The 144179-nt window shown below is 42.4% G+C and overlaps 1 protein-coding gene and 1 non-coding gene across 2 annotated transcripts; both read left to right on the plus strand.

Moving 5' to 3' along the window:
* Nucleotides 1–965: 965 nt before the first annotated feature.
* cops4 (COP9 constitutive photomorphogenic homolog subunit 4 (Arabidopsis)) lies at nt 966–56938 on the plus strand. Its single transcript, XM_072253053.1, has 10 exons — nt 966–1122; nt 11702–11781; nt 23734–23885; nt 28306–28409; nt 29478–29631; nt 31318–31468; nt 33005–33175; nt 34254–34369; nt 48844–48928; nt 56184–56938. Exons 1-10 carry the CDS (start codon nt 1046–1048, stop codon nt 56315–56317), a joined length of 1224 nt encoding a protein of 407 aa, XP_072109154.1. The 5' UTR covers nt 966–1045; the 3' UTR covers nt 56318–56938.
* An 11582-nt stretch (nt 56939–68520) lies between these two features.
* On the plus strand, nt 68521–68591 carry trnas-gcu (transfer RNA serine (anticodon GCU)). The gene has a single exon. It is a non-coding gene; the product is annotated as a tRNA-Ser (tRNA).
* The last annotated feature ends 75588 nt before the right edge of the window (nt 68592–144179 follow it).

Raw genomic sequence — 144179 nt, forward strand, 5'->3', positions numbered from 1 at the left:
TCTCTCAGTCCTGATTGAGAGCTTCGACTGAATATGTCGATCTCCCTTCACCTCCACAGACTCCGCCTGCCTCGCTGAGACTGCAAACGCTAGAATCAGGGGCAAAATCGAGGAACCCAGCGGGCCAGGCAACATCTGTGAGGGAAACAGTTGATGTTTCTGATTGCCACCCCTGATAGTGCATGGTGGGAGTTCCTCCAGCAGCTCATGTTTTGAATTCCTTAAGAAGTTTAAATTTTCTACCAGAAACCAGCATCAGCAGTCTCTTGTGTCTCCACTTTCTGTTATTACCGTCTAATGCAAGGTCCCGTCTATTGAAATAAATCGTTACATTGATCTTGTTTTTTGGAAATAACTGAAATTTGAAAATATTCATTCTATTTTTGGAAGTCTTACATATAATGCTTCTTTTAATGAGGGTACTTTTCGAGCTGTGCTTTTTCTTACCCGAGAATAATAATGATAATGCCTTCCAGCGTTCACTTACCGGAGGAGATCTCAACACGCTGGTGGAAATTCAGTGACACCGATGTGCGAACGTAGTCTTTGAATAGTAAGAGATGAGCTCCACCCCAGTGCACCGTCTGCGTTTACTGATGGACAGCTTGCCCAGACCCACGCAATGTCCAGGAGGAAGCTCGGTGCACGACATGTCGAATGCTCGCGTTTCGTCCGAATAAGGGACGAATTAGTGCTTTAATTTCGAGCGAGCAGAGGCGAACTTGGCGGCCGGCTGTCTGCGGCTCAGTGCTGATCTCCGAGGCCTAGGCGGCGCTGTTGCCTGGCGCCGGCTGTCTGCGGCTCAGTGCTGATCTCCGAGGCCTAGGCGGCGCTGTTGCCTGGCGCCGGCTGTCTGCGGCTCAGTGCTGATCTCCGAGGCCTAGGCGGCGCTGTTGCCTGGCGCCGGCTGTCTGCGGCTCAGTGCTGATCTCCGAGGCCTAGGCGGCGCTGTTGGTTGGCGCCGGCCCGGGGACGGGCGGACGGACGGACGGACGGACGCTCTTCGCGCTCTCGCTGATCCCTTGTCGCGGCCGTTGGGGAAAACATGGCGGCGGCGGCGATGAAGCAGGAGTTGACGGTGCTGATGAACTCCAGCGGCTCTCACAAGGATTTGGCCGGAAAGTGAGTACTTTAGGGGACGTGTCCAGGACTGCGTGCCCCAGACTGCGGGGTGGGCGTTGTGTCTGGTAACGGCAGATTCGCACCATCACCTGCCGCCTGAAGGATCATCCTCGGGTTGGCAGTTCGGCGCGTTTACTCGGGCCTCAAAGCCCGCTGTCTTCTTGTCCTTAGCCCGCAGAAAGTTCCTTTTCTCGTTATTGAAAGTAGGGAGTGTACCTACTCGTTTCAAAGAGTTGTTCCTCCTGTCGAGGGACCACCGTTACTGATCCCATCCCCAAGCTGATCCAGGTGGGCGTTAGGCTCTTTCCCTTTTTTTTCGCGGTGCCAAAGAAGAAAATGCTGCCGATTAAAGTCCAGTGGACGTTGAATGAGTACTGGGGAGAATTCGGCTGTCATGAAGCCTAGGGTTAAATAATCTTTGATAGATTCGTTAATGAAGACTGGCACAATCAGATTTATACCGCTGGTGATTAGACTACGGCTGCAGCAAGTGTATTAAAGAGACGGCTAGAAATAGATTTTGATTCAGCGAGATTCATTTGTTTGACATGTCCTTTTAGCATCACCATGCAGATCAGGCTAACTGGCTGAGTTAGGCCAGCTCCTTTGCGTATTGATCAGTTACGTTAAACAATTTCGGCCTACTTTTGAATTCTTGATGGTATTTACCTGTCTCTGAGGGAGAGGGATGATAGATTTTGTCCAGGTTATAATATCTTCAACAGTCAAGTATACAACTTTTCTTTGCCAAAGGTCTTTCCTGAAGAATGAGCATCCCATGTTTGTCCCATGCTGCAAGCAATCGCATGTGTATTCTTTAGGATGAAGTTGCAGGGAAGGGACTGTCAGTGGGTCAGGGCCTTTTGGAGTGAGTGCAGGTGGAGGTGGGGTGAGCCGGCAGGACACCAATGTTGCTCCTGTTTCCATGATGTTAGATGTTAATTGTAAGTGAATTGGACATTTCTGAAATGCAGAGTCGAGAATTTTGGAGAAGGGAATCTAAATCTGAGTTAAACGAAAATGCAAATGCAAACCTTCTTATCAGGGACTTATTGGTTCAGATGCAGCAACGTTACTTTAGAAAAAGATGATCAGTGAGTGGGGCATGAATCTCAGGAGATGGGTGCAGCAAAGAAAGTTTGAAGTCCCACTGTCTCTATAAAGGGCAACATGGACATAGTGAATTATTCCCATCTTGTCAAATAAAATGAAGTTAATAACTTTGCACACACTCAATCATAAGAATCTGCCATCTGTTCCAACAAGAACAAATTTCACAGTAGTCATTACCCTTAATGCTTACACATAAAAGTTGCTGGTGAACGCAGCAGGCCAGACAGCAACTCTAGGAAGAGGTACAGTCAACTTTTCGGGCTGAGGCCCTTCGTCAGGACTAACTGAAAGAAGAGCTAGTAAGAGATTTGAAAGGGGGAGGGGGAGATCCAAAATGATAGGAGAAGACAGGAGGGGGAGGGATGGAGCCAAGAGCTGGACAGTTGATTGGCAAAAGGGATATGAGAGGATCATGGGACAGGAGGCCCAGGGAGAAAGAAAAGGAGGGGGGGTGAGAAAAGCCCAGAGGATGGGCAAGGGGACAGAGGGACAGAGGGAGAAAAAGGAGAGAGAGAGAGAGAAAAAGAATGTGCTCTGTCCGCTCTGTCCACCAGAGAAAGCAGGATCTCCCAGTGGCCACACATTTTAATTCCACATCCCATTCCCATTCTGATATGTCTATCCACGGCCTCCTCTATTGTAAAGATGAAGCCACACTCAGGTTGGAGGAACAACACCTTATATTCCATCTGGGTAGCCTCCAACCTGATGGCATGAACATCGACTTCTCTAACTTCCGCTAATGTCCCACCTCCCCCTTGTCCCCCATCCGTTATTTATTTTTATACACACATTCTTTGTCCTGCTGCGTTCACTAGCAACTTTTATGTGTGTTGCTTGAAATTCCAGCATCTGTAGATTTCCTCGTGTTTGCACCCTTAAAGCTTAAGTAGCTTTGAAAAAAATTTTTAAATTGAAGTTGTGGCAATTTAAGTTTTCAGCAGGATTTCATTAATATAGTTGTTTAAATTTAGAGAAAGTATATATAAATATGTGAATTATTGCTGGAGGAGGCCACATACCCAGTTGAACCTACCCCCACCCCCATTCTAATTCTCACCTTATAATCAAGAATCAATCTACCTTAAAAGTATTTGAAGATTCAGTTTCACCTTTTTTGAAGATTTCCAAAGCAATTATTTAGGGCATTATGTATATTTAAGCCTCTTTTCCTAAAAAGAAATTCATGAGCTTACCATAGAGAGAGTGCAGCAGAAATTCACTAGACTATTCTCAGGAATGGTGGATCTGTCCTACAAGTAGAGATTGAGTGAAGTTGGCCCATTTTGTCTAGCGATGATCAGAAAGAGAGGTCTTATTGAAATTTATGAAATTCTATAGGTTGAATGCATGGAATGTGTTTCCTTTGGTAGAAATGGTTCAAGAGAGAAATTTCTTCACACTGACAGTGAAAAAACATTTGATCCCTATTTTTAGATTTCATACAAAAGGAAACATCCTCTCCTCATCCAACCTATCAAGACCTTTTAGAATCTTTGGAAGAATCTCACTTTTCCAAAGGCCTGTGGATACAAGCTTAGCATGTCCAACCTTGCCTCATAAGACAACCCGTGACCTACAGGCTTCAATCTAGTAAATCTTCTTTCACAGGAGAGTATTTTGAGCTGCAGACCTCTATGGAAGATACTTTTGTGTTGTTGTGGCAGTGATATTTTGTTAAAACAGCTCTGCTCTCACTATCAATGATGACCTTTCCAAGCACACTAATTCATTTTCATTCTTTTTGCACTCTCTAACACTATAGACCTATATTAATGGTTGATCTTTTAGACAAGCTTCACTAAACTAAATTGCAAAGTCTCTGTAACCATTCCTTGTTAGAACATGCCTTCACAGAATTTTTAAAGGGACAACAATTGTAAAGTGTATTTTAGCATGAATGCACAATTTTATTCGCAGGGTTGGTGAATCAAGAACTAGAGGGCATAACCTAAAGGTGAGAAGGGAAAAATTCTAAGAGTTGCACATTTATGGACCAAACTGGTTGAGGCAGGTGCAGTAACCACTCTTAAATGACATTTGGACAAGTATGTGAATAGGAACAAATAGAGGGATATGGGTCAAACATGGCAAATGGGACTATCTTAGCTGGCATCTTGGTCAATATCAATGTGTTGGCTTGAAGGGCACATTTACATGCTGTATGACTTTGAAGTTGGTATCACATATTAGTTACCTTAGGATGACATATCAAATCCTCGTACTGATTCTGATGTGATTGTCCCTGCACTATGCTAACACATGAGATTCTGCAGGTGATGGAAATCTTCAGCAATGCACACTAAATGCTGGATGAACTCAGTAAGTCAGGCAGTGTCTATGGAGGGGGGTAATCAGTCAATATTTTGGACTGCGACCCTTCATTAATCCCCATGACATGATAAAGGTGTCATTTTGTGTGATTTTTTTTGAAAAATGTGTGTTCCGGTAATTAAAACTGGATCTCTGAAAACTATTACGAATGTTCTTGTGGAATTGTGTTGGTACAGTGAACCATTCTTTATTCGTGACATTGGAATTAAAGGCAGAACAATATCTCCAGTTATGGTGGAGCTGTGAATCCTGACTCCAGAGTGAGGATAACTCCCCTACCATTGATCTACTTGTTAATAGCAAAATGAAGACTGTGAACAACCCCATTGTCAGCAGACATGTACTTCAGTATCTGAGAGGTCAGGCGCTCTAATGTTGACATTACTGGCCTGGATGAGATACAATGAGCAGGAGACAGTGAACAGAATGATCCTATGAGCACATCAATTAGATCCAAACTTCTTGATACTGCACACCACAAGACGGATACCTCTTTGTAGGTTAGGTTTGGTGCCAATGAGTTAATGTGGCATCTCAGAGGCTCCCCTGTAGGAAGGGCAGTGTCTCCTGACCCTCTGGCTTATTTATATAAAAAAGTATAGATGCTCCAGTCTTGGAAGCTAGATTTGAAATCTTTGGTGATTTTCTTGAAAAGATATAATAACCATGCCAACGTGTGTGTATCCTTACCCAAGGCCACTTGGAAAAAGTGTAAGAGTATTCAGGATGGCACTGATAACTTTGAACATCTTTAAAGTGTGCAGGAGCCGAGAGGAAATGGTTTTAAGAAAGCTATCCACCCACCTGCCCCAGCAAACACCTCCATGTGCTAGAATTTGTAGTTTCCACACTGGCTTCATCAGCTACTTCTCAGAACTCGGGAGGGAATCATCATCTGCGCAAGCCCTGGGAAGATGTTTGAGTAGGTAGGATTGTGCTGAGTATTCAGAGCAGGCTTTGCCACTTTGTTCAGAAGCAGAATCGGGTTTAATATCACTGACTTATGTCGTGAAGTGCGTTGTTTTGCTGCAGTGGTACAGTGCTATACATTAAAAAAAAACTATGAAGTAGTGAGACCCAGTAATCAATGGGGACACTTTAGAGATTTGAAAAGTCTGAGCTTGATTTCATTTATGAGCAAGTGAACAAAAATTGCAATGGCATATCACATTATGTTGTTCCCTAAGTATTTTGCTAATGACTGTGTCACAGAAATTATAAACAGTTAAATTCAGGTGCCATTAACATAATAAGTGTGACATTTTGTCGAAAAGGATAATTATGACAGTTCTGCTACCTCCTCATGCATTGTGCTAGCCGCTAAGTTAATTACACTAGCATTTGGTGGGAAAGTTAAACTTCTAGATTAACCATAGTATTAGATCAAGTGAAAATTCTTATCATACTTCCAAAAACAAGCAGTAACCCTGGGAACTGGAAAATTTCAGATTTCAGTAAAGAAGGACCAATACTTTGACAAGGAAAAATAGAGTACATGTGTAATCTGCAGAGGGACATAAAAACAGCCTCTAAAAACTTCTACAGAGGTAGAAAAAAAACAGTAGGTCATTGGAGATGGGAAGAATGATGTTGGTGAGTAAGAAAATAACAGCGGAAGATAGAAAAAAAAGCTTATAGACGCTCGAAGTAACTGAAAGAAATTTTATTAGCATGTAAATATTAAAGAAATGAAAAAGAAAATGAATAAATCTCCAAGATTACTATAGGTTTACAAGCCCTTGATGAAACACTATCAATAGCTTTGTGTGCCATTTTATGAGGTTGATGTGGAGGGATTATGACAAAGGTGTTCTGCACTGATTCCGCTGATTGTGGGACAGATGTATGAGGAGAGATTGGGTCAGTTCAGCCTACATTCACGAGGGCAGAAGATTGAATGAGATCTCAGAAACCTATAAGATTCATTTTTGTAAATGCTGTCAGGGGCTAGAGAGCCTAAAAGCTTGGGCTGTGGGGTACATCAGTAAGAAGCAAGATCAAGAGGTAAACCTGCAGAATTCTCCACCACAGAAGGCAGTGGAGGCCAAGTCATTAAATGTATTCAAGAATGAGGAACTCTAATATGATGCAAGGAGAGTGAATGCTGGAAAAACTCAACCAATCGGTTCGCATTTGAGGAAAGAAAAATGGTCAGATGTTTTGGGTCTGTGACCTTTCTATGGAACTGGAAAAGAGAAGGGCACAGGTAAGATTTTGGTATGGAAAGATAAGGAAGTAGAACAAGGTGCATATGATCAGACAAGTGCAATTACTGTCACCATTAAGCCATTTTCTGTTGAGCCATGCTATTGAGTTTTTTCAGTATCTTTGTTCTTGTTTCCGACTTTAAGTATTTGCATTTTTTTGTCTTTTGATTTTGATGAATGAGTTAGCTGTATTTGTTAGTGCTTAAGGAATCAAGGAATTTGGGGAAAAGGTGGGAACTGCGTGGAAGTGGACGAAGAGTCACGATTGCAATGAATGGAGAAGGCAGCCCAACGGGCTGAATTGCTTCCTCCTACTCCTGTTGTCTGTGTTTCAATACCTGCATTCATGAATGCAGTAACTGACTGTCATTTTTCCAGAAATCCGTAGAGTCTGGAATAGTTCTTTCAGATCAGAGGTAGCAGATGGAGCCGACTACTGGAGAAAGAAGAACAAGGAAAAATTGGGAAATACAGGCGACTTGGCCTTTTGCTGAGTGACTTTAAGACACAATGATAGGTATTTGTAAAATAAAGTCATCAAGGGTATTGGGTGGTGGAGCAGATGCAAGGGGCTGAGTAGTTATAGGGGACAGTACTTCCTACCTTCATGCTTTGGTTAAAATTGATACCTGTACCTGGCTGGAAGCCTGAGAAGAGTTTATTCGATATTTACCTTCATGTACTAAAGTTAATTCCTAGTGGATCTTAAAGGTTTGGCTGTAATTTCATAAATAATTACATAGAATACTCTGTTTGAATAGTATGCATGCAGCAATTTGGATGTAGTGAATAATAGTAAACAGTGTAGGCAACTGTAAAAGTTTAGTAGCATTTCTGTTGATGAGACCCCCACCAGCAACGCCGTGAAGAGTCCTACGTCCCAGACACTCAACTTGATTGAGTGTACAACAATGAGAGCGGATCAGCGGCTGGGTAACTCACCGTCACAGCAAAAATCAGGAGGACTTGCCTCCATTTAGATAAGTACGGTTCCATTGGCTCTTGGGAGGCTGGATGTCACCCAGGATGGAGTAGCTAGCTTGATTGGCACCCCATCAACTATTCCCAGCATTCAATGATCATACTGTATAGCATTTGTAAAGTACGTGACGATTTCCTTGCCAAAGTTACCATCCAAACCAGCAACTTCTGCGGTCAAGAGGGACATGGCAATGGGCGCATGGGAACACCACTGCCTGCAGATTTCGATCCAGGCTACGTGATTTAGAAATGCACTGCAAGTTCTTTGTCTTCGCAGGGTCTTGGTCCTGGTTCTACCTGCCTTATGGTGCTATGAGATTGCCTTCAACAGAAGTACTGTGGCTGTTTGGGAAGGAGGCTCATCACCATCTTCTCAGAAACTTTGGGTTGGGAGTGGATGCTGGTCTTGCCAGCAGGTCCTAAAAGGTGGATAAATAAATATTCAAAATAGTCACTTTCTTTGCATTCCCATATCAGATGACACACTCTGCACTGAAGTAACATAAAGTAGGAATTGAAGTTGTTCACCAACTAACGTTCTACTGTTCAAGTACCAGAAAAACTCGTGTCTACATGAAGTTTTGGGCTACTGTCATTAGATGGCAGATTAATTTTTTTTAAATCTTTGTCTTCCAGTTCAGCTCACACCCTGCCGCAGAATACAATTTTTCCTTGTAAGCATAAACTTGATTTTTAACTTCAGACATTTAGGATAATGACTTCTGAATTCAGCCTGTTAGATTTCTCAGCAGTCATACCACAAATTATCGCCCTGGACCACCACTACCGGGCTCTACATCCCCACCACTCAAGCTGGCCCACTCTTCTCTTGTTGTATCACTCCAGCTATTCATCGCTTGTGGCTGCGTGCCAGTTTCTGCTGCTTCTACTGCTGTTCTTGTCTCGATTCTTCATTGGCTTGCTGAAAATTAACAGCACCTGATATAGGGTCTGTTGTAAAAAATGTATAACGTAATCAATTTTAAAAGCAAAAATGCTTGTTGTTGCCCAATTCTACAACCCTTTCTTCTCATTTCCCTTTTCAAAGCAGCACAATTGTGCAGCTAGTAGAGCTGCAGTCTCAGAGCTTCAAAGATCCATGTTGAATGTAACTATAACTAGTGCTGTCTTTGTGGCAATAGCCCATTCTCCCTGTGACTACATGAACTTTCTCCAGTTATTCTCATTTTCTCCCACATCTCAGATACATTGCGAATTGACCCTAGTGTAAGTGGTAGGAGATGGGGAAAGTTTATAGTATAAAGTGAGGTTCTTGTAGGGTTTGTATAAATGGGTGCCTGATGATTGGTGCAGACTTTGTGGGCGGAAGGGTCTGGTTTTTATGCTGTATAACTATGGCTCCACTGAATCTGTAATATATGAAATAGAAACAAGGTCAGCTGTACAGCTCCTTTTGCCTGCTTGATTGTTAGTAAGGCCATGCTTCTCCATTGATTGTCACCTTGTCGTGGTGGAGAAGCTTGTGTGGTCCTGTGATCCCGAGAGTGATGCTGTCTGGAGCTATGCTCCTGGTAGGGTCACCCATGGCGGTAAGGTCGAGGGGGAGGTCCCTGACAAAGAACAATCCAACCAAGACCTCAATGATGGAACAGGCAGACAAAGTTACTTCTAACTCAACGGCTGCGAAGGCTGCAACAAATCCATCAGCTCCAATAGTCGTGGTTTCCATGCCTTTGGAATCAGTTGGTTGATTTGTGCCTCTTGGAGTGCAATATCAAGTACACATTAAACAAATACATGCACAGGCATCTTCGCTCTGTGGGCCACTTCTTCAGAACGAAGCCCATCATCCTCGACCTTGAGGGATTGCCACAACGACGAGTAAGGTCATGGCTGCTCTTTTACTCCCTGCCACTTTCCTGCACGAACCTCCTTTCTCGTGATTCCCTTATATCAAACATCAACTTGAATATAGTTAGTAACCAAGCTTCCACATTTTTATTGTGCAGAAAAGTTTGAAGGTTCAGCACTGTCCAGGTAAGGAACTTGCTCCTCATCTGCCTTGATTTTGAGACTGTAACCCCTGTTTTTTGCCCGAAGACAAGTGAAATGTCAATCTTACACCTTCCCTATCAAGCTCCGTAAGAATTTAAAAGTGTATCTGATGAGAGTTTGTGGCAGATTTGAATGCTGGCAGAGAATATTGGACTACTGTAAGTCTAAAGTAGTGAAATGAGGGAAATGATATTAAGTGGGAAAATGCAGTAAGTTGCCGGGGTGGGGGGAGATACCTGAGGACATGCGGATGTGTGTTTAAAACAATACTAAGTTCACAAATTGTGACCAAGAGGTAGGGTATATACCTGAAGCTGGTGTTTATATTCAAGTTGCTTTGCTGAGGCCGTACAAGTACAGTATTCAGTTCTGGCTCCCATATTGCACAGGATTCTTTTTGGAAGGAAGCTGGAGGAGTGTAGGGATAATTCCTGAACATGAAGAAGTGCATAAATTAATGGTCACACAGTGTGTTCAGCCAGGAACCTAAGTCGGCATTTTTGTTCAACCCTACAGCTATGTAAAAAGACATAATTACCAGTGAAACGCTTTGGAACAACATGTGCCCTTGAAGGATGCTACAGCAATGGAACTGTTTCAATCTTTCTAATAAGAAGTAAAAGACAGTTCAGGAACCACAGTAAGAGTAATGGATGGCATAGGCTCAAAGTCCCCAGGCCATGACAGATGGGGTTGGCCGAAGAAAGGATGGTACAGTATCAGGATCAGTGGTCTTCTCCTCAAAGCAAAGCAATGTGAAATCAGAATTTCACAGGTCAGGAGGGCACAGGTTTCGTGTTTGTCAGCACATGCATTCTTTCTTATGTAGTGTGATCAACTTCCGAGGTAGACAGGCAAGAAAGCTGCTGAGGCCGTGACATTGGGAACAGATGCCAGTATTAATGGTCATAGATGGAAGTAAAATTCTAAGTTAATTTATTGTTGAAGTACATGTACGTCACCATATACAACCCTGAGGTCCATTTTCCTACAGGCATACTCAGCAAATCTATAGACAGGATCAATGAAAAATCGGCTAGGCTACAGAAGACAAACTGTGCAAATGCAGATATAAATAAATGGCATTAAATAAGTATTCGAGTAAGATGGTGTTAGATGGGCTAAGGAGCTTTCTTCACCTTGTGGTTAATTAATGCCAAGTTGCCTACTTTCCTAAAGACATTACCTCCACATGGTTGGATGATAAAGTTGTTTTCTGGTTGCTTAGGTGGTAAAGGTAGCGAGAAAAATAGCTTGTATGGGAAGCACAGTGTAAAATCTAAAAGCATTTTATTTATTTTGAATGAAACACCAGAAATAAATCAAGAAATTGTTACACTGCTTTGTGTTGCTTCATGAAAGTAATGGACATGTTAAACTGATATGTTGGAATGTATAATTTAAAAACAGTTTAGACCTTAGAGCAAATTAAAGTGGAGTAATTTGTCACATTTAATACAAAAACATTTCCATGGATTTATTGATGCACATTTCCAATCTGATTTGCATTGTGTGGCTTCATTATAGCAAAATGAATATGAAGATACTTTTGAATTTTGAAAATCTTATTATCCTTTGAATTTAGTAACTAATATTCAGTAATGTTTTTGTAAGTTTGTCAGAAATGAAGCCAATAGGACATAACCAAGTGTATTTTTCCATCACACAGAAATTTAGCCTTCAATTATTTGTAATTTAAACTGATCAGACACCTTGGGTCTGTGGTGATGTATGTAATTTGATGTTCCTGGTTTACAGGGTTTAGTTAATTTTCATGTTAATTTTGTATGACATTGTCTTGCCACTGGTTAAATTTTAATGGTAATGTTTCTTTTATTAGTATTTTGGAAAAATGCTTAAATATTAAAGTACACATTTGTTTTAAGAATCAAACTCAAAATCTGTCATCCACTTGTGTCCTTTAATAGGTACCGCCAGATCCTGGAAAAAGCTTTACAGCTCACAGGAGCAGAGCAGCTAGAGGCTTTGAAGGCTTTTGTTGAAGCTAGTGAGTATTCTCAATGTGCATTGTGTGCTACACTCAGGAAAGATTGTCCTTTGTTTTTATATACTCTGGTTTAAAAATAACTCTCCTTCCTTAACTTCCCAGTTTGAGGTAACCTCCTTCATGATAGTTCAAACTAACAGCCTTTTGCGTCTTTATACAATTCAAGGTACTTTCTCCCATTTCAAGCCAGCACTTCTTTTATCTGCTTCTCTATTTTAACAACTATATGATCCCTACTAGCTATTTTCATAATGACAAGTGTTTGTAGGATAGAATGTTACATTTTGTTTGAAGAATCATGGGTGGTGTATTCCCTGAAATTTTCTGTTCATGCATGCATATATACTGACAGGCTATCCATATGTGGGATTTGTCTGGATGGAGAGGATTGAACTCTGAATCATAGAGTCATAGAAATGTACAGAATAGAAAAAGACCTTTCGGCCCACCCAGTCCCTGCTTATCATCAAGCACCCCTATTCTACACAAATCCCACTTAGAAAAAAGTGTTCCCATATTTCCTTCAGTACCCCTAGATTCTACTACTTGCACACGAGCTGTAATTTACAGTGGCCAATTAACCTACCAACCTCACATTGTTTGGATTAGGGGGTTAACTGGAGCAGTCATAGACAAAAATGGGCAAATTCCATGCAGATAGCATCTTGGGCCAGGATTGAACCTGATTTTCCAACGCAGTGCCAATCTGTAGGAATTCGTTTGATGGTTGTTATGTGCCTTCCACTAGAATTTCTAATATTTGGAGCAATTGAGGGACTATGACTATAATGATAAATAAGAAACATGAAGGAGTTGATAGTCTGTTTAATTTCTGTAGGGTCATTTTAACAAGTCTGTATAAGGTAAACTAATCTAGATTCTGTTTGTTTATATGCAATTTTCAGTAAAATTTCTGTAAAATGTGAAAGGTCAGACAGCTACCATCTAGTAGAAAGTTACATGAGACCCATAATATGGAAAGGTTGGGAGTGAGAATCCCATATTTACTATGGAATGTTAAGACTAAGACGGTTAAAATGGCTAGTGATTAATTAAGATGATAAATTAAGACAACCTCGCAGCAATGAACTATTGGAATGAAAGTCAGAACATGCTGGAATTCTGATTAAAAATAACAGAAACACTGGAAATACTGAGCAGGTCAGGCAGCAGAAATGTCTGCGTTTGTTTTCCCTTTTTCAGGATGTACTGTTGCAACTGAACGAAATGTTGACAGAACTGCAATTGGCAAGTTGTTTGGAGTTCTGGTAGCCTAGTCACAGGGGGTATGTCATTAAGCTGGAGAGGACGTGGAGAAGATTAACACCGATGTGACTGGGACTGGAGGACTTGAGTTGTAGGGAGACAGGCTGTTTCCCTGGAGTGTGGGAGGCAGGGAGATGAGCTGTGGAAGCATGTAGAATTGGGGTTGGGCGGTGTATGTGCAGTTATTGGTTGCAATCTTTTTCTCAGAGTTGAAGGGCATAGGTTTAAGGTCAGGGGGGTAAGATTTAAAGGGCAACTTTTTTCACAAAGGATGGAAGGTTTCTGGAACGAGTTGCAAGGGGAAATGTTTTGAGGAATATGGACCAAGTGCAGCCAGAAGGGACCAGCTTATTTAGGGAATTAGGTTGGCATGGATGAATTAGGTGAAAGGGCCAGTTTTCATGCTGTATAGTCTTGAGGTTCAATTTCTTGTGGGCATACTCAACAGATCTATAGAAAAGTAACTATAACAGAATCAATGAAAGACTGTCAACTAGGGCATTCAACCAGAGTGCAGGAGACAGCAAGCTGTTAGTACAAATATAAATAAGTATTGAGAACATGAGATGAAAAATCCAATGGTTGTGGCAACATTTCAATGATGGGGCGTGAAGTTGAGTGAAATTATTCCCTTGGTTAAAGAACCTGATGGTTGAGGGGTAGTAACTGTTCCTGAACCTGGTTGTTCGAGTCCTGAGGCTCTTTTATCTTCTTCCTGATGGCAGCAGTGAGAAGAGAGCATGTCCTGGGTGGAGGGGGTTCCTGATGCTGAATGCTGCTTTCCAACGACTGTTTCGTGTAGATTAGATTAGATTATGAGGACACTCAGTCTTCGTTTATTGTCATTTAGAAATGCATGCACGCATTAAGAAATGATACAATGTTCCTCCAGAGTGATATCACAAAAAAAGGACAAACCAAAGACTAACATTGACAGGACCACATAATTATAACATATAGTTACAGCAGTGCAAAGCAATACCATAATTTGATAAAGAACAGACCATGGGAACGGTAAAAGAAAGTCTCAAAAGTTCTGATCGACTCCCGATAGTCCCCGATAGCAGGCGGCAGAAGGGAGAAACTCTCTCTGCCATAAACCTCCAGGCACCGACAACTGTCGATGTATTGGAAGCACCCGACCACGGCTGACTCTGAGTCCGTCCGAAAACTTCAAGCCTCCGACCAGCCCTCCGACACTGAGCACCATCTCTACCGAGCGCTTCGACCCCGTCCCGGCCGCTGAGCAACAAGCAAAGCTGGGGACTCGGGGCCTTCCCCTCTGGAGATTCTGGATCACACAGTAACAGCGGCAGCAAAAAAGACATTTCAGAAGTTTCTCCAGATGTTCCTCCGTTCTCTCACGTCTGTCTCCATCAAATCAGGATTGTGCATGGCACCCTACTTGACAGATTACAGATATCATTCACCGGAGTGGTCACGTAAGCTGTGTCACGCCACCATCTCCTCCTCCTCCTGAGTCAGAATGCTCTCCTCGATACCTCTATAGAAGTTTTTTTGAGTGTATTTGTTGACATTCCAAATCTCTTCAAACTCCTAATGAAGTATAGTCGCTGTCTTGCTGCCTTGATAACTGTATCGATATGTGGGGACCAGGTTAGGTCCTCAGAGATCTTGACATCCTGGAACTTGAAACTAATCACTCCCTCTACTTCTGATCCCTCTGAGGATTCTGAGGATTGGTATGTGTTCCTTCATCTTACCCCTCCTGAAGTCCACAATCAGCTCTTTTGTCTTACGGACATTGAGTGCAAGGTTGTTGCTGCGACACCACTCCACTAGTTGTCCTATCTCACTACTGTACACCCTCTCACCTCCATCTGAGGTTCTACCAACAGTGGTTGTACCATCAGCAAATTTATAGATGGTATTTGTGTTATGCCTAGCCACACAGGCATTGGTATAGAGAGAGTAGAGCAGTGGGCTAAGCATACACCCCTGAGGTTCACCTGTGTTGATTGTCAGCGAGGAGGAGATGTTATCACCAATCTGCACAGATTGTGGCCTTCTGGCTAGGAAGTCGAGAATCCAATTGTAATGAGAGGTGCAGAATCCCAGGTTCTGTAACTTATCAATCAGGATTGTGGGAATGATGGTGTTGAATGCTAAGCTATATTTGATGAACAGCATCCTGACACAGGTGTTTGTGTTGTCCAGGTGATTTAAGGCCATGTGAAGAGCTGTTGAGATTGCATTTGCCGTTGACCATTTGTGGCGATACGCAAATTACAATGGATCCAGGTCCTTGCTGAGCCAGGAGTTCAGTCTAGTCTTGACCAACCTCTCAAAGCATTTCATCACTGTAGATATGAGTGCTACCGGGCGATAGTCATTAAGGCAGCTCACATTATTCTTCTTGGGCACTGCTATAATTGTTGCCTTTTTGAAGCAAGTGGGAACTTCCGTCCATAGCAGTGAGAGGTTGAAAATGTCCTTGAATGCTCCCACCAGTTGGTTGGCACACGTTTTCAGAGCCTTACCAGGTACTCTTTCGGGGCCTTCTGCCTTGCAAGGGTGCACCCTCTTTAAAGACAGCCTAACATCGGCCTCTGAGACAGAGATCACAGGGTCACCAGGTGCAGCAGGGATCTTCACAGCTGTAATTATATTCTCCCTTTCAAAGTGGGTCTAGAAGGCGTTGAGTTCATCTGGTAGTGAAGCATCGCTCCCATTCATGCTATTGGGTTTCGCTTTGTAGGAAGTAATGTCTTTCAAACCCTGCCAGAGTTGTCGTACATCTGATGTCGGCTCCAACCTTGTTCGAAATTGTCTCTTCGCCCTTGAAATAGCCCTCTGCAAATCATGTCTGATTTTCTGGTACAGACCTGGGTCACCAGACTTGAATGCCACAGATCTAGCCTTCAGCCGATGACGTACCCCCCTAGTTCATCCACGGCTTTTGGTTTGAGAATGTACAGTAAGGCGTACACTCACTCACACAGTTTTTTAATTTTAGAAATATAGTGATTTTATTATATAAGAAAAAATCTAACCCACTACCAAGACCGAAGCTGATTAGTAAAAAAAAAGGAAAAAAAATTATTAGTCATCATTTGTGCTTTAACAGCAAATCAAAGGTTTTGAAAATAATTCAGAAAAGGTCCCCACTGTGTTTGAAAGTCTTGGCTAGATTCAGAGATTGAACATCGAATCTTCTGTAAGTTTAAAAATGACATCACATCACGTAACCATTGAGCGTGAATAGGAGGGGCCGCATCTTTCCATTTAAGCAAGAGCGTCCTTCGGCCATGAGAGAAATGAAAGCCAAAATGTGCAAGTCAGATGACTTCAAAATACTATCCTTTCTTCCAACAATACCAAATAAAGCGGTCGAAGAATTAGGCTTAAAGTTTACTTTGAAAAGTATCGAGAAAGTTTGAAATACTTCTTTCCAATATTTTCCAATATTTTCCAAGACTCGGGCATGTCCAAAACATATGAATGAGTGAAGCTTCTCCATTATTACATTTATCACAATACAGAGATATATATAAATAAAAACGAGACAACTTATCCTCAGTCATATGGGCCCTATGGACCACTTTAAATTGTAGAAGGGAGTGACGGGCACATAACGATGAAGTGTTAACCAATTTAAAAGTTTGATTCCAAACTTTCTCAGAAATTGAAGTCTGTAAATCTTGTTCCCAAAGATTTTTAATTTTATCTAAAGGAACACTTCTCATTGCCAACAGCATATTATAAATATTAGATGTAGATCCATTATAAAAAGGTTTCAAATTAAAAATTACATCTAATAGATTCTTATCAAGACTTTTAGGAAATGTACTTATTTGAGACCGTAAAAAATCTCTTATTTGTAGGTATCAAAAAAAATGAGTTTTGGATAAACTATATTTAGTTGACAGTTGCTCAAATGAAAAGAGACTTCCCTCTACAAACAAGTCCTAAAAGCATTTAATACCTAATCTATCCCATTCTTTAAAAGCCACATCAATCATAGAGGGTTTAAAAACGAATTAGAAAAAATGGGACTCGAAAGAGAAAACCTCACTAAGCCAAAGTATTTTCAGAATTGTATCCAAATTTTCATAGTATGTTTAACTACCAGATTATCAGTTAACTTACTCAGAGACAAAGGAAGTGAGGATCCAAGAAGAGAAATAATAGAAAATTTATTGACAGAGTTAGCTTCTAAAAAAACCCACATTGGGCAATCCTCATGATTAATGTAATATAACCAGAATGTAAGATTTCTTATATTAACTGCCCAATAATAAAATCTAAAGTTTGGTAAGGCCAATCCTCCATTCTTTTTATCTTTCTGAAGATGTATTTTATTTAATCTAGATCGCTTATTCTTCCATATATAAGAAGATATAATAGAGTCAAGAGAATCAAAAAAAATTTAGGAATAAAAACAGGCAATGCCTGAAAAAGATATGTAAATTTAAGTAATATATTCATTTTGATAGAATTAATTCGGGCAATCAGCGATAACGAAAGAGGCGACCAATTTGATAGTATCCTTTTTACGTGATTCAATAGGGTAAGAAAGTTTTCTTTAAATAAACACTTAAAGTTTTTAGTGATTGTTACACCTAAGTAGGTAAATTGGTTTCTTACAATTTTAAAAGGAAGGTTAGAATTTGTTGGTATCAAATAATTCAAAGGGAAAAGTTCACTTTTATATAGATTTAATTTATAACCGGAGAACTGGCTAAAACAGGAGAGTAAAGAAAGCACATGGGGTAACGAAGTCTCAACATTAGAAGTAAATAGCAGCAGATCATCAGTGTACAGCAAGACTTTGTGAATAGTGTCACTCCTTAAAATACCGCTGATATCATTAGATTCTTGAAAGGCAATGGCTAAAGGTTCTAAGACCAGATCAAAAAGCAAAGGGCTCAACAGATAGCCTTGTCTAGTGCCACGTTGAAGCTTAAATGGTTTGGAATTATGAGAATTAGTGATAACCCTAGCGGAAGGAGCTAAATAAAGTAATTTAATCCTTTGAATGAAAATGGATCCAAAATTGAATTTTTCTGATGTTTTAAATAAATAATTCCATTCAACTCTGTCAAAAGCTTTCTCAGCGTCTAGGGATACCACACATTCCGATATTATGTTAGAAGGAGAATAAATAACATTTAATAACCGATGAATATTAAAGTGAGAATATCGATTTCTGATAAATCCAATTTGTTCATCAGAAATGACAGATGGTAAAATATTTTCAATCCTATGGGCCAAAACTTTAGATAGGATCTTAGTATCAACATGAAGTAAAGAAATTGGTCTATAAGAAGAGCATTCAGTTGGATCCTTATTCTTTTTAAGGATAAGCGAAATGGAAGCCTCATAAACAGATTGAGGGAGTCTGCCCGACTTGAATGAATCCAAAAAAACTGAACATAAATGAGGTATAAGCAGTGAGGAAAGATCTTGTAAAACTCTCCAGAAAATCCATCTGGATCCAGAGCTTTCCTCAAATGTAATGAGCACACAGCCTCAACAATTTCCTCAAAAGAAATGGGTTGTTCCAACAACTTTCTGTTTTTGGCAGAAATTGTAGGAATGTTTAGTTGGTCTAAAAAATTGTTCATTACAGTGTTATCCTTAGAAGATTCAGAACTATAGAGTTTAGAATAAAATTCTCTAGATGTATCATTTATTTCTAAATAATCAGTTGTCCTATCACCATTAGCTTTGCATATTTCTTTAATCTGCTGTTTAGCTATATAGGTTTTAATTTGATCAGCCAATAATTTACTTGTTTTATCTCCATGAATATAAAATTGACTTTTATCTTTTAGGAGTGGGTTTTGATTGGATAGTTTAAAAGGAGATCATATTTAGTTTTAGTTTCAACTCATCTTTTATATAAGTCAGGTTCTGGAGCCAAGGCATACTCTTGGTCTAGTTGTTTCAGCTGATTAGCTAAATCACTTCTCTCTTTATTAGATTTTTTTCTTAATACTTGCAGTATAAGAAATAATTTGTCCTCTAATATACACCTTAAAGGCATCCCATCTGATAAGACTAGAAGTCTCCTCTAACGTATTCTCTTAAAAAAAAGAGTAATTTGTCTCTCCATAAACTTTAAAAAATCTTTATCAGATAACAAAGTTAAATTAAATCGCCAAAACCTGTTTGTTTGAAGGAGACCAGGGAGATTTAAAGATAGGAGCACAGGTTTTAATGAAGTCAGTAACAACTGCAGCATACTCATCCAGATTCGAAGATAAATCCCTGAATACAGCCCAGTCTGCCAATTCAAAGCAGTCCTGTAGACGCTTCTGTGCTTCCTCTGTCCATACCTTCTTGGTCCTCACTACTGGTGCTGCAGTCTTCAGTCTCTGCCTATACTTGGAGTAGAAGTACAGCCAAGTGATCAGACTTCTCGAAGTGAAAGCGTGGAATAGCACGGTAGGCATTCTTGATGGTAGTGTAATAGTGTTCCAGTGTGTTGTTTCCTCTGGTATTGCAAGTGATCTATTGATGGTAATTGCTTAGTGATTTTTTTTTTCAGACTGTCTTGGTTAAAATCCTCCAAAACGATGGTGGAGGCATTAGGGTGCGCCGTTTTGTGCATGTTGGTCCCATTGCTCAGATCACCTAAAGCCTGATTGACATTGGCCTGAAGTGGAATGTTTACTGCTACCAAAATGACTTCAGAAATCTCCTACAGTAGGTAAAGTGGATGGCACTTAACTACTAGCTATTCCAGGTCTGGTGTGCAGAATTAGGACAGCACTGATATATTTGTACCCTAAGAAGAGTTGATCATGAGGCATACTCCACCTCTACTTTTGAGAGACTCTATAGATCTATTCTGACAGTGTATAGTAAACCTGTTGATCTGAATCGTTGCATCTGGTACAGAAGGGGTTAACCAAGATTCCATGAAACAAAGGACATACGTGGTCCTAATGTCCCTCTGATTCAGCACCTTAGCTCTTGAGATCATCGATTTTATTCACCATAGGCTGCACGTTTGCCAGCAAGATAGTCGGTATTGGGAGTTTAAAACCCTGTTTCCTTAAACACACTTGTATCCCTGACCTGCAGCCACATTTCCTGCATGCAATTGGCATTGTTTCTGTCAGTTTTAAGCAGTGATAGTTCATTTAAGTGCATTAAGGCATATTTGTTGACTGTACTGACCTTGGAAGCAGTTGTGCTTTTTAGCTGTATCAGGCTGAAACGAGAATATTTAATTGTATCCATTGAGAGTTCTGCTGTAAACGAGTCACCTCGAGGCGCCCTGGAAGCTTAAATGATTGATGAAGTCCAAACTCATCTTGAGATCTGGATAAGCTTTTACTAACCTACTTGGGATAATAAACAGCACACCTTGCATAATAATTTATGCAGGAATTAAATGAATGATTTTTACAAGATTGCTCTTTTTTCAGAAGCAGGAAAGTAGTCACTATCAGATTATATTAAATCTAAACTACAGTTGCAAGAGAAATTTTGTGAACCCTTTGCAAATACCTGGTTTTCTGCATTAATTACTCATAATAGACAGAAGCAATTTGCCTAAACTAATAACACACAAACAATTGTACTTTTCGTGTCTTTATTGAACATATTGTTTAGTCATTCACAGTCCAGACTGGAAAAAGTATGTGCACCCTTGTATTTGATAACTGGTAGAACCTCCTTTAGCAGCAATAACCTCCACCAAATGTTTTCTGTAGCCGCTGATCAGGCTTGCCTAACGGCGAGGAGGAATGTTAGACCATTCCTCCATACAAAACAAAAATTCCTCCATCAATATTTCTGGGATACCTTGCATGAATAGCTGCCTTCAGGTCATGCCACAGCATCTCAATTGGGTTAAAGTTTGGACTCTGACTTGGCCATTCCAAAACACGAGTTTTCTTCTTTTTAAACCGTTCTGTTGTCGATTTACTGTTGACTTTTGGATCATTGTCTTGTTGCATCATCCAAGTTCTATTAAGCCTCAGGTGATGGACCACTACTCTGACATTCTGCTGTAAAATGTCTTCATACAATTTTGAATTAATTGTTTGCTCAATAATTGTAAGCTTTCCAGGCCCTGAGGCAGCAAAGCAGCCCCAAACCGTGAATCTCCTTCCACCATGCTTCACGGTTGGGATAAGGTTTTGGTGTTGGTGTGCAGTGCCCTTTTTACTTCAAACATAGCGGTGTAGATTTCTGCCGAAGAGTTCAACTTTTGTCTCATCTATCCATGGAACATTGTCCCAGAATTGTTGTGGAATATCCAGGTGGTCTTATGCAAACTTGAGATGTACAGCAGTGTTTCTTGAAGAGCAGTTGTTTCCTCTGTGGTGTCCTTCCATGAACACCATTCTTGTTCAGTGTTTTTCTTACAGTGAACATATGAACCGAGACTTTAGCTAATTGTAGCAATTTCTGCAGGTCTTTTGCTGTTACCCTTGGTTTCTTTTTTCACCTCCTTCAGCATTGCATGTTGTGGTCTTGGTGTGATCCTTGCAGGACGCCCACCCCTAGGGAGAGTACATCAACAATACTGAGTTTCTTCCATTTGTGGACAATTTCTCTTGCTGTGGGCCGATGAACAGTCAGGATGTGTAGAAATGTTCATGCATCTCTACTGTTTTTCTAAGGTCCTCTGAAAGTTGTTTTGATCAAGGCATGGTGCACATAAATAGATCTTTCTTGAGAAAAGCAGGCCCTGTCAGTAACCTGACTGTGTGTCTTTTTTATAGGTCAAGGCATCCCTACAACCCACACCTCCAAGCTCATTTCATTGATTCAAACACCTGATTCCAAGTAGCTTTTGTAGAAAACATTATCCCGGAGGTTCATGTACTTTTTTGAACCTAGACTGTGATTGTTTAATGGTGTGCTCAGTATTGATGAGAAGTACAATTCTTTGTGTGTTATTAGTTTAGGCAGATTGTGTTTTTCTATTATTGTGACTTAGATGACGATCAGAGCACATTTTATGAGTAATTAATGCAGCAACCAGGTCATTGCAAAGGGTTCACAAACACTTTCTTGCAACTGTATCAAGCCCTGGGTAACTGATTAACATGAATGTTGATACATTTACAGTACAAAGACTAATGTTGATGAGTATAAGAACTAATCTTTTAAAAATAGACTTTTCTTTCTTATAGCCTTTCCTGACAATGGAACCTAGTTAATCGAGTTGTATTTTTAAGTGGTGGTTCTAAGCAAGAAATTACTTCACCCAATTAACAGCTCCATTTACTTGTATAAGGCAGTTATTGAACAAATGACATTGGTATATATTGCATTGAAATGTCATCGGAATACGTATTTCAGATTTGGATTTGACACACACAACAAAAACAAATCTAAACAAACAAAGCCCTGAGAAGAATCTAGCAGTTTTAAGTGAGTTTTGTATTTGCAAAAAATCTAATGAGAAGTATAAATGCTATAAATTTACCCAGTAATCTGAAATACAGTGGATTCTGGTTCAATGGTGGGCCATTGGTTCATCAGGGCAGCCGTTTTTATGGGACAACTCTTAGAGAACAAAAACTAATCGAGAAAATAGCCGAGATAAAACAAATAGCTGAAACAAATAGCTTTGTTTATTTGGGACACTATGCCACTTAATTGGGACAGAAGACTGTTGTTAAAGAGCTTCTAACTAGCATCAGACACACACACTTGCGTGGCAGTTAGACACTAGACCGTGCTTGGAACAAACAGTTTTTAAAATAGTGTTAGTTGCATGTGCTTACAAACCAGTGATTACTGTTTCAGTCACTGTAGTTTCAAGCATTCAGGCTTGGAGATTCCAGAAATGGCCTTGAGTGAAAATGAAACTATTTCACTATTCAAGAAATTAGGAACTAAGCAGAATTTGAAGGTCTCGACAATCATTGATTATGAAAATTTGGAGGATGCAATTGTCAAAAATAGTATGAAGACAGCCCATTATCTGTACTTGGGTGTCTGTGCTGATTTTGTTCATTTATAGTCAATAAAAACCACACGTCAGCAGCCACACTGCAGCAGGCGGGCCAAACCAGGTGAGGGTAGCAGGTGGCCTTATACCCCGAAGAGATAGGGCCATGGCCTGTCCTAGCACGTGAAGTCAGCTCTGGCATAATGGGCAGATGTGATCTACAGTGAGATCCAACAGCAGGAAGGTGGTTCTGTGCGCTGTGGACAGTGAAGGGCATGACAAGGTACTGAAGAATTCATGATCAACCACTGCAACCAAGAAAGACCCCAGATGTGATGACCTTCATACTACTGAACCCAAACTCCTGAGGTTGAGATAGTGCAACTTCCCCATTGCAATGGATTTTCCACTTTAGAAGCTCTCCTCCACAGGTTTCCTGTCATAAGATGGACAACCACCAAACCAGCTATTACGAACTAATATACAGTTTTATAGTTCTGTCGTGCAGTGTTCTGATTTGTTCTGTATTTCATTTAATTACATAATCCATGACTCAGTTAAACAGTACTTTGACTTTTTCATACTTTCTTAACTACTTCCATGAAACAGGCTAATTGGGGCTGTCGGTTAATTGAGCCATAATGTACTGGTCTCAATGCGTCTCAATCGGAATTCACTGTATTTGCAGTGATAATCATGGATTGTGTTTTGTGAAGAGATGGACACGTCTGCATATGGCAGTAAATTATTAGCATCATTTTATGTCAGGCATGTGGTTCATTGTCCTTCTCTGTTTGATACAGTGGTTAATGAAAACGTCAGTCTAGTGATTTCCCGGCAACTGCTGACTGACTTTTGCTCGCATCTACCGAATCTTTCTGATGGTACTGCCAAAGAAATTTACCACTTTACTTTGGAAAAGATCCAGCCTAGAGTTATTTCATTTGAAGAACAGGTAAGCCAGTGAGAGAATTTTATAAATGCTTTATTTTTAATTATGCAAGTGTAATCCTCTCACCATGGCTCGTACCAAACTCGGCTTGTTAGCTAACATCCATGTGACTCAGCATTGCATGGGTAATAGTGAGGCCACCTTCAGTTAGCAACACATGTCTAGGGTCAGTATGATTCGGGCTCAACCAAACAGTAAAGTCTGAATGTTCTGATGAGGGAACGAAAATTATGGTGGATGATTTGTAAATACTGCATCATGAAGTTATCGTTCACCAGGAAATAACACCTTACACCAACATAAAATTAAACTGGAAGTATATTTACAGATGTTTTGACTTTATAAACAGTTAATAGAGAAAAAAAGAAAAGGGCCCCAGTACAGTTAAACCAATCTAAATGTGCACATAAATGTTGGAACTCATTTCTGGAGCAGTAGGGTGTTTTGCTTTGATTACTCACACGCTGAACTCACATTCTGTGTGAAAGACACCAGCCGCAGTTCAAACCTCCCTTGAAGACCATTACGAACGAACTAGCTAACCCAGGAGTATTGGCACTTCCTACTTTGAACCGTTTGTCTGCACAAGGCACTTCTTACAACAGGCTCTCCACTTTTCGTAGGATCTTCTGAGCATCTTCCCATCTTCCCTTGTGCTCTTCTCTGCATCTCCCAACAAAAGACCCAAACCAGACTATTGTCCTTCAGAAATCTGATCCCGTCCAGCTCTCTCGAATCTTCCATCGCATCCGACTGGGCAGAAAGTTATAACACGTACCAAGGCAAACCTGATTGGTTGACACAACATTCCTAAGTTGGACAAAATGCCTCCTTATCTTTAGCCGAAGCCAAAACACTCTTACTAACAGGACACACTGCTTTTGCAGAAAACTGCTAAAATAAAAATCCCTCACAGTATAGCAGTAGAAATCTTAAATGAGGCATACACAAGTATTTATTTAGTTGACATCCTTCATTCATTATTAAAGCGAAAAAATTGTGGATATTCTGTATTAATGTAAGTTTATTTAACTGTGATAAACAGTAATGACTAGATTTCTGTAACTTATGTTGTTCTGAGAATAGTGTGAAGCAGGAGTTTATTCAAGGTGTATTTATAAATTCAGAGTGCATGCATTAAGTTATACAGTATATCTTTCATAGTAAATGCTGCATGTATGAGAAACCTCGGACTCAAAACAAAATGACTATACCTCACTCATTCTGAGCTAGCTTAAGTGTGCTAGAAATTATGTCTCGTAATGTCCTTAGGGTCTCAAGATGAACAGTTTTAAAAGTTAGTCGGATCTGCCCCCCCCGCCTCCCACTTTCAAATCTCTTACTAGCTCTTCTTTCAGTTAGTCCTGATGAAGGGTCTCGGCTCGAAACGTCGACTGTACCTCTTCCTGGAGATGCTGCCTGGCCTGCTGCGTTCACCAGCAACTTTTATGTGTGTTGCTTGAAATTCCAGCATCTGCAGATTTCCTCGTGTTTGGTATCTCTTTTGACTTGCTTTCAGTAATCCATTGTTAAAAGTTCTGCAGTGCAGGTATCTATGATTTACAGTCAGTTGTCCTTTAAGTGAAGAATGTGCAGTGAACATTACGACTGAGAAGGTGCTCAGGAAGCTAATGGTCTGAGGGTGGATAAATCTCCTGGACCTGATGGAATGCACCCTCGGGTTCTGAAGGAAGTAGCTGGAGAGATTGCGGAGGCTTTAACAATGACCTTTCAAGATTCTGGCATTGTACCAGATGACTGGAAAATTGCAAATGTTACTCCATTATTTACAAAGGGTGTGAGGCAGCAGAAAGGAAACTATAGACCTGTTAGTCTGACATCAGTGGTTGGGAAGTTGTTGGAATTGATTGCTAAGAATGAGATTATGGAATACCTGGAGGCACATGACAAGATAGGCCAAAGCCAGCATGGTCTCCTGAAAGGAAAATCCTGCCTGACTAACCTATTGGAATTTTTTGAGGAAATTACAAGCAGGGTAGACAAAGGAGATGCAGTGGATGTGGTGTACTTGGATTTTCAGAAGGCCTTTGATAAGGTGCCGCACATGAGGCTGCTTAGCAAGATAAGAGCTCATGGAATTACAGGGTAGTTACTAGTATGGGTGGAGCATTGGTTAATCAGCAGAAAACAGAGAGTGGGAATAAAGGGATCCTATTTCGGCTGGCTGCTGGTTACTAGTGGAGTTCCACAGGGGTCGGTGTTGGGACGGTTGCTTTTTACGATGTACGTCAGTGATTTGGACTGTGGATTAATGGATTTGTAGCTAAATTTGCCGATGATACAAAGATAGGTGGAGGAGCGGGTAATGTTGAGGAAACAGAGAGCCTGCAGAGAGACTTGGATAGTTTAGAGGAATGGGCAGGGAAGTGGCAAATGAAATATAATGTTGGGAAGTGTATGGTCATGCACTTTGGTGGGAAAAATAAATGGGCAGACTATTATTTAGATGGGGAGAGAATTCAAAATGCAGAGATGCTAAGGGACTTGAGAGTCCTTATGCAGGATTCCCTAAAGGTTAACTTCCAGGTTGCGTCGGTGGTGAAGAAGGCAAATGCAATTTTGGCATTCATTTCTGGAGGTATAGAATATAAGAGCAGGGATGTGATGTTGAGGCTCTGTAAGGAGCTCATGAGACCACACTTGGAGTATTTTGTGCAGTTTTGGGTTCCTTGTTTTAGAAAGGATATATTGACATTGGAGAGGGTTCAGAGAAGATTCATGAGAATGATTCCAGGAATGAAAGGGTTACTGTATGAGGAACATCTGGCAGCTCTTGAGCTGTATTTCCTGGAGTTTAGGAGAATGAGGGGGGATCTCATAGAAACATTCCGAATGTTAAAAGGCCTGAACAGATTAGATATGGCAAAGTTATTTCCCACAGTAGGGGAGTCTAGGACAAGAGGGCACGACATCAGGATTGAAGGACGTCCATTTAGAACAGAGATGCAGAGAAATTACTTTAGTCAGAGGGTGGTAAATCTATGGAATTTGTTGCCACAAGCGGCTGTGAAGGTCAAGTCATTGGGTGCATTTAAGGCAGCGATAGATAGGTTCTTGATTAGCCAGGGCATCAAAGGGTATGGGGAGAAGGCAGGGGAGTGGGGATGTCTGGAAGAATTGGATCAGCCCATGATTGAATGGTGGAGCAAACTTGATGGCCTACTTCTACTCCTCTATCTTATGGTCTAATTATCCTTGACGATTAGACAGAGAGCTCTCAATATATCATCTAAATGAGGTGTAAATAAAACCATATTTAATTGCCTAATTATCAGTTTAAAATTTTCTCAGAACAGAATGGAATGTCACAGAACATAACTACATACAGTGGATGCATTCCCTGGGCACAGTCTAGTTTACCACCTATCATGAATACTTAGTTGAGTATTGTTTTGAGGATTATTTATCAGCTTGACGAAGGTTAGCATTTGAACAGCCCATGGAGTTGACCCTCTGTTGCCTGTTTCAATTTTGAATGGTGCATGGAATGCCCTGGTTAAGATTTTTACTGCCATGCTGCAGGTATTTCATTATTAGTAGTTTTCTGTTAAATCAATGTGCCATGCTGGAAACTGTGTTTTGGCTTTGGCTAAAATGAGGACACATGTTGTCCAACTCAGGAATGTGAGTCAGTTGATCAGGATTGTGGGGAAGAGTTTTCTGAAGGTCAGTAGTCTGGTTCATGCGTCTTTTTTGGCAGGAGCTGGGAGGCGACAGGAGGGAAGATGACTGAGGATGCTGTCCCTATTGCACAAGGTGCTTTGTGCAGATGAATGGCTCCAAGGAGGAAGGGCCAATACTCCCGTGGGAGAGCCCATTAGTTTGAGATGGGTTTTGAGTGGTGTTCGGAATGTGGTGTGTGCCAGACTGTGGGTCCAGCACCTGAGTGAAAAGGACAACTTCAAAATGAGCTCCAACTGTGTGCAGCTTTGGACTGGATTAACTGTAATCGGCCCTTTTTTCCCTTTTCTTTTTACCTACTAACTTCAATAAAGCTGAAATTTGTAAATATACTTCCTTTATATTTTTAAGTGGTGTATGATCTGTTATATCTTGCTGACTGTATAATTGTGTATGGGCAGTATTTACGCAGCATCTTCTCAAATCGAGACTTCTTTAATTGGAACATCATGACGTTCCTGTTTAGTTGAACCCCAACTCATACCAATTCTAGACGCCTGTTGTTTATGAAAGGTGGTCTTCTCACTGCTGAGTTCTGTGGCTGTTAGTGGGGCCAACAGCGAGCCAAGTTTGCATACAAGCCCAGTGAGGGAGTGATGTGTATGAGGATAGAATTCCATCCATTGAAGTGGATTGGCGTGGGTGGAAGGGGCAGGGCAAGTGGGCAGATAAATACAAATGCGTTTGTTGTGTGGTCATGGCTGTTGTGTTTATTTTGTAGGTAGCTTCTATAAGGCAGCATCTAGCCACCATTTATGAGAAGGAAGAAGACTGGAGAAATGCAGCTCAAGTTTTGGTGGGAATTCCACTGGAAACTGGACAGAAGTATGTAATTGTCTGCGACTTGATTCTTTTCTGAAATGTATCATGCAGCTTTTAACTATTTAAAATAAGCTGGTTCCTTTCAAAATTAATATCTATGAACCACTATAGAAAAACACTGAACAATTTATTTGTGTAAAACAATGATAATCCTCATTTGCAATCTTAAGTGATTTTGCTGTAATTTGTTTAATTGAGACCAATGTAAATTAACAATGTCACCACTGGCACATATGAATCATTCTCCCAGGATCTTGTTGTGAAAGAGTTACTGCTTTACCAATTTTTACAGCACACTTTTGCTGTGTATTTTGTAGACTTGTCTGTCTTTTGTCAGCTGCATAACAAACATTAACTCCTTCCACTGCCAAACCAGCATTCTTCTGGCAAGAGTTTTGAGCCAACCATTAATGAGTCTTTCCTGGAAAACTATGTGAAATTAGCTTGGTATAGTCTCTTAATTTCACTTCTCTTAATTCTTCTATCTTTCTGAAAATGTATTTGCATTATTTGGGTCTCTTCATGGCAACAAGTTTTGTTGGAATGAGGAAGAAGGTATTCATCTATGAAGTCCATCAGTATGATGCTTTGAGTATTTTAGTAGTCTTAATTACATTAGCTTATTACAGGTATCCCTGAATATACAAATATTCTACTTGTGAATCTTTGCTGTAGGATGCATATCCTGATTTAAGAGGCTTTTTTAAAAAAAAAATAAGAACAATGTTTAATGTTAACAATAATTCCTGAGCTCTGGAATGCAACTTGAATTTTTATATTCGTACTGATGGAAAACACCTTGTCAATTTACAAGATTTTGTATAATGCAATGTTTTCAATATAATATAACCCTTTTAAAAAACTAATAAATACCTTTATATCAGAAGAGATCAAAACAGTATAATATGTTAGAGAGCCTAAAATTTACTGAATTTAGCTGAAAATAAATAAATAAATACAAAATTTTTCCTACCTTTAAATCTGCCACTAATGTTCATACTCTGAAACATAATTTTATAAAATATATAATTTTATAAAATTGCTTGTCATTAACATTTAGCTTTTTTATAGGCAGTATAATGTGGACTATAAGCTGGACACTTATCTGAAAATTGCTCGTTTGTATCTGGAAGATGATGATCCTGTTCAAGCAGAAGCTTACATTAACCGGGCGTCTCTACTTCAGAATGAATCAACCAATGAACAATTGCAGATACATTACAAGGTAGAACTCTGCTTTTGGAAAGTAGATGTTAATAACATTACTGAAAGCCAGTGGATCATTGAAAATATTTCCACATTTTGAAGAGTTCAGCAATCTTAACTTGGCTAGGTGGTTTAGATAATACCTTCTCAGATATTTAGTGAGTTCAAAGTTCTTGACAGGAGCATTATAGATTAAAGTTGCCCCAGAATACCTGGGTTTGGGAGAAAGAAATTTAACTGGGTTTCTTATTTTTTGCGATTAAAATATATTTTTGGATATCACATTCAACTGGGCTTTTCCCTTGTGTATCAAACTAATGAGTAGTCCGTAGGCAATTGCTGATTAAGATTACCAATCAGCTTCCGAAGTGAGGTACTGGTCAAAGGTTACCATTCATGAAGACTAGTTTGAGTCAATGTATTTAGGAAAGAACTAAAGGGAAATACTGGGAGAACGAACAAAAACAAAATGATCAGAACAAATGACTGCAAATGTATTCTAATTTTATTGGAGTGGATAGGACACTGTGAAATCACGTTGTGTTGACAGTGGAGGGAGTTAATATTTGTTATGTAGCTGGCTACTGACTAATTGGACTGACTTATCTTGTGTGGCATTGGACTCCCAAAGTATGGTTAAAGCTGAACCCAATGAGACAGGTGGAACTTTATTCCATCATGATGGTGGCTTGTGCCTTTTTAAATGATGCAAGAGTTTTGGAGAAATTCTGACCTGTTCTTATCACTGAAGTATTTATGTGACTGGTTCAATTAAGCTTCTGGTCAATGGAATGTCAAGAGGAGCTTTTCTATTAGAAAGTAATCATCGTGTGGCAGGAATGACATTTGCCACTTAACATCTCAAGCCTGAATGATGTCCAGGTCTTGCTGCATGCAGAAAATGAATACCTTATTATCAAAAAATTGTGAATGGAACTCAACTCGGAAGTAATCAATATACATCCATAGTTCTGATAACGAAAGAAAGGGGAGATGTATTGGAAAGCAAATAATTGCAGGTGCTGAAAATCTGTGGAGCATGTCACAGTTTATTTGGGACACAAGATTCTGCAGCTGCTGGAAACCTTGAGTAACAAGTGCAAAATGCTGAAGAAACTTGGCAGGTCAGGCAGCATCTACAGAGGGAAAGATGCTGCCTGACCTGCTGAGTTCCTCCAGCATTTTATGTGTGTTGCTCACAATTTAGTTTTTCTCCATATCTGAATACATTTTGTTTTGCCACTGTCTCATTACTTTGTGTTAAATTATTTGTCAAATTATAATCTATTATGCAAATTACAGTGCCAAAGTTAATCTGACCTTTCATGTTTGTAAGTCCTGCCACGAGAAAGACAGATCTGGCCAGAACATGGGATTTCCATCAGTAATTACCACTTCAGGTCGCACTTATCATTGCTTACTCTGAATTCCAGAAAACTCTTGCTGATGGTGCTGTGAGAATAGCTTCATGAGAAAAGTTACAGTAGCTTCTGTTAGCGTGATTAGCAATGCCAGCTTTGCATTTGCCCATATTTTGCAAGTGAGTGGAAAGCTATACAATCTAACTATATGTAAACCAAAGGGACAGCTTCGTAGACAAAAAATTAATGTCCCCATTTTTCATCTAGCTGCCTTGGAACAATACAAAATATCAATAGTTGCATTTTCAGTAAAGTGAAACTTTCTTCTGTTTTTTTGTCTTCAGGTGTGTTATGCTCGTGTCCTCGATTACAGAAGGAAATTTATAGAAGCTGCTCAGCGATATAATGAACTTTCGTATAAATCTATAGTTCATGAAACGGAGCGCCTAGAGGCATTAAAGCACGCACTACACTGCACCATTCTTGCATCGGCAGGTATTATATTGTTGCCCAATACTCCTAAGGATGTAAATAGTTCTAATATAATTGAATATGTTAAGCACCAAATCTGTAGTCTTACATTTTAATTAGACCCGATTCCTATCTGTTAATTTCTGTCAAGGAATAAGTACATCAGAAAATAATGTGGATTGCAAACAATTTCAAACATAGTGTTATTAAAAATATATCTTTTGTTTCTTGAAGTTTCTGATTTGAAAGTTATCCTGAAGCAGGAATACCGATATATTCTAATCTACATCCAGCTTCACAGCTGCCCCTTTTCTGTCTTGTGAATTTATTGAGAGTTCAGGAGATCTAAAATAAGAGATTTTGATTACCATGTGGCTACTAAAAGAACCATTAGTGGACTCTATAAAAACAAACTTAAAAATAGTATAAAATTGGATATTGTGAAAATATTGCATACTATTATCATATTACCAGCTCAGAAAGGAACAAAATATGGCTTTGCTAGTTATTATTACTTTGGTTAACTGAATTGCACATACTGAAGCAATTTGTTTTGAAAAGAAGGAATGGTTGATCTCAAACGTGATTTTTTTTGTATCATTGGTTATTTGAAATGATTGTGTCAGATGAGCTTGGCGTTCCACATTGGGAAATAATACACTGTTAATGTTTTTCTTGTTGAAAATGCAATGATCTTTTTATTCATTAGGAGAAACTTTACCCCAAGAGTAGTGAGAACATGGTATATAATAGCATAAGGAGTGAATGAAGCAAATCATATAGATTTAAGTGGAGGTTGGACAAGCATGTGAGGGAGAAACGTATTAGGGGGTAACATTAATAGATTTACCTAGGAAAAGAACGAAAGAGGCTTGCGGAGCATAAAAAATGGCATGTATCTGTTGGGTCAAATGTTCTTTTTCTAAAATTTGGAGTTGGATCTCTTTCAGCCTTTTTTGCTTTTGCCTTTGTTGACAAATCTTCATTTTGTCTGAATTAATCCAAAGCAAATGCAAGAATAGTTTTGGGAATTATTTTTACAAAGGATAAATCTTGTAGTGAGAAAAAATTTAGAAATTGTATCCACCTAAAACTTACAATTTGAGGCACTTACACAAGTAAACATGTGTCATGAGATTACAAAACTTTTTACACAAATGTACTGAAGCTTTATTAGGACAGAGAAGTCAGAAGGTGAATCATGGGCAGAATTCAAAGCATGCAAGTGAATAACTTCTTATTTTGAAAAATAAGTTGGGAATGCAACATAGTAAACAAAGTCTAAGGTTTGGCAAGAAGTTTTCTATCATTCAGATCAAGTTTTCTTGCATCGTTCGAAATATTAAGCATTATTATAACAGCAAATCTATGATAGAAATGAATAAATATATGTTTACGATAAAGTAATTGAAAATACAAGATTTTCCAAGTAACAAAAAGGGGAAAACACAAGGAAAAGCTAAGGGAAAAAACATAAATTGGGAAGTAATAATGTGAAGAAATAATGCAACAAAAGTATTAAATTTCACAGTGTTTCTTTTGGTTTTGCTTTCCCTGCAGGACAGCAGCGATCCCGTATGCTGGCAACCCTTTTTAAGGATGAACGCTGTCAGCAACTTGCAGCTTATGGAATTCTGGAGAAAATGTATCTAGATAGAATTATTCGAGGGAATCAGTTACAGGAGTTTGCTGCTATGCTGATGCCTCACCAGAAAGCAACAACTGCTGATGGTAAAGTCTGCAGTTTGATTTTATCCTGAATGTGTGTTTTTCACACCTTTTATTTTATAGTTTATAGCAGAATAATTTGTATATGATAAAACCATTTTTGGTATTATAATGGGGTGACTTTTCATAGCTTCAGTCAAAACGCTGCACTATCTTGTAACACTCTACATTGTTGGATTCTACATTTAGATATGTATGGAAGTTCAGATGAGAATTTCAGTCTGGTAGTGTGTATCAGTAACTTGACTTTTATCAAGTTACACATTATTCTTTTCCATAAATTGTATTATTGACCTTCTGTTTCCTGGTAATGCAACTGAAATCTTACTAATATCTTTGAATGCAGCCTATTTTACTATTTTTTTAAAAAACAAGTCCACTGATTTGTGGTTTGCACATAAAATGGAAGTCATACCCATGAGCACTTCTTCTGGATGTGACCATTTGAATGAGCTGACTTTCTGCTCTCACTTTTAGGGCAACTTAGAGCAGATTCCCATTTGGGCAACAGTTCTGCCCCCTTGAATGCCTTGACAATTTGCTGGCTGCAATAGTTAATGACATGTAAAAGCAAGCAAACAAATAATTTAAAAATACGTTACCATGAAGTGTGTAATGTATCACAGGGTTAGTGACCCTATTCAAATAAATGGGGTTGCTGTTCTTCCCTGGTGTAAAATTAAGGTGCTTAGTGCAATCAGACTCTCACCAAGAAATTAAACCTACGTTGCTGAACTCCGGTCTGCAATGGAGTTGATGTGTGGGTTGGGCAGCACCTGACTGTCAAAAGCCTTGGTCTTCCATGTTGATCTTTTCTTTGACTATCCTTCTCAGTATTGAAATACAGAGCTTGTTGTGTGGAATTGTAGGTAAATATAATAATTGCTGCATTGTCTACAAGTGAAATGCTAATCCCAATGCCTTGACCATTCTGATGACTGAACGGTTTAAGAACCTTTGGCTACCAGCTGTCAATCCCTAATGTTTCTCAGTGATTTTTTTTTAAATTTGCTAAGTCATGATAAAAATCTGTGACATTGTTTTCAATGTAATGATGTTATGTTTCCTCTCTTGGTACCAGGTTCCAGTATACTGGACAGGGCTGTCATTGAGCACAACTTGCTTTCTGCCAGTAAACTCTACAATAATATCACATTTGAAGAGCTTGGAGCTTTGCTCGAAATACCACCAGCCAAGGTAAACTTTCAAAGTATTGAATTTTTTTTACCTTGTTTTAATCTCAGAATGAAAACAAACATCTTCTATTGAAGAGAAGAATATGCCTTCAGTGTATATTTCGGCATTATTTCACTTTACATATATAGGGAAGGCATTTTTAGAGTTAGGCGTTTTCTTACTAAGAGCAACACTTTGGATTAATTGTTTGAAATTGTGTTTTATGGTTTCCTTACACAAGGCTATGAGCTAGCATAGGGAGCTAGATGCTAATAAAACATCTGACAGAACAAATATACCTTGGATTATGACATATTCAGCTTGTATGGGAGAATGAGGAGTGATATATAGGAGCTACAGGGAGGTAGTCATCCCTATGTTGCAGAAGGCAAGTAACTGGGTGACTGTCAGCAGGAAAGAAAATGGGCAACAAGTGTAAGGCATCCCTATGGCCATTCCCCTCAATAATAGATATACCTCTTTGGATACTTTTGAGGGAGATGACCTACCAGGGGCAGCCACAGATGACCGAGTCTATGGCACTGAGTCTGGTGGTGCTGTGGCTCAGATGAGAAGAGAGGTGAAGAGGACTGCAGTGGTGAGAGGAGATTCAATAGTCAGAGGAATAAAGAAGAGATTCTGTGGGCATGATAGAGACACCCAGATGGTATGTTGCCTCCCAGGTGCCAGGATGTCTCGGATCGGTTCCATGACATTTTAAAGGGGGATGGTGAGCAGCCAGTAGACTTGGTACATATTGGCACCGATGGCATAGGTAGGAAAGGTGAGGAGGTCCTGAAGAGAGATTTTAGGGAACGAGACAGAAACCTGGAAAACAGGACCGTCAGGGTAGTAATCTCTGGATTGCTTCCCGTACCACGCACCAGTGAGGGTAAGAATAAGATGATTTGGCAGATGAATGCTGAGGAACCGGTGCATGGAGCAGGGGTTCAGATTTATGGATCGTTGGACCTCTTCTGGGAAAGTACGACCTGTACAAAATGGATGGGTTACACCTGAACCCAAGAGGGACCAATATTGTTGCAGGCAGGTTTGCTAGAGCTGTTTAGCAGGGGAGCTAGAACTAATTTGGCGGGGGGGGGCGCGGGTAGGAATCAGGGTGATAGTGCTGAGAATGAGGTAATTGGTTTACAAACAGAAGCAGTGTGTAATGAGACTGCTAGTAAGGAGAGGCTGATGATCGGGCAAAATTGCAGTCAACACAATGAGTTGCAATGTAAAAGGCAGTCAAGATTGGAAAGGGTGAATTCAGGGCTCAAGGTGTTATATTTGATTGCGCGCAGTATACAGAATAAGGTAGATGAACTTGTAGCACAGTTCACAGTTACAGATTGGCATGAATGACATTGTGTGCATCATTGAAAGAAGATTATAGCTGGGAGGTTAATATCCAAGGATACACATTGTATCAAAAGGGCAGGCAGGTGGGGGGGGGAGTGGCTCTGTTGGTTTAAAAAAAATATGAAATCAAATCACGAGGAAAAGGTGACGTAGGGTCAAAAGAGGTTGAATGGTTGTGGGTAGAGCTAAGGAAATGCAAGAGTAAAAAGACCCTGATGGGAGTTGGATACAGACACCCCCAAACAGTAGTAAAGATGTGGTCTACAAATTGCAACGGGAGATAGAAAATGGGGGAAAAGGACAGTGTAACGATAGTCGAGGAGGATTTCAATATGCAGGTGGATTGGGAAAATCATGTTGGTGCTGGATCCCAAGAAGGGGAATTCCTAGAATACCTACAAGATGGCTTTTCAGAGCAGCTTGTGGTTGAGCCCATCAGGGATCAGCTATTCTGCATTGGGTGTTGTGCAATGAACCTGAATTGATTAGAGAGCTTAAGGTAAAGGAACCCTTGGGGACAAGTGATCATAATATGATAGAATTCACCCTGCAACTTGAGAAGAAAAAGCTGAAGTCAGATGTATCAGTATTATAGTGAAGCAAAAGGGAATTATGGAAGCATGAGAGAGGAGCTGGTCAAAATTGATTGGAAATGAACACTGGCAGGGATGTCAGCAAAGTAGCAATGGCTGGAATTTCTGGGAGCAATTCGGAAGCAAAATATATGCATCCTAAAGAGGAAGAAGTATTCTAAAGGCAGGATGACACAACCGTGGCTGACAAGAGAAGTCAAAACCAACATAAGAGTCAAAGAGAGGACATATAATCGAGTAAATATTAGTGGGAGTTAAGGATTTGGGAAACATTTAAAAACAAAAAGAAGGCAACTGGAAAAGTCATAAAGAAGGAAAAGATAGAATATTAAAGTAAGCTAGTCAAGAATATTGAAGAGGATACCAAAAGTTTGTTCAGACACGTAAAGTACAAAAGTGAGAATTGATATCAGACTGCTGGAAAATGATGCCAGATGTAGTAAGGGGGGGACAAGGAAATGATGGATGAACTGAATAAGTAGTTTGCATCAGTCTTCACTGAAGAAGACACCAGCAATATGGTGGAAGTTTGAGAGTGTTGGGGCAGAAGTGTGTGAAGTTGCCATTAATGAAGAGAAGGTTCTTGGGAAACTGAAAGAGGTGGCTGAAGAGATTGTGGAGATAATGGTTCTTCAGAATCAATTGATTCTGGCATGGTTCTGGATGAATGGAAAATTGCAAATGTCACTCCACTCTTCAAGAAGGAAGAGAGGCAAATGAAGGGAAATTATAGGCCAGTTAATCTGACTCGGTTGGGAAGATGTTGGAGTCAATTGTTAAGGATGTGGTTTCGGGGTACTTGGAGGCACATGATAAAATAGGCCATAGGCAGCATGGTTTCCTTGAGGGAAAATCTTGCCTGACACACTTCTTGGAATTCTTTGAAGAAATAACAGACAGGATAGACAAAGGAGAATCGGTTCATGTTGTGTACTTGGATTTTCAGAATGCTTTTGACAAGGCTGCTTAACAAGCTATGAGCCTATGGTATTACAAGATGATTCTAGCATGGATAAAGCATTGGCTGATTGGCAGGAAGTAAAGAGTGGGAATAAAAGGAGCTTTTTTTCTTATGGCTAGTGGTGTTCCATAGGGGTCTGTGTTGGAACTGCTTTTTGCGTTATATGTCAATGACTTGGATGACGGAATTGATGGCTATGTGGCCAAGCTTGCGGATGGGGAAAGATACGTGGAGGGGCACGTAGTTTTGAGGAAGTAGAGAGGCTATGGAAGAATGTAAACAGATGATGAATGGGCAAAAAAAGTGGCAGATAGAGTACAGTGTCGGGAAGTGTATGGTCATAGACTCTGGTAGAAGAAATAAAAGGGTAGACTATTTTCAAAATGGAGAAAAAATTCAAAAATCTGATGTGCAAGGGGACTTGGGCGTGTTTGTGCAGGATTCCTTAGAGGTTAATTTACAGGTTGAGTAAGTGGTAAGGAGGGCAAATGCGATGATAGCATTCATTTTGAGAGGACTAGAATATAAAGGCAATGATATAATGTTGAGGCTTTATAAAGCACTGGTGAGGCCTCACTTGGAGTATTGTGAGCAGTTTTGGGCCCCTTATCTAAGAAAGGAATGCTGACATTGGAGAGGTTCAAAGGAGGTTCATGAAAATGATTCCGGGATTGAAAGGCTTGTCATATGAGGAATGTTTGATGGCTCTGGGCCTCGACTCACTGGAATTCAAAAGAATGAGGGGTGACCTCTTTGAAACCTAACGAATGTTGAATGGTCCCAATAGAATGGACGTGGGGAGGATGTTTCCTATGGTGGGAGAATCTAAGACCAGAGGACACAGCCTCAGGATGGAGGGGCATCCTATTTAGAATGGAGATGAGGAGGAATCTGTGGATTTCATTACCACAGGCTGATGTGGAGGCCAAGTTGTTGGGTATATTTAAGACAGATGTTGATAGATTCTTGATTAATCAGGGCATGAAGGGATAGAGGGAGAAGGCAGGATTTTGGGGCTGAGGGGGAAACTGGATCAGCCATGATGTAATGGTGGAGCAGCCTCGATGGGCCAAATGGCCTAATTCTGATTCCATATCTTATGAACATTGTCCTTTCAACTCTTTACATTTACTCTAACCATGCACAAAATAACAAATTGTGCAAATGGCTACAAGAACATCAAACACCCCCTCGCATGAGAAAGCAAACACATCGTGCAAATGGCAACAAGAAAGAACGGGCAAAAACATAGAATATAAAACTGAAAGAGTCCAATCACGGTTCAATCCATAAATTGCAGACCCAGAACTTTGGTATCATCCTCCGACAGGATCGAGGGAGTGAAAGACCATCACACACAGGCACCTTCCTTCAGGAGCTGCAAGCAAAAGGCTGGTAGATGGCGCTGCGCGCTTGCCTTCCATACTCACCGCAATGTTTCAATCTTTCTCAACGGTTTAATCGGCAAGATTGGCGAAAATGGCTGCTTGCCTCCTGGAATCTTCTCAGAGACTCAAACTGTAGATCACAGACCTCATCAGTACCAGAAACACATTTAAAATAAAAAGAAGATGGAAAAGAACTGAAAGAAACAGTATCGTGGACTATATGTAAGATGCCGCCTGAGGTAACGTTGTTCAGCTGCGCCACCTTGACCAGAACCATGTCTTCTCCACTGTCTGCCCGGATAGAAATGTAAACAATATTGGATCACATAGCTGCTGTGATCCATAGATAATTATAAACCAAGAAGCATAAATTTCTTTACTCTGTTGGTCTGTTCTATGATAAAAAGGTAGTCCTATTTACATTTAAAGCGTGTGTTGTGTATATGATGATAAACTAATCTAATAGGAGGAAGCCTACTATACATACTCCATCTTGGAAGCATGGAAGGCAGGTATCACTTTTAAATGGTAGGCCATAAATTTATGTTGTATTTGAGGTTTTGATCTTCAGACACTCTCCTCATATGACTAAAGATTGTATTGGCACATTAAAGATAGAAACATAGAAAAGTACAGCACAGAAACAGGCCCTTCAGCCCATTTAGCCGATGCTGACACAACTTAAACTGCCTACTCCCATTTGACCTGCACTGGGACCATAGGCCTCCATACCCCCACTATCCATGTGCCTATCCAAGCTTTGCTTAAACGTTGAAATCCAGCTGGCATGAACCACTTGTGCTGGCAGCTTATTCCACACTCTCACAACCCTCTGATTGAAGAAGCTTCCCCTCGTGTTCCCTTTAACCTTGTCACCTTTCACCTCTGGTTGTAGTCCCACCCAACCTCAGTGGAAAAAGCCTGCTTGCATTTACCCTATCTATGCCCTTCATAATTTTGTATACCTCTATCAAATCTCTTCTCAATCTTCTACATTCTAAGTAATGAAGCCCTAACCTATTCAATCTTTCCTTATAATTCCTGTCCTCCAGAACCAGCAACATCCTTGTAAATTTTCTCTGTACTTTTTCAACCTTACTTAAATCTTTCCTGTAGGTAGGTGACTAAAAACTGCATAAAATACTCCAACTTAGACTTCACCAACATCTTATACAACTTCATAACATCCCATCTCCCATATTTGATACTTTTGGAAGGCCATTGTGCCAAAAGCTTTCTTTACAACCCTATCTAAATGTGCTGACAGTTTCAATGAATTATGGACCTGTATTCCCAGATTTCTTTGATCTACTGCACTCCTCAGTGCCCTACCATTCACTGTGTAAGGCTTACCCTGCTTGGTTCTACCAAAGTGCAACACTTCATGCTTAACTGCATTAAATTCCATCTGTCATTTTCAGCCCATTTTTCCACCTGATCTAGATCCCGATGCAAGCCATGATAACCTTCTTTGCTGTCCACTATATCCCAATCTTGGTGTTGTCCACAAATTTGCAGATCCGGTTAACCATATCATCCAGATTGTTGATATAGATGACAAACAGCAATGGATCCAGCACCAATCCCTGTGGCACTCCACTTCTCGCAGGCCTCCAGTTGGAGGGGCAACCATCTACTACCACTCCCTGGCTTCTCCCACAATGTCTACTCCATTCTTCTAACTCATCTTGAATGCCAGGCGACTGAACCTTCCTGACCAACCTCCCTTGTGGGACCTTGTCAAATGCCTTGCTAAAGTCCATGTAGAAACATCCACTGCATTGCATTCATCCACCTTCCTGATAACTGCCTCTAAAAACTCTGTAAGATTGGTTAGACATGATCTACTGACAATCCTTAATTAGTTCATGTCTATCCAAATACTTATATATCCAGTCCTTTAGAATACCTCCCAATAACTTTCCCACAACTGATGTCAGACTCACCAGCCTATAACTTCCTGGTTTATGTTTACAGCCTTTCTTAAACAGCAGAACAACATTGGCTATCCTCCAATACCCTGTAATTTCTCCTGTCGCTAAGGATGATTTAAATATCTTCAAAGGGCCCTGGCAATTTCTGCATTTGCCTCCCATAGGGTCTGAGGGAACACCTTGTTAGGCTTGAGGATTTGTCCACCCTGATTTGCCTCCAGACAGCAAACGTCTCCTCCTGTACAATATGTATAGGGTCCATGAAGTTGATGCTGCTTTGCCTCACTTCTGTAGACTCTGTGTCCATTTCCTGAGTAAATACAAATGCAAAAAATGTATTTAAGATCTCCCCCGTCTGTTTTGGCTCCACACATGAATTACCATTCTGACCTTCCAGAGAACCAATTTTGTCCCTTGCAATTCTTTTGTTCTTAACATATCTGTAGAATCCCTTAGCTTTCTCCTTCACCTTTTCTGCTACAGGGCAACTTCATGCCTTTGCTTAGCCCTTCTGATTTCTTTCCTAAGTGTTGTCTGGTATTTCTTATACTTCATAAGCACTTCATTTGTTCCTAACTACCTATACTTGATATGCATCACTTTTTTTTCTCTTAACCAGGGTCTCAATACCTATTAAAAACCGAGGTTCCCTACAATTGTTATCTTTACCTTTTATTCTGGCACATACAAGCTTTGTACTCCCAAAATTTCACTTTGACATCCTCCCATTTTCCAAGTACAACAGCCTGCCCCAATCCACACTTGCCAGATCCTTTCTGATACCATCAAAATTAGCCTTTCTCCAATTTAGAATCTCAACCTGCAGACCAGACCTATCTTTTTGCATATTTACTTTGAAACTAATGAAATTGTGATCACAAGATGCAAAAGTGTTGCCCTACACAAACTTATGTCACCTGCCCTGTCTCATTCCTAATAGCAGATCAACTAAAGCACACTCTCTTGTTGGGACTTACTGATTAAGGAAACTTTCCTGAACACATTTGACAAACTCTATTCCATGTTGTCCTTTTACAGTATGGGAGTCTCTGTCAATACGTGGAAAGTTAAAATCCCTTATGTTTCTTGGAACAGTCTGCGATCTGTCTACAGATTTGCTCCTCTAAATCCCATGAACTGTTGGGTGGTCTGTAATATAGCCACATTAATGTGGTCATACCTTTCTTATTTCTCAGTTCCACCCATAAAGCTTCACTAGACAAGTTCTCCAGTCAGTCCTGACTGAGCACTGATGTGACATTTTCCCTGGCTGGTAATGCCACCCCTCATCTTTTATTTCCTCCCACTCGGCCATGCCTAAAGCAATGGAGCCCCAGAATAACCCCCCCCCCGCAAATGTTTCACTAATGGCTACAACTCATAATTCCAGATGTTGATCCATGCTCTGTGCCTGAGCTCATCTACCTTTCCTACAATACTTCTTGCATTGAAATATTCACAGCTTAGGACACCAGTCGCGCCATGCTCAACCTATTGATTCCTGACTTTGTCTGACGTTTTACCAACATTCCGGTCAAGATGGCACCTGCGTACAACACTCCTTTGGCCGACATCTTCTGGATAGATCATAAATCCATATATTTCACTTCTTTTATGTTTTTTATGTTTGTTTATTGTCTTGGATGTGATTCTGGAACTGTTGGAGCCTGTGATTTGCTGTTTGGAGATTGTTTGGGTGTTCCAGTGCTCTGCATTCTCCGAGAGAATTCTGGGAGGCAAAGGCAGTGTGAGCAAACCTCAGGGCGGGCAGGCTGCGGGACAGGGCGTGAGCTGATAAAAGCTTCCATTGTGCGCTGATTAAAGTGGCAAGGGAGATTGAAACATTGAGGTAAATGCAGAAGGTGTGCACCAGCTGCCTGCCTTTTGATCACTGAGAGTTGCTCTGATACGCTACCAGTGAGGTCCTTTAACATCTGCCGGACGATGCTGAGGATGTTCTACGAGTCTGTGGTGGCCAGTGCTATCATGCTTGCTGTTGTGTGCTGGGGCAGCAGGCTGAGGGTAGCAGACGCCAAGAGAATCAACGAACGTAAGGCCAGTGATGTTGTGAGGATGGAACTGGACTCTCTCACGGTGGTGTCTGAAAAGAGGATGCTGTCTAAGTTGCATGCCATCTTGGACAATGTCTCCCATCCACTACATAATGTACTGGGTGGGCACAGGAGTACATTCAGCCAGAGACTCATTCCACCGAGTTGCAACACAGAGCGTCATAGGAAGTCATTCCTGCCTGTGGCCATTAAACTTTACAACTCCTCCCTTGGAGGGTCAGACACCCTGAGCCAATAGGCTGGTCCTGGACTTATTTCATAATTTACTGGCATAATTTACATATTACTATTTCACTATTTATGGTTTTATTACTATTTATTATTTATGGTGCAACTGTAACGAAAACCAATTTCCCCTGGGATCAATAAAGTATGACTATGACTATGAGAGCTTGCCACTATGCCCAGAGAATATTGCCCAGATTTTCTGCGCTTTGGATGTGGACTTACTTTTTTGTATTCTGTGTTTTTGCCCGATCTTTCTCAGGTTTTTTTTGTGAGGGGGGGTAGTTTGTGGATTTGGTGGTCGATGTGCCTGTTTCATTTTTGTTTGTTTTTTCATGTTGTAAGGGGATATGGGGTTGGTGATTGTGCTGCCTTTCTTTCCTTGGTTTAATGGCTGACCGGAGAAGAAGAATTTCGGATAATGAATGAATCCTTGAACATTGGAACGTTTGTCTCCTCAACCTCTCCACTAATTGTTCCAGCACTCTGATTCCCATCCCCTTGAAACTCTGTGCAGCATTAGCAAATCTCCTCACTTGGATATTTGTTTCTTCTCCAGTTCAGGTGCAAACCATCTCTTCTGTACAGGTCCCACCTTCTCTGCAAGAGAGCCCAATGATCCAAAAATTTTATGCCCTTCCTCCTACACCAACTCCTTAGCCACATGTTAAATTGTATAATCATCCTATTTCTGGCCTCACTGGCGCATGGCATAGGTAGCAATCCTGAGATTACAGCCTGGAGGTCCTGCCTTTAACAGCACCTAACTCCATGACCTCCCTTTGCAGAACCTTGTCACTCTTCCTACCCATGTCATTGGTAACTACATGGACCACCCACCCACTTAAGAATGCTGAGGACTCGATCTGAGATGTCCCGGACCTTGGCACCCGGAAGGCACCATACCATCTAGAAATCTCATTCTCGCCCACAGAACTTCCTTTCTGTTCCACTAACTGATGAAGCCTCTTTCACCATAATCCACATCTTCTCCTCTCCCCCCCACCCCTTCCCTTCTGAGTCACAGAGCTAGGGACCCAACCGCTGTGACTTTCCTCTGCTAGGTCATTCCTGCCAACAGTATCCAAAATTATATACCTGTTGTTGAGGGGGATGGTCACTGATAATGGTGAATATCCTCATTGACATTGGTCTTTGTTGGGAAATGACCACATCATAGGACAGGAGAGGAAGAAATTCATGCTTCAAAGGTTCATTTATTGTTAAATAAATTTCAATTCTGAAATTCTTCTTCTCCAGATGGCCACGAAACCAAGAAAGAAAAGAATGGCAGCACAATCATCAACCCTCAAATCCCTCCTCCCTACTCAAAAAAAACAAACAAAAATGAAACTGGCTCATCAACCCCCAAATTCTCCTCCCACGCACAAAAAATGAGAAAGATTGGATGAAAAACACAGAATACAAAAAAACCATAAGACTGGAAAAAAAGAAGTTCACAGTCCAAGTCCACATCCAAAACACAGAAAACCTGGGTAACATTTTCACTCCCTGTAGCAGAGCAATCTCACCAGCGATTTAAAAAAAAAGCACCCTTCCCTCTCTGGCAGCAAACTGATTTTACCAGCGATTTAGTCAGTCTCCTCTCTCAGCAGCAGATTGATTCCCCCAGTGATTTAAAAAAAAAAGCAAGCAGTTCAACCTCCCTTGTCACTTTAATTGGTGAAATGCAGTTGAACATTGGTTCACAGCCTTCTGACCATGAGGTTCATGCATGCTGCCTCTGCCTCCTGGAATCCCTTCAGAGACTGCAGAGCACTGAAACACCCAGACGATCTCCAAACTGTAGATCACATTCTAGACAAAAAAACAAACATAAAAGACATAAAAGAAGTGAAATATATGGTTTCACGATCTATCCAGAAGATGTCAACTGAAGGAGTGTTGTATACAGGTGGCATCTTGACCAGAAGACCACCCCAAATGGGGTGATCATCCCAAAGACCACCTAAGGATTGATGGCAGAAGTGCTGGATGCGGGGTCAATGCAACGTTTCACGGAAGTTTGGATGGGTACATGGATGGGTGGGGTAAGGAGGAAAATGGACCACGGAGGGTCTGTGGGACTGGGCAGGATTAACTGTTTGGCACAGGCTAGATTGGTTGAAGGGCCTGTTTCTGTGTTCTGTGACTTTATTCATTTAATTTTTGAAAAAAATGACAAAGTACTTTGTTTCTGTACTCATACAGATCTGCATTCACTGGCTTAATTAGTATCTTGGGAGGAATATTTGGTGACTTTTTACATTAAACAGAAACTACAAGATATACACCCTTGGGACTGAAATTTCATCTAATATTAAAAAGATTAGGGATTTTTTTGTGCTCAGGATAAGTATACTGCATCTGATAGTAATCTCAATTTAACAGCTAAACATTGCCTCGTGCCTGAATTTATTAGAGAGAGATTACAACATTATCCAGTGTTTCAAAGAGACCTCAAATTTTATGGGCCAAGATTAAAACCATTTTCTTGCTGTTCAATATGAAATGATTGTCTATTTCTTAGGCCTGCCTTGGCCCATTTTCTAATTTTACTGCTATCTTGTTCTAAATCAAGTGATTCCCAGTGATCAATTGCATTATTGATCATTATTTACTTGAATATTTTCTCTTCTGCCGGTTTTTCTGACCCATAAAAATACCAGTTCTAAATCAATACCCTGGTTGTATTCTCTTTTTTGGTAGCTCCTTTTTGTGTGTTTCTTAACTTGATTACATTTTTCCTTTAGCGAAGACTCCAAAATTATACCTGGTATGTTATGGAGGAGATTGATACTGGTTAAACTGTTAATGTCCACATTTTGTGTCTTATGTGAACTTAACGTTCCAGTAAAAGAAATAGAATACGGGGAGGAGTCAATGTGTCAAGCAGTAGGTATATCTTGACATTTTGGGTGCAGCGTCTCGACTTGAAACCTAAACATCCAGCTCTTGCCTCCATAGATTTTTGTTTGACGTGCTGAGTTTTCCAAGTTTTTTTTTGTTGTTCTATTTTCCATCATCTGTAGTCTCTTTTGTCTTAGTTTTAATTTTTTTTCTTACCATTTGCCAGTTATTGGTTCAGGAATTTTGTTTATCATCACTCCAGATGTCATTCCTGATCATCTCTAGAAAACGTGCTGAAATATACTTTATGCATATTTCAGTTTTCTAACTTAAGCTACATCTGTCACTTATTTCCCCTTCCAACCTGAACACAGCTCTCCTGTACTTTGTAACCACCTTTTACAATGTTAACCATCTCCTTGTTATCTTGGTGTCATAAGCTTTGACATTTTGATACTCTTCCAGATAATTTCTGCTTACATTTTATTATGTATGCCAATAATCATAGTCATACTTTATTGATCCCGGGGGAAATTGGTTTTCGTTACAGTTGCACCATAAATAATTAAATAGTAATATGTAAATTATGCCAGGAAATAAGTCCAGGACCAGCCTATTGGCTAAGGGTGTCTGACTTTCCAAGGGAGGAGTTGTAAAGTTCGATGGCCACAGGTAGGAATGACTTCCTATGACGCTCTGTGTTGCATCTCGGTGGAATGAGTCTCTGGCTGAATGTACTCCTGAATACTACATTGAATGAAGATGATTAGACAAGCAACACTAAATATGAAGCCAATATCAGTGCGATAAGTTCCTAGGTCTGCTGGCAGATAAGCAGGCAAAGTTAAGGTTCCAGGAAATTTGGGGAGGGATGGTTTATAGACTATGGTTTTATTAGTGTAAATTTTAAAAATTGAGAGTTTTTCTGACCAGATTAATTACAGGTTAGTTGTTGGTGTATTTCTTATAGATGTTACTCTGTAATCTGTTCAGTAGTTGAGCATTGTGTTAAGTTACATAAGTCTTCATGGAAATGCAGAAAGTTTTGGTGTCTTCTGAGCAAACCAGTTTTTCCTAGGCATGGGTGCATTGGTAGGTATTCCATTGTAATACAGCATGCTTGGATAAGTAAGCAGAGGGTACACAGAACATTACAAGCTGCTAAAGATGGAAGGAAAGAGGATTTCAACAGGAGGCCATTTCTGCCTTGAATGTTAGGGGAGCATCTGTGATGCCATATGTAGTGACTTGTAGTGGAAATGAACAGGTCATTAATGACATCCTCCACCTCCAGCAGCCTTAACTACAGTTTAAATCAGAGCAGAAATTCTATTTCATGAAAGAGCCTGGAATACAGACAGCGAGCATGAAACTTCACCTTCATTATGTATTCACTGATAGAGTGCCACTGAGTGCACATTGTCTTCTGGAACTTTACATGACGACTCTACCCTGAACTTCAACAGAAATGGATCTAATCCATCAGCATCCTGTTAATGTAAAGCATGTCACTAACAAGCATTCTTGGGTAACCTTATAATTTTATTTTGCAGCAGCCTGCAGTGTAAATTCTATTTTTGCTACATAGCAAATCAATAAGAGACTACTAGGTGATGATGATGATGTGCAAGTCACAAGCACGTGTAGACTATGATTGCGCTTAGATGCAAAGGGATAGACCATTGCCATTCTGAAAGGACACTTATGATACAATAATTGCTTTACAGAAGTCTTTTGGCACTCTGTGGTGTCAAAGTTCAAAGAACATTTATTATCAAAGTATGTATACTTTGTACAACCTTGAGATTCATCTCCTTACAAGCAGCATCAAAACAAAGCCAATAGAACCCATTTTCTTTTTTTTTTGGGGGGGGGGGAAGACTGTCAAAGACCTAGTGTGCAGAGAATGAGTCAGGGTTGTAGTAGTTTGCTATTTGAGCCAAAGACCCAGAAATGTTAGTGAGTGTCATGCAATCTGCTTGCTAAGGTTTAACGACTGGCTCTTGCATCCTGCAAAAGGAGCTGCAGCAGTTCTGTGTGTGTGATTAAGAAGTGAAGATTATATAGGCTGAAGGAAAGTTGGAGGTAAGTGAAGCAGATGTGTCAGAGGCTGGTCATATAATTGGTAAGAATTTGGCATTTTGAAGGTTGATTCATTGATCGTAACCATTCACATCAAGTCATTGAATATCTTACTTTGCTGCCTGCATTCAGGTTCTGGGTCTTGGCTGCTGTCATTCGCCCCATCAGCTATCTTTATCAGCTGTCTTCTGAGCATACACCTGGAAGGCATCCCAGCATTCTGTGGATACAATATTTGCCATTCTTCCTTCACCATCAAACTGTCCAGTACAGCATCTGAAGAATTTGCAGCCTGGACTTGCCCCAGTTGTGCTATTCATATAGTTTCCCAGGTCAGGCTTGGTTGCAGAACTCACCAATCCCACTACAATGTAAGAGGTACATAATAGCTTTAACTAGGCCTCCCCATTTAATATATTGGCACCTAGTCAATCTACATAGGAAGTGTTGACTTGAAATTATTCAGGAGCAACCGGTAGGAAGTTGGTGTGCTGCCTGAAAATCAATGGTTATGTTTTGGAATCAAACTTAATTAAAATCTGAAGAAATTTAATTCTGCACTGTAAGAATTAATTTTCTATGTTAATTTTCACTTGTAAAAGTTAAAATTATGACATCACATGTTTAAAAGAATCATACAATTGGATTAGCCCTAAAGTTCTCTAGTATATCTATTTTATAGGCACCAAAAGTTCATAGATTTGGCAGTGAAATAGTTACGGGTATATCAGTATATATACCATATAGTCTTAGTTTATTTCCTGTCGACTGGTTGTAATCTCTGCCAAGTACAAAGCAAATAAATAAATACATTTGCATTTGCAATAATTCTGCATCACCGTTTCTAGCTGGAACATTATGAAAATATTATATTTCTTCTTTAGCATTTGGGAATTCCAGTGAGTGTTAATTAGCTATTTGCTTGGCTTGCAAAATGCCTTTCAGTTGTTGATTTGTATAGCCTCCTGCTTTATCTGTGAATGTTGGAAAGATAATTTATTTGCTGCCTTCTGTACTTTTTCCACTAGGCAGAAAAAATAGCCTCTCAGATGATCACTGAGGGGCGAATGAATGGATTTATTGATCAAATTGATGGAATCGTTCATTTTGAAAGTAAGTGGTTCTATACGCGCATTCTGTCAGAAAATATTCCTTTTGATGTAAGTATTTTTATAATTCTGCACATTGAAACAATGAGATGCTGTGACATTTTAAACTAACTTAATACATCAGTGTGTCATAGAGATTTGTGCCTACTAATCTGACAAAGTCATCTTGGTGTTATGAAGAAGAAATCATGTTAAGCACTGTCTAGATTGAGAAAAGACTTTACTGAAACATAAAACCAAAAGACACAGGAACAGAATTAGGCCATTCAGCCCATCGAGTCTGCTCCGTCATTCCATCATGGCTGATCCTGGATCCCACTCAAACCCATACACCTGCCTTCTCACCATATCTTCTGATGCCCTGGTCAATCAGGAAACGATCAACTTCCGCCTTAAATATACACGTGGACTTGGCCTCCACCGCAATCTGTAGCAGAACATTCCACAGATTCACTACTCTCGGGTTAAAAAATATTCCTCCTTACCTCTGTTATAAAGGGTTGACCCTCAATTTTGAGGCTGTGCCCTCAGGTTCTGGAACCCCCACCAGAGAAAACATCTCTCCACATCTACTCTATCTAGTCCAACATTTCAACATTCGGTAGGCTTCAATGGGATCTCCCACCCCCGGCATTCTTCTAAATTCCAGTGAGTACAGGAGCAAAACTGCCAAATTCTCATATGCTAACCCCTTCACTCCCAGAATCATCCTCATGAACCTTCTCTGGACTTTCTCCGATGACAACACATCCTTTCTGAGATATGGGGCCCAAAACTGTGGCCAATACTCCCGAGTACAGCCTGACTACTGTCTTATAAAGGCTCAGCATTATCTCCTTGTTTTTATATTCGTTTGCCTTAGAAATAAATGCCAATATTGCATTTGCCTTCTTTACCACAGACTCAACCTGTAAATTAACCTTCTGGGAGTCTTGCACGAGGACTCCTGAGTCCCTCTGCCGATCTGGTGTTTGAACCTTCTCCCCATTTAGATTATAGTCTGCACTATTGTTCCTTTTACCAAAATGCATTATCATACATTTTCCAACGCTGTATTTCATCTGCCACATTTTTGCTCATTCTTCCAATTTGTCTAAGTCCTGCTGCAATCACATTGCTTCCTTGGCACTACCTACCCCTCCACCTATCTTCATATCATCAGCAAACTTTGCCACAAAACCATCAATTCCATTATCTAAATCATTGACAAACAATGTGAAAAGTAGTGGTCCTAGTACTGACCCCTGAGGAACATCACTAGTCACTGACAGCCAACCGGAAAAGGCCCTTTTATTCCCACTTGCTGCTCCTGCCTGTCAGCCATTCCATTATCCATGCCATTATCTTTCCTGTAACGTCATAGGAATTTACCTTGTTAAGCAGCCTCATGTGAGGCGCATTATCAAATGTCTTCTGAAAATCTAAGTAAATGACATCTACTGCCTCTCCTTTGTCCACCCTGCTTGTTCCTTCCTCGAAAGACTCTTAACAGATTTGTCAGGCAAGATTTCCCTTTGCAGAAACCATGCTGACTTTGACTTATTTTATCATGAGTCTCCAAGTACCTCAAAACGTCATCCTTAATAATAGACTCCAACACTTTCCCAACCACTGAGGTTAGGCTAACTGGCCTATAATTTCCTTTCTTTTGCCTTCTTCCTCTTAAAGAGTGGAGTGACATTTGCAATCTTCCAGTCCTCTGGGACCATGCCAGAATCAAGTGATTCTTGAAAGATCATGACCAATGCGTCCGTTATCTCTTCAGCAACCTTTTTCAGAACTCTGGGATGTAGTCCATCTGGCCCAGGTGACTTATCCACCGTAATACCTTTGAGTTTGGCTAGCACCTTCTCCTTTGTAATAGCAATAGCACTCACTCTTGCTCCATGACACTCCAGGACCTCTGGTACACTGCTAGTGTCTTCCATGTAAAGTACCCATCTGCCATTTCTTTGTCCCCATTACTAGTTCATCAGCATCATTTTTCCTGTGGCCCAATATCAATTGTCAACTCCCTTTTACTCTTTATATAACTGAAAATATTATTGGCTAGTCTGCCCTCATATTTCATCATTTCCCTTCTTATAGCTTTTTTAGTTGCCTGTTGTTGGATTTTAAAAGCTTCCCAATTATCCAGCTTCCCAATCACTTTTGCTACTTTATATACCCTTTCTTTGGCTTTTATGCAGTCTTTGACTTCCTTTATCAGCCATGGTTGCCAACTCCTGCCATTTGAGAATTTCTTCTCCTGTGCGATATACCTACCTGTGCCTCGTGAGCCATTCCCAGAAACTTCAGCCATCTCCGCTCTGCCATCATCCCCACCGGTATCCCCCTCCAATCCACCTGGGCAAGCTCCTCTTTCATGCCTCTGTAATTCCCTTCATTCCATTGCGATACTGATACATGTGACTTCTGCTTCTCCCTCTCAAATTGCAGTATGAATTCAATGATATTATGATCACTGTCTCCCAAGGGTTCCTTTACGGTAAGTTCCCTAATAAAATCTTGGTTATTACACAATACCCAATCTAAGATAGTCTTTCCCCAGGTAGGCTCAAGCACAAGCTGCTCTAAAAAGCTATCTTGTAGGCATTCAACAAATTCCTTCTCTTGCATATTGAAGTTCCCATTACAATTGTGTCATTACCCTTATTACATGCCCTTTCCAGCTCCTTTGCAATCTCAGCGCCACATCTTGGCTACTATTTGGAGCCCTATATATTATTCTCATAATTTTTTTTTACCCTTGCAGTTTCTTAACTCCACCCACAAAGATTCAACATTCTCTGACCCTATGTCGCCTCTTTCTAAAGATGTAATTACATCTCTTACCAACAGAGCCACACCACCGCCTGTGTCTTCCTGCCTGTCCTTTCAATACAAAGTATATCCTTTGATGTTAAGCTCCCAACTATGGCCTTCTTTCAGCCACGACTCAGTGATGCCCACAGCGTCATACCAGCCAATCTCTAATTGCACCACAAGTTCTTCCACCTTACTCCGAATGCTACGCGCATTTAAATACACACCTTCAGTCCTGCGTTCTTTGCCCTTTTGAATTTTGCCTCTGTGGTACAATTTAACTCTTTGCTTTGTCTGTATTTGTACCCAGTCATTGTCTTGTCCTTCCTTACATTCATGTTACACCCCTCATCTACTTGTAAACTTTCTGGTTTATCCTCAGCTATATCATACTGGTTCCCGTCCCTCTGCAATATTAGTTTTAACCACTCCCGACAGCTCTAGTAAACCTTAGTAAATCTGCCCACAAGAACATTGGTCCCCTGATATCAACATGGAAGATTCTAAGAGGATTGATGGGATGTATGCAGAGATGATTTTTTTCCTCTTGTGGGAGAATCTGGAGCTATAGCTCACTGACCTCATTAAGAGCTGTGTGGATGAGTGTTTGCCTACGAGAGCATACCATACAGACCCAAAGCAAAAGCTATGGATGAACCAGGAGATTTGTAGTCTGCTGAAGGCTAGAACTGTGGCATTCAAGCCTGGTGATCCAGGACTGTACAAGAAGGCCAGGTACAACTTATGGAGGGCTATTTCAAGAGCAAAAGAACAATTCTGATTGAGGTTAGAGGTGGAATTGGATGCACGTCAGCTCTGGCAGAGTTTGCAGGCCATTACTTCCTACAAAGCGAAACAGAACATCATGAATGGCAGAGATGCTTCACTCCCAGACGAGCTCAACGCCCTTTATGGTCGCTTTGAAAGGGAAAATAAAACCACAGAAATGAGGATACCTGTAGCACCCGGTGACCCTTTGATCTCTTTCTCAGAGGCCGGTGCCAGAACGTCTTTCATATGGGTGAACCCTGACAGGCACCAATGTTGTACCTGGCAAGGCTCTGAAAACCTGTGCCAACCAACTGGCAGGTGTGTTCAAAGACATTTTCAGTCTGTCATTGTCACAGTCAGAAGTTCCCACCTGCTTCAAAAGGGCAACAGCCACACCAGTGCCCAAGAAGAGCAGGGTGAGCTGTCTTTACACTATCATCCAGTAGCACTCACATCTATGGTGAGGAATGCTTTGAGAGGTAAGTTATGGCTAGAATCAACTCCTTTCTCAGCAAGGACATGGACCCACTGCAATTTGCCTATCGCCACAATAGATCTCATTTGTTCTTCAAGCAGCCTTGGATCACCGGACAATACTAATACTTACGTCAGGCTGCTGTTTACTGACTACAGTTTAGTATTTAACAAAATCATTCCTACAGTTCTGATCAAAAAGCTCCAGAACTTGGGCCTCTCTGTCTCCCTCTACAACTGGAAATAATATATCCACCTTGCTGATAATCAATACTGGCGCACCTCAGGGATGTGTGCTCAGCCCACTGCTCTACTCTCTCTATGTACGTGACTGTGTAACTAGGCACAGCTCGAATGCCATCTATAAATGTGCTGACAATGCAGCTGGCAGAATTTCAGAGAGTGACAGGTGTACAGGACTGAGATATACCAGCTGGTAGAGTGGTGTCGCAGCAACAACCTTGCACTGAACATCAGTAAGACCAAAGAGCTGATTGTGGACTTTAGAAAGAGTAAGGTGAGTGAGTAAACACCAGTCCTCATCAAGGGATCTGCAGTGGAAACAGCAATTTCAAGTTCCTGGGTGTCAACATCTCGGAGGACCTATCCTGGGTCCAGCATATCGATGCAGTTACAAAGGCACGGCAGTGGCTATATTTCATTAGGAGTTTGAGGACCCTTGGTGTGTCACCAAAGACACTCTCAAATTTCTACAGGTGTACCTTGGAGAGCATTCTAACTGGTTGTGTCACCATCTGGTTTAGGGGAGGGGGCAGTGCACAGGATCGAAATAAGCTGCAGAAAGTTGTAAAAACAGTCAGCTCCATCATGGGCACCAGCCTTACTAGCATCCAAATCATCTTCAAGGAGTGATGCTTCAGAAAGGCGGCATCCATCGTTGACCCCCATCACCTAGGACATGCCCTCTTCTCATTGCTACTATTGGAAAGGAGGTACAGGAGCCTGAAGACACACACTCAACAATTCAGGAACAGCTTCTTCCTCTCTGCCATCTGATTTCTTAATGGATATTGAACCCATGAACACTACATCACTACTTTTATTTTCTCTTTTTGCAGTACTAATTTAACTTAAAATATGTGCTGTAATTTACAGTTTTTATTATGTATTACTGCTGCATAACAACAACTTTCACGACATATGCCAATGAAATTAATTCTGATTTGAAAATAAGGTCTGGACTCTTGCCCAGATACAGTACATTGCATTTTAAATGATCTTCATATTGCCTTTCTCTGCTGCTTGCAATGGCTTGTGCTTTGATTCATTGGTATTGACTGTGAGTACCTTATTCAAAAACCATCCTACATCTGTGAGACTAGACAATAAGCAAAGCAGGTTGTCATCTCAGACTTTTCCCCTTGATTTCTGTAGCACAGGAGAGCTGATTAGTAAAGAAAGCCTAATTAATATTCAGGTCAATAGCTCACTCAGCGCCAATCAGAGACAAAAGAAATGCATCTCTTTCTTTGTCTGGATCAACTCAACACCGCCGAGCAACAGTGACTCAATTAACTGAGCCTTCAAAAGAACCTCTCATCCATGTCATTAATCTCAATTTAAAAGTTTGATTAATCCAGGCATTCAATCTACATAACTAAGAGACTGTTTCATCTTAATGCAATGGGATCCTTCAGAGTGGTTTGCTGAATGAACGCTTGAGCAATTTTACCATGACCATGAGCTCATTTCAATGAGGTCAACAGGATTTTAGACTGTGGGAGACAAGTTACTATTAGTTTAGTTTTACTTTCAGTACAGTGGTCAAAGAAATAAGGTGGTGTAAAGCTGAGTAATAGGCTGCAAAATACATCCATCGCTTCATCTCAGCACGGATAGATGGTGGCTGTCCACTGAACCACCAGCTAGAATTCTAGATCTGACCAACAAGTGGAAACAAGTTCCAGGTGTAACCCAAACAGAGCTTCATTGAGCCAGGTATTAATCAGGAAGTGCTACTTGAGAGTACTATCAAAAACTGATGTGTTCATTAGCTGGGTTGGATTTGCCTTGTTTTTTTGTGTGTAGATTTATTCATATAGGGTGCTTTATTTGGAAGTAGTACAGTGAAGTACAAATGCTAAACGTGCAACTAGCACTGCTATTAGGTGAAAAGATTGTAAATATCAGAAAGTATTATTTGAAATGTAGTCCTCCCTAATAGAACATAGAGGAATATAGACAAATTTAAATTGGCTACCTATTCTGGTCTGTGGGTGGAAGATTACAATTAGAGTGACTTCATCTGTGTAAAATTAAGTTATCTAAATTTTTAAGTGAATGGACAGTATTAAGAAATTGTAAAGATGTTTATATTGGCTTATTGAAGGTGAGTTATTGTTCATTTGAACCACACTATCATTCTCTGAGAACACTGGATGCATTTAAATGAATCTATTTTCTGTGTGTTTTATTCCCTTAGTTGCTGGTGGGTGCTAGGTAAACTTCATTTCAACGGTGATAAGTGAATTGTATAAAAATAAACTCTTAACACTTTCCTTTTGCCTTTTATCCTCTAATTTTCATCCTTTGCCAGTTTAATTCTCAGATGATGTCCTCCATTTAAATGATGGCAAAAATGAATAGCTGACTGACTAATAGGATTGTTCTTACAATTATGTGCAAGTCTGTGGCACCCTTCCTAATGAAAAATAGATTTACTTGCAATAGAGGGAACACAGCAAAGGTTCACCAGATTAATTCCTGTGACTGGAAAGTTTTTTCATGTGGGAAGCAGTGTGGGTATATACTGAATATGGGAAAATATCACATCTCATTGAAACATAGGATATACTTATGAAGCTTGATGGTGGGTGTGGGGTTACGGTTTCCATTGGCTGAGCAGCTAGAATCAGAGGTCAGTCTCAGGATAAGGGGTTGATCATTCAGGACTGAGCTAGAAAGGAAGTTTTTCATCCAGAGTGGTTAATCTTTGGAATTCTCCATCCAGGAAGACTGGAGGCTCAGTCACTAAGTATATTCAGGATAGAGATCAATACGTTTTTGGACCCTAATGAAATCAATGGATGTTAAGTTAGTATAAGAAAGTGGTACAGAGATAGAGACAATGATCTGTGATCTTCCTGAATGGCAGAGCAGGGTGAAAGGGCCATAAAGCTCAGACCTCAAAGGATGTTTTCTGTCACTGGAGTACTAGTAAGACTAAAACATTTGTCTTATTCTTCCAGCTCGTGAAGCTTTGCCTACATGGGACAAACAAATCCAGTCCCTTTGTTTCCAAGTGAACAATCTCCTGGAGAAGATCAGCCAGGCTGCCCCCGAGTGGACGGCACAGGCAATGGAAGCTCAGATGTCACAGTAACAGCCTGACTCAAATGCATGAAGTTGTAGCCATCACCATAATTCAGTTGACCACCTCCCTCACCTCCCTATTTAAAAGACTGAATTTAATTTTTCCAGAACTAACTTTGCAATTGAAGTTATGTGGAATTTTTTTTGCAGATAGGAAGATAAACATTTCTGCATTACACATGCAAGTATTTGCTTCAATAATCCTGGATCCATTCATGGGGGTTATCTTTGAATGAGGCAATTGAGATTTGTTCAGGGAATTTGATTGCTGTTTATTGAATTCAGAAGGCTGTCGCTCAGTTTGCTATAAACAGTCTGGTTTAATTGAAAAACTGAAGAACTTCATCTTTGATGCATTATTAAAGGAATCAATCCAGATTGCTTGGGAATTGTTTGCTGAAAACTGCAGACAACAACAGATGGAATCTGTGCTAATGCGAGTTGTTATTCAAGAAAATAAACTCATCCTAAAGCAGATATTGACATGGACTGTATTACTTTGAGAATATCCTCTTTTCATGTAATTAACTGTTTATTATGTAATAAGTTTGCTATAATAAAAAACTGGGATTTACATATCTCATTAAAAAATAAAATCAAAGGTTGATTTTGGTTTTCAAAAGTGAGTGATGCTCATATTTAAATGTTAGTTTTACATGCTGCTGCCTTGCAAAGTTTTATTCATGGTAGATAGTTGTAACTCCTCCTAAATAAAGAAACGTTATCTTCTATACATCGGTAATATATCCTGATGCCACTTTCTGCACCGACATATTTATAAGCTTTGGTTTGAAGGACATAATTCAATGAATAACATATGTTTGTACTGAAGAACTCAATGTCGGCTTCATTCATAACTTTGTTCAGTTTACTATTAACAATACATTTTCTTTCATGTCACTTAGTTTCATTTAAACAAACAATTACGATGCATAACAATGTAATTTTGCAGATAAGCCAACAAGCACTAGATCCTTTTACAAGTCAATGTTGTTAATAACATCACAAGCTAGAGTACTGGTTTAAATTTTGGAGCTTGAAGGGTAATAATAACAAAATCTCAGGGTCCATTTTACAACTAAAACAGGAAACAGTTCCAGTGCTTTGTTGGAACTAAAAAATGTAATTTGTATAAGGATCAGTTGATTTCTCATAGCTTTTGTTCATGCTTTTGTGCTATTATGCTCAGATATTTTATTATAACCTCTTGTACAACTTAAAACAATATTTTCTAAGACCTTAAAAAGTTGGAATATTTAAAATGGAGGTAGGCTGCCAATCACTCAACCAGAACTTCAAGGTAATGTGGGAGACCCACTGCCTTCAAGAGGCAAAATAAGTAAACCTTTCATCAGATAGGACCCCAATATTTTCTTGGTTCCAGGGATTATTTAATTTATTTGTCATAAAAGCTGAACATCTTGGGACATTTGAATGGGGTATTTCTGTTTTGTTCAGTGGAGTTTGAGAAGTGAGGTGTTATTGAACTATATAAAGTACGGAGGGTTGGAAGGGGTTAGTGATGAGAAGATGTTTCCTTGAATGGAGAGACTGTAATCATAGGGTAAGAATTTGGCCATTGAGATTTCAGATGAGAAATCACTAATGAAATTGTAAAATGTCATAATTTTCTATTCCAGAAGTGAGTGTGTTAAAGACTGACTTAGCCCACTGCTCTACTTTCTCTACATCCATGACTGTGTGGCTAGGCATAGCTCAAACAGCATCAATAAATTTGATGATGAAACAACCATTGTTGGCAGAATTTCAGATGGTGATAAGAGGGTGTACAGGAGAGAGATATACCAGTTAGTTGAGTGGTGTCACAACAACAACCTTGCACTCAATGTCAGCAAAGCCAAACAGCTGATTGTGGACTTAGGAAGGGAAGACAAGGGAACATAAACCAATCCTCATCCAGTGATCAGAAGTGGAGAGAGTGAGAAATTTCCTGGGTGTCAATATCTCTGAGGATCTAACCTGGTCTTAACGTATTGATGCAGCTATAAAAAAAGGCAAGATAGCAGCTATCTTTCATTAGGAGTTTGAGGAAATTTGGTTTGTCAACTAAAACGCTCGAAAACTTCTGCAAATGTACCGTAGAGAACATTCTGACTGGCTGCATCACCGTCTGGTATCAGGAGAGGAGCTACCACCCAGGACCAAAATAAGTTACAGAAACTTGTAAAATTAGTCAGCTCCATCATGGGTACCAGCCTCCATAGTAACCAAGACATCTTCAAGGGGTGGTGCCTTAGGACAGATCCCCACCACCCAGGATATGCCTTCTTCACGCTGTTACAGGAAGTACAGAAGCCTGGAGGCACACACTCAGTGATTCAGGAACAGGTTCTTCCCCTCTGCTATTCGATTTCCAAATAGACGCTGAACCCATGAACACCACCTCACTATTTGCTTATTTCTGTTATTTTTGCACTACTTAATTTTTATCTTAACTATTTAATAAATGTATATATACTTAATGTAATTCAGTTTTTCTCTATATTTATCATGTATTTCATTGTACCGCTGCCATAAAGTTAACAAATTTCACAACATATGCCAGTGATATTAAATCTGATTCTGACCAAGTTCAATCAATCATTGGAAAAAAAACAGGAATCTAGGAATGTAAAAAAGGGCAATAAAGCAAAGTCAAAATAAAAAAAAAAACAAGAATATTGAATGGTGGTGGTGTGGCTATCCAATTTAATTTCTTATGTTGCTGTGGGATACAGAAATAACATTTTGTTGCCTTCTGTTAGGAGATACAATTCTATACATTTTTCTTTGAAAAGCCACACATGGGTTATTTTCTGTTGATATTCACATAATAATGTTTGTTGTTGTGTTTTTGTTTTGTATTTTTCCTTTATCAGTGTGTGCAGTCTTAAAATTCCAAACAATGCTTGCTGAAATTCAGTGGACTGGGCGAAGATTGTCAAGTGAAAAGTGAAAGATTGTCAAGTGTTATGTCTGGTGTGTGTTACTTTAGCCAGAAGATGGAGCTGTAGTGAACTTCAAATTGACGTAAATGGAGACAAGAAGCTGCAGATACTGGAATCTAAAACAACAAAACTGCAGGAGGGATGTAGCAAGTCGAGCAACATCTGTGGTGTCTGAGGGATAGTAAACCTTTTGAGATCTTGATGCAGGGTCTCAGCCTAGAAAGTCAACAATCCCTTACGCCCGCTCATTTCCTACAGCAATTTGTTTTGTCCTCCAAACTGATTTAAGCATGACCAATAATACTTCCCTAATATGATTTTTCATTGATTTCAGTTGAGCATAATCTTATTGGCTTACTTCACACTGATCATAATATCCATTAATCATTTTTTTTTGACAATAAGGTTAAAGCTTTAATTCCAATGATAGGAGAAGACAGGAGGGGAGGGATGGATCTAAGAGCTGGAGAAGGGAGAGGATCATGGGACGGGAAGCCTGGGGAGAAAGAGAAAGGGGCTTACTCCCCAGGCTTCCCGTCCCATGATCCTCTCCCTTTTCCAGTTCTTAACTCCACCCCTACCCCTCCTATCTTTTCCTATCATTTTGGATCTCCCCCTCCCACTTTCAAATCCCTTACTAGCTCTTCCTTCAGTTAGTCCTGACGAAGGGTCTCAGCCCGAAACGTCGACTGTATCTCTTCCTAGAGATGCTGCCTGGTCTGCTGCGTTCACCAGCATTTTTTGCGTGCGTTGTTTGAATTTCCAGCGTCTGCAGATTTCCTCGTCTCTATGACATAAAAATCCCATTCTCATAGAGATCACCTACTGTATTTACACCTTTTATCTTCTATTCTTTCCAGTACACCATTCTTTTCCCAATGCATATCTCAGGGTTATTCCAGAGCGAGGAGTATAACTGGTTTAAATGTGACATTCTACACGCTTTATGAATTGTACTCCACACAATCCTTGAGTGAAATAGTATAGGATTTAGAATAGTCTTGTTTTCCACATGTTGTGAGAGGATGCTAGGGGTTGAATGTGGTGCAGCCAGGCTCCGTTCTAAAATTACCCAATCTAAATCAACATCAGCCCTGTCCCAATATTTAGCTAATTTGGTCAGTTCAAAGGATAATTTATATGCCCTGACGTCTTGTAGACTGAGCCCACCCATGTCCGTGGACATACACAGTTTACTTATTTTAATTCTGGGCTTCTTCTTATCCCATAGAAAATCCTTGATAATTTTGTTGTATTGCTTGTAGATCAAATCTGATATATTTAAAGGAAGCATCATAGAAAGATACTTAAACTGAGGTGCTATGACCATTTTAACTACATTGACTTTACCCCAGAGTGACAGTCTCAGTGCCCCCACTTATCCAGATTATTTCTTATCCTACTCAGTAATGGATCGTAATATAAAGGGATTATTTCATCCAAATTCTGACTGAGTTTGACCCCCAGATACCCAAAATAGCGGCGACTTTTGATGGCAGGGGTATCGCACCTTCTGTGGAGATGCAGGGGCCGAGGGAGTCAATTGTAGGCAACACGAAATGGCATTTAGCGGGATTAAAAATCAGCCCACGTTGGCTTTAGTGGTTGAAGAGTGCGGAGATGTGATAAGCGTTCAATTTTTGGATGTGCAGGCGACAAGTACGTTGTCTAGTTAAAACCTTTTAACACAGAGTCCATTAGTGATTGGCATTTTTCAACCCGAACGGCACGCGCAGAAATTTAATGGGGATATAACAGCAGTTTTGGGAATATCCTCAGCGCACACAGGCTCCTGACTAAGTCCACTGTAGAATAAATGATCCTTCCGGCTAAATGTGCTAAAAAGTCTTGACTATGAGGGAACTTGGTAACGACCAGGGGTGGTGGCAGCGGTAATCGCCGCACGGACATCAACGCGGAGGGGTAAAGCCTATGGGCTGGCTATTCGATCTGCTCCCGATGCCAAGCATTTCCACGTGAGCAACCTCGGGCCCCGTGTTGGCCAGCTCTTCTGACTGGTGAACCAGTTGTGGGAATGAGGTGCTTGACCCCATATTTTGTGACTATAGAGGAAAATATTGGCTTGATGAGGTTTGGGAATTTGTCCAGCAGGCGAGTGAGTTCACACATGTGGATACACAGAGTCGTCGTGGGGAACTCACTGGGGATACAGGGTAACGGCCCAAAGTTATTTGCGTCCACAAGGCTGGCAGTTCTTAAAATCTACCAACAGTCCTCGGCGCACAGGAAATCTGTGCAGAGCGGAGGTCTAGCAACTTCAGCGAAGTCAAAGTCTCACGTGTAACGTAGTCCACTGAAGCAGAGCGTCACACGTCGTGTCCCGTAAGTCCAGATCCTGCTACCACCGGTGGCCTCCAGCGAGAGTCCGTCGCTCTCTGCCTTAGAATCAATGGTCGATGCAAGCAGCACTCTCGTTTGAGCGCCCGTGTCACACGGGAAGCGTGGCCCTGAAAGGGTATCCGTAACGACAGCTAGAATCCACGGTGTTCACAGACCTCCGATGTCCTGGTGCGCTGGCACTGTCGAAGCTGCATGGCGATCGACCTTGCCTGGCATTCATGCCAAAGCATGCGTGGTAAAAACATAGACCCGGCATTGTCTGGTTCGGAGCTGCAGGGGCGCGTCTGCTGGAGGCTCTGCTGACAGGGAATTCTTACGGTCTATCTGAACCACAAAAGAATGCTTAGTCCCCGTTAACCGATACCTCCACTCCGAGGGCTGGCTTAATAACAAGTGTATTACTTATAGCATGGTCAATCTCTGCAGGTGAAAGGAATCTTGAGAAAATAGCACACTGGTGTAATTTATAAGCAGGGGTGGGTCGTTGGGATAAAATCGTCCCACTCCAGTGTCTTGAAGCGTCAATCTAATCAACAAAAGGCAAGGAAGAACCGGTGCTGTTGTTCTCTGTGGGGGTGGGGGGCGTGTCTTATTCTGATTGTAGAAAGTCACTTCCGTCATGATTGGTTAGATTAGAAACTGCAGCTGCTTTTCCCATTGGATAGCTTCCTGGAGTCCAGTGTCAAATATTCCGAGTACGTAGAGAGCTCATGCCCTCGCGCTCCCTTTGTTTAGGGCAAACGATGTACATGACTATTGGGAAGTAATGCTCTGTGCGCGCGTTTAACTAAGTATGCTTGTTGAATATTCAGCTTTGTAGTGTCTGTAACCTGGGGAACATCAATGTTTGCTCGATTTTTTACTGTGTGTAAATAATTAAATAATGAACTTACTCGAAATCAGTGCTTTCTGTCTCGCTGGCTAGACCCGCAAACCTGATTCAACATTACATTTTGGCGCTGTGAGCAGGGTATGGCTTTTGAGCAGAAATGCATTTCTTTAAGGGGTTATTTAAAAAGGAGGACCCTCAGCGAGTATGAGAGATGCCGAGTCCCCAGGGTGGACAGATAATAGTGAGGGCTTTGGAAGTCTAGCTAACTTCCTGATTGGTTATAGGATGCTGGTGGCTTGGTTAGACCAGTTAGATTTCGCTGGGTTGAAATGGGACACCACACTGTTTCTATATTGTACTCTATCTTACATTGACTTTTCTATTTATTATAAATTACTATGATTGCACATGGAACATTTAGATGGAGACGTAACATAAAGATTTTTACCTCTCATATGCATGAAGGATGTAAGTAATAAAGTTAATTCAATTCAATTCAATTCACGAGCCCAATCTATCTCCAACACCTCATCATATTGATTGTGGCTATGTCCTCTTGATGACACTGACGGAGTAGGGTATGGTGGGAAATATTTATTGGCCAGAAAATATGGAGGATCTTCCAGAGTCTCCTGGTGTGAAATGACAGCTTGCACTCTGTCATGTACCAGCATTTTGATTCATGCAAGAGTGTGGACAGAACCGGACGCAGCTCTGGTCCAGCTTCACCTTGGTGCAGATGTCTATTAGGTACAGTGGGTACCTAACAAATTGGCACTGAGTGTATATGGACTTTAGCAAGGGCCCTCATGCCAGACTAGTCTGGAAGTGGAGATTGCATGGGATCCATGAGTGGTTTGGATTTATAACTAGGTCACTAGTCGGAAGCTAGAGTGATTGTCCAGAATTGTTTCTCAGACTGGATGCCTGTGTTTCGCCGTGTGCCACAGGGGTCGGTGCTTAGACCTTTGTTGTCTTCACCTCTCCAAGCAATCAGTATAGGAGTTGGGAAGTTAGGCAGCAGGTACATTAGATGTTAGTGAGACTGCACTTGGAGTATCGTGTACAGTTCTGATCACCCTACATGAAAGATGTTTTTAGACTAGAAAGGGTGCTAGAAAGTTTCACCAGGATGTTGCCTGGACTTTGGGGGTGGGGGACCTGAGTTACTAAGAGAAGTGGAGTAGACTAGGACATTATTCCCTGGAACACAGGAGACCTGAGGGCTAACCTGATAGAGTACTGTACTGTATATAAGATTATGAAGAGCATAGACAGGGTGAAAACACATGGCCCTTTTCCCAGGAAAGTTTGCAAAAACTAATGGGTAGGCTTAAGATCAGGGGTGAGATTTCCAAAGAACATTAGGGGCAGACTCTTCTCGTAAAGGGAGATTCCACTTGGAATGAGCTGCCAGAAATAACAAAGTAATAAAATATAAATACAAATCAACTTAAATTTGAGCAGTCTGAAAATATAGCACTGTTAATACCACACTGTTACCTTGTGATCATTGAATCTGATCAACTGATCTGTAATAGAAATCATAGAAAAGTACAGCACAAAAACAGGCCCTTTTGTCTATTTAGTGCATGTCGAACTTGTCATGGTCCGGTCTGTGAAGTCCCCATTCCGGTTCACAGTCCGGTCCGTGGACTTAGGACTCCGGGTCTTCCAGCTATCTCTTGTTTTGGTTGAGTTAATCATAGGCACCTGATTCCCATCTTGGGGCTTGGAATATAAGTAGCCTTGGGGACGACTGGGGGCTGCTGGTTTGTCTTGTCGAGATCCCCTGGGAGCAACCTGCTGGTGGAAGGATAGAGTGGCCACTTGTCATCTTTAGGCCGCATTGGGGACCACCTCCTCATGCAGCCTTGCTGTCAGTAGTCAGAGCTGTCTTTGCGGTATGGATTCGGCTGTTTCCTGGGCCAGCTGAGTGGCCGTCAGCCACTCCAAGCTAGGTAGGGATCCGGCTGTTTCTGTAGCCAGCTGAGGTGGCTGGCTGAACTGCGATTCGAAGCAACCCCAGTGCAGAGATGGAACTGTATGTCGTTCTTCGGTGTTTGTCTCTTCTTGTCCTCACCTCAGTGGGGTAAGTCAGGCCATTTTGCCATTGCCCTGCAGGGGGATCTATCTTATCTTGTCCTCGCCTCTGTTGGGTAAGTCAGGTCGTTCTGCCATTGCCCTGCAGGAGGTCCTGTCTTGTCTTGTCTTTGCCTCTGTTGGGTAAGTCTGGCTGTTCTGCCGTTACTCGATGGATGGACCTGTCCCACCTTGGTGTGGAGATAAAGTTGAGTCCCGGCTTGTCTAAGGGTAAGTCCCGGCTCTATGTCTATATACTATTCAGTCTCATGTTAGTGTCATGTTAATGATGAGTCCTGGCTTTTTGAAGGATAAGTCTCAGCTCTATGTTGATGTACAGTTCCCAGTCTGTCTCCGAGCTCCAGCCTCCGAGTTATCAGCCTCCGCATTCCAAGACTCAAGACCTCAGCTTGTCTCCAAGCTAAAGACCAAGACCCCAGCCTGCAGCCCCAAGCCTGAAAACCCCAGCCACGACCTGTCCTGTCCTTGCCTGGTTCTGGGGCCCGAGCCTGAGGCAAGACCCAGGTTCTGGGTGCTTGTCCAGTCTCTGGCTTCGAGCCCAAGCCCAGGCTCCTAGTGCATAGTTCCTTGTCTGGGTTCCCTGTCTTGTCCATGTCATAGCCCAAATCTGCATTCTTGTCCCTGATCCTTGTCTGTATCCTGTCACATTCCTACTCTAGCCAAGTCCTGTTCCTTGTACTTCAGTGTCTGTGTCTCGCATTTGGGTCTGTTCCCAATGCCCCCCATTGTGACAGAACCATTTAAACTGCCTAGTCCCATCAACCCTCCACACCCCTCCCATCCATATACCTATCCAAATTCTCTTAAACATTGAAATTGAGCTCACATGCACCACTTGTTCTGACAGCTCATTACACACTCTCATGACCCTCTGAGTGAAGAAGTTTCCCCTCATGTTCCCCTTAAACTTTTGACCTTTCACACTTAACCCATGACCTCCAGTTGTAGTCCCACCCTCAGTGGAAAAAGCCTACTTGCATTCACCCTATCTATACCCCTCATAATTTTGTATACCTCCATCAAATCTCCTCTCTGTCTTCTACATTCCAAGGAATAAAGTCCTAACCTATTCAATCTTTCCTTATAACTCAGGTCCTCCAGACCCAGCAACATCCTTGTAAATTTTCTCTGTACTCCTTCAAACTTAATTACATCTTTTCTGTAGGTAGGTGACCAAAACTACACACAATACTCTCAATTAGGCCTCACCAATGTCTTATACAACTTCAACATAACATCCCACCTCCTGTACTCAGTACTATGATTTATGAAGGACAATGTGCCATAAACTTTCTTTACAAACGTATTTACCTGTACAGTCACTTTCAGTGAATTATTGACCTGTATTTCTAGATATCCTTGTGTTACCACATTCCTCAGTGCCCTACCATACACTGTGTAAGATCTACCCTAATTGGTCCTACCGAAGAGCAAAACCTCACACTTGTCTGCATTAAATTCCATCTGCCATTTTTCAGCCCATTTTTCCAGCTGGTTCAGATCTTAGCAAGCTCTGATAGTCTTCCTCGCTGTCCATTACACCCACAATACTGGTGTCATCTGCAAATTTGCTGATCCCATTAGCCACATTATCATCCAGATTGTTGATATACAGTGGCATGAAAAGGTTTGGGCACCCCGGTCAAAATTTCTGTTACTGTGAATAGTTAAGTGAATAGAAGATGAACTGATCTCCAAAAGTCATAAAGTTAAAGATGAAACATTCTTTTCAACATTTTAAGCAAGATTAGTGTATTATTTTTGTTTTGTACAATTTTAGAGTGAAAAAAGGAAAGGAGCACCATGCAAAAGTTTAGGCACCCCAAGAGATTTGAACTCTCAGATAACTTTTACCAAGGTATCAGAACTTAATTAGCTTGTTAGGGCTATGGCTTGTTCACAGTCATTGTTAGAAAAGGCCAGGTGATGCAAATTTCAAAGCTTTATAAATACCCTGACTCCTCAAACCTTGTCCCAACAATCAGCAGTCATGGGCTCCTCTAAGCAGCTGCCTAGCACTCTGAAAATTAAAATAAATGATGCCCACAAAGCAGGAGAAGGCTATAAGAAGATAGCAAAGCATTTTCAGGTAGCTGTTTCCTCAGTTCGTAATGTAATTAAGAAATGGCAGTTAACAGGAACGGTGGAGGTCAAGCTGATGTCTGGAAGACCAAGAAAACTTTCCAAGGGAACTGCTCGTAGGATTGCTAGAAAGGCAAATCAAAACCCCTGTTTGACTACAAAAGACCTTCAGGAAGATTTAGCAGACTCTGGAGTGGTGGTGCACTGTTCTAATGTGCAGCGACACCTGCACAAATATGACCTTCATGGAAAAGTCATCAGAAGAAAATCTTTCCTGCATCCTCACCACAAAATTCAGCATCAGATGTTTGCAACGGAACATCTAAACAAGCCTGATGCATTTTGGAAACAAGTCTTGTGGACTGACAAAGTTAAAATAGAACCTTTTGGCTGCAATGAGCAAAGGTACGTTTGGAGAAAAAAGGGTGCAGACTTTCATGAAAAGAACACCTCTCCAATTGTTAAGCATGGGGGTGGATCGATCATGCTTTGGGCTTGTGTTGCAGCCAGTGGCACGGGGAACATTTCACTGGTACAGGAAAGAATGAATTCAATTAAATACCAGCAAATTCTGGAAGCAAACATCGCACTGTCTGTATAAAAAAAAAACAACAGGATAATGATCCTAAACACACCTCAAAATCCACAGTGGACTACCTCAAGAGGCACAAGCTGAAGGTTTTGCCATGACTCTCACAGTCCCCCGACCTAAACATAATCGAAAATCTGTGGATAGACCTCAAAAGAGCAGTGCATGCAAGACGGCCCAAGAATCTCACAGAACTAGAAGCCTTTTGCAAGGAAGAATTGGTGAAAATCCCCCAAAAAAGAATTGGAAGACTCTTAGCTGGCTACCGAAAGCGTTTACAAGCTGTGATACTTGCCAAAGGGGGTGTTACTAAGTACTGACCATGCAGGCACCCAAACTTTTGCTTCGGGCCCTTTTCCTTTTTTGTTATTTTGAAACTGTAAAAGATGGAAATAGAAAAGTAATCTTGCTTAAAATATTAAAGAAATGTGTCATCTTTAACTTTATGCCTTTTGGAAATCAGGTCATAATTACTTGCTTAGCTATTCAGAGTAACAGAAATTTTGATTGGGGTGCCCAGACTTTTGCATGCCACTATATGCTGCCTGACCTGCTGAGTTCCTCCAACATTGTGTGCATTGATTTGGATTTCCAGCATCTGCAGAATTTCTTGTGTGTAAGTCTTACCCTGGTTTGTCCTCCCAAAGTGCAACATCTCGCACTTGTCTGCATTAAATTCCATCTGCCATTTTTCCAGTTGGTCCAGATCCTGCTGCAAGCTTTAATAACCTTCCACTATGCCCCAGGTTTGGTTTTATCCACAAATTTGCTGATTCAGTTTACTACATTATCTTCCAAATTGCTAATATCGATGGTAAACAACAGACCCAGCACCAATCCCTACAGCTCACCACTACTCACCCCAATCAGGGATAATATCTACTTATACTTTCTGACTTCTCCTAAACCAATGTTGGATCCAATGGACTACTTCATCCAGATTGCAAAGTGACTTAATGATCAGCCTCCCATGCAGGAATTTGTCAAACACCTTGCTAAGGTCCATGTAGAATGTCGATGGCTTTTCTTTCATCAAACTTCTTGGTACCCATCTCGAAAAATTATAGGATTGGTTAGACATGACCAAACACGCTCAAGGCCTTATTGACCATCCTAATCAGGTCCTGTATATCCAAATATTTATATATCCTCTCACTTAGAATTTATTCCAATAATTTGCTTACGACTTAAAATTTTTAAAGCTTAAAGTTTTCTAATTTATTTCTGAACACTTTGCTTGAATAGCTCTGTGAATATCACAGTTGAACAAGCAAGCAAAAATAATATTTAAATCTGTTGCATTGGTGGTTCAGTGGTAGAATTCTCGCCTGCTACGCGGGAGGCCCGGGTTCGATTCCCGGCCAATGCAAATAAAATATTTTCTTCCTCTGCCTTTTCTTGAACTTACTCTCCTCATGCGGTGCCCAAAACATCTGCACATGAAGGGTCTCGACATGAAACACCGACTGTTTACACTTTTCCATAGATGCTGTCTGGCCTGTTGAGTTCCTCTAGCATTTTGTGTGTGTTGTTCTGGATTTCCAGCATCTGCAGATTTTCACGTCTCTGACCACATCTGTTGTCACTTTCCTCTCACGGCTTTGCAACAACTCCGCAACCGGGAACTTTCTTTCATTTCACTATAACTTGCTAAATCATAGATTTCACTATAGATTTGCTAAGTATACCTACAGGAAAAAGAATTTCAGGGTTGCGTGTGGTGACCTGTATGTACTGTGACAATAAATTTTACTTTTTCTTTGATCTCATGCGTTTAAAAATACTCTCATGGTTGCAAGGCATTTTGGACTGGTCCCGAGTTTATTGAAAACACCATATTGCTCATTCTTTGGCTATTTTTTTCCCCCACAAAATCAAGGTACAGCATGTCATATTTATAAGTTTTATCATGATGCAGAACAAGGTGGGATGCGCAGGTGGGAATCGTTGAAAGGCTACATTTCTGAATAATAAGCGATCCACGGATATGGGATTGCACCGTTATTCAGTCAGCAACGATCTTTCAGTTATTCTACAAAATGAGTTTGAACGGCATATCAAAAATACTAAACTGAAGCCTGCGGATATCCAACTAAGAACTTATACTGGAGAAATAGTAACTCCTATGGAATGACATAGGTAACAGTAAAATACACCAACCAGCAAGTCACATTGAGCTTGTATGTGGAAAGCAGCCAGTGAGTGAGTGGGCCAGTGAGTGAGTGGAGCTTTGAGGCTTTGACTCGAGAGGTTTTGGCAGTTGGTCTGTGCAATCAAGTCTATCAAGATTTGAATAGATCAGCAAAAAGCCGTTAATTAGACACTCAAGATTTGAATAGCTCAGACTCAGCAGAAAGCAGCTGATTGGGCAATCGAGGTCAGGTGACCAAGCATTTTGAAAAGCTCAAACAGATAAATAAAGGGATAGCTCAAGCGAAGCGGCCAGTGAGTGAGTGGGCTAGTGAAGGAGTGGAGCTTTGAGGCTTTGACTCGAGAGGCTTCAATGAGAAGAGGCAGAGGAGAAGCTTGCTCGCAGTTAGTTTTTACAATGCCTCCTGAGACGGTGATGTGCCTCTCATGTGAGATGTGGCAGTCTTGGGGGAATGCCCCTCTCCCGCAGAGTCACATCTGCCAGAAGTGCATACGGCTGGGCAATCTGGAAGACCATGTAAGGAATCTGGAGCAGCAGCTGGATGACCTTCAACTCATAAGGGAGAATGAGGCAGTCATAGATGAGAGCTACAGGGAGGTAGTCACACCTAGGCTGTCGGAAGCAGGTCGTTGGGTGACAGTCAGAGGAGGGAAAGCGAAGGTGAGCAGACAGGTAGTGCAGAGCACCCCTGTAGCCATTTCTCTGAATAATAAGTTTACCGTCCTGGATACTGTTGGCAGGGACGACCGACCAGGTGTGAGCCACGGTGGCAGGGTCTCCAGCACTGAGTCTGACCCGGTGGTGCAGAAGGGTGGGATGGAGAAGAGGAGAGCTGTCGTCATTGGAGACTCTATAGTCAGGGGAGCAGACAGGAGATTTTGTGGACGTGAGAAGGATACCCACATGGTTTGTTGCCTCCCAGATGCCAGGGTCCGGGATGTCTCTGACTAGGTGCATGACATCCTGGTACGAGAGGGAAAGCAACCAGACGTCATGATACATGTAGGGACCAACGACATAGGCAGGAAGAGGGATGAGGTCCTGAAGTGTGAGTTTCGGGAACTAGGCAGAAGGCTGAAGAACAGGACCTCAAGGGTGACGTTCTCAGGATTGCTGCCAGTGCTACGTGACAGAGATGGTAAGAATTGGAGGAGATGGCAGTTGAATGCATGGCTGAGGAGTTGGTGCAGGGAGCAGGGTTTTAGATTTTTAGATCATTGGGATCTCTTCTGGGGAAGGTGGGACCTGTACAGATTGGATGGGTTGCACCTGAACTCGAGGGGGAGCAATATCCTTGCAGGTAGGTTTGCTAGCATGGTTTGGGAGGGTTTAAACTAATTTGCAAGGGGGATGGGACCCAGAGCGATAGAACAGTGAAAGAAATGCATGGAGTAAAGCCAGATCTAACATACAGAGAGGCTTTGAGGAAAGAGAAGCAGAATAAACAGTGTAAAGACAGTAAGGTAGAAGGGCTGAAATGTGTGTACCTCAATGTAAGAAGCATCAGGAACAAAGGTGATGAACTGAGAGCTTGGATACATACATGGAATTATGATGTAGTGGCCATTACAGAGACTTGGCTGGCACCAGGGCAGGAATGGATTCTCAATATTCCTGGATTTCAGTGCTTTAAAAGGGGTAGAGAGGGCAGAAAAAGGGGAGGAGGGGTGGCATTACTGGTCAAGAATACTATTACAGCTACAGAAAGGGTGGGTAATGTAGCAGGATCCTCTTTTGAGTCAGTATGGGTGGAAGTCAGGAACAGGAAGGGAGCAGTTACTCTATTGGGGGTATTCTATAGGCCCCCTGGTAGCAGCAGAGATACAGAAGAGCAGATTGGGAGGCAGATTTTGGAAAGGTGCAAAAATAACAGGGTTGTTATCATGGGTGACTTTAACTTCCCTAATATTGATTGGCGCCTGATTAGTTCCAAGGGCTTAGATGGGGCAGGGTTTGTTAAGTGTGTCCAGGACGGATTCTTGTCACAGTATGTGGACAGGCCGACCAGGGAGAATGCCATACTAGATCTAGTACTAGGTAATGAACCGGGTTAGGTCACAGATCTCTCAGGGGTGAGCATCTGGGGGACAGTGACCACCGCTCCCTGGCCTTTAGCATTATCATGGAAAAGGATAGAATCAGAGAGGACAGGAAAATTTTTAATTGGGGAAGGGCAAATTATGAGGCTATAAGGCTAGAACTTGCGGGTGTGAACTGGGATGATGTTTTTGCAGGGAAATGTGCTATGGACATGTGGTCGATGTTTAGAGATCTCTTGTGGAATGTAAAGGATAAATTTGTCCCGGTGAGGAAGATAAAGAATGGTAGGGTGAAGGAACCATGGGTGACAAGTGAGGTGGAAAATCTAGTCAGGAGGAAGAAGGCAGCATACATGAGGTTTAGGAAGGAAAGATCAGATGGGTCTATTGAGGAATATAGGGAAGCAAGAAAGGAGCTTAAGAAGGGGCTGAGAAGAGCAAGAAGGGGGCATGAGAAGGCCTTGATGAGTAGGGTAAAGGAAAACCCTAAGGCATTCTTCAAGTATGTGAAGAAAAAAAGGATGACAGGAGTGAAGGTAGGACCGATTAGAGATAAAGATGGGAAGATGTGCCTGGAGGCTGTGGAAGTGAGCGAGGTCCTCAATGAATACTTCTCTTCGGTATTCACCAATGAGGGGGAACTTGATGACGGTGAGGACAATATGAGTGAGGTTGATGTTCTGGAGCATGTTGATATTAAGGGAGAGGAGATGTTGGAGTTGTTAAAATACATCAGGATGGATAAGTCCCTGGGGCCTGACGGAATATTCCCCAGGCTGCTCCACGAGGCGAGGGAAGAGATTGCTGTGGCTAGGATCTTTATGTCCTCATTGTCCACGGGAATGGTACCAGAGGATTTGAGGGAGGCGAATGTTGTCCCCTTGTTCAAGGAAGGTAGTAAGGATAGTCCGGGTAATTATAGACCAGTGACCCTTATGTCTGTGGTGGGAAAGCTGTTGGAAAAGATTCTTACAGATAGGATCTATGGGCATTTAGAGAATCATGGTCTGATCAGGGACAGTCAGCATGGCTTTGTGAAGGGCAGATCGTGTCTAACAAGCCTGATAGAGTTCTTTGAGGAGGTGACCAGGCATATAGATGAAGGTAGTGCAGTGGATGTGGTCTATATGGATTTTAGTAAGGCATTTGACAAGGTTCCACACGGTAGGCTTATTCAGAGAGTCAGAAGGCATGCGATCCAGGGAAGCTTGGCCAGGTGGATTCAGAATTTGCTTGCCTGCAGAAGGCAGGGGGTCATGGTGGAGGGAGTACATTCAGATTGGAGGATTGTGACTAGTGGTGTCCCACAAGGATCTGTTCTGGGACCTCTACTTTTCGTGATTTTTATTAACGACCTGGATGTGGGAGTAGAAGTGTGGGTTGGCAAGTTTTCAGACGACACAAAGGTTGGTGGTGTTGTAGATAGTGTAGAGAATTGTCAAAGATTGCAGAGAGACATTGATAGGATGCAGAAGTGGGCTGAGAAGTAGCAGATGGAGTTCAACCCGGAGAAGTGTGAGGTGGTACACTTTGGAAGGACAAACTCCAAGACAGAGTACAAAGTAAATGGCAGGATACTTGGTAGTGTAGAGGAGCAGAGGGATCTGGGGGTACATGTCCACAGATCCCTGAAAATTGCCTCACAGGTGGATAGGGTAGTTAAGAAAGCTTATGGGGTGTTAGCTTTCATAAGTTGAGGGATAGTTTAAGAGTCGCGATGTAATGATGCAGTTCTATAAAACTCTGGTTAGGCCACACTTGGAGTACTGTGTCCAGTTCTGGTCACCTCACTATAGGAAGGATGTGGAATCATTGGAAAGGGTACAGAGGAGATTTACCAGGATGCTGCCTGGTTTAGAGAGTATGGATTATGATCAGAGATTAAGGGAGCTAGGGCTTTACTCTTTGGAGAGAAGGAGGATGAGAGGAGACATGATAGAGGTGTACAAGATAATAAGAAGAATAGATAGAGTGGACAGCCAGCGCCTCTTCCCCAGGGCACCACTGCTCACACAAGAGGACATGGCTTTAAGGTAAGGGTTGGGAAGTTCAAGGGGGATATTAGAGTAAGGTTGTTCACTCAGAGAGTGGTTGGTGCGTGGAACGCACTGCCTGAGACAGTGGTGGAGGCAGATACAATAGTGAAGTTTAAGAGACTACTAGACAGGTATATGGAGGAATTTAAGGTGGGGGCTTATATGGGAGGCAGGGTTTGAGGGTCGGCACAACATTGTGGGCTGAAGGGCCTGTACTGTGCTGTACTATTCTATGTGATAAAAACAGGAGGGCCAGCATTGTGGGGACATGACTGGCTGAGACAACTGCAAATGGATTGGAGATCCATCCAGTATTTCCATGACACATTCCCTGCAATAGAGTCAACGGAAAGCAAATTAAGAAATATACTGGATGATGTCACAGCAGTGTTCAAGCATGACATTGGAAAACTCAAACACATCAAGGGTAAAGTAGTGTTAAAGGAAAATACCACACCAAGTCCCTTATACCAGCCGTGATAAAGTAGCCAGTGAGCAGATCTCAAGGAAGCTGAAGGAATTCTTTCCAAGCTTGAGTGGAGCCCATGGGCAACACCAGTGGCCCCAGTAGCCAAGAGGAATGGGTCTGTCAAAATTCTGCGGTGATATTAACCACCTCTTTCACCTCTTTGTCTTGTTCACAACAGTGCCTCTTTCACCTCAGACAGTTGAAGCAGTTTGGTATGGGCCCCCAAATCCTAAGAACTTTCTTTCCTGGGGCACAGTTGAGAGCATCCTGACTGGCTGCATCACTGCCTGGTATGGGAACTGTACTTCCCTCAGTTGCAGGACTCTGCAGAGAGTGGTGCGGACAGTCCAGTGCATCTGAAGACGTGAACTTCCCACTATTCAGGACATTTACAGAGACAGGCGTGTAAAAAGGGCCCGAAGGATCATTGGGGACCCGAGTCACCCCAACCACAAACTGTTTCAGCAGCCACCATCTTGGAAATGGTACCGCAGCATAAAAGCCAGGACTGAAAGGCTCCGGGACAGTTTCTTTCACCAGGCCATCAGACTGATTAATTCATGCTGATACAATTGTATTTCTATATTACATTGACTGTCCTGTTGTACATAATATACTAAATATTAGATGGAGAAGTAATGTAAAGATTTTTACGCCTCATGTATATGAAGGATGTAAGTAATAAAGTCAATTTAATTCAATATTAAGGTCATCATCAACCCAGTACTATAAATAGATCAATACCCTCTGCCCAGGATAAAGAATATTTTGCAAACCTTTCGGGGGGAAAATGATTCAGCAAAGTTGACTTAGCTGAGACCCACCTACCGATGGAGATGGAAGAAGTGTCCAAAGTATTTCTCACCATAAACACTCACAAAGGGCTTTGTCGCTATAACAAGCTTACTTCTGGAGCAGCATCTGCACCTGCACCCTGGCAGAAAGCTATGGACCAGGTACTGCAAGGTGCCCAGGTGCTCAGTGTTACCTGGATGACATCATTGTTACCAGTGAGGATGACAAGGAACATCTCCAAAGCCTCCAAACAGCACTAAAAAGATTAGTAGATTATTGGTTCAGAACATGATGCAACAAGTGTGAAATCTTTAAACCAAGCATCACTTACTGTGGTCACACTATTGATGCACAAGGATTACACAAGTGTGCCAATAAAATCCAATCAGTGGTGGATGTCCCAAGGCCAAAGAACATGTCATAGTTGCAGTCTTTTTAGGGATTTTTCAATTACTGTAACAGGTTCCTGCCAAACCTGGCCACTGTGCTCCACCACTTGAACTCATTACTACAGATCAGGAAGAAGAGGCAATGGACAAAGCAGTGAGAGGTGGGTTTCTGGAAGGCAAAGGAAATGGTGACATCGGACACTGTACTCACACATTATGATCCACGTCGTTCAGTGAAGCTTGCCTCTGATGCCTTGCCTTATGGGATGGGTCCAGTTACGCCACATGTATGAGCGATGGAAGTGAATGTCCCATAGCCCTTGCATTACATTCCATTACTGCTGCAGAGAAAAACTATGCACAGTGTGACAGAGAGGCCTTGAATCTGGTTTGGGCTATAAAACGTTTAAACCAGTACCTGTATGGGAGAGAGTTCACCCTCATTACTGATTATCAACCAACCACTCACATCTATTTTCAATTTTCACTCCACAGAAGGCTGTTCCACCAAGAGCAGCAGCACGAATGCTGGGATGGACTCTGTTTCTTGGAGGATGCAAGTACAAGCTCGACTTTGACAGGACAACTAATCATAGAGATGCTGGTGGGTTGACCTGCTTACCCTTAGAAAAGGAAAGACCTGAAAAATTTACAAAAGAAGACGCTCCTTTTGACATGTTCCCCCTAAGGCAAATCAAAAGTCTCCTTATTATAGCAGAGATGATCCAAAAGGAAACCAGAAAAGACTCTACCCTACCTCAGGACAACATGAAAACCCAAAATGACTAGACTGTACAGCAGAAATGCCAGCTCCCCCAAGGGCGGGATGAATTTGCCCTTGATGGAGACTGCCTTATGTGGGAATTGAGAGTTGTTGTTCCATCCAAGCTGAGAGCTAAAGTGTTGGAGGAGCTACGTGCCGGTCATCTAGACACAGTCAAAATGAAAGTCATGGCTTGACGATTTGTCTGGTGGCCTGGTATAGTTCAGCAGATCGACCAGCTCGCCTCGCACTCTTCAGGATGCCAACACGTCCAGAGGATGCCAAGAGCAGCACCTCTCCATCCCTGGGAATGGCCTGCATTGCCTTGGCAGAGGATTCAGGTAGACTTTGCTGGACCATTCATGGCCACAAACTTCTTGGTAGTATTGGAGCAGCTACAAAGTGGCCAGAAGTGTTCCCAACAGCCTCGCACACTGTTGATGTGTTGAGAAGCCGCTTCTCAAGGACTGGTATTCCAGAACACTTATTCAGTGATAATGGGCCACAGTTTGTTGTGGACAAGTTTCAGTCATTCATGAAAATGAATGGAATAAGACATATTACACCTGCACCATACCACCCAGTTACAAATGGCTTAGTGGAAAGGTTTGTCTAGAGTGTAAAGAATGCACTGACTGCAATGTCAGTTGAACATATTACACTCAATCAGAAGCTCACCAATTTCCTCTTTGCATATCACAATGCAGTACACTCCACACCCAACAACTCACCAGCTCAGCTGTTCCTTGGTTGTGCCTTGCACTCATGCTTGGATCTCCTCAAACCCAATCTCAAAAGCAGCGTTCAGGACTAACAGATGAGACAAATTGAGGGCTCCTCAAACAACGAGGTTTGATATTTCACTCTTGGACATGCAGTTCTGGCAAGGGACTACAGAAGTGATCAAAAGTGGGTTCTTGGAAACATTAAGGACAGAAGTGGACCACTGTCCTACACAGTGGAGATTGCGTCTGATGTCATCTGGAGAAGACACTTGAATCAGATAAGGAGATCAGTGTCACTTGTTAGGGAAGAAAGGTGCCCAGAGCTGTCAGAACTTCTTCCTGCAGTCCCAGAGTCAACTCCTACAACCACCATGGAGGAGGCCCCAGAACCTGAGATTGTTTCACAGCCATGGTCTCTCCCGCCAGGCAGTGACCACACCCCCAACTCTTTTCAGGAAAAATGTTATTCAAAAATCCTCCATACAGATTAAATCTTTAGGCCTGAATGGGACAATTTAAAATTTACTATGCTGTAGATATCTATATTGTAGTTGTATTATATGGTATACTGTGTACTGTACATAATCTATATAACTAGAGAGCATTATGTTACATATTCGAATTGAGATGCATTCTATATTGAGTTTGTTTATAACTAAGGAGGGAGGAATGTAGTGTATTTAATATTTCAGTAATATTTGAGTAATATTGGAAATATATCATTTAATTAAGCATTTGTTGTTTGTTTACATCATCTATTACGGGTTATATGTAAGAAATGCATGAATGGCGTATGTCATTACACCACCACATCATATGTCAGCCCCTCGCTTAAAACAAAGGAAAACGATCTAAGTAGACAAGTACCCCGGGTCTAGTGTTTTTCTTTCAATTAGTTTCTGGATTTAGAAAAATTAACAGTCCTCTTGAAGATCAGCATGGCTGCCTGTATGTGGAACCAAAGGAAATGGGTGAGATTTTTCAATGAATATTTTTTTACTGTGGAGGAAAGTATGGAAGCTAAGGAAATGGAAGAAATGGTGTTGTCTTGGACCACATACAAACCAGCAGGGAGGAGGTATTGGAGGCCTTAACGAGCATCACTGAGGCCTGACCTGGTGTGTCTTGTGGGAAGTTGGAGAAAGAACTATGGAAGCCCTTGCAGATATTTTTGCTTCACCTCTGGTGAGGTTACTGATGAATGGGGAGGGTCTAATGTGGTATCATTGTTTTGAAAGGGTAACAAAAATAAGATAGGAAACTACAGACTGTAAAGTCTGACATTAATGCTGGGGTAAACTGCTGGAGTGGATTCTGAGGGACAGGACCTATGAGCATTTGGAGAGGCAGGGTCCAATTCAGGACAATCAGCGGGCTTTGTGCATGGGGAGGTGTCTAACAAATCCCTTGGAGTTCTTAGAGGAGGTAATCAGGAGGGTAAAAGAGGATAGAACTGTGGACAGGGTCTATATGGACTTTAGCAAGGCATTTGACAAGGTCCCTCATGACAGGTTAGTTTGGAAAGAGAGATTAGATGGGATCCAGGGAGAGACAGCAGATTGAATTCATAATTGGCTCAGTGGCAGGAGGCAGAGTATGAAGGTCGAGGGTTGTTTCTCAGACTGGATGCCTGTGTCTAGGTGTTTGCCACTGGGGTCAGTGGCGAGACCTTTGTAATTTATATTAACAATTTGGATGTAAGTAAGTATGTGGTTAATAAGTTGGCAGATGATACCAAAAGAGGTAGTGTTGTACATAGTGTAAAATTTTATGAAAATTTATAGGGGGATCTTAATTAGATCAGTATGTGGGCTGAGGGCAGGCACAGGGCTTTCAACCCAAATAAACGTAATCGCATCTTGGCAGATCCCACCAGGGTAGGACTTGTACAGTGAATGGAAGGGTCCTGGGGAGTATCACGAAACAGAGGGACCTAGGAACACAAGGACATAGTTTGCTTAGATCAACATCACCAATTGGTGGTGTGGTGAAGAATGCAGCCTTCATAAATCACAGCATTGAACATAGGAGTTAGGAAGTTATGTGGCAGTTATATAAGAAGCCGGTGAGGTGTGTAGAGTGCTGGTCATACTATATTAGGAAGGATGTTCTTAAGCTAGAAGGAGTGCAGAAAAGATTTACCAGGTTCTTGTCTGGACTGGGGGGTTGTGTAGACTAGGACACACAAGATTGAGAGGCAACCTAATAGAGGTGTATAAGATAATGAGGGGCATATTCAATAGGCCAAATGGCCTAATTCAGCTCCGATATCGTATAGTCTTATGGTCTATATTCATGATGAAAGCATATAGTTTTTCCTAGGGAGGAGATACTAAAAATAAGAGGACATGGGTATATGATCAGAGGTGTGAGTTTTAAAAGAGACAGCAGAGGCAGCTTCTTCACACCACAGGTGGTGATTATTTGGAATGAGCTGCCAGAAATTGTGGTTGAGGTGGACATATTAGCAACATTTAAAGGTCACCTAGACAAGAACATGGATGGGAGGCATTTAGAGAGTTAGGGGCCAAACGTGGGCAGATTGGACTCACTCACTGTTTCTATGACTCTATGACTCTGGAGTACATCCTGGTAGAACGCACTGCCGTCCTGGTGTAGTGGTTGTGGAGTGAGTGAATATTTAGGATAATGGATGGGCTTCCAATGAAACAGAAAATCCTTTGTCGCAGAGATGTTGAGCCACTTGTGTTGTAGAAGGTGTTCCATCAGACCCCTGACAAGCCTTACTGACGATGGAAAGGCTTTGGGAAATGAATCATGTAGGATATGTCACTTCTGACTACTCTGGTAGTCACAATATTCTATGGATGTCTAGTTGATTTGAAGAAATGGTGTTTGAAAATCTCATACCAAGCACAAGACTTAAGGTTCACTAGTCTGTAATTACCCTCTATGATCTGCATTCTAGACTACCTACTGTAGGCATCTCAAGGTGTTGGGAAGATACAACCTATGCTGACTCTTTTAAACCCGTAGACTCAGGCCTTGATTGCAGCTCCCCTTTAAGAAAAAGGAAGCGCAGAAGATGTACTGGTCTACTGGTCCAACTGAAATGTAGAGGCCTTAGACCTTCACTCCGGACTATCCTGCTGGTGAATGTGCAGACTCAATAAAATAAAATTGAAGACCTCAGAGCAAAATTGCAGTAGCAGACAGACATCAGGGACTGCTGTATACTTGGCTTCATGGAAACGTGGCTCACCCCGCTATTTTGGATGTAGCATTACAACCCAAGTACTTACCATAAAGACAAGTCAGTTGAGTCTTCATGATTAGCTCATGATGGTGCGCAGACACGATGGTTCTGTCTAACTCCTGCTCACCTGACCTATAACATCTGGCAGTCAAATGGCATTCAAGGAAGTTTTCCACTATCATCCTGGTAGCAGTGCACATTCCACCCCAACCAACATCAGGCAGGCACTGAGGAGCTGAGTGCCATTGTCAGTAGTCACAAAGCCACACACCCTAATGCCTACCCTACCAGTGCAGCAGATTTCAACCAGGCCAGCTTGAAGAAGTCTCTGAACAACTGCCACCAAGATAGCAACTGTGGAACCAGAGGAGCAACACACTTGACCACTGTTTTACCTCCATCAAGAACTCCTACTGTGTCATCTCATGCCTGCACTTTGGAAAGTCAGAACACCTGGCTATAATTCTACTCCTGGTATACAGGCAGAAACTAAAGATCACAGAACCAGTCGTGAGGACTAAGAAGGTAAGTTCAAGGGAAGCGGTGGAGGAGGTGCTTAAGAGACTGCTTTGAGTGGGAGACTGAACAACATTCAGGGATTCATCTTCAAATCTGAATGGATACGTCACAGTTGTCATTGAATTCATCAAGATCTGTGTGGATGTATGAGTGCCTTCAAAAACATATTGGACATATGTACACAAACCAAAAACCATGGATGAACTAGGGAGATTCATAGTCTGCTGAGCTGCATCTTTGGCATTCAAAACCAGTGATCCAGAACTATTCCTGGACCAGGAATGACATACAGAAGGCTATTTTAAGAGCAAGAAAACAATTCTGATTCAAGTTAAAGAAGGAATGAGATGCAGGTCAGATCTGGCAGGGTTTGCAGGCCTACAAAGCAAATACTTCCTACAAAGCAAACCCTAGCATCATGAATGGCTGTGATTCTTCACTTCCAGATGAGTTCAATGCATTTCATGCAAGCTTTGAAAAGGACAAGAAACCTACACCTGTGCAAATCCCTACAGCATCTGGTAACCCTGTAATCTCTACTTTGGAGTCCGACGTCAGAGCGTCTTTCACAAGGCCCTGGTGATGGACCTGGAGGAGCACTGAAAGCCTGTACTGACCAGCTGGTGAGACGGTTCAAATACATCTTCAATCTCATTGCTGCAGCTGGACGCTCCCAGCTGAGGAAACATTTCTTTAGCCAGAAGGTAGTGAATCTGTGGAATAATTTTAGCCGATGTAAAACATGACAGCTCAATCTTTGTTTATTTTAGTTTAGTTGTTTTTTTTTAGTTTAGGTTTTTTTTTCTCTTTATAAAATAGTTTCTTCATGGTTGGAGGCTAAACTACATTTGTTACTTGGAATCTGTGCTTGTACATATTAACCATTATTAATGTAATCCCGATCTCTTTGTATCATTATTAATATTGTTATGTTTATTAATTTTGAAACTTAATAAAAAGCTTGAAAAAGAATTGTTGTTTTCCATGAACAATTCTGTAAACTGACATGTAGACCTCGATCCTATTTATGAGCCAATGTGGGCAAAATTCCAGACCACAACACACAGAGTTCACTATGCAACCAATCAGCAATGAGATTTCCTCCATACATCACAAATGTGTTTTGATAATGACAGCCAATCAGCTGATTGATATGTATATAAAGGCCAAACATCAACACAATTAACAGCGCACTGATAATGTTTCCGTGCATAGCAACAAAACATTTGCAAGTAAATTGCCAAGATCAGAGATCAACTGACCCCAACCATATTAGATCACTTATCATTAACTCTCAACTTGCTGCTCGAGCAACAGTAAGTTTACAAAAATAAAGATTGTGTTTTGTTAGCCAGCTGCTGACTTGAGCAAAACAGTAAGTCTTCATTGGCGTTGTCAGTGTTTGGATGTGCCTTACAACTCAAGTGTATGGAAAGAATACCAGTTTTTAAACTTTACTTGCACACAGACTTTCTCACACCAGGAAATGCACGTGTGCATTCTTATGAATCTATGTATTACCATCATTTCTTCACTCAAGAGTTGAAGTCCCTACAATATTAAAGTGCTCAAGGCCCTCCCTAATATATTGATATTAATGTTCCCAATTTCATATGATTTGTTTATAGTTATAGTGTTAGCCTGACCTCAGTGGTTGGGAAGATGTTGGAGTCAATTGTTAAGGGTGAGGTTATTGAGTACTTAGCATAGTTTCCTTAGGGGAAAATCTTGCCTGATAAACCTGCTGGAATTCTTTGAGGAGATTATACATAGGATAGATTAGATCAGATTATGAGAACACTCAGTCCTCTTTTATTGTCATTTAGAAATGCATACATGCATTAAGAAATGATACAATGTTTCTCCAGAGTGATATCACAGAAAACAGGACAAACCAAAGACTAACACTGACAGAACCACATAATTATAACATATAGTTACAGCTGTGCAAAGCAATACCATAATTTGATGAAGAACAAACCGTGGGCATGGTAAATAAAGTCTCAGAAGTCCCCGAGTCGATCAACTCCTGAGTCCCCGATAGCAGGCGGCAAAAGGGAGAAACTCCCTGCCATAAACCTCCAGGCCCGTCAACTTGCCGATGCCTTGGAAGCAGCCGACCACAGCCGACACTGAGTCCATCCGTCCGAAAACTTCGAGCTTCCGACCAGCCACTCCGACACAGTCTCCCGAACGCCATCCTCTGCCGAGAGCCTTCGACCTAGCCCCGGCCGCTGAAACAAGCAAAGCCGAGGATTCGCGGCCTTCTGCTCTGGAGATTCCGGTTACCGCACAGTAGCAGCGGCAGTGAAATGGGCATTTCAGAAGTTTTTCAGATGTTCCTCCGTACTCTCACGTCCATCTCCATCAAATCAGAATTGTGCACGGTCCCCTACTTGACAGATTACAGATATCATTCACCAGAGAGGCCGCGTGCGCTGTTGTCGCACCGCCATCTTCTCCTCCTTGATAAAGGGGGATGCAGTGGATATTGTATATTATACTTTCAGAAGGCCTTTGACAAGGTGCCACACGAGGCTGCTTACCAAGTTAAGAGCCCACCATATTACAGGGAAGTTACTAACATGGTTAGAGCACTGGCTGTTTGGTAGGAGGCAACGAGTGGGAATAAAAGGATCCCTTTCTGGTTGGCTGCCAGTGACTAGCAGTGTTCCGCAGGGGTCGGTGTTGGAACTGCTTTTTATGCTGTTTATCAATGATTTAGATGATGGAATAGATGGCTTTGTTGCCAAGTTTGCAGATGATACAAAGATTGGAGGAGAGGCAGGTAGTCTTGAGGAAGCAGGTAGGATGCAGAAGGATTTAGACAGATTAGGAGAATGGGCAAGAAAGTGGTAAATGAAATGCAATGTTGGAAAAAGCATGGTCATGCACTTTGGTAGAAGAAATAAATGTGCGGACTATTTTTTAAATGGGTAGGAAATCCAAAAATCTGAGATGCAAAAGGACTTGGGAGTCCTTGTGCAGAACACCCTAAAGGTTAACTTGCAGGTATAGTCAGTGGTGAGGAAAGCAAATGCAATGTTAGCATTCATTTCAAGAGATCTAGAATACAGGAGCAGGGATGTAATGCTGACTCTTTATAACGCACTGGTGGGGCCTTACCTAGAGTACTGTGAATGGTTTTGAGCTCGTCCAAGATGTGTTGGCATTGGAGAGGGTTCAGAGGAGGTTCACAAGGACAAATCTGGGAATGAAACAGTTATCAGATGAACATTTGATGGCTCTGGATCTGTACTCGCTGGATTTTGGAAGGATGGCAGGGGAATCTCATTGAAATCTTTTGAATGTTGAAAGGCCTAGGACAGTGTAGATGTGGAAAGGTTGTTTCCCATGGTGGGGGAGTCTAGGACAAGAGGGCACTGCCTCAGGATAGGGGGCATCCATTTAAAACAGCGATGTGGAGAAATTTCTCTAGCCAGAGGGTGGCGAGTTTGTGGAATTTGTTACTATAGGCAGCTGCCGAGGCCAGGCTGTAGTGTGTATTCAAGGCAGAACTTGGTTGTTTCTTGATTAGACACAGCATCAAACATTACAGGGGGGGAAAAGCACGGGGCTGAGGAGGGGAAAAAGAATCAGCCACGATTAAACGGCAGGGCAGACTCAATGGACTCAATGGTCTAATTCTGTTCCATGTCCTATGGTCTTACGGTCTCAACAGAAAACTGAGGTAGGATTATATTAGTCATTTGCTATTTGGACAATTCCCAGGAATATAAAGCCATGACTTTCAAGCTGAGAAGAAAATGGAACAGTTGGACACAAAGCTATGACAGACAAGGTGGTGGTCGTGAACCTGAGGGAGACTACAGTAAATCTTGAAGTGGGAGGTCAGTCCACAACCAGAGATAAAGCTGTGATGACATCAGTCACACTGGCTCTACTAAGGAGGTTGCAGAATGCGATGGGTAGGGTGCTGAACCAGTACATTTTTAAATTATACATAAATGTGTTTTATTTTAAGGGGCAGAAATGGCATCAGCTATAATAGGCACACTGATGTTTAAAGTTGCCATCTCAAGATTGAATGAGGTGCACTCTAGGTTTCAATATTGCTCGTACACGCTTCTGGCCTTGGAGAAGTTCAATCGAATAAACAGCATGAGCTTTGGCAAGTTTGTCCAACAATTCACAATGTAGCTTAATAGAGAACCCACTTACTGTAATAACATTCTCAGACTTAGATTAGATTAGCTCTGTGTATCTTGAGAAGGATATCAAAAGCCATCTGACAATGCAGAAAAGATTCACTGGTACCTAAAGGACATCAATCCTAACATCATAAGGGTGAAATTAAATGACTGGAAATGAGGAAATCGAGGATCCAGTTGCTCAAGGAGGTATTGAGGCCTAGGTCTGGAAGCTTATTGATCAGTTTTGCGGGGATGATAATGTTGAATGCCAGGCTATAGTCAGTGAAGAGCATCCTGATGTTTGCCCTTTTGCTGTTCAAATGTTCCAGGATTGAGCGAAGAGCCAATGAAATGGCATCTGCTGTTGACCTGTTGTGATGTTGTAAAGTCTTAGGCACATATACGTAGCTGGAGCACCTAAGACTTTTGCACGGTACTGTTGTAATTTTATGTATTGCACTGTACTGTTGCTGCAAAAAAAAAAAACAAATTTGATGACATATGAGTGATGATAAACCTGATTCTGATAATGGGTCTCAATTGTGGACTGAGAGTGGGAAGGGGACAGGGAGAGGGGAATCATCAGAATCAAAACTGGGTTTAATATCACCAGCATATGTCGTGAAATTTGATTACTTTGTGGCAGCAGTACAGTGCAATATGTAATAATAGAAAAAACTGAATTACGGTGCGTGTGTGTGTGTGTGTGTGTGTGTGTGTGTGTATGTATATAGGCACGTGGCCAAGTGGTTAAGGTATTGGACTAGCGATCTGAAGGTTGTGAGTTCGAGCCCCAGCCAAGGCAGCGTGTTGTGTCCTTGAGCAAGGCACTTAACCACACATTGCTCTGCAATGACACCGGTGCCAAGCTGTATCAGCTCTAATGCCCTTCCCTTGGACAACATCGGTGTTGTGGAGAGGGGAGACATGCAGCATGGGCAACTGCCAGTCTTCCATACAATCTTGCCCAGGCCTGCATCCTGGAGAGGGAAGACTTTCCAGGTGCAGATCCATGGTCTCGCGAGACTAATGGATGCCTTCTAATTAAGTAGTGCAAAAATAGGAATCAAAAAGTAGTGAGGGGATGTTCATGGTTTCAATGTCCATTCAGAAATCGGATGGCGGAGAGGAAAGAAGCTGTTTCTGAATCACTGAGTATGTGCTTTCACACCACTGTACTTCCTTCCTGATAAGAAGAGGCACGACCTGGCTGATGAGGGTCCTTAATGAGGGATGCCGCCTTGAAGATGTCCTGGATACTACAGAGGAGAGGCCGGTGCCTGTGTTGGAGCTGACTAATGTTACAACTCTCTGCAGCTTACTTTCATCATGTGCAGTAGCACCTCCCCTCTCCCCCCCCCATACCAGACGGTGATGCAGCAAGTTAGAATGCTCTCCACAGTACATCTGTAAAAACTTACCAAATCTTCTCAAACATAATGAAACATAGCTGCTGTTGTGCCTTCTTTGTAGCTGCATCGATATGTTGGATCCAGGTCAGATCCTCAGAGATATTGACACTCAGGAATTTGAAATTTCTCACTCTTTCCACTTCTCATCCCTCTCTGCTTTACCCTTTCTGAAGGGTAATTCTGAAGGATAACCTTTTCATGGTTGGGGAAAGGGGAAAGGATAGGAGAGGAGGTGGGAAATGGCAGAGACATTCTGTAATGATCAATAAACCAATTGTTTGGAGTCAAATGACCTTGTCTGGTGCCTCAGGGCTGGGTGAGTCTGCACTTGCACCTATCGCCCTCCCTCCGGCATTCCTTCTCTGCCACCTGTCCCACACCCTTCCCACGGCACTCTACTCTCCACTATGTATAAACGAAATCTATAGATTGGAATGCAAATCTGATCATACCAACAATATGAACAAACCAGTTAAACAACGTCTTTCCTAACCCATCTGGCACCAACAATCACTACACAGTCAAAGTCACTTAGATTATGTTTCTTTCCCCATTCTGATGTTTGGTCTGAACAACAACTGAATCTCTTGACCATGTCTGCATGCTTTTATGCATTGAGGGCTGAGGGCTGCTATGTGATTGGCTGATTAGCTATTTGCATTAACGAATAGATGTACCTAATAAAGTGATCACTGAGGGTATATAGAGGGATAGAGCATTGTTTATTAATCTGTGAGTGCTTTCTGTACAATTGATATCAGTGGAGTGAATTTTAAAGCTAGAATAAATGTGTCAAAAAGGCTATTTAATGTTATTGATAGGAGTAAAGTTAAAGTCATAGAACTAAAATGATACAGCAGAATGTAGGTTTTTTGGAGGACGATGGCGGTTGGCTAAACAACTAGACTGTGAATGGCGGAGGATGGCTGGAGGAAGTGACAATTTGGCGAGTGAGTTAGAGATGGAGTTTGGCGGGAAAGAGGAATGGAGTGTAAAGAGTAAGAAAAGAAAACAGAGGTATGAGCAGTCAAATTCTGAGGGGTCAGGGGATGATCAAAAAAGGATAGCAAATGAATGGAAAGAAGATGAGATTAAAGCAATTATAAAACTGAGTGAAGACGGGGCATCTTTCGGGGATTGGAACCTGATTCATGTGACGAAGGTAATCAACAAACTTATAGGCGAAGTCGAAAGAGCCAAGGTATTATGAAATGGATCACTATTAGTGATACGTTGGGATAGGGTTCAGCAAGGCAAAGTGATAAGATTAAACAAAGTAGACGGCAAAAAAGTACAATGCTCAATACTCGACAATAGAGAGTGGACTACAGGAGTTATTTCGGGGATACCAACAGAAGTTGCTATGGATGAGATTAAACAGAACATAAAAGGAGAAAAGATTATTGAGGCCAAACATTTGAAAGTTACAAGAGATGGAAAAAAGTGTGATAGTTTATCGGTGATGATTAATTTTGATGAAGAGAGATTGCCGACTGAAGCTTATTTAAGGTATATGTTTACGAGGTCAGAATATATATACCACCACCTTTAAGATTTTTTAAATGTCAGAAATTTGGGCATATTGTGGCAGTCTGCAAAGGGAAAGAAAGATATGAGAGATGCGCTGGAGAACATGGATATGGGAAGTGTGAGATGGGAGCTAGGCTGAAATGTTGCAATTGTGGCAAGGAACACAGTGCAGTTTACCAAGGGTGCATTAATAGCAAGAAGGCAGCTGAGATACAATATGTAAAAGTAACTCAAGGGATTAGTTACGCAGAGGCAGTGAAAGGTTTCGCTGGAAAGGAGAAAGCTATTAAACAAGCAAATACAGGGGATAATAAACCAGTGAACTGTGAGGGCTGAAATATGATAAATAAGGATACATTAATAATGAATAGAAAAGATTTCATACTGTTAATGGTAGATGCAATTAACTGTTCAGCGCAAACAGACAAATGAACCGAAAAAATTAAAATTATAGTCAAGTCTGCAGAAAAATTTCTTGGTATTACAGGGCTTAGGTGAGAAACAGTTGAAAAACGCTGAATGGAGGATCAAACAGATCACAGGTAGGGGAGGTGGGGTCTTAATGGCAATATATATATTGCAATGGAATGCAAGGAGTCTTATCGCAAATGGTCAAGAATTTAAGAAATATATATCAGAACTTAAGGAAAAACCTCAGATTCTATGTATACAAGAAACATGGTTGAAACCACAATTAGATTTTGTTTTACAAGGATATACAGCAATTGGGAGGGACAGAAGTAATGGCAATGATGGAGGAGTAGCGATATTTATAACCAGTGGGATGAAGTTTAAATAATCAACATAGGGCAGAAATATGAATCAATAATAATCAAAATATGGATAGGCAGAAAAGGCTTGGTAATAATAAATTATTATAATCCATGTAGAACACTAAGCAAAGATACATTAAACAAAGTTGGTGGTAGGATGCAAGGGAAAATAATATGGTGTGGGGATTTCAATGGACACAGTACACTATGGGGATGTAAAAATGTGGATGAAAACGGATTAGTGATAGAAGAATTTCCAGTTAATGAAAAACTGGTATGTATAAATAATGGAGAAGGTACAAGATATAATATATCCCAAAACACAGAAAATGCACTAGACTTAACACTTGTAAGTGGAGAATTAGCAGAAATCAGTACTTGGAGCGTATTAAAACGAACTACAGTCAGAAGTGATCACTATCCCTTACTCACAAGGATTCGGGTTGAAATAGAACAAAATGTAGGATCTAGAGTGTCAAGGTGGAAACTAAATAAGGCAGAGTGGGAGATATTTCAAAGAAGAAGTGAAGTAAGATGCACACAGATTTTAGATGAAAATATATCAGATATAGAAGAAATGAATGATAAATTGGTCACAGCAATTATAAATCCAGCAGAACAAACAATTCCAGAAAGTAAAGGTACAGGAAAGGGGAAAAGTGTTCCACGGTGGAACTGTGAATGTAGTAGATGTATAAAAGCAAGAAATAAAGCATTTAAAATGTTAAAAAGACAACGTTCGTTAGAAACATTAATACAATATAAAGGAGCACAAGCAGAAGTTCGGAAAACAATTGGACAAGCAAAGCGAGCATTTTGGAGACAGTATTGTAACAAAGTTAGAAGAGAAACTCAACTGTCCGAAATATGGGGCATGATAAGGAGAATGAATGGTATAAGTAGTAGTAAGGAGATTCCTGTGCTAAAAAGTATGGACAAAATGGCAATTAACAATGTAGAAAAAGCTGCAATATTGGCAAAAACTTTGTAAACATACATAGCTCGGAGAATTTGATGGTCGAGGCTAGACAGCAAAGGGAGGAGGAGAAGCTTTTATAGATATGTAAAAAGGAAAAGACTGGTAAAGACAAATGTAGGTCCCCTACAGACAGAAACAGGTGAATTGATTATGGGGAGCAAGGACATGGCAGACCAATTGAATAATTACTTTGGTTCTGTCTTCACTAAGGAGGACATAAATAATCTTCCAGAAATAGTAGGGGACAGAGGGTCCAGTGAGATGGAGGAACTGAGCGAAATACATGTTAGTAGGGAAGTGGTGTTAGGTAAATTGAAGGGATTGAAGGCAGATAAATCCCCAGGGCCAGATGGTCTGCATCCCAGAGTGCTTAAGGAAGTAGCCCAAGAAATAGTGAATACATTAGTGATAATTTTTCAAAACTCGTTAGATTCTGGACTAGTTCCTGAGGATTGGAGGGTGGCTAATGTAACCCCACTTTTTAAAAAAGGAGGGAGAGAGAAACCGGGGAATTATAGACCGGTTAGCCTAACGTCGGTGGTGGGGAAACTGCTGGAGTCAGTTATCAAGGATGTGATAACAGCACATTTGGAAAGCGGTGAAATGATCGGACAAAGTCAGCATGGATTTGTGAAAGGAAAATCATGTCTGACGAATCTCATAGAATTTTTTGAGGATGTAACTAGTAGAGTGGATGGGGAGAACCAGTGGATGTAGTATATTTGGATTTTCAGAAGGCTTTTGACAAGGTCCCACACAGGAGATTAGTGTGCAAACGTAAAGCACACGGTATTGGGGGTAAGGTATTGGTGTGGGTGGAGAGTTGGTTAGCAGACAGGAAGCAAAGAGTGGGAATAAATGGGACCTTTTCAGAATGGCAGGCAGTGACTAGTGGGGTACCGCAAGGCTCAGTGCTGGGACCCCAGTTGTTTACAATGTATATTAATGACTTGGATGAGGGAATTAAATGCAGCATCTCCAAGTTTGCGGATGACATGAAGCTGGGCGGCAGTATTAGCTGTGAGGAGGATGCTAAGAGGATGCAGGGTGACTTGGATAGGTTGGGTGAGTGGGCAAATTCATGGCAGATGCAATTTAATGTGGATAAATGTGAAGTTATCCACTTTGGTGGCAAAAATAGGAAAACAGATTATTATCTGAATGGTGGCCGATTAGGAAAAGGGGAGGTGCAACGAGACCTGGGTGTCATTATACACCAGTCATTGAAAGTGGGCATGCAGGTACAGCAGGCAGTGAAAAAGGCGAATGGTATGCTGGCATTTATAGCAAGAGGATTCGAGTACAGGAGCAGGGAGGTACTACTGCAGTTGTACAAGGCCTTGGTGAGACCACACCTGGAGTATTGTGTGCAGTTTTGGTCCCCTAATCTGGGGAAAGACATCCTTGCCATAGAGGGAGTACAAAGAAGGTTCACCAGATTGATTCCTGGGATGGCAGGACTTTCATATGAAGAAAGACTGGATGAACTGGGCTTGTACTCGTTGGAATTTAGAAGATTGAGGGGGAATCTGATTGAAACGTATAAGATCCTAAAGGGATTGGACAGGCTAGATGCAGGAAGATTGTTCCCGATGTTGGGGAAGTCCAGAACGAGGGGTCACAGTTTGAGGATAGAGGGGAAGCCTTTTAGGACCGAGATTAGGAAAAACTTCTTCACACAGAGAGTGGTGAATCTGTGGAATTCTCTGCCACAGGAAACAGTTGAGGCCAGTTCATTGGCTATATTTAAGAGGGATTTAGATATGGCCCTTGTGGCTACAGGGGTCAGGGGGTATGGAGGGAAGGCTGGGGCGGTGTTCTGAGTTGGATGATCAGCCATGATCATAATAAATGGCGGTGCAGGCTCGAAGGGCCGAATGGCCTACTCCTGCACCTATTTTAAATAAAAAAAAATTTATAGCAAGATGATTCGAGTACAGGAGCAGGGAGGTACTACTGCAGTTGTACAAGGCCTTGGTGAGACCACACCTGGAGTATTGTGTGCAGTTTTGGTCCCCTAATCTGAGGAAAGACATCCTTGCCATAGAGGGAGTACAAAGAAGGTTCACCAGATTGATTCCTGGGATGGCAGGACTTTCATATGATGAAAGACTGGATGAACTAGGCTTATACTCGTTGGAATTTAGAAGATTGAAGGGGGATCTGATTGAAACATATAAAATCCTAAAGGGATTGGACAGGCTAGATGCAGGAAGATTGTTCCCGATGTTGGGGGGGGGGTCCAGAACGAGGGGTCACGGTTTGAGGATAGAGGGGAAGCCTTTTAGGACCGAGATTAGGAAAAACTTCTTCACACAGAGAGTGGTGAATCTGTGGAATTCTCTGCCACAGGAAACAGTTGAGGCCAGTTCATTGGCTATATTTAAGAGGGAGTTAGATATGGCCCTTGTGGCTAAAGGGATCAGGGGGTATGGAGGGAAGGCTGGTGCAGGGTTCTGAGTTGGATGATCAGCCATGATCATACTGAATGGCAGTGCAGGCTTGAAGGGCCAAATGGCCTACTCCTGCACCTATTTTCTATGTTTCTATGATTCTATGTTAAGCAAAATTCAGGAATTACGGACAGACGAGCAACATCAGAAGAATTGCTGGATACACCTGTTAGCATAACAGAAATAGAAAGAGCCATTCTGAATGTGCGGCCAACTTCTCCTGGGAAGGATCAAGTATGGGGTATAATGCTGAAGCATTTTTCAAGAAGTGCACTTCTAGTTCTACAGAGACTGTTTAATAAAATATGGGAAATAGGTAAAATATCATCTGCGTGGAAACATTCTGTTATTGTTCCAGTATTAAATCCTGGTAAAGATTCATCAAACCCAACAAATTATAGACCAATTGCACTAACTTCACAGCTAGGTAAACTTACGGAATGAATAATAACTGATAGGCTTACATACTTTCTAGAAAAAAGAAATCTTATTTCTCCCTACTAAAGCGGTTTTTGTAAAGGAAGAACTACAGTAGATTCGATACTTAGCTTGGAATCAGAAATTAGGAAGGCTCAAACAAATAAAGAAATGGTCCTGGCAGTATTTTTTGACATAGAAAAGGCTTATGATATGCTCTGGAAAGAGGGAGTGTTAATTAAATTGAAAGAACTAAGGGTGGAAGGAAAATTATATAATTGGGTTCTAGACTTTCTTTTTGATCAAACAATTCAAGTCAAGGTGGAAGCAGGGTACTCCAGGACATATTGGGTTGAAAATGGAACACCACAAGGCAGTGTCTGCAGTCTATTACTATTTTCCATAATGATAAATGACATATTTGCGCAAGTTGAACGGAGTGTGGGGAAATCCTTATATGCAGATGACGGGGCTTTATGGGTGAGGGGAATAAATTTAATTTATATTCAAAGGAAAATGCAAGATGCAATAAATGAAGTGGAGGAGTGGGCAAATAAAGTGGAGGAGTGGGCAAATAAATAGGGTTTCAAATTGTCTACAAGTAAGTCGCAAGTGATATGTTTCTTAAGAAGTCACAAACCAGTTTCTGTGAAATTATATGAACAAAAATTAGAGCAGGTAAAGATAATTCAGTTCCTTGGTTTGTTATTTGATGAGAAACTTACATGGAAAAAGCAAATCGAGAAAATTACAAACAAATGTAAAAAAAAAATAACTTATTGAGGGGTCTTGCTGGACGGGACTGGAGTGCGAGCAGGATACCGTTATTAAATATTTATCAAGCTCTAATGAGAGCTACATTTGATTATGGAAGTGTAGCTTACATGTCAGCTGCAGAAAGTAATTTAAAAATACTGGATGTTGAGCAAACTCAAGCCCTCAGGATATGTAGTGGTGCATTCAGAACATCACCTGTATCTGCTCTTCAAGTCGAAATGGGGGAAATGCCATTAAGACTTAGAAGAATAAAGCTAATGATAAATTACTGGGTTACCATCATGGGACATAACTACTCACATCCAGCTAAAACTATATTAAAAGACTGCTGGGAACATAATCAGTCAAGTTATAATAGCTTTGGATGGATCGATGATGCCCCAGCCCAAAAATATGGTCTACACAAAATGTAATATAGCCCTACAGTTCCAATATCTGATGCTCCTCCATGGCTCTTTACGATGCATAAAGTAGATAAAAAATCTGCAACAACTTTTAAAAAAGAAGTCCAACTATGGAATCAAACAGATAGTACAAGAATATATGGACTTGGGTTTTAGAAATGAACGTGTAATATTTACGGATGGATCAAAAGAGCCTAGATCTGGCCACACAGGTATTGCAGTCTACGTTCCTCAGTGCAAAGTTAGCATCAGGAAAAGAACATTAAACCATTTATCAGTGCATACAACAGAATTAATGGCAATATCGAGCGCATTATCTTGGATAGCAGAAAATAATATCAAAAAGGCTGCTGTGGGTATAGAAGACATTTTAGGTGGGAATTCGAGAGAAATACAGATCTGTATCATAGAAACATAGAAACACAGAAAATAGGTGCAGGAGTAGGCCATTCGGCCCTTCAAGCCTGCACCGCCATTTATTATGATCATGGCTGATCATCCAACTCAGAACCCCGCCCCAGCCTTCCCTCCATACCTCCTGACCCCCGTAGCCACAAGGGCCATATCTAACTCCCTCTTAAATATAGCCAATGTACTGGCCTCAACTGTTTCCTGTGGCAGAGAATTCCACAGATTCACCACTCTCTGTGTGAAGAAGTTTTTCCTAATCTCGGTCCTAAAAGGCTTCCCCTCTATCCTCAAACTGTGACCCCTCGTTCTGGACTTCCCCAACATCGGGAACAATCTTCCTGCATCTAGCCTGTCCAATCCCTTTAGGATTTTATACGTTTCAATCAGATCCCCCTTCAATCTTCTAAATTCCAACGAGTACAAGCCCAGTTCATCCAGTCTTTCTTCATATGAAAGTCCTGCCATCCCAGGAATCAATCTGGTGAACCTTCTTTGTCATGAAGTATCTGAAAGACTCAGGTTTAATATATAGAATTCAGGGAATGCAATTCTTTTCCCTTCTCCTGTTTATCCAACGATTCACACTCTGGTCTAGCAGGTGGCGGTAATGCACCTTAAAGCTAGTTTGCCAACCACCATAAAACAGCACAAGAAGAAGAAGGAAGTGATACAGCAGCAAAGCAGGTCCTTCACACCACAAAGCCTGTGCTGACCTTCAAACGTACATTTATGCTAATTCTCTGCATGAATCTCTTTCTAGGTAACCCTTTATTTTTAAACTATCAACAGAACTGGGTGGTGGGGAGGGACAGAGTAATCATTTGCTTTGAAATTCTGTTTTTTGACCAAAGCATTACTAAATGAAAAGAATTACCTCCTGAACACCACACGCAAAATGCTGGAGGAACTCAGCAGGCCAGGCAGCATCTGTAGAAAAGAGTAAAAGGTGGACATTTTGGGCAGAGACCCTTCATCGGGATGCATCGGGACAGGCCTGCGTTTTGAGTATGTTTCCAGTATCTGCAGATTCTCGTGTTTGTGAGAGTTGCTTCTTATCCTGGTTCCCATCCCATCCTTCACACAAACAGATTATAAGCTAAAAGACAAGACCTTTTTTAATATAACATTTACCAGAGTAATGATTTTGAAATTTGTTCTCTGGTTTCTTGAATAATTTGAAACAATTTTGGAGTCAAGTTTGCTTATGCTAATGAACCATATTCTTCCACAATAGGTGTAATCCAAAAAAACAGATTCTACCTTGCATCATTTTTGTCCCTGTCATCCTGATGTCACCAATGAAGTGTGCCTTCAATTCCTCTTAAATTTACTGCTTCAAAACCCTCCATCATCTCACCCACTTTGTCTTGTAACTTTTTTCAGCACTGCAACCTGTGCTGTCTGTACTTCTGGCCTCTTGCGCACCTTTGATATCCATCACATCGCTGTTCACTGTTTGTGCTGTGCCTTCAAGGGCTAGGGTCCATAGGGCTAAAATTTCTCTTCTATTCCCTTTTCTGCACTGAGGCACATTAAAATATTGACCATATTTTAGGCCATGCCTCTGTGATTGTCAGATTAAGTTTGATAACTGATGAAGTTAAGCTATAATGTTTTGGGATGTGAAAACAGGCAACTACAGCTTTACTGCACATCGCAGAGCACAGGTTTAAGTGTTTACTCGATTGCAGAGTCATCCGAAAATGTTATATCCAAGCGGATAGGGAAAGCTAAATAAAGACACCACCACTGCCAGCCCACCATCTGGAGAGTGTCGTGGTTAAGGGTCGAAACACTCGGTGAAGGTTGGGAACCACCTGATGACATTTGCTCCTGGCTGAAGGTTACTGTTACCTTATAAGGTAACTGGAGAATGCACCCTAACAGGTGTTTGTGACAAGTAAAAGTATTCAAAGAGGAAATAATGTAGTGGATGGAAGTGGAATATTATTGTATATTGTTATTATTTTATTTTGTTTAAGTTCTTATTCTGAATGTTAGAATTCCACTTGCTAAAATAAATGGCAAAGGGTCAGAACTTTGTAGTTAATTTGTGTGACTCTGAATACCAATCACACTTGTCTGTGCTTTGTGAACATAGAACTTAGAACAGTACAGCACAGGAACAGGCCCTTCAGCCCACAGTGTTGTGCTGAACCAATTAAATTAGTAATCAAATGGCCAGTTAAATTAATCCCTTCTGCCTACCCAATGTCCACATCCTTCCATTTCCCCTCACATTCAAGTGTCTATCTGATTGTCTCTTAAAATTCCCTAATGTTTCTGCCTCTATCACCACCCTGGGCAGCACATTCCAGGCACCCATCACTCTCTGTAAAAAAAAAACAACAAACAAACAAACAAACAAATATGTCCCTCACAACTCCTTTGAAACCTACTCCCTTTCATCTTAAATGCATACCCTCTGGTATTAGACATTTCAAACCTGGAAAAAAGATAGTCTATCTAATCCATCTCTGCCTCCCGTAATCTTATAAACCTCTATCAGATCTCCCCTCAGTCTTCACTGTGCCACAGAAACAAGCCGGGTTTGCCCAGCCTCTCATGATAGCACATGTGCTCTAATCCAGGCCGCATCTGTCCCTCTCCAAGGTCTCAGCATCCTTCCTATATTGATATTACCAGAACTGTATGCAATACCTCAGATGCACTCTAATTAGTTTATAAAGAGTTTTATAAAGCTGCAATATAACTTACTGACACTTTTTTTTGTGTTGCATCAGATCTGGAGTAACAATTATTTTGTACTTTGTACTTGTGTACTGGAAATGACATTAAACAATCTTGAATTTTGAGACACTATGCATAATAAAGCCAAGCATATCACATGCCATCTTAACCATCTATCAACCTGTGTTATCACTTTCAGGGAGCTATGAACTTAAACCCCAAGATCTCTCAGTTCACCAAGACTTTTAAGGTTTCTACCCTTAACAGTGTATTGTCTCTTTGCATTTGACTGGGTTAAACTCCATTTGCCATTTCTCCACCAATATCTGCAACTGATCTATATCTTGCTGTATTTTGCCAGTCTTTTATGCTATCTACAACACCAGCAATCTTCATATAATCTGCAAACTTAGTAACCCCCCCCCCCCGCCCCATCTACATTGTCACTCAGGTCATTTATATACATCACCAATAGCAGAGGTGCCTGTAGAGATCTCTGCATAATGCCGGTAATCACAAATCTCCAGCTAGAATAAGTCCATTCGACAAATACCCTGTGTTTTCTATGGGCAAGCCAGTTCTGAATCAAATGGCCAATTCACCATCGATCCAATGCATCTTAATCTTCTGTATGAGCCTCCTGTAACCATCCGCAGCTCTGCCTTCATCAATCATCCTCGTCACCTTGCCAAGAAACTTAATCAAGTTAGTAAAACACAACTTTCCCTGCACAAAACCATGCTGGCTCTCCTTAATTAGGTTATGGCTTTCCAAAGGCTTATAAATAGGCTCCAGTAACTTCCCTACCACTGACGTGAGACTCAACGGTATATACTTTCCAGAATTATTCCTGGTTCGCTTCTTGAACTATGGAACAACATTATCTACTCACCAGTCCTCTGGGACCTTTCCTGTAGCTAGAGAGGACATGAAAATATTGGTTAGGGCCCCAGAAATCTCAGCTCTTGCCCTGTAATCTGGGGTATATCCCGTCTGGCCCTGGCGACTTACCCTCCTTAATGCTCCTTAAGAGACCCAACACTATCTCCTTTACTTCGAAATGGCCAAGCATGTTAATGTTCTTGGCACTGATCTCCCTGTCCTCCACGTCCTTCTCCTCGGTAAAAGCTGACGTGCAGTACTCATTAAGGACCACACCCACATGCTTTGCATCCAAACAAATGTTCCCCCCTTTATCCTTCAATGATCCTTCCCTCTCCCTCTTGCTTTTGATGTATATATAGAACACCTTGGTATTCTTTTTAATCCTATTTATTAAGAACTGTTTATGGTCCCTGCTGGCTTTCCTAGTTCCCTTGACTTCTTTTCTAACTTCTCTACAATTCGCAAAGGCTCTGCTTGATTCTAACTTCCAAGGCTTTACATACTTTTCCCTATTCTTCATGACTAATTTCATCACCTCTCTCAATATCCAGGGTTCTTTACCTTGCCATCCTTATCAATCCTTCTGACTGGGACATACCTGTCCTGTATTCTGTGCAGTTGGTCTTTAACCACCCTCCACACGTCAGATGTAGACATGCCAAAAAACAGCTGTTCCCAAATAACTCTCCCTCGTTCCTGCCTAATGCTCCCGTAATTTGCCCGATTCCACTTTAGTACCTACCCGCAAGTCCACATTTATCTTTATCTATAGCTATCTTAAAGCTTAGGGAGTTGTCGTTACTGTTCCCTGACTACTCACTTGTTGAAAGGTTGATCGCCAGGCCAGGCCCAATACCCATCACCAAGTCCAGTACAACCTTTCCTGTTGTTGGACTATCTACATATTGATTTACTAAACCCTCTGGGTGCACCTAACAAATCTGCCCCATCTAAACCTCTTGCACTAAGAAGGTTCCAGTTTATATTAGGGAAGTTGTAGTCTCCATGACAACAACCCTATTGTTTTTACACCTTTCCTTAATCTGCCAGCATATCTGTTCCTCAATGTCCCGGTGGCTTTTGGGGTGTCTGTAGTACAATCCCATCAGAGTGATTGTGCCCTTTCTCCTGCTTAGAGATCTACCAACACGGACTCAGTGGACGAGTCCTGCAGTGTGTCCCCTCTGAGCGCAGCTGGGAGATTGTCCCTGATAAGCAGTGCAACTTCCCTCTCTCCCCCACAAACAGAAACCTCTCTATCTTTTCTAAACCGTTGAAACCTTATTGATTTATTATCATGTTCTAAATACAAAACTTTAAAAAAAACCTCTAAACTATTAAACGTTACATTTTGTATTTCAAAATAGAAGAAAAAATCATGAGGATTGTGTTCTGGAGCTTGTGGCATAATTGAAATGTAGCTATCGGAATTACTAATACCTTTACTGTAGTGTGCAGCAGGAATCAGCTAAATCTTGTAGATTGCCTAAAAGAAGCTGGCCAACTTTGTTGTTTAAAGTTTGTTTTTTGAGGCTATTGCGACGATTGATGCATTTTGAATGTTTGCAGTGTGCGTTGCATCACAGGTTATTCTTGGATACTGACTTCGGGCTGGTTTGCTACTTGACTCGAAGACTACCTTGGAAAACTAGATCCTGTAGGTTTCACCTGCACTGTTAATGGGTAGCAGCAGGTCCAAATTGCCACTGTAGTTTTACCAAAGACTTAGTAATTCTGACAAGTGAATGAGTAAAGCAGCAATCATCATGGTTCTTTAATAATTTTACATTGAAGAATAACTTGAATGCCTGTTTTATTTTTACTTCTGTATAATGAAGATAAAAAAATTATTCAATTGACTCAAATAATGGATCCCAGAAACAGTATAAACGATTGACAGCTGCAAATATATATATAACATCGTGTTTCATTTGTATGTGGGAGTGGGCTTGAGTGAAATGCAAAGGGATAATTTAAGGTATTCAGGCGTAATGGAATACAATTTTGAATGGAATGCAATTTCCACATCATTTTGTAACCTGCTTGACATCTGAGATCAGGTAAGAAGAGACGTTTCCAAGCTGGAAGCAATGGACTTGTATTTGGTATTGCCCACTGGTGGAACCGTAACAGTTCCCCAAGCCGAGGTCAAATGATTTCTGATTCTCAGCTTAATCCAACTTGCAAAACCCTGCCTCTTGATTTCCCACAGCTACCTAAGAAAAATGATCCATTATAGCAATTGCGAAAAATCTGAGTTGCTTTGTCAACAGCCTCAGTAAAAGTGAACCTTGTTAACTTGTGCCTCTGGCTCCTTGGGTTGTACCCAGCAATATAATGGCTTCCCAGTGAAGGGGAACAGGACTGAAGAATGAGATTTGACTCATGCTGGCTTGCCAAGAAAACTGGTGCAGTATATATTTTTGAAGAAAAGTGATCAGGACAGGGATGTACAGAATGAGGCATGGGGTTGTGGGGAACAAGTCAAAAATGAATGGGGTACAAGTGACATGGTCCACAGTTCCAATTAATGCTGGTTAGATTATGAGTGAAGCTACACTTTGATCTGGAGTGGTTTTAATCAAAATCTGATTTTGCACTAATTTTGTTACCAGAATTGGCTAATTGCATTAACATCTTTATTTAGTTTAAGCAGCAAGTATCCAGTTCAGTATTAAACATGTGTTTTTGCCACACGAGGCAGCAAAGGTCTTCAATTTCATTTATATTTTGCTCTTTCCAGCCTAAATTGCTGGCAGAAGTAAACGGAAGCAGCTCCGTTAACCACGTCAGTATGAACATATGAGCCAACATTTCAACATCACTGGTTTCGTAGATCTTTTGCCAATCTAGTTATGTTGCAGCCAAAGTGAGAGATGTGCAACTTCATACGTTACCAGTGGAGCAGAAGTTGAATTTGTGCAGAGTTATTTATAATTGCAATAAAGATAAATTGCTAGTGTGACCTTTGTAGAGCTTTTCTTTAAACTTGTGTTTCCCGAGGGTTGTCTAGTAATCTAATTTGGTTCTGAACATTTGCTCAAAACTTCCAGCAAGGAAAATAATTTTTCACGCTTTTATAATACCAGATTACTTCTGGCACTGGCTAGTAGAGTCATGTGCTATTTCCAAGGAGGTACAGTGGGTCACCAAAGCTATCCAGTGGCAACAGAAAAAATGGTGATGAAGGTTAAACAATTATCCGCAGTAGGAACAACTGAGCACAGGCAAGAGCTTTGAGAAGTGAATAATGGGTGCATTTTCAGGAAATGAGGGATCTCGCATTAAAATGATGGGAAGAAGAAGGAGAGGCAGCTGAATAACTGAGGTTGACCATGGTGAGCCGTGGAGCTATGGGTACTGGACAGAGGTTTTCGATGAAGTGTCTGAGGATTATTTTTGTTCTCCAGAATAATCCCAGAGGAGGGACATAGAATTGTAGATGATGGAGTCCTGCTCTATCATAGTCATAGTCATACTTTATTGATCCTGGGGGAAATTGGTTTTCGTTACAGTTGCACCATAAATAATTAAATAGTAAGAAAACCATAAATAGTTAAATAGTAATATGTAAATATGTAAATTATGCCAGGAAATAAGTACATGACCAGCCTATTGGCTCAGGGTGTCTGACCCTCCAAGGGAGGCGTTGTAAAGTTTGATGGCCACAGGCAGGAATGACTTCCTATGACGCTCTGTGCTGCATCTCGGAGGAATGAGTCTCTGGCTGAATGTACTCCTGTGCCCAACCAGTACATTATGCAGTGGATGGGAGACATTGACCAAGATGGCATGCAACTTAGACAGCATCCTGTTTTCAGACACCACCGTGAGAGAGTCCAGTTCCATCCCCACAACATCACTGGCCTTACGAATGAGTTTGTTGGTTCTGTTGGTGTCTGCTACCCTCAGCCTGCTGCCCCATCACACAACAGCAAACATGATAGCACTGGCCACCACAGACTCGTAGGACATCCTCAGCATCGTCCGGCAGACGTTAAAGGACCTCGGTTTCCTCAGGAAACAGAGACGGCTCTGACCCTTCTTGTAGGCAGCCTCAGTGTTCTTTGACCAGTCCAGTTTATTGTCAATTCGTATCCCCAGGTATTTGTAATCCTCCACTATGTCCACACTGACCCCCTGGATGGAAATAGGGGTCACCGGTACCTTAGCTCTCCTCAGGTCTACCACCAGCTCCTTAGTCTTTTTCACATTAAGCTGCAGGTAATTCTGCTCACACCACGTGACAAAATTTCCTACCATAGCCCTTTACTCAGCCTCATCTCCCTTGCTGATGCATCCAACTATGGCAGAGTCATCAGAAAACTTCTGAAGATGACAAGACTCTGTGCAGTAGTTGAAGTCCGAGGTGTAAATGGTGAAGAGAAAGGGAGAGAAGACAGTCCCCTGTGGAGCCCCAGTGCTGCTGATCACTCTGTCGGACACACAGTGTTGCAAGCACACATACTGTGTTCTGCCAGTCAGGTAATCAAGAATCCATGATACCAGGGAAGCATCCACCTGCATCGCTGTCAGCTTCTCCCCCAGCAGAGCAGGGTGGATGGTGTTGAACGCACTGGAGAAGTCAAAAAACATGACCCTCACAGTGCTCGCTGGCTTGTCCAGGTGGGTGTAGTCACGGTTCAGCAGGTAGACGATGGCATCCTCAACTCCTAGTCGGGGCTGGTGGGCGAACTGGAGTGGTCCGAACTATGTGTGGTCAAACCATAGGTCGGAGCAGCTCCAGAACAAGTCTCTCCAGGGTCTTCATGATGTGGGTATCCATGATGTGGGTATCTGATCATGGATATCCAGGCCAATTGTGAGCACATTCATCTGCTTCTTTTAGACTGAAAGGCATACCAGTGAGAGGAGGCAAAGGTATCAGGGGTGGAATCATCTTGAACAGCAGAAGCTGTGGAAGTATTACACGATCACCGGGGTCTCCCTCCTGCCTATTTATGACATTCACCAGGAGTGTTGTATACGAAGGGCCCAAAGTATTGTTGAGGATCCCTATCACCCATCCCATAATCTCTGACCCAGTACTTTCAGGAAGGAGGTACAGGAGCATCAGGACTAGGACTGCCAGACTGGATAACAGCTTCTTCCCTCAGGTTGTGGGTCTAATGAATACACTGCCACCACTGAGGTCTCCTTACTCGGACAGCAAGCTGTTTACTGTTTACCTGTGCTATGCACTACCTGTATTTTTAATTATATTTCATTAACATGGAGCTTAGAAAAATAGAGAGGTATGGTAAGCCCAGGTGATTTCTCAGGTAAGGACATGTTTGGCACAGCTTTGTGGGCCGAAGGGCCTGTATTGTGCTGTAGGTTTTCTATGTTTCTATGTTTCTAACTTACTTGTGGTAATATTTTGTTTTATGTACTGTGTGTAATATATGTATATGTATATGTGTGTGTGTGTGTGTGTGTGTGTGTGTGTACTATATATATATTTATATATTTTTATATGTAACGCGCTGTAAGATTTCACCGCTAATGTAATGGCTTCTCTGTAATGTTTCATTGCTAATGTAATGGTTTCTCTGTAGCAGCAATGTTTGGGTTATGACTAGAGATAACGGGGCTTTGGAATGTATGTTAGCCAATGAGAGGGATGTTGTTCTTTCTTGTGGAGCTGGAAGCAAGGATTTTGTAGTCTTTTGCCGGGGAGAGGTGAGGAGAGAAAATGCGAATGGAGAGAGTTGGTAGGCCACCAGACGGAGTGGACTTGGAGCGAGGGTCCGAAGGTCGGCTACACTCGGAGGAGGACGACGGGAAACCAGTGGGCTGAACAGTGAGCACCAATGTTGCACGTAAAACTGTTTCATGAGAATGGACCCTTTTCTTTTTTTGGTTCTTTACTAACCATATGGTTAAATTAAGAATTATAAAGCTCAATTGTTTAATCGCCTATTGTGTACTGTCTGTTAGTTCACGGTACTGATTTGTAACAGGGGACACACCGCACAGCATCCACCCAAACAAGGTTTTTTAAGTTTGGCTGGGCCGAGAGCTGTCTTCCCCTAGATTAAGCCGCTAGCTGAACCGAAAGTTACAATTGTGGGGGCTCATCCGGGATTGATTTTGTTGGGTGCTGTGTGATTACCCTGAGCATCGAGCCAGTGGGGTAGATATTCATACTCCGGATGAATTGTTAATTTGCCTGTTAAGTACTGTTAAAGTTGCAATTGTGGGGTGGAGGTTTGATAAAATGGCGGCTGTAGCTCTTGTTTCATTGCAGACCAGCATTGACATAGAGGTAGCTGGGGGGGGCAGAGATTTCAAAGACAGGGTTCTCTCATTTCTGAGGACTGAGGGGAAGGAGTGGTCAGATTTGGAATGTCTAATTAGTCCACATCGCCCAGTGAAAAGTGAGAATTCTGAGTTAGTATCTGCCCCTACCTCTTGGCGAATCAATGGAAAAATACGCAGGTTCAAAGTCCCAGCTATGGTGGGCTCTGCCTATTCTCTAGAATTACACCCACCCATAAAGGGGAGGAGGAGTATGAGACTTGAGCAGAGCGGACCTCTCAGTTGTTAGATGAGTGGCAGTGCTCTGATGATGTAAAGTGACAGAGATTAGTTGAGAGTTTGAATGGGCGGGTCACTGACGTTGAGAGCCATCAGGTTGTGGTATCCCATAGCGACAGCTGTCAGGTTGCAGTATCCCGTAGCGACAGCTGTCAGGTTGCAGTATCCCGTAGCGACAGCTGTCAGGTTGCGGTATCCTGTAGCGACAGCTGTCAGGTTGCGATATCCCGGTATTCCATAGCGACAGCTGTCAGGTTGTGGTATCCCGTAGCGACAGCTGTCAGGTTGCGGTATCCCATAGCGACAGCCGTCAGGTTGTGATATCCCGTAGCGACAGCTGTCAATTACCTACAAGCATTAGACAATGCTTTTGACCCAACAGGAAGCCCAGTGGAGCTCATGGTGGGGTTTCAGAACATGCGTCAGGAGAGGGGGGAGAAGCTTTCTGCTTTTATTTTTCAGCTAGAGAGGCAGCTAAGTTGCTTGCAGCGCAGGGGGGGTCAGTCAGGCGGCTGAGGTGGATCAGTGAAGAATGAACCAGATAGCCAGGGGTGCCTAGTCCCAGGACCTGATTGCCTGGGGTCTCCAACAGTCTCGTAAGATGCCCCCTCCTCCATCTTTTGTTGAGCTGATCAGAGCGGTACGGGAAGAGGAGAAGAAGGCGGAGGCGTGGGAGGACTCTGTCAGCAGGGTACAGTCCTTGGTAGTAGTCCCCTGCGGTGAAGTGACCACAGATAGCCTTTCCCGGGGAGCAGTAGAGGAGATTGTGGCAGAGTTGAGAATGGAGATATGTCGGCTGTTATCAGCGGGTGTGACCCCCTCCCCCATATGATGGAGCTGATGAGGGGGACAGATCCCCCAAGGGGACGAACAATGTGGAGGGCTGCTGGCAGCAGGTGTCACCAGAAGGAGAGTGAGTCCCCGGGTACCTAAGCAGAGAGTCATTGGGAAAACTTAGAGGGGACTCTGTGAGGGAATGGCCTGGTGTCTCTGGAAGAACACGTTCCCAGCAATGTACCAAGGAACCCCCAAAAACAAAAGGCCCAATTCCTGAAGGCTTAATGGGACCATGCTCCAGTGTGACGCTACAAATAGAGGGTATTTATGCTAAAGCCATACTCGACACCGGGTCACAGGTCACGTTGTTGTACCGTTCGTTTTACACCTGGTATCTGAAGCATTTATCATTGACCCCATTCAGGACCCTGGAGATCTGGGGGCTTAGTGCTAGTGATTATCCATACAACGGTTATTTGTCAGTGAATTTGGAGTTCTTGGAGCCGATGTGGGAGTGTCCGAGATCTTTGATACATTGGTGCTGGTTTGTCCAGACCCTGTTGAGGAGGACGGCATTTCAATTCTGGTGGGGACCAACACCCCTCTTGTGAGGTTGCTCATGGGGGCCTGCAAGGAGAAGGCTGGCGAGAACTTTCTGGGAGCATTGTCTGTGCACCCAGTGTTTCGAGCTGCTTTTGAGGAAGTGCGTGGCTGCATTGGGTCAGATACTGAATTTAGATGAGGGGCTGTGTGGTTCATCCAGTCAAAGCCAGTGGTGGTACAGCCCGGGGAAGTAGCGAGAGTGATGGGGACCCCCAAATTTCCTGGAGTGCCTGAGGCGAGGCCCTCTTAGTGGATGCTCCGGAAGACCCCAAGGGGGAGTCAGGACTTCCTGCTGGGGCACTGGTGAGGCCCGAATTGCAGAAGCCCTCGGTTGTACAGGAAAGCAGGATGGCAGTGATTGTCAGGAACACTACGGAGGGACGTCACCTTCAGGCAGGGGATGCCCCTGGCACATCTGTTCCCGGTGATGGTAACGTCTAGTGTCCCTGTGAGACACACCAGGGAGAAACTATTGGAAAAAGGGGGAAAGTTGACCACTGAGTCATTCAACTTTGGGGACTCCCCGATTCCTGCGGGTTGGAAGAGGAGGTTGGTAGAGAAGATGTTGAAGCTGGAAGGTGTCTTTTCCACTGACGAGTTTGATGTGGGTTGTTCCAAGAGCACTCGTCACACCATCCGGGTGACCGAGGACACTCCATTTAGAGAGAGGTCATGACAACTGGCCCCTGCAGAGGTGAAGGACGTTCGGCAACATTTGTGTAAGTTGTAGGAAGTTGGGATCATCACCAAGTCCCAAAGCCCCTATGTGTCCCCAATAGTAGTGGCCCAGAAGAAGAACGGGAAGGTATGTATGTGTGTGGACTCTGAACAGGCACACCGTCCCTGACTAGTATACTGTCCCGAGGATTGAAGACGTGCTGGCCTGCCTGACTGGTGCGAAGTGGTTCCGTGTGCTGGACTTGAGGAGTGGATATTACCAGATCCCCAGGAGCGAGGCCGACAAAGAGAAAACAGCATTTTTATGTCCTCTGGGAATTTTCCAATTCGAAAGGATGCCCCAGGGCATATCGGGAGCCCCTGCAACCTTCCAGTGGGTCATGGAGAAGACACTGGGGGATATGAACTTGCTTGAGGCATTGGTGTATCTGGATGTCCTCATAGTGTTTGGATCCACCTTGGAAGAACATGAAGTGAGAATGCTGAAGGTGCTGGGCCACCTGTAAGCTGAAGAGTTAAAGCTTTCCCTGGGCAAGTGCCAGTTCTGCCAGACGTAAGCTAGCTATGTTGGGCATATAGTCTCACAGTATGGAGTAGTTACAGATCTGGCTAAGGTAGAGGTGGTGATCACTTGGCCAAGACCCCAGACTGTGAGCGCTCTGTGCTCCTTCCTCGGGTTCTGTGGTTACTATTGGAGGTTTATGCAAGGCTACACAGAAGTGAGTCACCCATTTAATCAGCTTCTGTGAGGTTACCCTCCCTTGGGGAAGAAAGGACAGGAGTGTGGAGAATATCTTAGCCTGTCAGAGCTCTTTGGACCGAGGTGGGATGCAAAATGTGAGGAGGCCTTTCAGTCGCTGAAGGAGCTGCTGACCCAGGTGCTGGTGCTGGCTTTTGCGGACCCCCGATTGCCATATGTACTGCACACAGATGCCAGCCGAGGGGGTTTAGGGGGCGTCCTGCATCAGGATCAGGGCAACGGATTGTGACCCGTTGCATTTGTCAGCCAGAGTCTGTTGCCCTCCGAGAAAAACTATCCCACGCACCAGTTGGAATTTCTGGCATTGAAATAGGCGATGATGGATAAGATGAGTGTCTACCTCTACAGGGTCAAGTTTGAGGTGAGGACGAACAACAACCCTCTAACTTATATCCTGACCTCAGTGAAACTGGATACCACAGGTCATCAGTGGTTGGCGACGTTGTCTGCCTATGATTTCAGCCTGAAGTATCAGCCGGGAAGCAGGAACATTGATGCTGATGCTTTGTCCCAAGGTGCGTATGAGGGGCTGGACAGGGACGAGGAGTGGGAGAGCGTTCCTGCCCTGGAGGTGAAGGCCCTGTGTCAGTTTGCCATCACCATGAAGGCAGAGGGAAAGGAGGGGCATGATCAAGCGGTGGATAAACTGGGAGCTTCTGATGACGTCATTCCACAAGTTTACTGTAACCAGACTGCTCTGAAGACAAATCAGCTGCTGGAATTGAGATCTGGAGAACTAGCAGCAGCTCAGCGAGAAGGCCCAGGCACCGATATCATTTGGTCAGCGGTCGAAAAGGGAGACATGGGTCAGGCAGAGATGATGAAACAGCAGTGCCTCCATTACTGAGAGAATGGCCTTTGTTGGAGTTGCAGAACCAGATCCTATACCGGGTCACGTCACCCCTGGACCGGCCTCGGCGTTGCCAGCTGGTTCTGCCAGAGAAGTATCGGAGGATTGCATTGAAGTCACTTCATGGTGATTCTAGACATTTGGGGGTGGAAAAGACCTATGGATTGCTCAGAGACTGGTTTTACTGGCTCTGAATGAAGTTGGAGGTTGAAGAATACTGCAAGTCATGCTTTCGATGCGTACGGTGGAAGATGCTGCCTACGTGGGCAGCTCTCTTGTCCCACTTGCAGAGTGCAGGGCCCCTGGACCTGGAGTGTATGGATTTCCTGTCAATAGAACCCGATGCCAGCAAATTGGCGAAAGTCTTAGTCATCAGGAGCCAGCACACCAGATACCCCCAGGCTTTTCCAGAGGGCATCTATGGTGGCCGAAGTGTTATGGGAGAAGTATTTCACCTGTTATGGCCTTCCCAGGCAGGTACATAGTGATCAGGTAGCATCTGTAGGAAGAGGTGCAGTCGATGTTTCAGGCCGAGATCCTTCCTGACGAAGGATCTCGGCCTGAAACGTCGACTGCACCGCTTCCTACAGATGCTGCCTGGCCTGCTGCGTTCACCAGCAACTTTGATGTGTGTTACTTGAATTTCCAGCATCTGCAGAATTCCTGTTGTTTACATAGTGATCAGGGATGAGATTTCAAGAGCAGACTCATCCATGAGTTACTGAGCATGCTTGGAGTTGAGAAGTTGAGGACAACGCCCTATCATCCGCAGGGTAATCCCCAGCCCGAGAGGTTTAATCAGACCTTGCTAGAAATGCTCAGGACCCTGGAGATCAGCAAGGATAACAGGTGGAGTCAACATATTGGACATCTGGTCCACAGTTACAACTGCACCCGAAATGAAGCTACCGGGTACTTGCCATACTATCTGATGTTTGGGAGCGAGGCGAGGTTGCCCATTGACCTTTGTTTTGGGACTGATGAAGGCGACTTATCACCGAAGATTTATCTGAAGTATGTGTCTGACATGAGGAGAGAGCTGAAGAGGGCTTATGAATTAGCTGGGGTCATGGCTGCCAAGCAGAATCAAGGAAATAAGAGGAGGTACGATCAAAAGATGAGGTTCTTCCATCTCTTGCCAGGAGACAGAGTCTTCATAAGGAATTTGGGGCTAACTGGAAAGCATAAGTTAGCTGACCACCGGGAGGATACGCCCTATGTAATGGAGAGTCAGGTGCCAAACCTACCAGTTTTCTGGGTGAAACCAGAGGAGGGGAATGGGCCCGTCAAGATTCTCCATCGGAACCAACTGCTGCCCCTGGGACAAGAGGTGCAGGTAGACCCAGAGCCCGACCTGGAGCCTACACCTAGTAAGAGGACTCTGCGGAAACGTGGGGCGACTGCAGGGCCCACAGCAGGAGAGGTTAGGCCAGGGCCGGCCCCTACTCATGAGAGGGATACTGATTCGGAGGATGAGGACCTGGATGTGTGGTATATGCTGCCTTTCGCTAACTCCCCATTGATTGAGGAAGAGATTTCCTGCCCTTCTCCCACTGAGTCAGGTGAAGTAGGGGGGGGGAGGTGACTATCTGTGGTCAGCCTGGGTTGCAGTGGATCCCTGCAAGAGATGAAATGGGGCTTGACCACGAGACCGAGGGGTCCGAGTTGCAGGTGGGCACGAGTGATAGGTCAGGGGAGGCCTTGCCAGGTAGACCGGAAGTATCCCCAGTAGTGTCTGAACCTGAAGAGTTAGGTGAGGAGGTACGGAGGTCTCAGAGAATTAGGAGACCACCGGATAGGCTGGCCTATATAGCACTAGGGGAGCAGAACGTGATCCCTACTGTGTTGGGGAGCTATGTCACTGCCTTGTACACTTGGATTGGGCTTTGTGTTTTGCAGGAAGGGTTGGTGAATTATCTCAATGTCATGAGGACATGCCTAAATTTGGTGGAGGAGAGTGTAATGCACTATAAGGTTTCACTGCTAATGTAATGGCTTCTCTGTAATGTTTCACTGTTAATGTAATGGTTTCTCTGTAGCAGCAATGTTTGGGTAACGACTAGGGATAACAGGGCTTTGGAATGTATGTTAGCCAATGAGAGGGATGTTGTTCTTTCTTGTGGATCTGGAAGCAAGGATTTTGCAGTCTTTTGCCGGGAGAGGTGAGGAGAGAAAATGTGAATGGAGAGAGTTGGTAGACCGCCAGATGGAGTGGACTTGGAGTGAGGGTCCGAGGATCGCCTACACTCAGAGGAGGACGACGGGGAACCAGTGGGCTGAACCGTGAGCTCCAACGTTGCACGTAAGACTGTTTCATGAAAATGGGCCCTTTTCTTTTTTGTTTCTTTACTAACTATATAGTCAAATTAAGAATTATAAAGCTCAATTGCTTAATCTCATATTATGTACTGTTTATTATTTTGGGGTACTGATTTGTAAATGGGGACATACCGCACAGCATCCACCCAAACGAGATTTCTTAAGTTTGACCGGGCTGAGGGCTGTCTTCCCCTAGATTAAGCCGCTAGCCGAACCAAGATATATATAATGTATAGATATATATATTTAGAGTGCCTAAGACTTTTGCACAGTACTGTAGTAATTTTATGTATTGCACTGTACTGCAAAAAAAGCAAATTTCATGACATATGTGAGTGATGATAAATCTGATTCTGATATGGGTCTCTATCGTGGACTGGGAGTGGGAAGGGGGCAGGGAGAGGGGAATCATGGTTGGGGAAATGGGAAGGGACAGGGGAGGGAGCAGGAAGCATCAGAGAGACATTCTGTAATGATCAATAAACCAATTGTTTGGAATCAAATGACCTTGCCTGGTGTCTCAGCATCGGGTGTGTCTGCACCTGCGCCAACCCCCGCCACTGGCACTCCTCTGCCACCAGTCCCACACACCTCCCGTGGCGCTCCACCATCACCATTCCCAACATCCTTTGCTTCCGCCAAATTTACAAATCCGCTCTCTGCTCCATATTGACATAGTACTGTGTAAAAATCTTAACACACCCTAGCTACGCAAATACAAAATAATCTGCAGATGCTGGGGTCAAAGCAACACTCACAACACGCTGGAGGAACTCAGCAGGTCGGGTAGCATCCATGGGAAAGATCGGTCAACGTTTCATAGAAACATAGAAACATAGAAAATAAGTGCAGGAGTAGGCCATTCGGCCCTTCAAGCCTGCACCGCCATTTATTATGATCATGGCTGATCATCCAACTCAGAACACCGCCCCAGCCTTCCCTCCATACCCCCTGACCCCCGTAGCCACAAAGGCCATATCTAACTCCCTCTTAAATATAGTCAATGAACTGGCCTCAACTGTTTCCTGTGGCAGAGAATTCCACAGATTCACCACTCTCTGTGTGAAGAAGTTTTTCCTAATCTCGGTCCTAAAAGGCTTCCCCTCTATCCTCAAACTGTGACCCCTCGTTGTGGACTTCTCCGACATAGGGAACAATCTTCTTGCATCTAACCTGTCCAATCCCTTTAGGATCTTATACGTTTCAATCAGATCCCCCCTCAATCTTCTAAATTCTAACGAGTACAAGCCCAGTTCATCCAGTCTTTCTTCATATGAAAGTCCTGCCATCCCAGGAATCAATCTGGTGAACCTTCTCTGTACTCCCTCTATGGCAAGGATGTCTTTCCTCAGATTAGGGGACCAAAACTGCACACAATACTCCAGGTGTGGTCTCACCAAGGCCTTGTACAACTGCAGTAGTACCTCCCTGCTCCTGTACTCAAATCCTCTTGCTATAAATGCCAGCATACCATTCGCCTTTTTCACCGCGTGCTGTACCTGCATGCCCACTTTCAATGACTGGTGTATAATGACACCCAGGTCACGTTGCACCTCCCCTTTTCCTAATCGGCCACCATTCAGATAATAATTTGTTTTCCTATTTTTGCCACCAAAGTGGATAACTTCACATTTATCCACATTAAATTGCATCTGCCATGAATTTGCCCACTCACCCAACCTATCCAAGTCACTCTGCATCCTCTTAGCATCCTCCTCACAGCTAACACTGCCACCCAGCTTCGTGTCATCCGCAAACTTGGAGATGCTGCATTTAATTCCCTCATCCAAGTCATTAATACATATTGTAAACAACTGGGGTCCCAGCACTGAGCCTTGCGGTACCCCACTAGTCACTGCCTGCCATTCTGAAAAGGTCCCGTTTATTCCCACTCTTTGCTTCCTGTCTGCTAACCAACTCTCCACCCACACCAATACCTTACCCCCAATACCGTGTGCTTTAAGTTTGCACACTAATCTCCTGTGTGGGACCTTGTCAAAAGCCTTCTGAAAATCCAAATATACCACATCCACTGGTTCTCCCCTATCCACTCTACTAGTTACATCCTCAAAAAATTCTATGAGATTCGTCAGACATGATTTTCCTTTCACAAATCCATGCTGACTTTGTCCGATGATTTCACCGCTTTCCAAATGTGCTGTTATCACATCCTTGATAACTGACTCCAGCAGTTTCCCCAACACCAACGTTAGACTAACCGGTCTATAATTCCCCGGTTTCTCTCTCCCTCCTTTTTTAAAAAGTGGGGTTACATTAGCCACCCTCCAATCCTCAGGAACTAGTCCAGAATCTAACGAGTTTTGAAAAATTATCACTAATGTATTCACTATTTCTTGGGCTACTTCCTTAAGCACTCTGGGATGCAGACCATCTGGCCTTGGGGATTTATCTGCCTTTAATCCCTTCAATTTACCCAACACCACTTCCCTACTAACATGTATTTCGCTCAGTTCCTCCATCTCACTGGACCCTCTGTCCCCTACTATTTCTGGGAGATTATTTATGTCCTCCTTAGTGAAGACAGAACCAAAGTAATTATTCAATTGGTCTGCCATGTCCTTGCTCCCCATAATCAATTCACCTGTTTCTGTCTGCAGGGGACCTACATTTGTCTTTACCAGTCTTTTCCTTTTTACATATCTATAAAAGCTTTTACAGTCCGTTTTTATGTTGCCTGCCAGTTTTCTCTCATAATCTTTTTTCCCCTTCCTAATTAAGCCCTTTGTCCTCCTCTGCTGAACTCTGAATTTCTCCCAGTCCTCAGGTGAGCCACTTTCTCTGGCTAATTTGTATGCTGCTTCTTTGGAATTGATACTATCCCTAATTTCTCTTGTCAGCCACGGGTGCACTACCTTCCTTGATTTATTCTTTTGCCAAACTGGGATGAACATTTGTTGCAGTTCATCCATGCAACCTTTAAATGCTTGCCATTGCATATCCACCGTCAATCCTTTAAGTGTCATTTGCCAGTCTATCTTAGCTAATTCACGTCTCATACCTTCAAAGTTACCCCTCTTTAAGTTCAGAACCTTTGTTTCTGAATTAACTATGTCACTCTCCATCTTAATGAAGAATTCCACCATATTATGGTCACTCTTACCCAAGGGGCCTCTCACGACAAGATTGCTAATTAACCCTTCCTCATTGCTCAAAACCCAGTCCAGAATAGCCTGCTCTCTAGTCGGTTCCTCGACATGTTGGTTCAAAAAACCATCCCGCATACATTCCAAGAAATCCTCTTCCTCAGCACCTTTACCAATTTGGTTCACCCAATCTACATGTAGATTGAAGTCACCCATTATAACTGCTGTTCCTTTATTGCACACATTTCTAATTTCCTGTTTAATACCATCTCCGACCTCACTACTACTGTTAGGTGGCCTGTACACAACTCCCACCAGCGTCTTCTGCCCCTTAGTGTTACGCAGCTCTACCCATATCGATTCCACATCTTCCCAGCTTATGTCCTTCCTTTCTATTGCGTTAATCTCTTCTTTAACCAGCAACGCCACCCCACCTCCCCTTCCTTCATGTCTATCCCTCCTGAATATTGAATATCCCTGAACGTTGAGCTCCCATCCCTGGTCACCCTGGAGCCATGTCTCTGTGATCCCAACTATATCATAATCATTAATAACAATCTGCACTTTCAATTCATCCACCTTATTACGAATGCTCCTTGCATTGACACACAAAGCCTTCAGGCGCTCTTTTACAACTCTCTTAGCCCTTATACAATTATGCTGAAAAGTGGCCCTTTTTAATGCTTGCCCTGGATTTGTCGGCCTGCCACTTTTACTTTTCTCCATAGTACTTTTTGTTTCTACCCTCACTTTACACCCCTCTGTCTCTCTGCACTGGTTCCCATCCCCCTGTAGTGAACTAACCTCCTCTCGCCTAGGCTCTTTAATTTGATTCCCACCCCCCAACCATTCTAGTTTAAAGTCACCTCAGTAGCCCCCGCTAATCTCCCTGCCAGGATATTGGTCCTCCTCGGATTCAAGTGCAACCCGTCCTTTTTGTACAGGTCACGCCTGCGCCAAAAGAGGTCCCAATGATCCAAAAACTTGAATCCCTGCCCCCTGCTCCAATCCCTCAGCCACGCATTTATCCTCCACCTCATCGCATTCCTACTCTCACTGTCGCGTGGTTTCGGGCCAGAACCCTTTGTCAGGACTGGGGTCCTGGCCCGAAACGTTGACCGATCTTTTCCACGGATGCACACCCTAGCTATATTTATGTGCCTGTGACTTTTGCAGAGTACTGTATATATATACAGTCAGATGATAATAAACTTGAACGAGGTGAAGAAGTGACACACTGCAAGTTTAGATACCTGTGATTTCAGAATACATTTTTTACACAGCCATTATCTGGGGAGGAGTGACCTCTTGTGGAATGTAAAACAATGGGACTATGATTTCCGTGTAGCAGTGCCCATGTGAAGCAAACTGTGGTTTGTGAGGAATGAAAGAGCAGCAAATTATGTTGAAAGATGAAGATAATACTCTGAGGGGTATGCTCCTTACGAGAACCAACCAATCTTGTGTGATGGGGAGAGGATTGATGGGAATAGATGGTTATGATTAAATGGCAGTGAGTTGGAGAGGAGTGGAGATCATGGAGTCTGTGTCTGTTTCCTCATGTGGTCAAGCTTCCTGATTTTTCCTGTAATAAATATCATTTTTACTTGGACCATGTGTCCTATTATGATTTCTGGTCAGTTATCCTTCTTTTGTAATTTATTTTTTATTGAAGTTCATCATCAAACAAACATTTCCATAAGATGTATTTCAGATCCGGTACATATATATCATAGAGTCATATATGTCACGAATCTCCACATAATATTTAACTGAGGTATACACCTATAGAAAAGAGAGGAAAGAAAGAACAAGCAGAAGGAGAAAACTATGTACAAGTAGGGAGTGATCTTCTTTTTAACAACATATTCATTGATTTGTGAGAATAAAATCAGGCCTGTGAGGTGTTACATAGTTATACCATTTTTCCCAGTGTGAATCAAATTGTTTCAACTTATGATTAACAGATGCTGTTATCTTCTCCATTGTAATTTCCATCCATACATTTAAAGTTGGGCTCTCCTGTGATAACCATTTCCTGGTAAGGGTCTTTTTACCAGCCACCAGCAGTATATTCATTAAATATTTATCTCTTTTCAATCATTCTTGAGGTATATACCCAAAACATATGGACTTACTCTCTAAGGGTATTTCTCATTTAAAGATGTCTTGTAGGGCATTGTGTATCCCACTCCAATAGTCTTTGATAACAGGGCATTCCCAGAAAATATGATAATGGTTTGCATCTTGATTTCCACAATTTCTCCAGCAAACAGGGGGGTTACTATCATAATGGGATTTCTGAGAGGGTGTAATAAAATATCTTATCAAGTTTTTCCACCCAAACTTCCTCCATTTCTGTGAACTGGTACACTTCCACTGATACCTCTATATTATTGTCCATTCTTCCTCAGATATTATTATCCCTCCTTCCTTCTCCCATTTTGTTTTAATGTATGAAGTCAAATGTGCTTTACGATTTGACAAACCCTTATACACGCTTGAAATGATTCTACTACCGTTATCTGAATTATATGCTTTTCTAAATAGCTCTATCAAACATGTACTTGCCTTGGTTACATTTTTAACCCTCCTATTAACATACTGTCGCATCTGTAAATAATGATAAAAGTCTTGTTTTTCTAATAAGTGTTTCTCTTTAAACATTTCAAGACTGAACAGTGTTCCTTCTTTCATTATATTGCAAAGAACTGTTATTCCTTTAGCTGTCCAGTCCTTAAATCTAGCATCCAGTTTATTCGGTGTAAAATCCGAGTCATATGCACACCATTTAAGAATTGCAGTGTCTCTCTCGAGTTTATATTCTTTTATAATAGTTTTCCATATTTTAAGAGTCCATTTCACCCACGGGTTATCAATAGTACTTACGTAACTTTGTAGGTTGTTATCAGCTAAAATTGCCTATATGGGGATGGAAAGTATCCTCTCCTCAATGTTTTTCCATTGAGCACCATATGATGGGTTGCACCAGCATATCACAGCTCTCAACTGTGCTGCAAAATAATAATCTCTAAGAGAAGGTAAGCCCCATTCCCCTTTTCCCTTGGCTAATTGCAAAGCTTTGAGATGAACTCTAGGCCTTTTACCTTGCCATATATATCTTGATAACATTTTGTTCCATTCATTGAATTGATTTTGGTTATTCTTTATTGGTAGGGTCTGAAAGAGATATAATAGTCTTGGCAGTATATTCATTTTAATGCATTCAATCCTTGAATTCAGACTGAAAAAAGGAATTAGTTTCCATATTGTTATATCTTCCTTAATTTTTTATATATAGGCAGATAATTGCATTCTGATAATTTTGCCAAATCTTTTGGCATAATGATGCCCAAATATTTGAAAGGCTCTGTTTGCCATGCCCAAGGATATCTACTTTCAATTTCTCTTGGGGGGCTATAGTTATATGCAGGTAATTGGGTTTTATCTATGTTGATCTTGTATCCTGATAATTGACCATATTGTGCAAAGGATTGCATCAATTTAGGTAAAGACTATGTTGGTTGCCCTAGATAGATCAAGATGTCATCCGCGTAACAGGTCAATTTATGCTCTGTTCCTTTAATAGTAATTCCCCTGATATCTTCATTTTGTCTGATGTATTGAGCTAATGGTTCCAGATATAATGCGAAGAGTAGCGGTGACCATGCACAACCCTGTCTCGTGCCCCTTTCTAGGATAAAACTATTAGATAAATATCCATTGATTTTAATCCTGGCAGTAGGATTGTCATATAGTGCCTGTATAGTTTTAATAATTGTGTCATGTAGACCAAATCTATGTAAAACTCTGTAAAGAAAATTCCAGTTAACCGAATCAAATGCCTTTTCAGCATCTACGCTTATCACCATTGCTTCAGTTTTACTTTTTTGTATATGATCTATAATGTGAAGTGTCCTTCGTATATTGTCTTGTGTTTGGCGTTGTTGTATAAAACCTGTCTGATCGTTATGTATCCATGTGGGTATAAACTCTTCTAATCGTTTGGCCATGATGGAGGTAAATAATCTATAATCCACATTAAGAACAGATATTAGTCTAAATGACCCACATTCCATAAGACCATAAGACCATAAGACAAAGGAGCAGAAGTCGGCCATTTGGCCCATCGAGTCTGCTCCGCCATTTTATCATGAGCTGATCCATTCTTCCATTTAGTCCCACTCCCCCGCCTTCTCACCATAACCTTTGATGCCCTGGCTACTCAGATACCTATCAATCTCTGCCTTAAAGACACCCAATGACTTGGCCTCCACTGCTGCCCGTGGCAACAAATTCCATAGATTCACCACCCTCCGGCTAAAAAAATTTCTTCGCACCTCTGTTCTGAATAGGCACCCTTCGATCCTTAAGTCATGCCCTCTTGTACTAGACTCCGCCATCATGGGAGACAACTTTGCCACATCCACTCTGTCCATGCCTTTTAACATTCGAAATGTTTCTATGAGGTCTCCCCTCATTCTTCTAAACTCCAAGGAATACAGACCAAGAGCGGACAAACGTTCCTCATATGTTAACCCTCTCATTCCCGGAATCATTCTAGTGAATTTTCTCTGTACCTTCTCCAATGTCAGCACATCCTTTCTTAAATAAGACCAAAACTGCCCACAGTACTCCAAGTGAGGTCTCACCAGCACCTTATAGAGCCTCAACATTACATCCCTGCTCCTATACGCTATTCCTCTGGAAATGAATGCCAACATTGCATTCGCCTTCTTCACTACTGACTCAACCTGGAGGTTAACCTTAAGGGGATCCTGTACCAGGACTCCCAAGTCCTGTTGCATCTCAGAACTTCGAATTCTCTCCCCAGTTAAATAATAGTCTGCCCGTTTATTTCTTCTGCCAAAGTGCAGAACCATACATTTTCCAACATTGTATTTCATTTGCCACTTTTTTGCCCATTCTTCCAATCTATCCAAGTCTCTCTGCAGACTTTCTGTTTCCTCAGCACTACCGGCCCCTCCACCTATCTTCATATCATCAGCAAACTTAGCTACAAAGCCATCTATTCCATAATCCAAATCATTGATATACAATGTAAAAAGAAGCGGCCCCAACACGGACCCCTGTGGAACACCACTGGTAACCGGCAGCCAACCAGAATAGGATCCCTTTATTCCCACTCTCTGTTTCCTGTCAATCAGCCAACGCTGTAACCACGTATGTAACTTTTCCGTAATTCCATGGGCTCTTATCTTGTTAAGTAGCCTCATGTGTGGCACCTTGTCAAAGGCCTTCTGAAAATCCAAATATACAACATCCACTGCATCTCCCTTGTCTAGCCTACTGGTAATTTCCTCAAAAAATTGTAATAGGTTTGTCAGGCAGGATTTTCCTTTAAGGAATCCATGCTGAGTTCTGCCTATCTTGTCATATGCCTCCAGGTATTCTGTAACCTCATCCTTGACAATCGACTCCAACAACTTCCCAACCACCGATGTCAAGCTAACAGGTCTATAATTTCCTTTTCGCTTCCTTGCCCCCTTCTTAAATAGTGGCGTGACATTTGCAATCCTCCAGTCTTCCGGAACCATGCCAGAATCTATCGACTTTTGAAATATCATCGCTAATGCTTCTGCAATCTCTGCAGCTACTTCCTTCAGAACACGAGAGTGCATTTCATCTGGTCCAGGAGATTTATCTACCTTTAGCCTATTCAGCTTCCTGAGTACTTTCTCTGTCGTAATTGTGACTGCGCACACTTCTCTTCCCTGCCACCCTTGAGTGAACGGTATACTGCTGATGTCTTCCTCAGTGAAGACTGATGCAAAATATTCGTTCAGTTTCTTCGCCATCTCCTTATCTCCCATTACAATTTCTCTAGCATCATTTTCTATTGGTCCTATATCTACTGTCACCAGTCTTTTACTCTTTATATACTTAAAAAAGCTTTTAGTATCCTCTTTGATATTATTTGCTAGCTTCCCTTCATAGTTAATCTTTTCCCTCTTAATGACTTCTAAGTTTCCTTTTGTAAGCTTTTAAAAACTTCCCAATCCCCTGTCTTCCCACTAATTTTTGCTTCCTTGTATGCCCTCTCCTTTGCTTTAACTTTGGCTTTGACTTCTCTTGTCAGCCATGGTTGCATCCTTTTTCCATTCGAAAATTTCTTCTTTTTTGGAATGTACCTGTCTTGCACCTTCCTCACTTCTCGCATAAACTCCAGGCACTGCTGCTTTGCCTGGAGTTTCCCGCCAGAGTCCCTTTCCAGTCAACTTTGGCCAGTTCCTCTCTCATGCCACTATAATTTCCTCTACTCCACTGAAATACCGACACATCAGATTTCGGCTTCTCTTTTTCAAATTTCACAGTGAACTCAATCATGTTATGATCACTGTCTCCTAAGGGTTCCTTCACCTCAATCTCTCTAATCACCTCCGGTTCATTACACAATACCCAATCCAGTGCAGTCGATCCCCTAGTGGGCTCAACAACAAGCCGTTCTAAAAAGCCATCTTGCAGACATTCCACAAATTCTCTCTCTTGAGATCCAGTGCTGACCTGATTTTCCCGATCCACTTGCATGTTAAAATCCCCCACAATTATCATAACACTGCCCTTCTGACTTTTCTATTTCCTGTTGTAATTTGTAGTCCACATCACTGCAGCTGTTTGGAGGCCTATATATAACTGCCTTCAGGGTCCTTCTACCCCTGTGATTTCTTAGCTCAACCCATAAAGATTCTGCACCTTCCGATCCTATGTCACCTCTTTCTAATGATTTAATATCATTTCTTACCAATAAAGCAATGTCACCCCCTCTGCCTACTTGCCTATCCTTCCAATACACCGTGTATCCTTGGACATTCAGCTCCCAGAGACATGCATCCTTTAGCCACGTCTCAGTGATGGCCACAGTATCATACCTGCCAATCTGTAGCTGTACGACAAGATCATCCACCTTATTCCTTATGCTGCGTGCATTGAAGTACAACACCTTAAGACCAGTATTAGGTACTTTTCGCTTTGATTTCACTGCAACTTTATTGCACTGCAATTCATCCCAATGGCTCCAAATTTGCCTCATCACCTGCCTGTCTTTCCTGACATCTTTACTGCTCACTATCTTAGATTTATTTCTGCTTCCCCTTCCTCTGCTCTATCATTCCGGTTCCCATCCCCCTGCCAAATTAGTTTAAACCCTCCCTAACAGCTCTATTAAACTTTCCCGCCAGGATATTGGTCCCCTTTGGGTTCAGGTGTAACCTGTCCTTTTTGAACAGGTCATACTTCCCCCAGAAGAGATCCCAATTATCCAAGAATCTGAAGCCCTGCCCCCTGCACCAGTCTCTCAGCCACACATTCATCTGCCTGATCCTACTATTCTTGCCCTCGCTAGCACGTGGCACAGGTAGCAATCCCGAGATTACTACCCTGGAGGTCCTGCTTCTCAGCTTCCTTCCTAACTCCCAGAAATCTCTCTTCAGGACCTCCTCTTTTGTCCTATCTATGTCATTGGTACCAACATGTACCAAGACAACTAGCTGCTCATCCTCCCCTTTCAGAATATTCTGGACCTGATCCGAGACATCCCGTGCCCTGGCACCTGGGAGGCAACACACCATGCGGGTATCTCTATCAGGCTCACAGAGTCTCCTGTCTGTTCCCCTGACTATCGCATTCCTCTTCTCCCTCCTTCCCTCCTGCACAACAGCGCCAGGCTCAGTACCAGAGACCCAGTCACCGTGGGTGTCCCCTGTCAGGTCATCCCCCTCAACAGCACCTAGAACAAGATATTTGTAGCTGAGGGGGACAGCCACAGGTGTGCTCTCCACTATCTGGGCATTTTCCTTCCCTCTCCTGACAGCCACCCAGTTTTCTGACCCCTGTAGCTCCTGTCTATCGCCTCTTCACTTTCCCTGATAAGCAGTAGGTCATCAAGCTGCAGCTCCAGATCCCTAACATGGTCTCTGAGGAGCTGCATCTCGGCGCACCTGGTGCAGATGTGGCCATCAGGGAGGCTGGAGGTCTCCCAGGATTCCAACATCTGACACCCTGAACAAAGCACTAACCCTGCAGGCATGCTACATAATTCTATAGGAATGAAACAGGAAAAATAAGTCTACTCACCCACTTACCTCGCTAAACACACAAACTTTTTAAACCGTTAGCTCGTACCGTTAGCTGTGTGAGCCCTGCTGTTCCTGTCTGTTTGGGCCGATTCGCCAAGGGGCGGTGGGGGGGGGGAAGAGTTGGTGCTTCACTCTTGCCTCTTCCTGTTTACCGCTGAAGCCTGTTGAAGCCAAAGCCCTACACTCTGCTACCACTCACTCCGCTGCTCGCTCTGGCAGCTGCCGGCTGTGTAGGGTGATCTCCTTTTTAAACTCTTCGTGCTGTCCTGTTACGTCACGCGCCTGCACAGTCTCATCCTTCTCGCACTCCAAGAAGTTTTTTTAAAAAAAATCTACCTTCCTTCAGAATTCAGCTCCCACGCCGCTCTGTTGTCCCAATCCAAAAGAAAGCCCTTGGAAGTAACCTTTCTTTTTAAATTCTCCGCGCTGTCCTGTTACGTCACGTGCCTGTGCAGTCTTGTCCTTCTTGCACTCGAAGACGGTTTTTAAAAGAAAACTGCCTTTCTTCAGAATTCAGCTCCCACGCCGCTCCGTTGTCCCAATCCAAAAGAAAGCCGTTTTATCCATTTTATCATTGCCTTCTTTCGGTATAGCTGAGACTATCACCTCCTTCCAGCTGGCTGGCATTTGTGCCTTTTTTACAGCCCATTTCAGTGTGGGGAGTAAAACAGGAATTAACTCATTTTTAAGTTCTTTATACCACTCTGCCATATATGCATCTGATCCTGGTGAGTTGCTTAATTTAAGCCTACTAATTGCAGTTTTTAATTCAGCTTCAGTTATGTCAGCAGTCATCGTTCTATTTTGTTATTCGCTTATAGTGGGTAACTCTAAATATTCAGGAAAGTGTCAATTTGGGTTATGCTTCCCCCTGGAACTTTGGAATATAAAGTTTTGTAAAATACTTCAAAAGCTTCTTGAATTTCACTTAGCTTATTTTTTATCACTTTTGTTCTTGGATCCCTAATTCTATGAATTGTATTTTCTGCTATCTTTTTTTCAGTTTCCATGCCAGATTTAGATTTAGATCCACTTTCATAGTGTCTCTGTACAGAAACATTAAATTTTTCCTGATTTCTTGTGTAGCCAAACTAGTAATTTCATTCCTAATTTTTAAAATTTCCTCTAATGTATCCTGTGCCAAACTCAATTTTTTTCTATTTCCTTCAGCTTATTTTGTAATTCCTCTAATGTTCTATTCCTTATTTTTTTCTTATATGAAGATATCGCTATAATTTTCCCTCTTAAGGCACCCTTCAGAGAAGGGAGAATGGGAGGTGAAACCTCTCCATTATCATTGAATTCTAAGTAAAGACCAATTTCTTTTTTAATTTGTTCCTTAAAATAGGGATCATTGAGTAGACTTGAATTTAGTTTTCAAATAGTATTCTTTGGTTGTAGGTCAAAATCACCAGATAAATATATAGGTGCATGGTCACTTACATCTATTGTCCCAATTCCACAGGTGATTATCTTGTCTCTATCTTTTCCAAATGTTATGAAATAGTCTATTTTTGTATATACGGAATGGGGGGCAGAATAATGAGTGTAATCCCTTCTGTCGGGGAAAAGGACCTTCCATATATCAATTAGACCAACATGCTCAAAAAAAGTGTTAACTTTCTTATGTAAGGACTTTGTTTCATAAGTTTTTCTATTGGAAGAGTTTAACTTTGGTTGTAATTGTAAATTTAAGTCTCCCCCATATATCAAGAGACCTTCTGTTTCCATAACCATAATATTAGTAATTTTCTAGAAGAAATTAATATCACTCCCTGGTGGTGCGTGTATATTCAATAGAGTAACTGAATTTCTGTTTATATTCCCCCTTAAACCAGAGTATATCTGCCCTCCTTATCTCCCATTTCGAATACTTTTTCAAAATTTAGCTTGCTTGAGATGAGAATAGCAACTCCTCTCCTATGTCCTGATCTATATGAGGAGAAAAACAAATTAGTGAAGCCCATTCTCTTTAATTTTCCATGCTCATTATCACTTAAGTGAGTTTCCTGTAAATATACTAAATGGGCTTGTTCTTTCTTCATTTTTGATAGAATTTTACTGCATTTGACCGGATTTAACAGCTCATTGACATTAAAAAAATGGATTTCACTTTGTCCTTAGCCATGTGTGTGTGGGCACGTGGCCAATTGGTTAAGGCATTCAACTAGCGATCTGAAGGTCGTGAGTTCGAGCCCCAGCTGAGACAACGTGTTGTGTCTTTGAGCAAGGCACTTAATCACACATTGCTCTGTGACAACACTGGTGCCAAGCTGTATGGATCCTAATGCCCTTCCCTTAGACAACATCGGTGTCACTGAGAGGGGAGACTTGCAACATGGGCAACTGCCTGTCTTCCATACAACCTTGCCCAGGCCTGCGCCCTGGAGAGTGAAGACTTTCCAGGTGCAGATCCATGGTCTCGCAAGACTAACGGATGCCTTAAACCATGTGTATTTATCTGTCAGTATATCACTGAAATTAGCAGAATAAAACTTAATTGATCTACTCCCTGAACAAATAAGAACCAAGAAACACGAATTAAAAAAAAAGGTAACTAAGGTGTGATTCCAAGGCTGAGGTCTCTAGTAGATGACCCTGGGTTGAGCTAGAGGAAACGTCTAGCCGTGGGGGATAGCCTCTCATACCTGTGAGTTGAGGGCCCCCGCTGCAGTACCCATAAAAATAAGTGAAAAAATCTATGTCCGTTACACAGAAAAGATTCCGCTGTGTATTCCTCCCATGTATTTATTCTAACTTGTCAAACCCTGATTGATATTATCAATGTGCGTATCTGGTCCTTCCCTTGCCCTCCTTTCCTTTGCGCAGGACAGAAAACACGGGAAAGACCAGCAGGATTAATAGTCAAACCCGTGGAGCTGACACTGTGAGGGATTTTTCATACAGGTAGCAAATCAGTTTAAAAGTAGATCTTGAGTAAATCAGTTTAAAAGTAGATTTTGAAGACAATAGCATGCTAACAGAAAATTTATCAAATAATTTTATGCTTTCAGAAAGTAGTGGATATCACGTAGAATCATTTAACAAGATTGATCACCTCAATCACAGCGATAAGGTAATGGACTGGTCAGTGTGGGAAACTGAAATGTTTTGCATCCAGGAGTTTGGAATGGCCATTGCTGATGGAGCATAGACGTTCTGCAAATCAGTCATAATGTTTACGTTCAGTTGAATGTAGAGGAAGCCACAGCAGGAGCAATGAATCCAGTAGACAAGGTTAGAGGAGAACTACTTAAGGCATTGCCACACTTGGAAAGGTAGTTTGGGTCCCTGGATGGTGCTGAGGGACAAATGTTACACTTGCTGTAGGCCGCAGAGATCAGGGAGGGATGGGCACATCAGCCGGTGTTGTAGAGAGTTGTCTGTCACCACCCTGCACCCTTAGATTTGTCACCTCGATTTGATCCATCGGTAGTATGTTCACAATCGTGTTTGTGGCTGCTAATTGAGTCACTGGAGTGGGAGGATGCGAGGATCTTGTGCAAGCACTCACAGGCACCAGGTGAGCCAAAAGTTCAATTTCTGTGTAGCCAATTGAATGTATAGAGAAAATGTAGAGTGATGCTCTAGTTGGCCAAGTAGATATTAATCGCCTTTGTATCAGACATTGACGTAGGCTTCGGATCCCAGGCTGACTTGTGAGGTGGAGGAGTGATGTCCCTGTCACTGCTGAAAGTCAGGCCCTCCTTGAAGATGTCTGGCAGGACTCCAAATAAGCTTCCAGGATTGACACATTCTCAACTCCATCATCACAGAACATCCAGAGCAACTTGTACCCAGTTGGCATAATTGTGTCTTAAAGGATAGAATTGTATCCAATTGGAGTAGAGCTGTTGGGAGCTCGTGTGGCTGTACTGGAGTCGATTATCTTGTGATGTACATTGATTAGACGGACAATCCACACCAGGGGTGCATGAAGAGAGCTACTTATTCATCGGGGCAGTGATGAAGGTTTTGAAGGCAGAGTTTCGTGGCAGTTTTTCTGATTTAGGGAGCGACCAATCAGCAAGCAGCAGTGCGTAAGAAGAGCTATCTTTCAGTCAGGTCCGCATTCAAGATTTAAAAAGCAGACCTTCGAGCCAGTTTCTCAAAGACGGACAATCCACACCAGGGGTGCATGAAACTTTTTGATCAGGGTGGCGATTGAAATTTAGAATGCAGAGTTTTGCAGCAGTTTTTCTGATTTGAGGACAAACCAGTCAGCAAGAGGAATTCAATAGAAAGGCCCAATGGGAATAATTCAAGGGCAAGCAGAGTGGCCATTCTCTGAGTGGCCATTCTTGTGAGTGTGCCAGTCTTTAGAGTGGCTTTGGCTCATCAGGCTTGGGTGAGGTAGATTCTCCTGTAAGTTACCCTCTCTCTGTTCTCATTTGTTCGTTCCTCATCTATTAGTACATAGTATAGTGAGAATGGCTCCAGGGACAGTGTTTTGTACTGTGTGGGGGATATGGGAAGTCTGGGAGACATCTACTCGCCCAGATAAACACATCTGCACCAGGTGCACCGAGCTGTAGCTCCTGAGAGAACATATTAAGGAACTGGAACTGCAGCTCGATCCTTGACTTGTACGGGAGAATGAAGACTTGATAGACAGGAGCTACAGGGAGGTAGTTACCCCTAGCTAGTAGGAGACAGGTAATCGGGTGCCTGTCAGGAGAAGGAAGTGAGATGCACAGCCAGTGCAGGTGGCACGTTGCCTCCCTGGCACCAGGATCAGGGATGCCTCAGACAGTGTCCATGGCATTCTCAAGGGAGAAGCTGAGTAGCCAGGAGTCTCAGTACAAATTGGCACCAATGACATGAGATTCTGAAAAGAGATTGAAGAGAGCTAGGAAGATAGCTGAGAAGCAGGACCTCCAGAGTAGTAATCTCTGGATTTCTGCCTGTGCCACATGCCAGTGAGGGTGAGAATAAGATGATTTGGTAGGTGAATGTGTGGCTGAGGAACTGGTGCAGGGGAAGTGGTTCAGATTTATCAATCATTGGGATGTCTTCAGGGGAAGGTATGAAATCTTTTTTTTACCGTGCCCATGATCTGCTCTTTATCAAATTATGGTTTTGCTTTGCACTGTTGTAACTATACGTCATAATTATGTGGTTTTGTCAGTTGTAGTCTTGGTTTGTTCTGTGTTTCTGTGATATCTTTCTGGAGGAACATTGTATCATTTTTTAATGCATGCATTTCTAAATGACAATAAATGATGACTGAGTGTCCTCATAATCTAATCGAATCTAATTTAATCTAATCTAACCTAATAAAAACCTGTACAACAGGGATGGTTTATAAGGAAGTCCAAAGTCCCTGCGGGTAGATTGGTTAGTATTCTTCGGGTGGGAATAAACTAATTTGGCGGAGGGAGGTGGGGTGGGAACTGGAGTGATAGTGCTGTAGTTGAAAACTAACTACAAACAGAGACAACGTGTAGTGAGACTCCTAGCAAGGAGAGGCTGATGATAGAGCAAAATTGCAGTCAACAAGGTGGACAAAATCGAAAAAGGTGAATACATGACTAAAGATGTTATATTCGAATGCGCACAGTATACGGAATAAAATCGATGAGCTTGTAGGACTTGCAGATTGGCGAGTATGATGCTGCAGGGCATCACTCAATCATGGCTGAAAGAAGATTATAGCTGGGAGGGTGCACATTAAATCATTAAAAATAGGTGACATGGGGTCAGAAGGCGTTGACTTGTGGATAGAGATAAGGAACTGCAAGGGTAACATTGATTAGAGAGCTTTAAGGTAAAAGAACCCTTAGGGACAAGTATTACAGTGGAGTAGAGGAAATTAAAACAGCATGAGAGAGGAGTTGGCCAGAATCGATTGGAAAAGATCACTGGCAGGGATGACAGCACAGCAGCCATGGCTGGAATTTCTGGAAGCAGTTCGGAAGGCACAAGATATGTACATCCCAAAGAAGAAGAAGTATTCTAATGGCAAGAAGACACAACCAGGCTAACAAGGGAAGTCAAAGCCAACGTAGGAACCAAAGAGAGGCCATCTAGTAAAGCAAAAATTCATAGGAATCAGGAGGATTGGTAAGCTTTTAAATACCAACAGAGGGCAACTAAAAAAAGTCAATAAAATGGTAATGATTGAATGCGAAAGTAGGTTTGTCAATAATATCAGCGGATACCAAAAGTTTCTTTAGAAATATAAAATGTAAAAGAGAAGCAAGAGTGGATATCGGACCACTGGAAAACAAAGCTGGAGAGGTAGAAATGGGGAACAATGACATGGCAGACAGACTGAATACGTATTTTGCTTCAGTCTTCACTATGGAAGACACTAGCAGTATTTCAGGCAGAGGATGAGAGATTCTTAATTGGCCAGGGCTTGAAGGGATACATGGGGAAGGCAGGAGACTGGGGCTGAGAGGACTAATGGATCAGCCATGATGAAAATGTGGAACAGACTTGATGGGCCAAATGGCCTAATTCTGCTCTTGTATATTGCTTGTGGGGAGCCAGGAGGGCAAATGTGCTCCTCACATTGAGGTCCCACCACTCCAACCCTGTCTACATGGCAGCAGACTGTAGCTGTGTCTGGAAGAGTATAAGTCACTCCCAGTGTGTGCTTGGTTTCTCTCTTATCGATAGTTTTATTCCATTATTTTATCATGGTGTTTGGTGAAATAAATCTCGCTAAATGACTCTGGGTGTCATCTGCAATTTTCTGAAAGATTAAATAAATAGAAAAATATTATCAGCTAGTATGTTCACACTTGGAATTATCTTCAGGGGAGGAAGCTAGATCCACTTTTATATTTATTGCCACAAGTTGCTAACTTTAAGCAAGTCATTATTGTATAGCATATTGGGAGGATCAAATTGAAAATTAGATAGCAGATCAATACAACCAGACTTGGTAAAACCATAACACCGCATTCTGAAGCAGCTGTACTCACTAACACTGGAGCAGATTCTCTGAGTCACCTTGTTGCCTCTCTTGTCTACTACAGGCTAAAGGCTGATTTATACTTCTGCGTAGTAGCCTACGCCATAGCCTACGCAAGTGGCCTACGCTGTTGTGAGCATTTATACTTGTGCGTCGGTGTGTCTGCGTCTCTCTGCAATTCACCGCCAAGAGGCTAGCTGGCGGTGGGGTTTCTATGCCACTGTGTTGAGTTTCTTCATGTTGAAACTCAACACGAAGAAACTCAAACTTCAAACAATGGCGACTGAAATTGAAGGAGGGTGAATTTTCTGTGCTTGTCCAGCCACTAAGAGACATGGACGAGGAAATGCATTTATAGATAGATATACTTTATTAATCCCAAGGGAAATTTGGTTTCGTTACAGCCGCACCAACCAAGAATAGAGCGTAAATATAGCAATACAGAAACCACAAACAATCAAACAACAAAATGCAAAGCTATGCCAGATGGAAAATAAGTCCAGGACCAGTCTATTGGCTCAGGGTGTCTGACCCTCCACGGGAGGAGCTGCACGTTCGATGGCCACAGGCAGGAACGACCTCCCGTGCCGCCAAGTGTTGTATCACGGAGGAATGTGGCTGAAGTCCAACAGTAAAAAGTTCAGTATTTCCAGATGTCGGCAGGTAGATTTGGCGATTTGGTTCATCGACTCCAACCATTTATTTCGCATCAGTGTACAGAGTATACCCTGAGACTGGCAATCACCATTCCAGTTTTAGCTTCAGATGGAAGTCAACAGGCTGTAGCAGCTAGCTACAAACTGGCATCAAACACAGGGTCCTCCATAATTTCAGAGGTCTGTAAAGCTTTATGGAAAGCATTGCAGCCAGAATTCCTTCCCTGCCCTTCAGACGCCCAATGGGAAGCTACTGTAGCGTAGGAGGAAATGTGATGCTACCAAGCGGACCAATCACAGTTGTTGTGGTCTGCGTCGCCGCGATGCGTAGTTACATTTTTGGGGAGGTGCGCGTCAGGCTACAGCGTAGGGTACGCGGCTACACCGTACCTACGTCATCGATTTGACGCAGAAGTATAAATTGGCCTTAATGGTGTGAAAAAGCAATTAGCTCTTCATTAAAATGAATACACATTTTACAAACCAAGTGGCACTTTGCAGCAGCAGTTAGTGCAACAGCTAGACACTCCAGCGACCTGAGCTTGATCCTGACTTCATGGTGCTTGCATGTTTTCCACGTGGCTGTGTGGGTCTACTCAGAGTGCTCTAGATTCCTCCGATATCGCAAAAATGTGTGTATTGGTAGGTCAGCTGATTAAGTAACCATTACAACGTTGGTGTACAGAAGAGCATCTCTGAATGCACAACACGTTCAGCCCAGAAGAAGATGAGCTACAGCAGCAGGCCACAAACCTGCACTCACTGGCCACTTTATTAGGTACAGTACTTACTCACTACAGCAGTGAAGGGCCTCCATTTTGGTCTGCCCTTGGCCATCTTTTCTTTTGTACCCCAGGTGTGGTTCAGGGTCCTCATTTCTGCCTCTATGGTACTGCGCCAAGTTGTTTTAATCTCCCATGCTTCCTCCACCCTTCTGGGGTCCAATGAAGTGCTGTCTTGATGATGGATTTGGCTTCTCTTCTCATCACCTCGACCCTCCCTCGTGCAGCTGGATCCTGGACTGCCTGTTAGAACGCCGGCAGGATGTAAGACTGGGCTCCCTCAACTCCAACCCTCTGACTCTCAATACAAGAGCCCCTCAGGGCTGTGTACTGAGTCCCCTCCTTTACTCCCTGTATACCCATGACTGTATCGCCACCCACAGCTCCAATCTGCTAATTAAATTTGCCGACGACACTACATTGATTGGCCTTATCTCAAACAATAACGAGGTGACCTACAGGGAAGAAGTCATCTCTCTGACACAGTGGTGTCAAGAAAACAACCTCTCCCTCAATGTCACAAAAACAAAGGAGCTGGATGTGGATTACAGGAAGAATGGAGATGGGCTAACCCCTATTGACAGCAATGGATCTGGGGCTGAAAGGGTAAACAGCTTCAAGTTCCTCGGCATCCACATCATGGAGGATCTCACGTGGTCTGTACATACCAGCTGTGTGGTGAAAAAGGCACAACAGCACCTCTTTCACCTCAGACGGTTGAGGAAGTTTGGTATGGGCCCCCAAATCCTAAGAACTTTCCACAGGGGCACAATTGAGAGCATCCTGACTGTCTGCATCACTGCCTGGTATGGGAACTGTACCTCCCTTAATCACAGGACTCTGCAGAGAGTAGTGCAGACAGCCCAGCACATCTGTAATTGTGAACTTCCCATGATTCAAGACATTTACAAGGACAGGTGTGTAAAAACGGCCTGTAGGATCATTGGGGACCCAAGTCATCCCAACCACAACCTATTCCAGCTGCTACCATCTGGGGAAGCAGGGACCATAAAAGCCAGGACCAACAGGCTCCAGATAGCTTCTTCCACCAGGCTATCAGACTGATGAACTCACACTGATTCGAGTGTACAGGCAGTCCCCGAGTTACGAACGTCTGACTTATGAACAATTCATAGCTACGAATGGCCTGCCATAAACAGTCATAGTCATAGTCATAGTCATACTTTATTGATCCCGGGGGAAATTGGTTTTCATTACAGTTGCACCACATATAATAAATAGTAATAAAACCATAAATAGTTAAAGTAATATGTAAATTATGCCAGTAAATTATGAAATAAGTCCAGGACCAATCTATTGGCTCAGGGTGTCTGACCCTCCAAGGGAGGAGTTGTAAAGTTTGATGGCCACAGGCAGGAATGACTTCCTATGACGCTCTGTGTTGCATCTCGGTGGAATGAGTCTCTGGCTGAATGTACTCTTGTGCCCACCCAGTACATTATGTAGTGGACAGGAGACATTGACCAAGATGACATGCAACTTGGACAGCATCCTCTTTTCAGACACCACCGTGAGAGAGTCCAGTTCCATCCCCACAACATCACTGGCCTTACGAATGAGTTTGTCGATTCTGTTGGTGTCTGCTACTGTCAGCCTGCTGCCCCAGTACACAACAGCAAACATGATAGCACTGGCCACCACAGCCTACTATAGTGAAAATTCGAGTTAAATACAATTGTCCGTAATAACAAATGCACGCACTACGTTGTGACGCTCATGAAAACACGGCACGGCTTCAGCAGTTCATCGGCTTGAGGAAGGAGAACGCCATCCACCATATTAAGTCGGATCACGTAGCCGTTAACACTGTGTTCAGTGTGTAACTTTGTATTTGGCATAATTTTTTCTCTTATTTACCTTGTCTCTGAAGCGTAAATCTGATGCAAGTGCTGGTGATGGATCAAAGAAAAAGAAAACGATCATGATTTAAAATAAATTGGAAATAATAAAGCGATCGGAAAGAGGTGAAACGTCATCGGTCATTGGAAAAGTGTTAGGCTGCAGTCGGTCAATGATCTGAACAATTTTAAAGGATAAAGTGAGAATAATAGAGCATGTGAAAGCCCCTGTCCCGATGAAAGCACAATTATTACTAAGCAAAGCAGTGGTTTGATTATTGAAATTGAAAAGCTATTGATAATTTGATTAGACGATCAAAATCAGCGTAATATTCCTATTAGCCTTACTTTAGTGCAAGAAAAGGCTCGAAGCCTTTTCAATGATTTAAAAACTGCACGTACAGCAAGTGAAGGTGATTGTGATGAAGAATTTGTTGCAAGTAGGGGTTGGTTCAATCGTTTCAAAGTGAGGGCAAATTTACATAATATTAAAGTGCAAGGTGAAGCTGCGAGTGATTTGCTTACTTTGGGGAAAAAATGCCTGAAAGGACCTACATTTCGAAAGAGGAAGAAAGTGCATTGAAGGATAGGCTAACGTTATTGCTTGGGAGTAACCATGCTCAAGTCTTTGCTTGTGTATCGCTCCCTAAATCCAAGGGCACTTCACCGTATCATTAAGGCATCTCTTCCCATTATTTGGAAGGCAAATTCAAAGGTTTGGGTTACAATTGCCATCTTTGAAGATTGGTTCTTGAACCATTTTGTTCCTGCTGTTGAATGTTATTGCTTGGCCAAGAGAATTCCTTTCAAGATTCCCCTTGTGCTTGACAATGCACCCGGACATCTAAGCACTTTAGATGACCTTCACCCCAATGTAAAGGTCGTATTTTTACCCCCCAACACGACATCGCTACTTCAGCCAATGGATCAGGGAGTCATAGCCTCCTTTAAGGCCTATTGTTTACAGCGGACCTTCTCACAAGCAGTCTGGGCTACCCAAGATGATATGATGACCTCAAGGGAGTTCTGGAGGGATTATAACACCTATGATGCCATCAAAAATATTGCTGATTCTTGGGATGAAGTGAAGCAGTCAACTATGAAAGGAGTGTGGAACATATTGTGCCCCCAATTCACGCATGCTTTTCAGGAGTTTACAGCTGATGACATCGCCGAAGCCAGGCAAGCTGTGGTTGATATCGGTAATCAACTGCAATTAGACATCAGTGAAGATGACGTCGTAGAGTTACTCGACTCCCATGCCGAAGAACTGACCAATGAAGACCTTATGGAACTAGAGCAGCAGATGAGAGCATTTGAGGAAGAAGTCTGGGAACTCGGAACCGAAAAAGTTTTTGACGAAAGAGTTAGCTGAAACCTTTCGTCTCATTGAAGCAGGGATGGCAAAGTTAGAGGAGCAAGATCCTAATACAGAGAGATTCACCAAAGTTTACCATGCAGTTACTGAGGACCTCAGCTGCTGCAAGGCCATTTATGATGAGAAAAAGAAAAGCTCTGTACAAGCCCCCCTTGATGCCTACTTCAAGAAATTGACTCCAGTGGTAACCCCCCCCCCCCACCCGCCCCCAGCAGGATCAAACCCTGAGTCTCCAGCACCAGGTCCATCATAACGTTACCTCACGAATGCCCCTTCCGGTATGCAAGACTTCGATGGAGCCGTATGTAGTTACTTTTATTATTACTGCATTATTATTATTATGTACTGCATTATTATGTTTAAGATGTTTTAATGTATTTGGAAGTGTTTCTTAAGTGTTTTATATGCATAGAAAGGCAAAATATATACTATATACTAAGACAAACGTTTGATTAACTGACGCTAAATAACACCGGATGTACCTGTTCCGACTTGCGTACAAATCCGACTTAAAGATGGAATTAAACTTGTTTGTAACCTGGGGACTGCCTGTACTTAAGATTGTTGGGTTTTCCCGGGAGGAAATACAGCCAGCGGGATGCTTTCTGGCTGTTTGAAGCCATCAGTATAAAATGATAGCGAGTTTTAAGAATGAATCGTAAAATCTCAGTCAGCGCATACTATTCTGAGAGGATCACAATTGGTGGCCCAGTGTAGGGCTACAAGGTTAGAGGAAACGAATACAGAGATAACTTATCAACTAATGAAGCTACAGCACCTAGACGCTGAGCAGCCTGACCCTGTTAAGGTTCAAGCCACGATGAAGCGGGGCAAAGATCCCATCGTAAGGCTGGGGGGTGGGGACCTCTGGCTGGGTAATAAAAATGAAGGAGGGAGGGTAGCGTGGACCCCTCGGTTTAATCCTCGAAATGATCGCCCTGTCCCTTGCGTATCCGAAGCAGTATGGGCCAGGCTAGTGGTTACACGCTCCCACTCCTGCCGTGGGGGGCATCGGCCATCGACTTCTTCCTCTCAGGACGGGGAGTGGGAGGAGGATCAGGAATGTGTGCAGGATGGTGTAATGGACACCTTCGAGGCCGCAGAGCTTGGAGAACTCTACGCTAAGGAATTAGCGAGGTTAGAGGATAGGTACAAAAGGTTGGGAGTCTTTGGCCGCGTGGTTATTGAGATTATGGAATGGGGGGGGGGTACCAGAGTGAGCCTATCTAATAGAGGTGGGCACCTTAGGGAGTCTGTCGTCCCAACACGTGATCAATAACGACCTGGGAACACTGCTTGCTTCCCCCGAGCATAATGCATCACTATGGGTTCGAGTAACGACTGCGGTTAACTTTAAGTATAATTCTCTTACTGAATAGAATTTAAAACCGCAAGTGGAGTGGAGCACAATAGACGAGGGTGCTAAAGTTCTACGCCAGTGAGCTCTTATCACTGAATTAGCTCAGCAGGGAATATCGAATTGACTTCTGGAATGGTAGGGACATGTGGTTACGGAGGCAGTTTTCCCAGTAAAAGGGGTGGTGCTATCTTTAATAGCACCAGCTGTTGGTCATCCTATCAGTACAGCGATTCAAGTATCATACAGTTTAGAGTATGTAGAATAGGGTGCCCGTAGCCAGCTACGGAAACTGGATCAGCAGATGGGGAGTGGGAGATCCTGCATGTCCCGTAAGGAAATGTTTTCAGTGTTGCTCAAAGCTGGGTTTCCGGAGCAGCAGGTAAATGGGGTTTCTACCCCCTACCTTCTATGGAATGTAGAGGATGTTCTGTATGGGGAAGCTAGAAAGAGAGACTGTTAAGGGGGAAGTGTCATTCATCAAGTCCTCTGAAGATAAGAGTTTCTTTTGCCCTCTGCTAGATTCCTCACGTTCCATTCAGGACGCCCTGCAAAGGATATCGGCTAACATTTCCCAGCAGTGGGAATCGTGGGGAGTGAGGAGGGGGTAGCACTGTCGTGCCTCAGTGTTGTAGGGAAGGGGTCATTCGACCTGCATGACTCTTCCCTGTAAATAGGGTGTGCAGGATTTTAATGCAGAGGAATGTGAGGTGTGACCACATGAGTCAGTTTGCTTTTCTGTGTGTGGACTTTGCCTTTAAGAGATTCTCGGAATGTGTTGGTCTCCACCCAGTTGCTTTTTCCCTCTTAGTTGTTCTCTAATAAGTGCTGTTTCTCTGTGAGAAATTAATGGTTTGTTTTAAATTTTTTTGCAGTTCTATACGAAGTTTTAAGGGGGAGTCCAGACTGGGCTTTGTGTTTTGTGGTCTAATCTGTAACTTTGTTTCTTGTTTTTAAAAATCTGTTTCGCGTTTATTGTGTCTTAATCTGTTTCTTTGTTACTTGTTTCCCTATGTAATTGGTTTTAGGGGTGACTCATTTCATACTGGCTATATGAAATTTGAGTTGATGGGGTAGAAATTTGGGCAACATTATTCCAGATATGAGATGCCCACATTTCAGAGGGAATAGAGCATTTGGGGAGCAATTCTAGTAGTTCTGCTGTTTTGTGTTTTCTAAATATCCCGTGATTGATCAGGAGCAAATACATTTTTATCTCCCTGCATTACAGAATGACAAAGTGGTGGGTGCTGATTTGGGGTGGGAGATTCTTGTGGTACATTCCTGGGGATGGCGTTTGAATCTGCGAACTGGACCAACAGGTCAGATTGCTGAATTTGTACGAGAACTCCTTACTACACCCCAGAAGGGAGGCCACTGATATCGATCCCTTTGACAAGGAAAGGACTGCTGGGGGAAATTACCTGGCTTCTCAGGTTTTGGCATTCTGTTCTGGGGAGCTGGGAGGGAGTAGTCTGTTCCAGCCGACCTTGACCCAGAGTATGGAAATGGCCTCAAGCCTTTGTGGAGTAAGTACTATAAGGGCTGGCATTTCCCTATGTACAATTTGTTTAATTGGGAGTTCTGACTATTAAGGTGATATCCCCACCTGACAGAGGGTTGGTGTAGGTGGTATGTTAAGCAGGAAGAGTATCCTGGGATGGCTGTGTTTATGCCCAATGCTGTTGTGAAGCTGAATGGTACTTACTAACTATGCAGTTCCTAAGCCTACCTGTGGTTTCCACAGGGTGGTGCAGCTAGCTGATATGTGGGTGCTGTACATATACCACCCCAGGGCCCTTGATGAGTACTTTGCCTGTACTGGTCAGTAAGGGGGCTATTACAAAGGATGGAAGGCTTTGAATGATAGACTTTCTCAGCTTCTGTCCTGGGAGCTGATTTCAATGGCCTTAGATTACCTGCTCACAAAGCAAAGTGGCCCTTGTACTGTTATTAGTCAAGAATGCTGCACCTACATTCCTGATGGGACGAGTAACGTCACTCACCTGGTTGGTCACATCTCGAAGTCAGTGTATAAGATCCAGTGGGGGCCCAGCTGATTGACTATTACACTGCAGGTGGGGCTAATGGCCTTTTGAGGCACAGGGAGGCTGGCGGACTGCTGGAGTATATGGGGAGATGACTATTGAGTTTACAGTATTAAGTATCGTACTTCTGTTTTACATGTAGCTTAGTTGGGAGCTTGTGAGGGTCATACTAGTCTGAAGGTTGGATCATCACGTGCACAACTTTCAAGGGGTGGGTTGTCCTGTGGGGGGGGGGGCTTGCCTTATTCTGATTGTCAGAAGTTGCTTCCATCGTGATTGGTTAACCTAGAAACTGCAGCTGCTTTTCCTATCGGATAGATGCCTGGCATCTAGTTTCAAATATCCTGGGTATATAGAGAGCACATGTGGGAGGTTCTCTCTCCTCTCCCTACCCACCAAACCCGTTTAAGGTAAGCAGTGTGCATGGCCCATGGCCATTGGGAAGGTATGCTCTGAATGCAGTTTTAATTATGTTTGTTGAATATTATAGTAATAAGTACTTATTGATCTCTAGTGGGAAATTCTTTCGTTACAGCAGCAACATTTAAAAATACACTTAGCAGTGTGTAGACTTAAGTAATAAATGACAGAATAATATACACAATAACATACCATTGTGCAATAATAATGTACAACATAATAAAACTGAGACTATTGTACTATGATGCGTGACGCACAGAGATGAACTGTTGGATATGCTTATTGCATTTGGTAGGAAAGATTCTCTGTAACGATCCTTGTGATAGTTGAGCTGAATGAGTGTTCAAAAAGGTGATTTGGTTTGTTGTTTCTGTAACTTGGGGAACATGAAATGTTAGTATAAGATGTGCAAATTTATACTGTTTGTAAATAAATGATTAATATACTTACTCATCATCAGTGCTTTCTGTCTCACCCGCGAACCTGTTTCAACATTACAGTTACAAATCTTTCAGTTCAGCAAAAGCTGACTTGCCCTCCGGGGTCAGGGGAAAGACCCAGCGGCTCCTTTAGCTAAACTGGCGAACGGTGCTGCCATGGAAGTGAAATTACAGATGAATCAATAAAAATTGGAAATACCCAAAGGGCGTTGGAGCTGTTTGAGAGGGGCTGGCTGCAGCCAATTCAGTACAGCTTGGGTTTTAGCAAATTACATACAGAACCTTCTATTTGAGATAACAAAACCAAAAGAAACTGGAAACACAAAATTCACTGAGTTTGACATATAGTTGATTCTTAAACCGGCCCGTGCTGTATTGGCATCCACACCAGACATCAAGGTGAACGGTCTCAAGTCTGGCTGGCTCCTTGCAGGCTTTCCATCTGTGTTGGGTTGATTGTCGAGCTAGCAATGCTGCCTCGAAAAGAAAGAACTGCTAAAAAATGGCAAGGTTGCTGCTTGATGCGCTGCAAGGTGCGGAGAGGAACAACAACAAGTCAGCCTTGGAGAACACATCAGATATGCTTGACGTGATCTCAGAGGAACTGAGTAGATCAGTACGTCAGCCAAACAAAAACAAAATGAGCACCTCCCAGAGCACATCATGAATAAAGGTCTGGAGTACACCAGAGCATTCACCAGGCCGAAGGGCACCAGCCCCTATTCATAATGCCCAGTGGGAGTGCTGAAGGCCTTCTTCCACTCATCCCCCTCCTGAATGTGAATGTTAATAAGCACACCTGCCCCCCATAACAGCTGAAAAGCTGAGTTCATGAGTGAAAGTGGGTGTCGATTCTTGATGGTGAACTTGTCTAGATCTCTATATGTAACCATACACTGTCTTAACCCACCATCCTTCTTAGATACAAAAAAATAGAACCCAGCACCAGCAGGGGTTGTGGATGGCCAAATAAATCAAGACACCAGTCCCTCCTGAATTTTCCCCTTCCATAGCCTCTCAGGGGCAGATAAGAATAAAGTCTTCCCCCAGGAGGAACATAATCCTAATCCTGATGAGGTGGAAGTGTGGTGGCCCTCTTCTTGCCAAGTACCTCCAGCAATTCAGCTAAAAAGAATCTGGCTCAGAAGGTCCTGAAGGCAACTCGGACGGGCAAACAGCTGATCGAGCATAAGGTTGACCAACCCTAGATGGCACCAGTGGACTAATCAGAGTTGTGGAAAGCCAGCCTAGGATGACCAAGAATGAGTGGAATCTCAGGGGAGTAGACAAGCTAAAATTGAATAGATCCCACATGCCATTCAGCAGCAGGTTTGAGAGGAGAGGTAAAAATAAACAAATTTGTCCCAGGACCAATGATCTTCCATCTAGAGCCATGGTAAAGAGTAGCTGGTCTAGATGGGAAAAGAGCACTTCAAGTTACCTGGCCAGATCTCGGAAATTGCCCACAAAGGCTCCAAAGTCATGCTGATGTTCCCTCCAAGAGGAAAGAGAGGGTAGCATCACACTGGAAGTAGCTGGGAGAAAAATTAGAGACCATCACAGACCTCCCCTTTCTGGATGGTCTTGGGAGTTTTACCGATAATTTGGGGCAAGATGAGCAATAGTGGCCAGTCTGCATTCAGAGATTCATCTTCAAATCTGGATGAGTATGCTGCAATTATTACTGATTTCATTAAAACCCGTGTGGATGAATGTGTGCCTACAAAAACTTGCTATACATTCCAAAAAAAGCCATGGATGAACCAGGAGCTAACTCATCTGCTGAGGACTAGACCTGTGGCATTCAAGTCTGGCAACCCAGGTCTGTACGAGGAAACCAGGTATGACTTGTGGAGGGCTATTTCAAGAGCAAAGAGACAATTCTAAGTGAGTTTGAAGGTGACATCGGATGCACGTCAACTCTGGTAGGGTTTGCAGGACATCACTTCCTACAAAGTGAAAACCAATAGCATGAACGGCAGCGATGCTTCACTACCAGATGAACTTAACAGCTTCAATGCCTTCTTTGAAAGGGAGAACACCACTGCAGCTGTGAAGATCCCTGCTGCACCTGATGACCCTGTGATCTCTGTCTCAGAGGCCAATGTTAGGTTGTCTTTAAAGAGAGTGAACCCTTGCAAGGCAGAAGGTCCCGATGGAGTACCTGGTAAGGCTCTGAAAACCTGTGCCAACCAACTAGCGGGAGTATTCAAGGACATTTTCAACCTCTTACTGCTATGGTCAAAATTTCCCACCTGCTTCAAAAGGCAACAATTATACCAGTGCCCAGGAAGAGTTGTGTGAGCTGCCTTAATGACTATCGCCCAGTAACACTCACATCTACAGTGATGAAATGCTTTGAGAGGTTCATGGCCAGAATTAACTCCTGCCTCAGCAAGGACCTGGACCCACTGCAATCACCACAACAGGTCAACAGCAGACGCAATCTCAATGGCTCTTCACATGGCCTTTGATCACCTGGGCAATACAAACACCTATGTCAGGCTGCTGTTCATTGACTATAGCTCAGCATTTAACACCATCATTCCCACAATCCTGATCAATAAACTACAGAACCTGGGCCTCTGTACTTCCCTCTGCAACTGGATCCTCGACTTCCTAACCGGAAGACTCACAATCTGTATGGATTGGTGATAACATATCCTCTTCACTGCTCTACTCCCGCTCTATACCCATGGCTGTGTGGCTAGGCATTGCTCAAATTCCATCTATAATACAACCATTGTTGGTAGAATCTCAGAAGGAGATGGGAGGGTGTACAGGAGCAAGATATACCAGCTAGTTTAATGGTGTCACAGCAGCAAGCAGGCACTCAATGTCAGTAAAACAAAAGAGCTGATTGTGAACATCAGGAAGGGTGAGACGAGGGAACACAAACCAATCCTCATAGAGGGATCAGAGGTGGAGAGAGTGAGCAGTTTCCCAGGTGTGAAGATCCGAGGATCTAACCTGGTTCCAACATAGTGATGCAGCTATAAAGGCAGCAAGACAGTGGCTATATTTCATTAGGAGTTTAAAGAGATTTGGTTTGTCCACTAAAACACTCAAAAGCTTCTATAGTTGTACTGTGGAGAGCATTCTGACAGGCTGCATCACTGTCCGGTATGGAGAGGCTACTGCACAGGACTGAAAGGAGCTGCAGAGGATTGTTAAATCTCCATTTTGGGCACTAGTCTCCATAGTATCCAGGACATCTTCAAGGAGCAGTGTCTTGGAAAGGCAGTGTCCATTATTAAGGACCCTATCACCCAGGACATGCCCTTTTGACATAATTAATTCAGAAACAAAGGTTCTGAACTTAAAGAGGGATAACTTTGAAGGTATGAGACATGAATTAGCTAAGATAGACTGGCAAATGACACTTAAAGGATTGACGGTGGATATGCAATGGCAAGCATTTAAAGATTGCATGGATGAACTACAACAATTGTTCATCCCAGTTTGGCAAAAGAATAAATCAAGGAAGGTAGTGCACCCGTGGATGACAAGAAAAATTAGGGATAGTATCAATTCCAAAGAAGAAGCATACAAATTAGCCAGAAAAAGTGGCTCACCTGAGGACTGGGAGAAATTCAGAGTTCAGCAGAGGAGGGCAAAGGGCTTAATTAGGAAGGGGAAAAAAGATTATGAGAGAAAACTGGCAGGGAACATAAAAACTGACTGTAAAAGCTTTTATAGATATGTAAAAAGGAAAAGACTGGTAAAGACAAATGTAGGCCCCCTACAGACAGAAACAGGTGAATTGATTATGGGGAGCAAGGACATGGCAGACCAATTGAATAATTACTTTGGTTCTGTCTTCACTAAGGAGAACATAAATAATCTTCCAGAAATAGTAGGGGACAGAGGGTCCAGTGAGATGGAGGAACTGAGCGAAATACATGTTAGTAGGGAAGTGGTGTTGGGTAAATTGAAGGGATTAAAGGCAGATAAATCCCCAAGGCCAGATGGTCTGCATCCCAGAGTGCTTAAGGAAGTAGCCCAAGAAATAGTGGATGCATTGGTGATAATTTTTCAAAACTCGTTAGATTCTGGACTAGTTCCTGAGGATTGGAGGGTGGCTAATGTAACCCCACTTTTTAAAAAAGGAGGGAGAGAGAAACCGGGGAATTATAGACCGGTTAGTCTAACGTTGGTGGTGGGGAAACTGCTGGAGTCAGTTATCAAGGATGTGATAACAGCACATTTGGAAAGCGGTGAAATCATCGGACAAAGTCAGCATGGATTTGTGAAAGGAAAATCATGTCTGACGAATCTCATAGAATTTTTTGAGGATGTAACTAGTAGAGTGCATAGGGGAGAACCAGTGGATGTGGTATATTTGGATTTTCAAAAGGCTTTTGACAAGGTTCCACACAGGAGATTAGTGTGCAAACTTAAAGCACATGGTATTGGGGGTAAGGTATTGATGTGGATAGAGAATTGGCTAGCGGACAGGAATCAAAGAGTGGGAATAAACAGGACCTTTTCAGAATGGCAGGCAGTGACTAGTGGGGTACCGCAAGGCTCAGTGCTGGGACCCCAGTTGTTTACAATATATATTAATGACTTGGATGAGGGAATTAAATGCAGCATCTCCAAGTTTGCGGATGACATGAAGCTAGGCGGCAGTGTTAGCTGTGAGGAGGATGCTAAGAGGATGCAGGGTGACTTGGATAGGTTGGGTGAGTGGGCAAATTCATGGCAGATGCAATTTAATGTGGATAAATGTGAAGTTATCCACTTTGGTGGCAAAAACAGGAAAACAGATTATTATCTGAATGGTGGCCGATTAGGAAAAGGGGAGGTGCGAGACCTGGGTGTCATTATATACCAGTCATTGAAAGTGGGCATGCAGGTACAGCAGGCGGTGAAAAAGGCGAATGGTATGCTGGCATTTATAGCAAGAGGATTCGAGTACAGGAGCAGGGAGGTACTACTGCAGTTGTACAAGGCCTTGGTGAGACCACACCTGGAGTATTGTGTGCAGTTTTGGTCCCCTAATCTGGGGAAAGACATCCTTGCCATAGAGGGAGTACAAAGAAGGTTCACCAGATTGATCCCTGGGATGGCAGGACTTTCATATGAAGAAAGACTGGATGAACTGGGCTTGTACTCGTTGGAATTTAGAAGATTGAGGGGGGATCTGATTGAAACGTATAAAATCCTAAAGGGATTGGACAGGCTAGATGCAGGAAGATTGTTCCCGATGTTGGGGAAGTCCAGAACGAGGGGTCACAGTTTGAGGATAAAGGAGAAGCCTTTTAGGACCGAGATTAGGAAAAACTTCTTCACACAGAGAGTGGTGAATCTGTGGAATTCTCTGCCACAGGAAACAGTTGAGGCCAGTTCATTGGCTATATTTAAGAGGGAGTTAGATATGACCCTTGTGGCTACGGGGATCAGGGGGTATGGAGGGAAGGCTGGTGCAGGGTTCTGAGTTGGATGATCAGCCATGATCATAATAAATGGCGGTGCAGGCTCGAAGGGCCGAATGGCCTACTCCTGCACCTATTTTCTATGTTTCTATGTTTCTATGTTTCTTTTCTCACTGTTATCGTCAGGAAGGAGGCACAGAAGCCTGAAGGCACACACTCAGCGATTCAGGAACAGCTTCTTCCCCTCTGCCGTTCGATTTCTACGTGGATATTGAACCCATGAACACTACCTCACATATATACACACGTATAAACAATTTCTATTTTATTTGCATTATTTTAATTTATTCAATATACATATGCAATGGCTTCTTTGTAATGTTTCACTGCTAATGCTAATGTAAAGGCTTCTCTGTAATGTTCACTGCGGATGTAACGGTTTCTCTGTGGCAACAACGTTTGGGTTATGGCTGGAGATAACATGGTTTGGTATGCAGGGGTTAGCCACTGAGGAAATGTTGTCTTTCTTGTGCGTCTGGGAGCTGGGTTTTCGCGTTTTTTTTTGTTGGGGAGAGATGAAGAGGGAAGACGCGTGTGGAGAGAGCTGGTAGGACACCGGACGGAGTGGACTGGGATCTGAGGGTCCGAAGGTTGGCGATGTTTGGAGGAGATCAATGGTAGAAGGATGACTACTGAGTGAGCTCGAACTGGGACTTTGACTTTGACTTGGGCCCTTTTTTCTGTTTCGTTTATTTTCATTACTAACCCTATATTCAGATTAAGATTCATAAAGTCTGTCATTTAATTGCATAAGGTGTACTGTCTGATATTTTGTGTTGTGGGTTTGTAACTGGGGGTAAATCACACAGCATCCGTACAAACGTGATTACCCAGTTTGGCGGGGCCGAAGGCTGATTCCCCTAGACAAACCTGAGCTGGGCAAGCCCGGGGTTTACACATATTTACTGCAATTGACTTACTTATTTTTTCCTTTTTGCATTATCATGTATTGTATTGAACTGCTGCTGCTAAGCTGACAAATTTCACAACGCATGCCGGTGATAATAAAACCTGATTCCCATTCTCTCCACAGTACACGCAGCACATCTGTCTCTGCTGGTCGTTCTGCCTCTTTGCAATGACTCCTCGGGAGTGGTCAGTGGAGCTCTGGGTGGAGTCCTTGATCACAATGTTGAAGATAAACAGGTGTGCAAGGAAGTTCTTTGGGAAACTTCACCATGTCTTTCCCACTTCCTCTCAGATAGGGGATTATCAATTCAGATTGCCAGATCTAGGAGACTCCGCAGGTCTTCAGCTGGGTCTCTGGCCACCAAAACATCCTTCTGATGATTATAAAGACCCTGATGAAATACGGCAGTCAGCATCTCCATTGTCCAACCACTCTCTACCACCAAGGTGTGGAATTCTATAGAGTGGTCCTCCACAGAAAGGACACCCTGACGTAGATGGAGGAGCCTATCAGCTGCCCCCCGACCCACGGCTGGCATGATTGAACACCTTCCTCATTGTTTTAGCAAAAGAGGCCGACATCAAGCAGGCGAATCCTTCTCTGTGCTATTGCCCAAAAGGAGTGAGATGATGTATGCCACCTTACTTCGATCTGAAGGGAACTCAGATGCTAAGGAGCATTGTATCAAAATTCCCCAGCAAGACTCCGGGTTACCATCAAAATGCTCAGGGGCCAGTAGGTTGAATGACTCTGCATGAGAGTTAAGACAGTCCGTGCATGGCAGAGTTGCTGGGAACCAGAACCTGAACCAATCTCAGAAGAACATAGCCTCAGTCTCGGAGAACTTCAGCAGTGAGGTTAGTATCTCCTGGAACAGGTGTTCATGCCTCCCAACAGCTTCTCCTTGACAGGCCAATGCTGCATGCAGCAGTTTGCTCTTCCATGGGTCCAGGCTGGACCAGTCTTGCTGTAACGATGAACTCAGGTGAGGAGTAACCGGAGGCTCGAGTATAAAACACTGAGTTTATTA

The sequence above is a fragment of the Mobula birostris genome, chromosome 3 (assembly GCF_030028105.1).
Source record: "Mobula birostris isolate sMobBir1 chromosome 3, sMobBir1.hap1, whole genome shotgun sequence".
NCBI lineage: Eukaryota > Metazoa > Chordata > Chondrichthyes > Myliobatiformes > Myliobatidae > Mobula > Mobula birostris.

Bases quoted from the DNA above. Each gene is read 5' to 3' on its own strand.
- cops4 (XM_072253053.1), top strand. From the start codon at position 1,046: ATGGCGGCGGCGGCGATGAAGCAGGAGTTGACGGTGCTGATGAACTCC. The intron at 1,123-11,701 runs GTGAGTACTTTA...GTCCTTTAATAG, and splicing joins CACAAGGATTTGGCCGGAAA to GTACCGCCAGATCCTGGAAA. The intron at 48,929-56,183 runs GTAAGTGGTTCT...TTATTCTTCCAG, and splicing joins TGGAATCGTTCATTTTGAAA to CTCGTGAAGCTTTGCCTACA.